The sequence below is a fragment of the Camelus dromedarius genome, chromosome 21, assembly GCF_036321535.1.
Source record: "Camelus dromedarius isolate mCamDro1 chromosome 21, mCamDro1.pat, whole genome shotgun sequence".
Lineage (NCBI taxonomy): Eukaryota > Metazoa > Chordata > Mammalia > Artiodactyla > Camelidae > Camelus > Camelus dromedarius.
This window is the reverse complement of record NC_087456.1, coordinates 4,634,999-4,776,739: the sequence shown is the minus strand read 5'-3', so window position 1 is coordinate 4,776,739 and position 141,741 is coordinate 4,634,999. Positions and strand designations below refer to the sequence as shown.

General features: G+C 50.0%; 2 protein-coding genes across 7 annotated transcripts; both read left to right on the top strand.

The window, feature by feature from the left end:
- The first annotated feature begins 42,194 nt into the window (after window positions 1-42,194).
- Window positions 42,195-136,660, top strand: LOC105104496 (plasma membrane calcium-transporting ATPase 4). Of its 6 annotated transcripts, none has more exons than XM_064477043.1 (22): window positions 42,195-42,601; window positions 86,538-87,205; window positions 100,945-101,142; window positions 101,772-102,029; window positions 102,502-102,627; window positions 103,065-103,187; window positions 104,350-104,385; window positions 105,927-106,088; window positions 108,793-109,007; window positions 109,347-109,589; window positions 110,120-110,361; window positions 111,297-111,525; window positions 113,892-114,071; window positions 114,781-114,868; window positions 115,507-115,613; window positions 120,407-120,598; window positions 121,709-121,922; window positions 122,526-122,737; window positions 123,695-123,802; window positions 125,760-125,936; window positions 129,535-129,639; window positions 134,855-136,660. In XM_064477043.1, exons 2-22 carry the CDS (start codon window positions 87,013-87,015, stop codon window positions 135,167-135,169), a joined length of 3,723 nt encoding a protein of 1,240 aa, XP_064333113.1. In that variant the 5' UTR covers window positions 42,195-42,601; window positions 86,538-87,012; the 3' UTR covers window positions 135,170-136,660. The 6 variants fall into 6 exon arrangements, with proteins under 6 accessions (XP_064333113.1, XP_064333110.1, XP_064333111.1 ...); XM_064477040.1 differs by having other exon boundaries at window positions 129,535-129,712; window positions 134,855-135,028; XM_064477041.1 differs by lacking the exon at window positions 104,350-104,385 and having other exon boundaries at window positions 129,535-129,712; window positions 134,855-135,070.
- On the top strand, window positions 93,394-94,364 carry LOC135318745 (large ribosomal subunit protein eL34-like). The gene has a single exon (XM_064477001.1). It carries the CDS (start codon window positions 93,413-93,415, stop codon window positions 93,887-93,889), a length of 477 nt encoding a protein of 158 aa, XP_064333071.1. The 5' UTR covers window positions 93,394-93,412; the 3' UTR covers window positions 93,890-94,364.
- Window positions 136,661-141,741: the final 5,081 nt, after the last annotated feature.

Genomic DNA, 141,741 nt, shown 5'->3' with positions numbered 1-141,741 from the left:
CCACCTCATATCTCCTTGCCAAATCCTACATTTCCAGTATCTGCCAGTTTCTGATTCTGGTGACTCAGCCAGGCTCCTCCCCTGCCGGAGGGGTACCCGGGACCAGTCACTGGGAGCCACCTCTCCTCTTCTGCTTCAGCAAACCTACGCGCTGTCCTGTCACAGTGGCTCCTGTATGTCTCCCTTCTTTTCACTTCACAGCTCCAGAGTTCCTCATCCTGGCCCTTCAACAAGGAGAAAAAGAGGCTGTACCACAAGGCGACTGTGAGTACTTACTTTGAGGTGAGACAAACCTGAATTCAAATTCAGACTCCAGCAACTTACTGTGTGACCTTGGGCAAATTACTTAACCTCTCTGAGCTTCATTTCCCCATCAGTAAAGTAAATACAACTATACTTAACCTCCAGTGGGGTGGTGAGGATTAAATTAGATAATGTATAAAGCACAAAACAATGGTAGTTCATCTGTTTGTAGGTGAAATTCATGGCTCTGGAAGGGACACACAGCAGCGGGGGCCTGGGGCCTCATTCCAGCTTAGACGCTGATCTATGGTGGGACACTTGGCCCCTCACGCTTTCTTTCCTTTTCCCCAGACCCTGCTCCAGTCTCTTCTGTTTTCACCCAGCTTTGGCCTCTGCCTGAGCAGGATCTGTGTGTATCACTAGACTCCCCATCTTTCTAACCTTGGCGGGCCTGTAGACTGACTGCCGGGAGAGCTGCTTGTCCTCAGGTAACAGTGTCCCCCTCTCCTTGACCACTTGCCGCCCTCGTGTGCTATAGAAGAAAGCCTAACGCTGCGATGCTGGCCCCTTTTCTCCTTAAAATGCTGGAAAGAGATGAATGTAGTGGGGCCCCGTGTCTAAATACAACTTCTCCCTTCTGCCACACTATTTGTGATGGGAACTCCGAAGCAATTTATCACAGTAATGATGGCTGATTCAGAGCATCAGGGTGACTGATGGCCATGCCACCTCGAGCTTGTCTTTCAGGCTTTCTCTTTCTCTGGAGTGCAATTGTACAGAGTGGTGGCAGGTGAGGGTGGCTAAGTGCTCTAGAGTGGCTAGATAGTCACAGCTCGGCTTGTCACCAACCCTGAGGCGGGAGGGACAGAGGGAAGGCTGCAAAAATAATAGTCAGCTGAGATGGCTCCAAGAGAAAATTCAGAATCTGCGCATTTAGGTCGGTTGTTTCATCTGAATGCCTCTGATGCATCCTCTCCAAGCAAAAACAAGCCCCACCAAGAAGCAGGGAAAGATGATGATAAATGTTACTTGAGCATTAGCAGAGCGGTAGACCAAGAAGAGGTTGTTGTACGCCAACCTCAAGGACAGACCAGGAGGAAATATGGTTGAGCTGCTGCAAGATGGATTAAGGAAGGCTTGAGAAAGGTACTAGGCCAGCTAAGAAGAAGAGTTCAAGGTATAGTTTTACTTTCCGAGGAAACACTCTGGACATTTGCCTTTCTTTCGGATGAAGGAGGAACATTCCTGCCCGAGACAAGGATGGGGTTCAATACCTTTCGCTTTGCAACTTTCTGAGAAGCGCAGGATAACAAGGAGGTGGGGAAGGAGGGTCTCAGCTTCAGGTTCCAATATCCTCCGACCACCTTGACCTTGTGACAGCCCAACAAGCAGGGTGGTGGACAAACGTGGGGGGGGGTCTTCTCAACTCCTCCCAAGCGCTGGTGTAAGGCTGGTACTCGGGGACGTGATGGGCTGAAGAGTGTCTCTCCAACATTCATGACCACTCGGAAACCTCAGACTGTGACTTTACTTGGGAATAAGGTCTTGGCGGGTGTAACTGGGTAAGGACCTCAAGATGAAGTCATCCAGGATTCAGGGCGGGCCCTACATCCCAAGGACAGGCACCCCTGTAAGATGAGGAGAAGACATACAAAGAGCAGCATGTGAGGGCGGAGGCAGAGACCGGAGTGATGGATCGACAAGCCAAGGAGAGTGAGAGAATGCCTGCCCCACCAGACACTGGGAAAGAGACATGGGACAGACATTCCCCCAGAGCCCCTGGAAGCAACCGACTTTGTTGACACCTTGATTTCTGGTCTTTGTCCTCCAGAGCTGTGAGAGAATAAATTTCTGTTGTTTTAAATTCCACGTGGGAAAAAATTGTTTTATCAGCCCCAGAAGACTAATACAAGGGCAGGTTCCAGAGGCCCCCAGGTGCCCCGAAGGGCCCTGGAGCAGCACCGGGTTTAATGGCCCCAACGTCAGTGTCTGCAGCATCTCTTAGTAGAGTGTCTTCAGAAGTTAGAGATTCTATGACATAGCCCACCCCGTTCCTGCTCCCTCATCCCCACCCCCGGAGCTTCCAAACCCCGCCCTGAACCGCTCCCTGCACCACTCACTGTGGGCTTCAGGCCAAGCCCAAGCATTGCCCACCTCCTGTCCGACCCCACATCTGCTCACAGCTTTCGGCCTCCCCCGTACAGATTCCTCAGAGACTCAGGATGAGAGATGAGGCCCGGCGGTGACCAGCCACCAAGGTCCCTTCACCTGCCGGACCTCCAGCAGCCGGCTCTCACTCTCAGCCAGGCCGCCAGTCACGGTGGCCTCTCTGGCCTGGAGGCAGCAGGGAACCCAGAGGCGTAAGGTTACGGGAGGTCAACACCAGTAGAAACCAAGATGCCAACGCTCAAAATAGGGGCCTCAGAGAACCCCCAAAAGAAGGCACTCTTTTATCCATTGTCCCCAGTTCCTCTGATAAAGATACCTGGAAAGTTTCTTGCCTTTAAATGGGGCGAATGTGCAAATGTGATGTTCGGGAAGAATATTCCAGAGTAGACGAAGGGCCCAACGCGGAGGCCTCTCTAATGGCAGCCCACACGATTACACATTCCACAGGGACAGGCCTGTCTCCTGAGCCATTCCCCTTCCTCCCTACGACGCACGCATTCCCGTTGGACGCTGCCCTCCTCATAAGCAGCTCTTAGCCGCCTACTGAAGTCTCAAAATGATCACAGTCTCAAAGCTGCCATGCCTTGCTCAGAGCAGTGGGGGGCTGGCAAGTCTCCAGAGGGCCTCCTGGGTGGGTTTCCAGCTCTGCGGCCCGCCTGGGAGCCAGGAGGAGGGAGCGGCCACTGTCTTCCCTTCTCCCGGGCCGCGCTGCGGTGGGGAGATGGGGGCCTGGGCGGTGAGGCCTTGCTGCGGGGCAGGCAGCTGAGGGTAAAGGGGCCGCAGATGAGGATGAGGCAGAGGGGACATGCCCCGGAAACTTTGACTCCCTGGAGGCAGAAAGCCAAGCAAGTCTTGACAACGCATCCTGGGAGTCATGAGCCTGATGGGCACGGAGAGAGAAAGGCCAGACTCAGGAAGGGGTCACGGTCATGGCAACCGCCTGTTTCACTGCCAGCCTTCTGCCTCATCGTCCCTGCCCACCCCACACATGTTGGTCAGACTGCCCCAACATTTGGTTCAGGACTGTGGCCCCTAGAAATGTGACTGTCTTCCTCCCACCCACAGCTGGTTGAAACATGTGCGGACTAGAACCCTGGCCTTGTCCCTGCCAGCCCGGCACTCCTTCCTCCACTCAAGCCCCAGACGGACCCATCAGGGGAGACTGTGGGTGCGAAGCCCAGGGGCCCGATGCCCCTCCACACGCCCCTCCTGCCTTCTCCCCGCTCGCTGAACACATTTGGCATCTCAACAAGAAAGGGCTTCTCCAAGGGCACAGAGGAGTCCCCATCCCTGGCATCTGGGCTGCCCCAAGGTTGGGCTGGGTGGCCACCTCTGAAGGTTCATCGCAGAGCTAGAGCGGCATTAGGGCGGTTTGGTTTTAGAAACTTCTGCACAAGTGTGTTTAGAACCTCCATAATTTCCAAGCAAAGGAATTATAGTGCCCAAGACAAGGGACCAGGGATCATGGATGGGGTTAATCAGATCCAGAGGCCAACACTTTGGGAAAGACCAGAGGGCTATCAAGCATAGCTGGGTGTGGGTCTTACCGGGGCCCTGGGAGGCTGGTTCTGGGGAGGCGCTGCGAGCACTTCGGAGGGGAGCTTGCCGCCGGGAAGACAGTTTTACTAATTACTAATAAACGTCTTTTGTTCTTAACGAACAGTCTCAGTTTTCCGCCTCCGGCTTGGTTCTGTCTCCTGCTTTCTAGGAACGGAGCAGTCCCAAGGTTCAGCCGGTGGGGGCCGGGGAGACCCCCGCTCCTCGCTGGCCTGCCAGTCCTGCTCCTTTTGGGCAGAGAAGCCGGCAGTCCTGGCTCCCCGCTCCCTTAGCCAGTGTGGGAGGGGAGGGGCCCTCAAAGCTGCCAGGACAAGAGAATGAGGAAAGTGGACGGTGGAGAGAGGTGCGTCACCTTTGGAAGAAAGAAGAGCCAGGGGCTGCCACATTCCTCCAGAGAGTGTTTTTGGAGCCTGGCTCCTGCTTCCCTGATCTGAGGGGCACCTCTGTTCCCTCACTTGTCTGTGCTCCCTCCCTGTTTCCCAGGAGAAAGCAGAGACCAGCTCAACATTTTTTCCTGAGCTATTTTGAGGGGGGAAGGGGGGACTGAAGCTGGTGGTGGTGCCAACTCACTCCCTTCTCTCGGGTTTCCACCTTCCCCTCCCCCATCTGTGTTTTGGGGTTGCCAAGGAAACCGCCCAGCCTATCTGCAGCTTCTGTTCTGTTCCTGTCAAACCCAGGAAACTTTCTAAGGCCAATTCAGTGGGAGCACCATCAGAGCCTGAATCTCGGCAAGGAGAGGCCGCTCCCTCTCTGGGCCTCCTGCTCTGATGTCCTCCCACACAGCTGTGCACCGGAGCACACGCGCGCGCGCGCGCACACACACACCCCCGCACAGGCTTGTACTGCCCACACACACCCGCAGTTCCAATCACCCAGCCGAGCCAAGTGGGAGAAGAGAAAATGAAAAACAAACAGGGAAAAAAAAAAAAGCCTGCCCTGCCTGCCTCCCAGAGGAGCCACACAACCCGACTGCCTCCATCCTCCTGAGGCCTGTGGAGCTGCCGGGGTTCGGGTGCCCCAGGCAGCCCGCCCACTCCAACGGCACCCTGTCACCTCAGGCTTGTTCAGTCCAGAGAGAGCTAACAGGTCAGGCTACCTGGGGGACAGAGGAGACACCAAGCAGAGAAAGGGATGGGCAGGCATGACCCAGAAGCTGCACAGTGGAGTCAGAGTGGTGCGTGACCTTGAGAAGGTCACCTAGATACATCGCCCTCTGTGACAGGGGACACTGATCTCTCCAGGTGTTCCAGAACTGAACTGAGATGCTGTGAGGCAGGGAGATCGGCTGAAAAAGCATGGTGGAAGGCAGCTGGTTATAAAGTGGACCACGTTTAGGATCTTCCTACAGCTCCCAAATCCCAGCACTGAGACCAAGGTCGCCATCAGAGAAGGACCTTTCCAGTGATTGAGCTGTCCAGCCAAGATGCGAGCTGTGACACTGAGCGCTGAGGTTTCCGTCACAGGAGGTACACAGACCCATGGCACACGTCCACGTCCCCGCCTCCTTGTCGGCCCCGTCAGTTCCCACTCAGGGGGCGGGTTGTAGCTTGGTAGCAGAGCACGTGCTTAGCGTGTGCAAGGGCCTGGGTTCAATCCCCAGTGCCTCCATTAAAGTAAATAAATGTAAAACCTAATTGCCAACACCCCCCCCTCAAAAAACTCCCATTGTCTTCAAATGTCACTTCTATAAAACCTCCCTCCAACAGGTCCTGCTCAGGGGCTCCCTCCAGGTTCCCAGAGCACCTGGCAACAACCTGCATCAAGGCCTTCTTCTTTGATTAAAATTGTGTGCAGATTTGTCTTCCCCTCCAGACCGTGGGTTCCTTTGCACTTTGAGCAGGACGCACTCATCCACGACCCCTTGTCTGTACCCAGTGGGTGGCATTGTGGGAGCGCAGTAAGTTTCCAGATGAATGGCTGAATGGATGTGCACCCCCGACTCCTTGCATGGTAGCAGATCAGCTTATAACGCGGCAAACGTGGCCCAGCCGGTTGAATGGGATCTTTGCTATGGAGATGGGTGCCAAGGAGAACCAAGGAGCGAAGTGAGGTTCTTGTGCTTACAACTATTGGAGAGAAGAGCATGTTAGTGAGTGACCCTCTTCCCTAAAGGTCTGTGAAAGTACCTTTTCCAAAAGATGCTCCAGAGAGGGGCCTGGGGGGGATGCATCCAACTGTAACCGGGAAGTGTTGGTTGCTGCCAGCGTGGACTTGTGTAGGTGGAGATGAACGTGCTTCACAGTCATTAGGCCCCATTGTGAAGGCAATTATATAAAGTCCTCCTGCAGACGCCGTGGCCAGGAGTGGGCTGGAACTGCCCTGAGTGGCCCCCACGGGACAGAAGAGTAGGAGAGAAGCATCTGGAAAGATATGAGAGTGTGACAAGAGCTGCTTAAAATAGAAGGGCAGGAGCAGAAGAGACGGTGAGGGAGGAGGGCGGCAGCAGAAGGAACATGGAGAGCCGAGCCTGTGAATCCGGACAGAGGGGAGGTGGGGCAGGGGCTGGAGCCAAGGGCTGGGCCGTGAACACTGGCAGAGAAAGAGGCAGCGTGTGATCAGGAGGAGGAGGCTGAGACAGGCGGATGCGGCCAGAGTGAGCAGCTCCCTCACCGCACACGTAGTGCCCACTAAGTCCCAGGCACTGTGCTAAGGCACTAAGGATATAAAGGTACAAAATTGGGTTTGTTTTTTTTTTACATTTTATTTGTTGAAGCCATTTTTAAAGGTTACACTCCATTTACAGTTGCTACAAAATATCAGTTATATTCCCCGTGTGTACAATACATCCTCGAGCCTACCTGACACCCAATAGTTTGTACCTCCCATTCGCCCCCATATTGCCCCCCCTTGCCCTCCCCACCAGTAACCACTAGTTTGTCCTCTTTATCTGTGAGTCTGCTTCCTTTTCAGTATATTCACCAGTTTGTTGTATTTTTTAGATTCCACATATAAGTGATATCATAGAATATTTGCCTTTCTCTATCTGACTTATTTCACTTAACATAATGCCCTCCAAGTTCATCCATGTTGCTGCAAATTGCAAAAATTTGTTCTTTTTCATGGCTAAGTAGTATTCCATTGTGTATATATACACGTCTTCTTTTTCCATCCAACTGTTGACGGACACTTAAGTGGCTTCCATATCACAGCAATTGTAAATAATGCTGCTATGAACATTGGGGTGCATGTATCTTTTTGAATGAGTGTTTTGGGGTTTTTTCCAGATATTTACCCAGGAGTGAAATTGCTGGCTCATATGGTAATTCTATTTTTAGTTTTTTAAGAAATCTCCGTACTGTTTTCCACAGTGGCTGCACCAATTTATATTCCCACCAACAGCGTACAAAGGTTCCTAAAGGTGTATAATTGTATATAAAAATATACAAACCCCTTACCTTCCAGGGTTTACAGAGCAGTGAGGGAGACAAACATAAAAACCGAGATTTTAAAATTTGTTTGATAGATGTATAGATACACATAAGAAAAGGATTGCAGTTAAAGCAATAAAGGGACACTTCTCCAAGCCTGTAGGAGATGCCCACTGAGTTCAGTGTTTAAGGATGTGTTAACCAAGGAAAGGTGAGAGGAGGTCCTTGCCAGGGGAACGACTTGAGCAGACACGTGGAGACATGGGCTGATGTGGCAGGCAGGGACACCAGATGAGCTGGAGAGGCTGGGAGGAGCCGGAGCAGGGAGCCACCTGTGCCAGGCCAAGGAGCTTGGACCTGCAGGTGATGGGAGGTCCGTCAGGGCAGGTTTTTCAGGGCAAGACACAAGAAGATGTGCATTTTAGGGCTGTCACTTTGACAGAGGGTGATTATCTGGAGGAAGACTGTAGTCTGGGAGACCAATTAGGAGTTGATTGCAATTGTCAAGGTGAAAGATGGAGGTGCCTTTCCCTGAGACGGAGGACACACAGAGGAGAGCGGCAGGAGGGAGGGGAGGCAGTGATACATTCAAGACGGTTGAGTGTGGGATGCTTGTGGACCATCTAAGGGCAGGTGTGTCTAACAGGCGTTTGAATATGGGCATCTGAAACTAAAGGGAGAGACAGTGGCTGGAGATACAACGTGGGCTTCACCAGCATAGCGATAGTAGTTTTAGTAAATAAAAGTGGACGAGCTCTCCCAGAAAGAAAAGACACACGGCCAAGCGGTGGGCCCAGGCTGGAACTCTGAGAGACTCCCGTGTTTACGAGGACCTAAGAAGGAGAACACAAAAGGAAAGTCGGAGAAGTAGGGGGAGAGGCAGAGGAGACTCAGGCCGAGGGACAGAACGTTTCAGGAAGGGAAGCGGACAGCAGGGTTAGAAGCAGGCGAGGCTCGGAAGGCAAAGACTGGAAAGCGGCCACTGGAGTTTGCACAGTGGAGTTAACGGATGGGCTTTTCACAAACGTGTGTCGTGTGGGATGAGATGGAAGCAGCAATCAGTCTGGGTAAAGAGTATAATTCGTGCATTTATTGTTATTATTTTTTCTTAATTGACATATAGTTGAATTCCTTTACTATTCTTACAACCTGTCTCTGGGTTTGAAATTTCATCAAAATAAAAGTTAGCCAAAAAAAAAAGAGGAGATTTTTGTTTGAAAATAATGCAGGTTCATTGTAAAGATCAAACAAGTCTAAAAGGCATAAAATAGAAAATGAAGGTGGGAAGGTATAGCTCAGTGGTAGAGTGCATGTCTAGCCTGCATGAGGTCCTGGGTTCAATCCCCAGTCCCTCCATTAAAAATAAATAAATCTAATTACTCCCACCTCCCCCCAAAAAATACAACCCCAAGAAAGAAAGAAAGAAAATGAAAATTTCTGCTTTCTCTTTATCTGGATTCAAATTCCACCCCTTAATGGTGGCTTTTCCTTCCAGATTTAGTTTGTTCATGTCTTTGTTGTTGTTGTTACAAACCAGAATTGTACTATACATCCTGTTTTGTAACTTAAAAACAGATCACAGGCATTTTGCTACAACAGAATACACATTTCCCATTCATCCTCCAGTACTGAGCAGTATTCTGCTATATAGATACACAAAAATTCATTACTAATTTTGAAATTTGAAAACTCACAGAAAAGCATAGAGAATAAAATAACATACACCCATGTCCCCACTGCCCTTTTTAAATAAATGCTAACAGTTCAACATTCATGTTTCCAATTCTTTTTTAGAATGTAGTAGAATTGGATGAGATATGATTGAAAAACCCCAAGGTGGCTGGGGGTTGACTTAAATTGCGAACCTGACCTCATGGCATCCCTGATTTAACCCTTTCAGTGTCTCCCCATTGCCTCTGGGGTCAGTCCAGGCTCCACAGTGCGGTGTTCCCAGGCCCTCGTGAACCCCGTCTCTGCTTGTCCCCCAACTCAGCCACTGTGGGCTGTTCAGATTCCAACACTTCTCTCTCTCTCTCTCTTTTTTTTTTTTTTTGAGGGGGGAGGTAATTACGTTTATTTATGTATTTATTCTTAGAGGAGATGCTGGGGACTGAACCCAGGACCTCGTGCATGCTGAGCATGATTTTAGCGCTTGAGCTACACCCTCCCTGCTCCAGCACTTTTCAAACAGGCTTTTTCATATGTCCTCTCCTCAGGCTAACCTCTCTGGCTAGATTAATTCCCTGCTCCATCCTGCTGCCCGTCCCCAGCCCCCATCTACCTGGAGAACGCCTCGTCATCTTCAGGACACTGCTCGAGTCTCCTGGGCGCCTTTCCTCACCCCCACCCCCACCAGATAGGCTTGGCATCCCCCGCTTTGGGCCCCATCGTGTCCTCTATTTGTCTCCATCACGGTGCTTTATCCTGTGCTCTCCTCTGTTGACCTGCCGACTCCTGGTCCCTGAACTATAAATCCCTTGCGGACAAGACGCGCGCCTTGTTAGTCTCTGACTCCTCAGTGCTGGCACACTCAGCAAATGAGCTTTAAATAGCCTTGTGGATTCCTGAAGCACTGGGGACACAAGAAAGGGTCAGGTGCCCCAAGTCTGACTGTTTCTGGAGATGTCCAATAGGGATGGTGCCCAGGGCCACTGTGGATCCCCCAGTGCACCTGCAGAAACACTGGCCTGCCCTCCCCCATGTCCTGACTGAGTTGTGAGCCTCGGGCCTCCCCTGCCCATTCCTGGCTCACCCGCCCACGCTGCCAGCCAGATCCCATCTCCACAGAGTCATCCGGGAGCTCAGAGGAGCTCATTACTTAAGGGTCAATGGCCCAGACTCGCATCTCCCCAATGAGCCCACAGGGGCTGTTTGGAGGCCAGCCCTGATTCCTGTAAGTGGAGAGCGATTTGCACTCATTCCCAAGATGAATCGTTTTGTTTTAATCGCCTGTCCTTTTGCTGGCACCGCCACTGCCACAGCTGCCTGCTCTGCCTTTTGCCCATCTGTTGGCAGGATGCCCTTCCAGGCCCTGCTAACTCCCAAGAAGAGAGTTACAAGGTGGGGGAAGGGGAGGGAGCCCCTAGAAGGAGCAGGGAAGTGGGCAGAAATGAGCCAAAGCTAAACGAATGACACAATTGTCCTCCTGGAATCCAAGCAAAGATTCCAAACAGGCAGAGAGCAGCTCCCGGCTTGTGGCCCCCTGGGGGGAAGGTGCTGCTCGGGGAGCAGATGGCTAGTGTGGTGGGAGCACCCCTAAGGAGACCTCTCAGCCCAGAGGTCCTCTGAGCTGGGTGAGCCGGGTGACTCGGGAGACCGGCAGAGGACGAGGCAAACAATGAGCAGTGAACCTGCAGGACCCAGAATTAGTTCCCTAAATTTTGGCATGTAGGGGGAGTCAAATCTACACCCCCTTTCCTTCTCAGGCCGCAATTCCAGGAGACCACATAGAATGGCAGCCCCGTTTCTTGCCCCCTACAGGAGGGCTCATTCTAGATCTCGGGGAGAGGATCCCACCTGCCATCTGCAAGAGGGAGACACCCTGCCCAGGTTCCAGCCTCTGCCCAGTGCAGGCACTGGGCCCCGCAGGCTGTTTGGGGCTGCAGTCGGGGGCACAGACTACAGGCGCTCCCCCTGAATAGAGAAGAGTGGCCACCTGGAGTCTGGGGATATGCTCACCTCTCAGCAGTCACAAGCACCTGTAACCTTGCTCAAGTCCTGAGTGGCTGGAAAGGCGAGCTGTGGGGCAGGGAGTGAAATTCTTTACAAGGAAGTAGGGAGATGGAATGACCCTGAGGACACTGATCTGTTCTGACCAGCCTGCCAGGCAGAAGCATCCAGGGTGGTGGCGGCAGAGGGCTGACCTGGATGACATGTGGAGGACTCCTCCCCAAGAGGCTCAGGGAGCTTCACAAACGTGACCTAGACAGGTAGGGTGAGGGAGCAGTGGTCACTCCCCAGTTGGTAGCTGAGCCTCTGGGAGAGGGACCCTACACACCAGCCCAGCCATCTCCAAATAGTTTGCAGGGTTGAGCGGAAACACCTGTTTGTGATAACATAAAACTCCCACTCAGTATGGCAGGCTTTCCTTGGTCCCTTCCCGCTTTCTCTCTCACTTCCCTACCTCTTCACCCATGCTGCTTGATGCCTGAGCACCAGCACCCGCTTCCTCCTGTGACCACGTCCTGGTACTCTGGTGCCAAGCCGGGGAAGTGGCCATGTTTGGAGTTTGCTGAAAAGAACTCCCTCCTTGCCTGTGCTCTGCTCCACCAGAGGCAGGGACAGGCTGGTCACTGAGCCTGCTGAGAAGCCAGACGCCAAGGATGCCATGGACCCACAGCTCTCTGTGTGCTGCCCACAGTGCTGCCAGGAGCAAGTCCAAGGGCAGAGAAGGCAGGCTTCCTAGGAAAAGATGTCTCTCGGAAGGAAGAAGGGATAGAAGACTCACTCAACAAATATTTTTCAAGTACCCACCATGCACCAGGCCCTCTTCTATGTACAAAGCAGGCAAAGCCCCTGCCTCTTGGGGCTTACATCCCACCACAAGGTCAACTTTGGAAGGTCAGAATTGTTCCAGGCCTGAGAAATAGCTCCTGAGCTCCCGCCAAGGAGGAAATGAAGCCTGGAGGGGAAAGGTGAGCGGGGGTAAGCCAGGACAGGGCCGGGCCCCAGCCGCTTGTCCAGCAGCTGGAGAGGAGAGAAGGGGCCCCGGCTGGGCCTCCAGCCCAGCATCCTTCCCCGAGGGCCTGTCAGAGGAAGGGTCGCTGTGCCGACAGGGGAAGATGAAGAGGCGTGTCCAGTCCCCTCCGCCCACCCCAAGCCTGTTCCATGGGTCCCCAGCTGACTGCTCCATTCCTGGCTTGGAGGCCTGATAACCTGTTCCTCTGAAGCAGCAACTCCAAGGCAGCCCCTGAGGACAGAAACTTATCAGGAATGCGGTCCTGAGTTCCAAAGGCCCAGATGGAGGAAAGGTAAACAGGAAGAAGCTGCGGGAGACAAGGAGTTAAACTTAGACTGCAACTGCCTAGGTTAAACTACACAGATAACGTTTCCGAAGGCTCCAGGCAGAAAGCCTGATATGTCAGCACGCAATAAATATTAATCTTCCTCCCTCCCCCCTCCCTTCCTCCCATCCTTCCTTCCTTCCTTCCTCGCCTCCACTTGACAACGCCTCCAGTTCAAACGCCTTATTAATCACTTACAACATCACTGATGGTAGTAAGATTCATAAAATGTCCAATTGTAGGAGCGTTGCCCCAACCTTCTGGCTTCAGATCAGAGAGCTGTACACCTCACCTTTTGCTGGGAAAGGGGGAACAGTGTCCCTCGGAATCCCCCCCTTCCCAACACACTTAGGCTTTTTCTTTCAGATGAGCTCGTTCCTTCAATGTCCTTAAGAAACACGAGCGTCAACACGAGTGTCTCATCTGCCCAGAACGTGGCTGAGTTAGGGACGACAAGGCGACCGAGCCCAGCCTCCCTAGTTCCTGCTCTCCTCCAGCTGCAGTTCCAAGGCCCCACTTGGCAGCTGTCAGAAAGATGCCGAGGACCTCTCCCTGTGCCTGTGCTGGGTCCTGGCACCTGATCTCCAGCCCTGGCCTCCTCTCGGCCCTTTACTGCCCTACATTTTCCGCTAATGGATCGCTCCCGCATGAATTCTTAGCACCTACAGATATACTGCATCGATTTGTATGAGGCCTTTATGCATTGCCATCGATTTTAAAGATTCCAACAAGAGTGAGCTTAAACTCGAGTGTGATACAGCAATAGCTCCAGCTCCCCAGACACTCCAGCCTCCCAGAAAAACTCTGAGCACTTCAGTGATTTTCTGCACAGGCAGCTGTTGCCCCCAACCCCAGGGAAAGACACAGTGAAACCGGTGTATGTTCTGGGAAACAGGGTGGCAAGGGGGTGGGGTGGGGTATGCTGATTTGGGAAGGTGAGAGGAGTTAACATTTGGAAGTGATCAGTAAATGCATCCTGTTCCATTCTTCCCCGTGGGACAGGCAGACACAAGGTGAGAAGAGGAAAGCAGACACCCCCCACTGCCCCCTCCTGGCCCCATGGCAGTCTTGGCTGCCCTCTGGGCTGCGCTCAGTGCCCCCAGAAGATGTGGGTTCAGAATCTCTCCCCGTACTTTCCAGGCTTCCAGTGCTCCCCTGCTTGCCTCTGTCTCTTCCCCACCACCCATCACCATCTTCTTCAGCCCCAATTTTCTTATCCCCTTTTGAGCTCTACTCTTAAAAGCTTGAAAGGCATCACTCTCAGAAGCTGGAAATGGTGATACAGGAAAATGAATGTGGGGCGAGAAGATGGCTGCATTTCAAGTCTCAGTTGAGTTCCTGGGATGCGCCCCGCCAAGCGTGGGTCCTTGGCTTCGTGCAGGAAAGAATACAAGAGCGAGCCACAGTTGAGTAAAGGTAGATTTATTCAGAGATGCGCACTCCATAGACAGAGTGCAGGCTGTTTCAGAAGGTAAGAGAAAGGCCACAAGGTGTGGGGGTTGGGTGCTCAGTTTAAAGTAAAAGTAGATCCACACTCCATAGTCAGAGAGGGGTCCTCTCACTCAGAAGGGGGAGCGGCCACGAGGTGTCGGGGGTTAGTTTTCATGGGCTTGGTAGCTTCACATGCTAACAAGTGGGAGGATTATTCCAACTACTTTGGGGAAGGGGCGAGTATTCCCAGGAACTGGGCCACCACCCACTTCTTGACCTTTTATGGTCAGCCTCGGAACTGTCACGGCGCCTGTGGGCGTGCCACGTAGCACAGTCTTGTATTACACTGAGCGTATGTTGAAGCTCAAGGTCAACTGGAAGTCAAATCTCCCGCCCTCTTTGTCCTCAAGGCCTACCGGCAGTTGAATTTTCCACCACCTTGGCGTTAATTGCTGTTATTTCTCGAATGGCTGTGCCCTGCTCCCTTCCTTCCTGTCTCAGTGGAGGTGACCAAGGACAACTTGGTCCCTTCCCTACCAGTCCTCCTTGCCCTCCTCAGCCAAGTCTCAGTTTCTGCCTCGGAGTGGCCCCATCCCCGTCTCCGCGCCGGGCCCTCCTCTGCCAGCCTCCTGCTCTGGCTGGCCCCCGGGCTTTATAATCTGGCTCTTGGTCTCGGCAGGAAGTGATCTGTCCATCCTTAGGCTCAGCTGCCTTCCCAGTGCGGCCCACCCATCACCCTTGCCCACCCATCACCCTGGCCGACGGGCCTTTCCACAGCATTTCCTGCCTGCCTCTCAGCCTCACTCCCCTCTTCTTGTTTTTTTCTGTCTCTTCATCTCCCTTTACGGTGATTGGAAACCTGCTTTCAGCCAGACCAGTGGCCCTCTTCTGTATGCATGGAGCCCCTTGTCTGACCTGTCCCACTATACAGCCAGACGGAATTACTCATTAGCAGGAGCAAGCGAGTGAACTGACTACATAAAACCACCGAGGCTTTGCTGAGCTCTTTCAATAGCTTATTGATGCCAGGAGCTACTTTTCCAACTTGTTAAAATCCGCCGAATACGAGTAGGAGGCCGAGCTGAGGGCACGAGACAGAAGGGCTCTCTCTCTGCATTTGAACTCTGACTCTGTTACTCCCAGATGCGTGTGTCTGGCTAAAAAAGCTTGATTTCTCCGGGGTTCCCTGCACGGACAGAGAAAAGTCATGAATTTGCCCTCTGGTTTCCCAGACATCGTAGAAGGACACATAGATCTTCGTCATAAAGCGCTTTGGCGGTTTCTTTGGAGGTTTTTGGAGGAAGACGCTGACAAATTTTCTCCACGCTCATTCCCCCTTCCTGCCAGGCTGGGACTCACAGCAGGAGGCGAGTTTCCTAATCAGTCAAAACCGCGGGCAAGCCCCGTGCAGAAGGCAGGATACAGGGAATGGGTAAGTGGCCCTCCGGGGACTCCGTGCTGGGGAAAGGCGGGCTCCGCCGTCAGGAAGTTTCCAGTCTGGGAGGGTGACAGGTACAGAGAAGGGCACATTCTCACAACAATAGTGACACAAGGACCCAGAAATAGCAAGCAAAATGTGGTGACGCATCTTCTCCCATGGAGAATGTACAGGACAGTGATGGGGACAAAGCAGGGGGTGGAAGGGAGCACCCAGCCAGCTCTCCTGGCGGGCCCTGTGCCCGGGCATCCACCCCAGCCCTGTCTGGCTTCACTGATCAGAACCCACAGAGAGCACTCCCCTGGGCCCTGGTTCTCCTCTCCCAAGGAAAACCTCGAGACAACAGCCTGAGCTCTCGGCTCCCCGCTTTCGGACACTGCTGCCTGCAGCCAAGCAAGGGCTGGCCGAGGGCAAAGGGCCAGAGGCTTGTCCAGGCTGCTCCTCTCATCCAGGGCAGCCAAGGCCTTCTCTGACAGTCAGATGGGAAGCCCCGGGGTGTGGGTGTCTGCTGGCCCAGCCTGCCGCGGGGACCCACCCACTCCCACGCCAAAGTGGGTCTGGGGGCCCGAGGGCCCGCTCTGTTCTGCCTCCCCCAGCCTGGGCTGCTGCAGTAGGAGGGAGGAGGCGGACCAGGAGAAGAAAGGCAAGGGACCTGGGTGCGTGCCAACCTGGTGATTCCCCTAGTCGCTCAGCATCTCCAGCAAGGGGGAAAATTCAGGAGAAAGCCAGGGAAACTCTGGGTGTCAGAAATTCCCCGCTCTGTCTCAACTCTCCCCGCAGCACCAGCACCAAGGCCGCTGATTGAAATGCGTGTCGGATGAGCTTTAGTGAATCTGTTCCTAAATGACCGTCCATCCCTCTGCCCCTCCTTCCCGCCGGGCTGTCGCCAGCCTAGTTAGAGAGGAAAGCAGGCCTTCTCCCCATTTGATGCCACCCGGCCTGGCCCTCTCCGCAGAGCAAGACGACGCAGCTGGGTTCAGCCAACCACAAGGTCCCAGGTCCCAACCCCTGCTCAGCAGGAGGACTGGATGGGGCCTCAGGCCACAAAAGAGAAAACTTGAGAATGACCCAAAAGGGTCGTAAATAAAAACAGTGGGGGCGTGGCCCTGGGACTTCTGTATATACGCGCACATACCCTCCCATTTACACAGATTTACAAACCCTTTTTCAGACACACACAACCACTCATAGAAGCAGAGCTGCACCCTTTAAGATCTTGATGAGCCCTCCACCCTCTCCGCCCCCAACACCCACTAGGGAGTCCTGGGAAAGCACACGCCCTCTGCCCAACCTCACCTTGCCCCTCCCTCCTGCCGAGCGGGCTTCTCCGCAGAAGCAGTGCAGCCAGGGCCCAGGGCTGGGGGAGTAACTGTGCCATTTGCGAGGTTCCCAGGAAGGGCGTGGCACCAGCAGCCCAGGCCCCTGCGGACTGACGTCCGACATCCCTGACTTTGACCCGCTTGCTCAAGGAGACCTGTCTTTTTCTCTATCTTTTCCCTAATAGGCTAATTTCATTTTGATGGTTCTTGGCTCCAACCCGTCAAACTAGCTTAGTCCCTGAAAACAAGGTGACCCTGGGCACCCTGGCCTGCCCTCTGAGAGGACCCAGGCCACTGATCTCTGCCTGGGTGTCCTCTCAGTACCTCTTTTCAGTCCTTGCCCCATACTCACCTCCTCCAAGAAGTCTTCTCTGGTCAAATCTGTTTTATTCCTAGTGGCACGGCTCCTCAGCACTCAGGAAGAAAACGGCTTTCTATTTACTGCTTGTTGAACGTGCTTGTGTCAGGTCTGACTCATGAGACTCCTGGCTCTCCCCTTAGATGAGAGCTTCCTGATCCTCCAAACGATGCCCCCTCGCTCCAGGGCCCTGTAGAATCCTGCTCTGGGAGTGGACTCAGGAGACAGAGTCCGTTGCCTGGACCACACGATTTTCAACGCCTTGCTGTTGGTTTGCAGAGGACCCTGATGGAGACCAGGGCCCTTGGGAAACAGGAGCAATGACACGGGGGTGGGGAGCCACTTGGGTTCCAAGAGTCAAGAGCTCTTCCCAGAAATGACTGTCTAATTATCAAGCGTGGCCTCCGTGGAGAGCAGCTCCCCGTCTGGTTTCCGAGGCGAGAGATGCTTCTCGCTCATTTCACCGAATTCCCTAAGGAGAGTCACCCTGTGCGCTGGAACAGAAGAACAGGGAACAGAGCCGGCCAGGTGGGAAGTGCAGTCAGAGGCCCTGGAGGGGAGGAATCAGAAAGGAGAAAGGGAGAGGGAAAGAAAGGAGGAAGGAGAGGGGCGGAGTGGAAGATAATAGAAACAGAGTGTGTTCAAGGAAAGGTATTAAGGAGAGAAAAGGGGGAGAAAGACAAAAACTGGCTGGAAAATAAAGGGAAGCTATGACAGAATCAGAAATCACACAGCACAGAAACACAGACCAAGACAAGGACAAAGTTTATGAGAACATCTCCATCAGGAGCTTCAAGAAGTGTTCTCAGGAACTGAAGTGTTCCAGGTAGATGGGATCTTAGGATTTTAGCACCTGTCATGGACCAGTGGCATTCTGTACACAAGAATGTCACTGTTTAACCTGTTAATGCCCCATGAAGTAGGAACTATCACTGAGGTCTTTCTCCAGATCACGGAAGTCCAGGGTAGAGGGGAGAAGTGACACCCCAGGTCACACAGCTGATACGTTCAGGGCTCAAGTTCAAATCCAGGTCTGACTCCGAAGCTTGCACTCTGCGTCACACTTCCCCAGTTATAAAAGCTCTCTCATCTGGGCTGATTTTTTCCCCCAGAATTTCAACAAGCATTCATTAAGTGCCTGCTGTTTGCCCAGCACCATGATAGGACGGGTCTCTGCTCCCACAGAGTTCACAGTCTGCCCGGGGTTACCAGAGTTCCTCTGATGTTTGATGGCTTGGTCTTGAATCTCCAGGCCAACAGGATCCCCCTAAAATGGAAATAACTGTCCCTTTGCTCCAAGATTGTGCCCAAGTTGCTGACAAGGACAGGAAGGAGTTTCAGCCTCTTTGTTGGTCACCAAATCTGGATCCATCAACTCTCAGATAGGGAAATTTTCTTATGGAAATTCTTAGCCTGCTCCAAGTCCCTGGTCCTTCATAAGGGCATTTGTCTTGGGAAGATGGGAATAAATAAAGAAAAGAAGGTGGTTGAAAGGTCATCTGGTGCCTGCGCTTCTCTCCCAGACCCAGTTCCAAAGGTGACAGACATCTCTCTTCCTGCTGACTACTCAGGGCTGAGGCGGGGGTGGGGGAGGGGGAGGAGGAGCCAGGATGACGCAGGCAGAGAAGACGAATGTTGGGGGGTGGGTACTCAGGGAATGAATGGTCCAGGGGCCGCTGCCCAGAGCCCGGAGCTGAACAGAGAAAGGGCTTTCAGAGAAGGAACACCTTCCCCTGACCAAGCTGGGGGAAGGGCAGGTAGCGGGACGGAGCCTGGGCTGTGCTGGGGTCCTGGGAATTCCTGTTGTAGAGCTTCAGACTTTGACTAGAACATCACCAGCTTCAGTGGACTGCGGAAGTCTTGCCTAGAGGCCGGGGGAGGGACTCACGGACTCTCAAGGTCACCAAACAAAAGCATATTATGAGCTATTCAGACAGAGAGAAAGCTGCAAAGAATAAGACCACAAACGCATGCCTGGCCCTTCTTAGCTTAAATAAACAAACCAGGGCAAGTACCACCGAGACCCGCTTGTTCTCCCAGGCCGCTGCTCCTCATTCTCCCCAGGGTGAGCACTCTTCCAGATTCGGTGTTTACCACCCTCCAGGGCTTTCTCCACCTTAGGATTCCTGCCTCTCTTAAGGGGAGCAGCCAAAGAGGTCCTTGGTCAGCCTTCGGGCAGCAAGACCCCATTCATCCAGGGCGGCCTGAGCGGCCCTGCCACTGCCCTGCGTCTCTCTCTCTCTCGCTTCCCGGATGGCTAAACAGACGGTCAATGTTTACGTGAAGCTACCAGGCCTGCTGGACAGAGACGCCCAGCAGACAGAAGCCGAGGCGCTGTCCCCAATGTGGGCGGGGTTTTAACTCAGGCACAGAACAGGTGACCCAGGTGCCTGGTGCCTCGGGCTAAACTGCGGGCAGCAGGAGCCAGGAGCCAGCCAGGCCCTGCCACTCCAGTGGCCAGATCTGATGTGTGCCCCTGCTCTCAGCACCGCGTCTCCTCCGCCCCTGCAAGACGGTCAGAGCTCCGTTCACCCTGTGCTTGGCAGGGTGAGGTCCCCGGCTGAGGCTGAGGAGAGAATAACAAGCAGTTTATCCCCTGCCAGTGCAAGGCAGCACACAGCTGCACAGCTGGAGGGAGTTCGTAGAGGGACCCACGTGGCCCCGGGACCCGTCCCCCCACCTGCGGCCCTCTCCCCACCCGCTCATCACACATCACTCTCCAGCATTCCACCCAGGTAACCCTTACCTCCGACCAGCATGGCCTCTTGGTTCTGCTCTGCTGGCTGGGCTCCAGCCTCCTCAGGGGGCCTTTCTTAGTTGAGCCTCCCTGGCCCTGAGCATTCTCCCCACCTCCCTGTTCCTTCAATTCTCACAATGATTTGGCACAATACTAATTTCCTTTTGTGAAAATACAGCCTGTGTGCCACAAATGATCTTCCCTGCCACACTGTAAGTTTCTAGGGGGCAGGGACCATGGTTGATCCATCCTGGGTATTTTTTCACAACCATTTTCACAAGTGGCTCCATAAATGTTTGTTGAATGACTAATTGACCTCTGCCCCCACATCTGCCTGAGGGTTTCTCAAGGATGGGGCCACCCAAGTCTTATCTTTTCTTAGACTCTCCCAGTAGGACCCATAAAGGGATTCCCGTTCCTGATTGTTGAGTGAGTGGAGAAAAAACCCAGAAAAGTCCCTGCAGCCAGCCCTTTCAGCCTCTCCTCCCTAGCCGCTGCTCGCTTGCCCACCCATACTTCCCTCCCAAGCGGCAGGAGCAGGACTACCATAGGCCCATCACGTTCCTTTGAAACTCCTGGCTGATCCTGTTTTGGACAGGCCTGACTTGAGGCCCATCTACCAGTCTCCACAAGTGTTTGTATCAAAACCATCTAAAAACCAAAAAAAAGACTGCCTCAGGCAACTTTCCAGCTTCCTCACTAACACAGGGCTTCTACCGTATAATTTGACCGTCACAGGTGCATCTCCATCCTACAGGGGAAGAAATTGAGGCTTCGGGAGTGGAAAGAGGGGCCTGGAGCTCACAGTTTGGACAGAGATCTTCTGAGTCCAGTCTGCCAGGTCCCCCCTCTGCCTCTCTCCCCATCTGATGGGGCCTCGCCAGAGCGCAACTGCCAGAAAGGCACCACTGCCTTTGGACTGGAAAGAAAAATCTTTGAGATGTGGGCAACTGAAAACTTCCTTGCAAAAAAAAAAATAGACAGATATAGTGAGATGGTCTTCAAGTTGGAGCAGGGCTGGGGTTGCCCTCCGGGTTCCTGGCCAGCGGCACACTGCGGGGCCCTGCAGTGCCTGGTGGAAGCAACTCAGCCCCAGCAAAAGGGCGCTGCTGAGCCAACGCTTCCCGCCTGATGGGCTCCATACTTCCTCCCCGGAGACTCCGCAGCAGCACAGGCTCACTCAGGGATGCCCTGACACCTTCAAGAGTCGGTGAGGTGTCCTTACTCCCGACCAGGCAGGAGCAGCACCCAGGTGCCTCCTCCTCCTGGTTCCTCCACAGACAGGCGTTCCAAGTGCACGCCTGCGCCCTCCCGTGTCATTCCCACAGCAGAAGCCATGAGGAAGGAGAATCCCTCTTCACACACGTGTCCCCTGGGATTCAGTGAGGCTCCGTGACTTGTCTAAAGACTCAGAGCTAATAAATGTCCGCATGCAGATCCAAATCCAGGCTTTTCCTAAGCCAGTACCAACCACCTCTCGTCACCAAACCGCTTCCATAAGCTGTCTTCTCCGCTTCCCAGCTCATTGAGACTGCAGCTCGCCTCAGTCAGAGCCATCTATTTTTCATTTTATTTCTTTATTTTTAATAGGTCATATATTCAAAAAGTCCAAAACTTATGCTACAAAAGAATATACTATGAAGGGGAGAGGATATGGCTCATGGGCTTAACATGCGTGAGGTCCTGGGTTCAGTCCCCAGCACCTCCTCTAAAACACAGTGATAAGTAAATCAACCTAATTACCTGCTCTCCCAAGGAAATTAATTAAAAAATTTTAATTAAAAAAATACCGTGAAAAGTCTTCCTTCCATTCTTGATCCCCAAACATGTAGTTACTCTTCCCAGAAGCAACCACCGTTATGTTTTCTGTATGTCCTTCCATGTAAACATCAGGCAAAAGAAGTAATTACATATAAATATTTCCCCCCACCCTTGTTAAACAAATGACAGCATATTATACACATCGCTCTGTGCTTGCGTTTTTTCCCTCAGCAACGTGCTCTGGGAATTATTCCGCACCCATACACAAGGTGTTCTCCGTTTCTCTCGATGACTCACGGGTATGCCATTGTCTACAAATCCACTCAACCAGTCGCCTATGATGGCCATTTGGGTCGTTTCCAATCCTTTGCTATGAAGAAGCTTGTTACAGTGAGCAACTCTGGATGCAGTGTCGTTGGGCTCCTGTGCACGGTCATCTGGAGGATAAATTCCTAGACGTGAAATTGCTAAGTAAGCAGGCTCTGGAATCAAACATTCCCAGCAGGAAGCAGAATAGAACGGTGCAGAGCAGACTGACAGCTTTCACCCTGGCTCTGGCACTTTCCAGCTGCATAACCTTCAGCAAACTACGTGATCTCACTAATCTTTGGTTTCCTAGTCTATTAAAATATTTGCCTCCTTGTAGGGTAGCTGTGGGGGTGGGGGGGTTCAAGCAAAAGGTAATGTACTTAAAGGGCCTGGCACAGAGCCTGGGTCATGGAGGTACGTTGGAGACAGATGGAGCCATGATCATTCCCCTGTTCCTCTGTCCTGGGAAAGAGCTCCCCCGCTGACCTGTGCCTCTGGCCTTCTCTACCCGCTCCTCTACGGATTTAGTGTGCTCCCAGTGCCTCCTTGCGCCATCCGCCTGCCATCCCAGGTCCTTGTGTAGTTCAGTGTGTCTCTTGTCCATCAGATAAAACAGACGCCCTCTTCTTCTTTCTGAAACACCCTCTCCACCTGCCAGAGGTCCTGGCACACAGTAGAAGCTGGGAAAAGGGCTACTGAACTGAAATCAGCTCTGGAAAGTACTCCTCACCGTGCAAACTCCCAGATTCTTGGTCCTTTAGCAAAGAGAGGCAGGCGTCACCTCTCGCCAACCAGCCAGCCCCCGTCTCAGGCTCACTGAGGTTCCGTCATTAAGAAAGCCTTTTGATTGTGTGAAATTTAAAATCCCCCGCTGTTCCTGCACCCCCAGCCCCCACCCCCACCGGAGCCTGGTATAAAGTATTCAGAGAGTCCCCCTCTGGGAAGAGGGTGGAGAATCCTTTTCCATCCCTGTCCGTCCCCTCCCTCGCGTGTCCCCGTTTGGACTGCACACCACGGGGCGATCATCGCTAGGGACCGTTGCCCGGAGAGCGTAGGGAAGTGGGAGGAAATCATTTCAATTTCTCTCTGGGAGCATGAATGCTTTTTTAATTGCTCTCAAAGGCGGCTCCTTGGGAATGTATTATTGATAGCGATAGAAACGAAAGAGGGGGGAAAAGCAGCAAGCTCGCCTGTGCTGGCTCCCTGCCCTCCCACCTACACTCTTCCCGGGCGGAGCCTTCCCTCTCTTCCCCGCTCTCAAGCCTCCCTCTCCCCGCATCCTCTCCCCTCCCCTTCTCTCCTGGCACCTGCCTTCTCCCTTTGTTTCCCCCATTGTTCCTGCCTCCCAGCTTCCCCCTCAGTCTGTCCCTCTGCCTGCCGTGCAGGAGCTCTGTGCCCTCCGTCGCCCTCACCCCGTCTATTCCCTGAGCCTGTCTCCCTGGGTCTGCACCCTCACCTCTTGCTTCTCCTTACCTAGTCCCCTCGGCCCACATCTTCATCCTAAGTTCCTGCTGTTTGGCCATTGCATTGTTCTCTCTCCTCCCTTCCCTTCCCATTCCAGCTCTTCTAACCATCACCCCCTCATTTCCCCTTAGCCCCTCATTCTCTCCCTTTTCTGCGTGGGCTCCTTTTCGGGGGAGTCTTGCACCCTTAGTTATTCTCTCCGACAAGGAGGAAGGCTGGACTGTCATGTGATGCTTCCTGACCGCCAAACCTAGGATATGAAAATTTTTATCTCCACCCTCCTTTTGTACCTACGCCTCTACCCCTTCCCCAGATTCCCAGCCGTTAAGCTTTGGTTTGTGCCAACAGGTCCAGTGAACTTCCGTCTATCCTGCTGGCTGTGTTTGGGGCCAATGCTAGCAGAGCCAGGGTAAGCTGCCCCTGAGGATGCCAGGTCTAGACAAGACCGGAGCTTCATCCTTCACTCAAAGAGTATCTCCCATCCTTTGCCATCATTGGGTTCTCCCTGCATTAGGTCTGGGTTTCACCTCTGCTTTAACTGGAAGTTGCCCAGGGTTCTGGTGTGAGCTGGGCCCAGGCCCTCCAGCAAGAGCCTCCTGCGCCTTTAAGAAGCACAAAGCCCGCAGGCACCACCAGCTGCTCCCCTCCCCCTGCCCCAGCTGGGGGGAGGGAGCCAAGATGGATACTCCCGCAGTGGCCCCTCCAGAGGAGCTCATAAATAATGGCTGATCTTCCCGAGGGGAACAGGGACCGTTCTGCTCCTGTGGAGCCTGGGAGAAGGGTGACAAGGCTAATTTATCTATCCCCTCCTGTGCTCACACACCAGCAAGAGAGCAGGCCACTTTTTTCCCTCTTCCCTTGCCCATTTCTTCCAGAATCTGTGGGGGAAAAAAGGGAATGGGTTGAGGAAGATGGGAGTTCCAGTCTTCTGCTTCCCAGCGCCCACCCTCCACCACCGCCCCAAACTGCAATTGGAGCAGCTCCATCCGCAGACTCAGAGCAGTCAACATAGCCATCTCCCTCCAGATCCCCCACACCCACCTTTCACCCCCCAGAGCCAGAGGCCTTGATCAGAGCCTGTCCCATGTCCCAAGGGGCCAGAGCTATAGACTTAAAAGCACTTTGTGAAAGCAAATCCAGCTGCATATCATGTTTGCATGGTTTTAGGGTTTAGACCAAAATGCAGTGGATTCCCCAAAGCTATCTGGCAGCCTCCCATCGTGCTTCTCCTCCAAGGTGCTGGGGCTTCAGCACCCTCTTCTCTCCCCCCAGAACCATCCCCCAGTGCTCTCCATGCCCTACCAGTCCAGCCAGCTCCCAGTGCCAGCTGGGCAGCTTCAGCTCAGCTGGTCTGCCCTCCCAAATTGTTCCCGCCTCCGTGCTCTGACCTTCCATTGCTTCGAGCTGCCTGTTACTCCCCAGCCTTGCCAGGCCCGGAGTTTGATGCAATGGGAGCCGATCTCTCCCAGGTGTCCCTGAGGCTGCACCCTCTCCCTGTGCTGTAGCACAGTCCCACCCCGCCAGGCCACCCTCGAGCCCGCAGCCAGCCACCTGAATGGCCCACCACCACCGCCGCGCCGCCACCATTACCCCCGCCCAAGGCCAAGGGCAGACTGGCTGGTACCCTAGGCCACCTTAAGCACTGCCTTGAGGTTAAGCTAATGCCGGGCCTGGCTCCTAATGAAGGTTTTTTTCCCTTTCTCTTTCTCTCAGACCACTGCTGCCTCCTTTCTTCCCCCCTCCTTTCTTCCCTCCTCCCATTCTCCTCTATGCTTCATCCCTCCCTCTCCTTAGTCCCTCCCCACCCTCCAAATCCACACCACATTCCCTCCTGTGACTATATTTAGCTCAGAGCTGGGGGCTTGGAAAGGCGCTGTGGGAGCTGGCATTGCGTCTTGAAGGGTCTGTCAGTGTTTCCATAAGAGGCTCAGCTGGGATGAGCTGATGCGTGAGCTGTCTCCTTTCCTTGCCCCACCGGGCCGGGCTGAGTGTAGTCAGTGCGTCGGAGCGCTCTCCCCAGAGGTGGGCAAGCTCTTTGGGAGAGAAAGGAACTGCGGGTTAATTTCGAGGGCAGCGACCTGGTACCCAGGTGACCAAGCAAATGAGGACTCTGCCATGTTAGGGTTAGGACTTTCAGGAGCCTGAGGACTGAGCCCGTCCCAACCACAGAGCAAGCAGCTCTGGAGCTGTGACCCAGGGGGAGATGGCTCAAATGTCAACTGCTGTCGAGTCCGTCCTGTGCGCCCAGACCTCACTGTGTGTAAACATCACCCATTCATTTACTCCTGAGGGCTGGGAGACTGCCTGGAGGGAGAGGTAGGCCCACATCTGATGGCCCTTTTACAGATGTGGAAATCAAGACCCGGAGGGGGACATGATCTGCCCAAGGTCAGCTAATTACTTCATCCCTTCCCTCACTCCTTCGTCAGTTACCTAGTAAGCGCCTATGACATACAGCCATTGTATAATATACTGGGCATTCTCAGTGGCAAAGCCAGAACCCAGGGCCAGGACACCCAGCCCTGTGAGTTCTCTACGATGAGACCACAGTGCGGCCTTCAGGCCAGAGTTGCTGGTTCAGCTGGCAAGTGGTGGTTGAGCGCGAGCAGTGACACAGCCCCATAGGGACCATCTCTAGTCCTTTGGCCTCTCCCCTCTCTGGCTTGAGAGGGGTCCCACCACAGTGTTTCTCTGGAAGGTGGGCAAAGAACGAGCGGAAAGAGAACCCGAGCCCGGGGGTAATTCACCTTTCTAAGCCCACCACAAAAGCCATACTGACCACCCCAGGGAAGCTGGTGGTTCCCCCAGGGCTTGGGATCAGGAGTCCTGACTCAGTCCAGGGCAGGGCTTCAGCAAATGAGATGGGGAGCGGGGGCAGTCCCATTCCATCCATTCCTCCACTTCTCTGGGACAAAGCAACTTACCTCCCAGCCTCAAGGCTGCACCTACTTCTTCCTCCTTGGCGGGAACATTGTGGTTTATAACGTGAGATCGTGAGATCACGTGGCTGGGTTAAAGGGTGGGGGAGCAGGGAAGGTTGTGCTGCAGATGTAAACAGGACCATGTGGTGTGTCGCCTGAGTAGCTGTAAAGTTTTTGTTAAGTCTCATCCATCCAGTCTCTCGGCCTGATTTACTGGACACCAAACAGACAAGTGATGATACGTCCATTTCTCCTCTTTCCCTTGCTTCTTTCTCTTCCCTAGATCTGCAAGGAACGGGGAGACTTTTTAGAGACCATTTCTCCCACGCATCCTCCTCTGGGAAGAGGCACGCTCACTCCCCACGCAGATGGACTGATGTCCCTGTAGATCACACGTGCTGCCCAGAAGCTTTTTCTACCCCCTGTATGCTTTATTTATTTATTCATTTTATTTATTGAGGTATACTCAGTTACGATGTGTCAGTTTCTGGTGATCAGCATAATGTTTCAGTCATACAAACATATACATATATTCGTTTTTCATGTTCTTTTTCATTATACATTACTACAAGATATTGAGTATAGTTCCTTGTGCTATACAGAAGAAATTTGTTTTTTAATCTATTTCTACAACTTTTTTTTTAATTGAAGTATAGTCAGTTTACAATGTTGTGTCAATTTCTTGTGTACAACACAATGCTTCAGTCACACATTAATATACATATATTCATTTTCATATTCTTTTTCACCAAAAGCTACTACAAGATACTGAATATAGTTCTCTGTGCTATACTTTATATATAGTAGTTAATGTTTGCAAATCTCGAACTCCTGGGTTATCCAGAAGCTTTTATGTGTTGCACCTGGAGGCCTCCAGCATCATCGAGCCTGCCTCCCCTGACTCTTCTGTTTCTCCTCTTTGCTGTCCTATTTTTCGTGTATTTTCTCATCCTCAAGGCTCTGGGACAGAGCTGCGGACTTGGAGTCAGAGGACCTCATTTTGAATTCCAGCTCTATTGCTCACAGTGGAATGACCATATCCTTAAATTCTTTGAGCCTCAGTTTCTTCCTCTATAAAATGAGAGTAATAACACCCAGCGGCTGTGAGGATCAAATGAGGTAATGACGGGAAGCAGCTTTGTTTAAGCTGTAAACTGCCATACTCATGGGAAGGCTTGCCATTAACTCCCCCTGCTCATTGGACACCACAGACAGAAGGGCTGAGAAGGCGGCAGGACTCCAGGTCAAGCCTGGGGACCCTGCGTTTGAATCATAACTCTTCCCTCTGGCTTTCCAGGCGACCGTGGGAAAGCCGTGGAACCTCTGAGCCTCAGTTTCCCCATTAGTAAAGGAGGAGTCATTAGACTCCTTTGTATCCTCCAGCTGAGGAGGTGAGTTGCTCGTAAACAGTGTTGCTCACTATTTCGGAGACCCTTCTGAGCTCCGCGCTGCCAATTACAGTTTATTGAGCACCCATCAGGCAGTCCCTGTGTTGGATAAATCGAACTTTCAAGGGCTAGGCTCTGCCCAGGAAGAGCAGCCAACCAGGCCCAGCCCTGCCAGAAAGAGCAGGGCACCTTCTCACCACACACGTGCCTCTGCTCCTGGACGAACTGGCCTGAGGAGAAATGACAACTGGGTCCCACCCTTGGCAGGCCGAGAGCCAGCAAGACCCTCAATGATCAGAAAGAAGGAAGGGTGCCCCGTCATGTCCGGTCTACTCGGCTGCTGAGAGCTCCTGATCTCCCTCTCCCAACGTCCCTTGCAGCCATCCCTCCTTTCCACTTCCTGGAGGGGTCTCCAGGTGGCCCTGTTGCAGTAACCGCCTAACTGGTCCTCACAACTCTGGCCTCGCTTCTCTCCCCTCCATCCCACTCCCTACTGTCGAATCAGTCTTCCTAAAATACCCCTCGGTTTCCTGCGAAGCACCTTCAGTGACTCCCCAGTGCCTGAAGGATCAAGTTCAAGCTGGATGAAGCCTGACACAGACAGAAAAGCAGCTTCAGAACCAAGAGAATCCTGGCTCTGGCCTGGATGGGCAGGTCGCTGCGACCTCTCTGAGTGTCAGTTTCCTCAACTGCAAGATGAGGCCAATAGCACCGATATTCTACTTCTGAGATTCAACTTTAAAATACATGACACACATATAAGGCAGAAAGAGAGGGTACAGCTCAAGTGGTAGAGTGCATGCTTAACATGCACGAGGCCCTGGGTTCAATGCCCAGCACCTCCTCTAAAAATAAAGATGTAAATAAACCTAATTACCTCCCTCCTCAAAAAAAAAAAATATATATATATATATATACGTATGTATAAAAGGCACAGTGCCTAGTCCGTGGAAGTCATTCGATGTACATTCACCTCCTCTGCTTTCTTCAGTATCACTTGCCTCCACATCTCCACGCAGGTAAGACATGCACCTAATTGCACACCCACCCTGGCACTTCTGGGAGATCGACGCTGACGACCAATACATCACATTTATCAGGGCCAGGAGGGGCACTGCGTAGAAGAGAAAGGGCTTTGGGATGAGGAGCAGGCTTCTGACCCATCAGCCTTAAGGCTGCTTCAGACAAAAAGGGAAGACAAAGTCTGCCCCGAGTACCGTGAGCCTGCGAAACTCCGGAGAGGCAGGAAACACCCGGAGCCAAGAACACCTGTTCCTGATGTGTGAGAGAGGCTTTCTTAGGTAACTGAGCCCATCCCTTAAATGACCTTGGCTCGGCCTCGGGAAACCTGGTCCACGTTCTTTCAAAGAAATAACTCTAAAAACCAAAAACCAAAACAAACAGAAAACTCCAAACAAACCAAAACACAGGCATCATTAGTGGCAGAACTGCTGCTCCAGCAGCTGAGGGCCCTCAGGAGCACGGGGCCGCGGGGCCAGTGGGCGCGGCTACAGCAAGATGACTTCATTTACCCGGTATCAAAAACCACAACATCTGCCAAGAAAGAGTATGAGTCACCTGGACCCACAGGAAAGAGGGCTGGGGTGGGGTGCGGTGGGCAACAGGACAGGGTGAGAGAAGCAAGTATTTTGAGGACACGCAGGTTCAAATCCTGACGCAGCTCTGGGGCCTCAAATTCTTTGAGCTTCCTTCTCTTTGAAAGCAGGAGATAATCTAAATGCCATTGCGTAGCGTTGTTTGGGGGATTAAATGAGTTTATCTGTGTCAAAGACTTTAGCAATAAATGTCACTTATTTTGACAGGCAAGCTCCTAATTTTTCCCCAAAGCTGGAGAAAGAAGAGTCACATTCTCTCCTCATCTTCCACTGGCCCTGACAACAACTCATGGCTTCAGTTAGAAGGACCACAACCCTGACATTCTTCAGAGGGGTGGTCCCCCGGAGCTCGGGACTCCCTGAGTTCCAGCCACTCCCTGGAAGTTCAGACCCACCTGATCCAGATCCTTAAAAACTTCAGGACCTACATCAACTCCTGATGGACTTGCCCCGACAATCCCAGCGCCCAGTCCATCTTGCCATCCTCGGAATACCCAGAGCACTTACCTTCTGATTCAACCAACAGCAAAACGCAGACCCTTCAGGGACATTCTTGGGTCATTCAGGTCTCATTTCATTATGCTGTTGGGTAATTTTCACAAGTGTAAATTTTTAAACCCAACTACACCAGTCGCCTTCTCACAGCTCTTCCTGCAGCCATAGCAAAACCAGGCACACACTTGACGCTAAAGCGGTTTTGAGTAAGTGAAATGAGCTAAGCTTAGTGAGGACACTAGGCTAATGGGACTAGGGCTTCGGGTCCAGGCCAAAGACGGCTCTCACAGTCCAGGCCGCTCAGGCTGCTCTGTCCTGCTGGTCAATCAGGGATGGGATGAGTGAATGAACCTCCCACCACCTCCCACCACTGCAGCCAGAACCAAGGCACGTGCCCTGCAGGGGGCGCCCAGAGCCTCCTCCTCCTCCACCTTACTGCCTTCCGTGATCTGATCTAGTTCAAGGTGACGGAGACCTTGCAGGACAGGAAATAGCTAGATGGAACCAGACAACGCAGACACTGCGGCACAGATTGGGGCTGGAGAAAAGCTCAGGCGGGCCAGAACTAGACAGCCCCAAAGAGCAAGCGTCTCTGTGCTAACGTGAAAGTAGACGGTGCTCGTAAAGTAACAGGGCAGAGCAGCGGGTAACGCAGGGGGCCAGCCAATTATCTGGAGTCCGTGATGGGGGTGGCCACTGGGAGAGCAGTTCAAATACAGAAGGACCCCAGCCAAGGTAGCATCCAGGACTGGGGAGGCACCTGCGGACTGGGCCACGGCCAAGCTGAAGACAGAAAGACATTGAGTCTTGTCCGATTGAAAAGGGCTCCCAGAGGGAACACAGGGCCCTGGTGAGCATGGCTGCCTCGTTAGTCCTAGGCTGCGGAGGTAATTCATACAAGTGCTGCTTCTCTCAATGGTAATTCAGAAACTGGATCTGGCCAGAAGCCGAGATGGGTGCAGGGACCTGGGAAGACAGAGGGAGGGGTCAAACAGAGGGGGTGACAGACAAAGCCGTCTGCAACCCACCGGAGTCCCGGTAGTTTTCGGCACTGTAACACTATCTTGTGTGTGGAGCAATCCCCTGCTCGGGTGACCTGTCTGAAACTTGACGTTTAGATTTCATACCAATACTTGCAAAACCCCATGTCCCTTTGTTCTTGTGGGTAAGATCACCCCCAGCTGATTCCCAGGATGGTGGGGCCATGGATGGGAAAGGATAGAACTCCAGATATTGTGGAGCTTTGAGGCAAAGAAGACAGTGACCTCAGTCTCAGGAATCAGAAGGTGCAGGGTGGACAGGGTGTCAGGGGGCTGTACAATTGCCCACTGACTGATGGCTGCCCCCTCACCCGCTCACAGTAACCTAACATCCTTAGGGCCGTTCCTGGGATTCAGTGCAGCCAGGGCCACCCCAAATGGAGGGCTTTTCTGAGCCCTTCCATGGCCTCACCCACCCAGTCAGGACAGTGCTGCCTGGAGGCTCGCCCCTTCCACACTCTAACAGGCTTACCCTGATGAAGTCAGGTTAAACCATACTCCAGGGACAACCCTGTAGGGGCTAAAGATCAAAGTACAGCAGGAGATGAAGGAGGAAGGAGAATTCACTCCTGTTCCCTGGGGCTAGTGGGGAGAGGCAACATTTTTTAAAATGAATATAGGCCTCAGGTCTAATATCAGTCAGGAGTTTTTCCATTACACTGGGGAAAAAAACCCAATTATACCTGGCTTGAGCAAAATCCCTGAGGGAATCAGGAGTGGCTGCAGACAGAGATCTCACCAGGCCGTAGTCATCTCGCAGCTGGACTTTCTATGTTGGCTCCACTCGCCAGTGGGCATTGGCAAGACGGCCCCAACAACTCCAGGTGTTAACCCTACTAGCTTCAATTCTTCTGGAAGGGATTTCGACCAAAGTCTCAGAATTGAATCTCATCACCTGGTTTGGGTTACAATACCCACTCCTGGCGTCAAGAGTGGGGTCAGCTGCTCCCAGGCTGCAAGATCTGAGCGTGGGGGAGCGGTGGTTTTTCAAAGAAAAATCAAAATGCTGTTACCAGAAGCAGGCAAAGGTACAAAGGACCACTACACACTCTTGTCTTGAATCAGTGGGTCAAGTTTCTTAACACGAAGACACCAACTTAACCAGGGAAGTATGTGTCAGGGTTAGGTGAGGCATTTAAATGCAGTGGATGACATTAGGAACTTCTGACACCTCCTGGGCCCCCCAAGAGCCAGAGTCATTCTCACCCACCTTTGTTTCTTCAGTCTTGAGACAGAAGTCAGCGCAGTTGACTCGAATGCCTCCAAGGCATTTTTAAAAACTGTGAGTTCAAGAAAAAAAAAATGAAAAATGTTTAGCAAAAATTTCATCTGTCCTGGGAGTCCAAAATGGCAGAAACCACTTGTAAAATTCCAATTTTCACGATTCAGGGGGATCTGATGACTTCGAACTGAGAGGGTGGTGAGGAAAGCCAAGGTGACTTCGGTGCCCAGGCACAGGAGGTTTTGCTTCCTGTGTGACAGGAGTAGGTAAGAGCCATACCCCTGGCCGTAGGCTGGGTTGGAAGAATGGGAACAGGGGGGAGGGAACTGGAAACGTGGCCGAGGTAGGTGGTGTGTAAGGGAGCCCACGCCAACCTGTCCTGAGTGTCAGCGACCACAGACTCGTCAGCTCGCTCACCGGGCTTGAGTTTGTCCACCAAGAGGCCAGACCCAGTAATGAACTATTTTGTGAACTCAAAACTTCTGAGTAAATGTTCAGAGAGGGCAGGCAGAGGCAGATGGATAGAGATGGAGGAAAGTCAGAAGTCCAGGAGCCATGGACCCCAGGCTTTGGAAGAGAAAATATGGCCTTTAGAATGAGGAAACTACGCTTGAAACCTTGTAGGGCCACATACCAGCTGTGTGAACTTGGATTCCTTACTGAACCTGTCTGACCTTCAGTTTCCTCCTTAATAAAAATGGAGATGAGGATACTAACCCTTCAAGTTGTCACAGATGCAAATGCAATAGCCTAACTAGAACCTTTCTCACGGAACCTGGAACTTCAGATGTGTATGATCAGCAGTGCGCATAGACACCACCCAAGACTTCCTATTTCAAACGCTTTTGAGCATTTCAACATTTGCTCAGCCGCAGGCAGCCTCAGAAACATGAGGGAAGAAGCGGGTGAGTTCCCAGAGGAAGGATCATTGACCCTACTCTTCAATTCCTTGCTTAGTATCTGTGTCTTCCAAAGAGGTCAGAGACCAATGGCCCTGTTCCCAAGCTCGGCAAAATCCCAATTAGCCTAGACCAGACCGATGGCATGTTGTTCCTCCTTAAAAATCTCCAGGTGGCAGACTTCTCGGCCGATCTTCCTCTGGAGTCTGCTAGTTAGTTAGGATGCTGTTTCTTGTGACTAACGCCAAACCCTCCAGCACCAATCATGTATTCATTCAACTGTTGATTCATTATTACTCTAATAAGTTCTTGGGCACACATTGACCATGCCGGCTGCTGGAAGTACAAAAGAAGTACAAAAATGAGCAAGACGGTTTGCCCTCGAGGAGCCTGGAGTCTAGTGGGAAGGAGACATATCCATAGACAGTCATCGTAGTGCACAGCAAGCACCTTAACAGAAGTCATCTCTGAACATTTTGGAACCCCTAAGGGGCACCTAACCTGAGTTTGGGAGAGGGAACTCAGGGAAGGCTTCCCAGCGGAAGTGACACTTGAACTGCATCTTGAGGAACTGCTGAGCGAGTAGATGTGAACAACAGTTATTTTCGGAACAATTTCTCAGCCTTTATCACACGAGAAGCCTGGCAGGTTGGGCTGATCATCGCATGGAGATGCCATCATGTTGACTGCACTGGGGTAATTGCCAAGCAGAAGTTACAGCCCACCTCCTGGGACGCCAGGTGATGCCAGCTTGGGCACCACGGCCTCTTGTTGTGAAAGATGTGCTGAGGTCCTAGAAGCAGGTGGTCCCGTCGAACTGCATCACTGGATGGGGTGGATGCAGGAACGGAGGCCTGGTCCTCACAGAGACTGGGAGTACTGGCCTGTTTAGGAAGAGTGTGGAACCATCTTTTTCTCTTGATGCAGAATCTGCTCGACTGGACAGTGGTGACAAGGACCCTCCAGCCTGGAATGTGGAAGGGAAGAAACAGATGACCTCTGGAGACCCCCTCTTACCAGAGGAGCTCATCATTTCAGAACTTGGCACTGTATTTCTGACTTATCCCCAGGATCTTGGATCAAGGTGCTGCCATTTGTCCTTCCCTCAGACTAATCAGCCAGGTTTCCCACCTCCCAGGGGAGGCATCTATGCTTTCCACTCGCATACTCCCATGTCACACAGATGCAGGGAGCCCACGGAGGCCTACTGAAGTTGAGCACTTGGCAGAAGGCCACCCAGGGCACCAAAAATAGAACGCTGTCTGTGGCCACTCGTATTGATCAGGTGAGCCACGCCCTCCACACAGCCAGCGGAGAAAGCCAGATTTCACTGCCTCCGTTTTCTCTGCGCCCCGCAACCACCAAATCCCAGAAGACACTAAGAAGAGAAACGAAGCCAGACTGGAGGCAGGGGCGGAGGCCATCCCTCTTTGCCTGCCCTTGGCTCCGAGGATGCTCTGTCTCTCACCCTCACTCTCGGCAGCAGGAGATGAAGGTGCCTCTAAGGTAGAACTTCAGACGCAAATGTCAGTGCGGGAGGGGCTGCTGGGGAAGACTCAGCAAAAGTCTTAAACCACCCCCCACGCCAGTTCTGGTCCTCTTTCTGTTTCTGGCGGGTGCCTGTCAGAATCTGAATGAGAAGGATTCAGCAGAGACCTTCTGAAGCATTTCCTTACTGCTAACAGATAAAAGAGGAAAATGTGAATGCCGGAGGCAGCGGGGTCTCCTTCTGGGGGGGGGGGTGTTGAGGAGGAGGGCTCTCTCCCTGCCTAGCGGCACACAAGCTTGCTTCCAGGCAGGGCCATGGACCAAGACACTACCCAAGAGCACAGAGCGCAGCTCCTTTAGGGTTTCGGCCAGGACCCCAAGGGCTCAGGAGCTGGGTGGGGCAGACAGTGGTCAGGTGGTGATGCCACTCCAGCTGCCATGACCCTCCCTTCGCTTTGGGGTCTGCCCTCCATCTGCCTACCCCCCTCCCCCATCCCTTCCCACGCCCACGTTGAATACAGAGAGGAGGCGTCTCCTTCCCTGTCCCTTCTTTCTTGACTAGGAGCCTTTGCAGTGGGCACAGAAATGCTCCCCATCCTCAGTTCCTGCTTAAATAATGGGAGAGACTGAAGGTCACCAGATCTCCCAAGTACACGAGCACACAGCCTGGGCCGCCCCTGCGGAACAAATTCGACTCTCGGTTTCCATGAGGGCCCACCACCTGAGAAACAGTGAAGGAGGGGGGATTTCTGGAATCCCGGATGCAGCGTCAGCTTGAGGACAGACCAGAAAGGCTAGAATTCAGTTCCTGGAATGGAGGCAGATTCCACGGCTGCCTCCTCCCCTGCAGCCCTTCCTAGCCAGGGCCGCTCTCCCCAGTAATCCCCAAGTCCGTTAAAGCCCGAGGAACTGGCCGAAGGTGCGCAAGCCGAGAAAGCCTGTCAACGCAAGGTGCGGGAGAAGAGCCTTGGGCCAGCAGTCTGAGGACCTCAGTCCCGTCCTGCCGCGCAAACTGCGTGATCCCAAGCAAGCCTGTCTGAGCGTCGGTCCCCCAACTGTAAAATGGGAATAATAACTCATAACCCCCTTCCCCTTACCCTATAGGACTCTTGCAAAGATCAAATTATTCTGTGCAGGAAAAGTATTTTGTAAACTACAAAGTACTGTGCAAACACAGAAGAATTATAAATGGCTCTGAGCAGAGGACCTGTGAGATGCCTTCCCGTCTGGCGTGGGGACCAGAAAACATCCTTCCAATTGCCTCTTCTTTGGTCTTCATTTGAAACTTAATGAGCACTTTAGGTATTGCTGACACTCCAATTAGGTTTAAAAATTAAATTTGAAAGTCACCACTTGTTCCCTTCTTTCCACACTCACTTCCTCAGCTCTGTTGAGCACAACCATTAGCCAAAAACTATTTAAAATAAGTGGCACTAATTTGATGTAGACTGAAACAAATGAAAGACAAATATTTCAGTAGAAAAACCAATCACGAACCAAACCTGAGTTAAAAAAACAAACAAACTAGTTATTGAGTTCAAAGTGAAGTTAAAACCAAACCACTACAGGTTCCAAAGCAATTGAACCAGAATGAAATTGGGAGAACGAAATACACTCCCAAGTGAGTCTAACTGATTCTGCAGATCATCGAAGGCCCTGGATCCCAAAAGGGCTTCTGGCCTTGGCTTCCCCATGTCAGATTCTGCACTCCTTCATTTAATAGGACGCCCCAGATGTCCCAGATGTGCTAAGTCACCAGGGATGCAAAGATGAGGAAGGACAACCCCTTCCTTCCAGGAGCCGATGGCTCAACACAGAGGCTTTTCCTACCCAAACGTGCTCCCAGTGCCTGGTTTAAATATCTCCCCACTTGAAATCCTCTTCTGCCTGAGATCACAGAGCAAGATGCAACTCTCAGCACCATCACTAAGACTTGTTATTGCTAGATTCAGAATATGAAACCGGTAATATAACAAAACAGCAAAAACTCAACACGAAAAACGTTGAGCCTCAAAGACCTCTGTGGTGGCAGAGACAGGAGATGCTCTCTGACCAGCTCCTCCCAGCCAGCAGAGATGGCATCCTTTGCTTTCATTCAGCATCGCACCCTTGCAGATTCAGACAGGCTTTCTCATGATCTCAGTAAAGGTTGTCCCCTTCGGTCTCCTCCACAGGAATCCCAGGAAGTGGGAAAAAAAAATGAAACAGTTGCTCCTTGAGCGCAGATGACCACCCACATGCAGCAAGAGGGTGAGCTGGAAGCCAGGTCTCCTGTGGAGGGCCCAGCAAGTTTCCTGCAGTGGGAAAACAGCCCCGGTGGTGCTGCTGCTTCTGCTGCCAAGACAGCTGTTGCAATTTGCTCATCTCTCACACCAACACAGCCAGAGCAAGCCATCCCTTCCTCCTCCTTGGACCCTCCAAACTGAAAACACTATTGCCCTCCAGGACAGAGTCCTCCCTACCTGGTTCCTGAAACAACCGTCATCACCGACTTGAGAGTGAGCTGTTTGAGTGGAGATGAGCTTGTCTGGAGGGGGAGCCTTGGCTGTGTTTTTATCTGGTTGCAGCATTGTTTCATCTTCTATCATCTTGGCCCAGGCCAATTCCACGAATCTGTCTTGATAGCTCTGACCACCCCACCCTCCAGCGCCAAATCCCTATAGGCACTCTTGGCCTCCACCTTTTGGGACCAGCCTGCAGCCAAATTAGCTCCCCAAGCTCTGTCTTCCTGGGTCTAATGGATTTCTCCCTATCAGTAGCCTTGTCTTGGATTATGTATAAGGACTGACAAAGGGCATGGGGACAGACGTTGCTTGGATACATGCCTCTGTCTACCTTGCCTTCAGCCATCGCCAGAATTGTTTTTTGGGGGTGGGGTGGGGGTGGGGGTGGGAAGAGCGACAGTGGGAAGAATTTCAAAGGCCAGCAGGAGTCCCACCAAATCCAAGAAGCCTTCCCCAAGGGCTCCAGCCCATCTTCAGCATCACTAGACTTTCACTGGATTTTCCATCTGGATCCAAGTCTTAGACTTAATCACGCATTTTTTGTTTTGTGATCTGTTTTATGTGTTTTTACAACCAGCGCAGAAGCTTCCGGGAGACGGGGACTCTGCTATGTATAACTGCGTTATATAAAATTGCCCAGGGGTGCGCTGGGCCCGGATTATCCCTGCCTGCCACCTAGGTTTCCAATCTGCCTGACCCACGGCTGCTGCAGCCACCTTGCCAAACAGAGACCTGACGAGGCCACTCAGGGCTCTCGGTAGCCCAGGCCCCACCTGCCTCCCAGCCTCCCCTCTCTAGTCCGTCTGCCTCCGTACCTTTGCGCACGCCCTCCCAGCTCCACCCCACCCAGCCCCCAGCCAAGACAAGCGAAAGCTTACTCTTCAAAATTTTCCAAGTACCTCTGAATATAATCTCTTTTCTAGAGCCTTCTAATATTTTTGTCAAAAACAATCAATCACCCCCTGGAATTCCCAGAGCAGTATTTTCATACTTCATCTTTCAACTTGCTATCAACACATAGCTACTTTCTTTAAACAATACTATCTAGCACAGAGTAAACCCTCAATAAACATGTTTAAAAGAATTACTGTAAGAGGGAGCGTATAGCTCAGCGATAGAGTGCGTGCTTAGCATGCATGAGGTCCTGGGTTCAGTTCCCAGTACCTCCATCAAGATAAATAAATAAACCTAATTACCACGCCCACACACAAAAAATATTCTTTTTTAAAAAAAATTAACAGCAACACTATTTATAATTGCCACAATATGGAAACATCCTAAGTGCACATCAATAGTTGAACAGATAATGGAGATGCAGTATGTGTGTGTGTGTATATATATATGAAACAACTCACCCATAAAAAAGAAGGATATTTTGCCATTTACGGCCCTTCATTCACTTTTTTTTTCACTTCAAAGACCAGAATTTTATAACTGGAAGAGACATTTCCATTACATCAAAAACAAAATACCTAGAAATAAACTTAACCAAGTTTATGTCAATAAACTAACCAAGGAGGTTATCTATACTCTGAAAACCGAAATGACACAAAGAAATGGAAAGATTTCTTGTGCTCTTGGATTGGAAGAATCAACACTATCAAAATGGCCACGCTACCCAAAGCAATCCAAAAAACAGACCACAGCACCTTCCATTGTGATTATTTATGCTATGGGTACCTCTTTTCCTCCCACTAAACTGGAAGCTTTATTAGCCCTGTACGCCCCAGCTGGGCCCAGCAGACGCTGAAACAGTAGACATTCAATAAATATGCGCCTAATTGAATAGGGAGTATTCAGTAACAAATAAAATGAATGAATGAAATTCACCAAAATGAGTGCACCTAAGTGGTAGGTACAGCTTCAAAGGTTTCTGTATTACTTAGTAAAAGTGACCAGAACCCTGAATTTAGTCTAGCTGGTGCTTTCATACTGAGTCACGTGACTAACTCATCCGTAGACACAGCAAGGGGACAGGAGTGGGTGAGGCACAGGTAACTCAGACGCTGCCCTGCCGGGACTCACGCTTTGGTTTTCCTCTCTGCCTCCCTCTGCATGTAAGCTTTGTTGTTTCCCGCTGGCAGGCTTCTTTCGTGTGGCCGGGCGTGGAGCCCCTGATACCTCCAGAGCCTCAGAGTGTCCACTGCTGGAAGGAATCAGATCTCATTTTCTCTCCAGGAAAGAATGTCATTGGCTCAGTTTGGGTCAGGTAGGGATGGGACCTCTAATAAAATGACATTTCCTCCCATATTAACAGTGAAGAGAAAGACCATCTTAAAAGCCTGGGTCTGAGCGTGGGGAGGATGGTTGCTGTTCTAGACAGACAAAGCAGGAGATACCCACAGTACAGAGGGGCACAACTTGCATTCAAGAAAGGTGGGGGAAGATGGCACAGGTGATTTGGGGAACTCAAGGTGGGGTTCTCAAGAGGCCAGAAGAATAGACTCTCTCAAACATCGAAGGGAGGGGCAAGGCTGACTGTATTTCCTTCAAGTAAGAGTTGGTGTGGGGGCGTGGGGACAGGGTCCACAATGATGGAATCCCTCCCAGGCTGACCTGCTCTGGGGCAGCCGTGACTCCTGGCTGAGGGGAGCCAGGCTAGAGCCAAAGGAGAGGATACGAGGATAGCAGGGATGAGAAGGAAAAAGGGTCTAGTTAGAGGCCAGTCAGCCAGCCATACACAACAGACCAACCAGGAACTCCCGATGCTGGAGGCAGTACCGTCCCTCTTAGCCGTGGTGGGGGAAGGGGCATGCCTCCACCCTCCACACTTGGAGGTTATTTCCTGGGTAGATTTAGTTTTATCCATTCTAGATGTCAAGCCAGCTGCTGGAAGAAACAAGGCACAAGATATCTGGAAACACAGGCACTGGGGGCTGGCTCAGCTAGGGAGACCAGGCTGTGGCCACTCCACCCCTCACATCCTCTTGCTTGTCTACAAGAGGGCTGGGGGGTTGCAAAGGGGGGAGGGTTCCTCTCCTCTCATCTCACAGCCCCCCACCAGTAATGGGGGGCACTGGACTCTAAGAGAAGGGCAGATCTACCCGTGGATCCGAGCCCTTCAGAGGCAGGACAGGTGGCACAGCCTCCATGGGCAGCGCCTCCCCTGCACAGCCTGCCTCCCTGAACCCAAGGAGTTTAAGGAGAGAATCTTGCCTTTCAGACACCAACAAGGCATCATTTCCCGGCCCCCCCAACTCCAGTGGCCAAAGTAGACTCCTCCTTTAACAGGATCGCACATCTGGCCTCAACTGTTACTCCCCCAGGACAAGTTTACGAAACAGTTAGGCAAGGCCACGAAACACAGACACTGCAGACAAGCTTAAAATACACTTTAATACATTTAAAGCACCATTTCGGAGACTGGCCTTCTCCTGATAAAGATGCAACTGACACTCACTGGGCGCTAAGATGTCAAGTTGTTGTAATCCGGCAGGAGCCTGATAAGCCATTAAATCTGAAGCTCTGTTCAGCTGATCCCTGTCCTTTTATTCCCCTGTCTTTCCCAACAATTGATCTGGGCTCCTGAAACTGACATTTTAATGGGAACTTCCAAACTCTAACAAGGTACCATCTCTATCCCAGCCATCAGTTCGTCCACTGAAATGCTCTGGGCAGTGGGGGGGGATGGACCAGGGGAGTTAAGGGAGAGGCAGGGAGTGAATGAGAACAAATCTCACGTTTGGTGCCCTCTAAATGCCAAGGAGAGTGAGACTTTCAATCCCAAGGAAGAAAGGAAGAAAGGACTGCATGGAAAACAATCCATGATGGCTTCCACAGAGGGTGACCCTAAACCCTCCTCTGCACCCCTGTAACCTTCAGCTGCGTGGGGCTGGGCTGGGCTGGGAGGAGAAGCACAAGGGCAGGCAGGGGTTTATTTGGGATTCGGTTCCCAAAACAGATGGCAGCAGGCGATCTCGAGCACCACATTAGGAAACTCTGAGCTCTGAGCCCAGCCCAACCACCCTAAAAAACTTTCTTTACTTTTGTCTGCTTAACTTTCCCTGGCTCAGAAATAGGACGTGGATGAGTTGTTGAGAAATAGCAGGACAGGAAAAAAAAGAGAGGAAAGAAAATACCCAAATGTTAGGAAATTGGGAAGGGTGCTCCTAAGCAGAGGGAAGCCAGACCCCAAGGGTCTAACTCACAGCTCTGTTTTACCACGTGCATGTGGTTCTTCATGGGGGGTAGGAAGGATGCATGGTAAAGGAGTGGTGTGAGGTGCTGGGTCAGGATGGGAGGGTCAAAGAGGTGTCTTCCCAAACTCCTGAAGCTGTGGTTGGTCCCTTCTAGCAGCACAGTTTACAACTCTAATCTGCGAGGTGTATGTTAACCGACTTTCCATTAGCCTATGAACACGAGTTTGTGTGTGAGTGTGTTGTGTGTGTGCGCGTGCGCGTGCACGGTGAGGTAGGTGTGGGAATGCATCAGTCAATGAAGACACGCAGGGTGAACCAGTTGATGGTGCATGTTTGCACTTGAAAGCCGTAAGGTTCTGCGCAAAATCTATGGGTGGCACTGTTGCACAATGCTGGTGGGTGTGTGGCTGCTGGGGTGTGGTTAACAGTTTATAGTCGGTGTATAAGTGTGCGTGGATGTCTGAGTGTGCGCGAATTAAAATGGAAAAGTGTTGGAGTTATGATATAAGTGCAGGAAAGTATACCAGATTTGGAGTCAATCTGACTTGGCCTGGAATCCTTGCGCTGTTGTTAAGGAGATGCGTAACCTTGGGCAAGTTACTGATCCTCAATTTCCTCATCTCTGAAATGAAGATAATAAATACCTTTCAAGATTGCCACGAGCATTGTATAAAGCTTTTTGTGTCACAGCCCACACATAGTAGGACTCAAAAGTAGGCAGCCCTCATCATGTGCTGTGGATGTGTCCCTGGTGGGTACAGAGGCAAGGGGGCGCTTGACCCCCGGGGACTGTGGGTGAAATCTGGGTGAGGACTGTGAACTAAGCTGTGTGTATAAGCAAGCTGCCCAGGGCGGATGCACCCAAAGCAACTCCTTCTCTTCCTCCAGTGAGCCCCCTATTCAGACAGGGGCGGGAGGGTGGCAGGAGATGGTACAAGTTTCCGCAGACACCTTGGGTTTCTGGGTCCTGGGTTTAAGCGAGTAAGAGGTTGAGAGGAGCTGCGGGAAACCAGCTGCCTGCAGAAGCTTCCTTTTCCCCTCCACCCAGCAACCGCTGAATACCGCCACCCGCATCCCCTCCCACCCCCACCCCCCACCCGACTTTCCTTTCAACGGTCAAGAGCAAGGGCGGGGAGGGAACCCCCGCAGAAAAGAGGATTCCTCTCCTTCTTTTCCCATTCCTCCTTAACAAACCAGGAAGCGGCCGCGGCTCGCCCTCGGGCCACCTTAACGGTGGAGTAATGGTCCGGCCCCCCGCCAAGCCCCACCCCCACCCCAGCCCTCGCTCCTCCCCCTTCTCCTCCCGCCCGGCGGAGCCCGTGTGCTGGAGCCCGGCCCGAGTTGGCGGGAGCCCTTGCCGTGAGGAGCATTTTCTTAAGAAAGCTCTGCTGTGGAGACCGTCTAAAGCCGGGAGTTGAAGGGGCGGGCTGGGGGGCACGAACCTCCTGGGGAATAAGCCCTCTGAGGAGAGCAAGGTCGGAGACAGCCGCCGGCTCCCCCGCGCCCGTTTCTTCAGGAGCCTGAGAGGTCCTTCCCTTTGGGAGGGCCGGGGGAGGAGACCCAGCCCACTCCCGGGCCGTAGCTGGGAAGGCAGGAGAGACCAGCCAGCATCTCCGGCGTGGTGGCCACACTGGGGAGACCGGTGGGTGGCCATCCCTACCCTACGCCTATCCACGCAAACCCGGAGGGAGAGTCCCGCGCGGAGAAGCCTGGATCTTTGCTGGAAGGAGAGGTAGGATTGCAGAGAATGAATTGAATCTTGATTTGCAAACTTAGTTTCTTTCTTTTCTCTCCATGGCTTCTGAAACTCCCTGAATTTGCTCTTCCCTAGCGTATTTCTTGGGACTGGGTTTCGGCGGGTGGTGTGTGCACGCGTGTATGTGTGCGTGTGCACAGATTTGTTAAAGACTGTTTTCTCAGTTCTGAGAAACCGTATAGTCAAACAAGTGATTTATTTTTTTCCCCCCTAGTTTTTGTCATTCCTGGGCTGTGGTGGTAGGGAAGTGGAGGGACTGTATTTTTCATACCCAAACTGAGCTTTTGGAAAAAGGATTTATTTTCCCCATCCGTTCCTGCCCTCCCCCTCCCCCTTGGCTTGGTAATGAGACGCAGAATGGAAAACTGTTGCAAAAATATTTTCCGCGTCTGTTCCCTTTCTTGAAAGCCCCAAAGAGAGATGGAAAAAAAAAAAACTGAGTAGGAAATCTTCAACAGGAAGGAGGAGCCGCAGTGGGGACCGAGAGAGGGGCTCAGTGGGGGGTGGGTGGAGGTAGGAGCTCGGAGAAGTTGGTGGGGGTTGAGGAAGGGGAGTGCACAAGTTAAATTTCTTTTGATAGAGAAACCTCAGCAGATTCTCTCTGCCGCTTGCAGAACGTCCTCAGACTTTCACGTCTATAATTAGCTGTGGAAAAAGCTGGGAGTTCCCTCCAAAGGCTGTTGTTTGAGTGTGTGTGGAGCGTCAAGAACCAACTGTACGAGTGTCTCTGAGGGCACCGCCCCATACATCGCTGGTCCCAAAGAGGAGAAAGGGAAGGGGTGAAGTTGGAAAGTTTGCAGTGTTAAGGCTGGTGACTGTGGGGCTGGTGAGTGTTTGGCGGTTGGAGGTTGGCCATAGGCATCCTCGGGAGGGTCCCTGAGTGTCTTGGGCCACCGAGCTGTCTTGCTGAAGAGCTAGAAATTAAGGCTGGGATTGTCCCTTTTGCTCTTCCTTCACACACACACTCACTCAAATACTTGGCTCGCTCTTGGGGTGGAGGAGGCCGGCTGGCATCCTCCCCAGGCGAGTCCAGCCTCACACACTCCTCCATCTCACTGAAGGACCCATCGCTTCTCTCTTGCTGGGTGTGGAGGATGCGGGAGGGGCCAGCCACATCCTGGGAGAGAGTGGGTACTCTGCTGGCCAGAGGCACCACCCTCCTGAGCATTCCTGCTGGACTTACAATAACTTGCAGACAGATATTGGCGCCAGCCAGCCTGGTGGGGGGCTCTCTGCCGAAGAAATAGGCGGGCACTTGACTGACACCTCTGGGGGAGGGGAAGTAAAAATCCCTCTCAACCTCGCCACCTCCTCCACTGGGTGCGGTGTCTGTCGGGAAGTCTTAAGATCCTCTCCTCCCACCTTGAGCCTCTCCCCAGAGCTGCCCCTTCTTGCCCTTCCTATTTGGAGCCCTCCCCCCCAAGTCGCCCTCAGCTCCAGGCCCTCTGTCTCACAAGGAAGGAAGGGAAGAGCCCTGGGTCATCCTAGGGTGGGGCAGGCCACAGAGAGGGGCCAGGGGTCAGGAGGGACTGAGTGGGGGAAGGTTAAGGAGGAGGAGGGCAGGAAGAGATGGTGGCCCTAATGGCTAGTGAGCTGGGTTCCCTCCATGGTTGGCTAGGGGTAGTGCCCTGGAGAGCTGGCTTTGGGAGAACGGTGCAGGGTACTTAGGGAGGTGGGTCCCATACCTGAAGCTGGGGAGGTTGGGGCTGGTGTGGAGGAAGCACCTGCCCTCTGCCCGAGCTCGTTTGGTTGGAGGAGTGGTAAAGGCAAGTGGTTAGAAACTGGAAAGAAGGAAGCAGAAGATTTGGAGGAGAGCAGAAATGGGGGCCGGGGAAGCAACAGGAACCCATTTTCATTCTGAGGTGTTGGATGATTGATCTGCCTGAACTCCAAGGCCAGACAGCTCCTTTCTCCCTGTATTGTGCCCGGGAAGGAAGTGAAGCTTTACCCAGTGGGCAGGGGACCCAAGACAGGATCCATGCCCTTGTCAGGAGAAAGGCAGGGAGGCGAATCCATTTCTTGGCTCCTGCTCCGGGAGCCCCATCCTCCCTGCCACCATCTTGCAGAGGTGCAGCCCCGAAATCACACCTCTCCCCCACCTCCCGCGCCCTCCCATTTGGGGGGCCCATAATCCCGCCATCCCTGCCGCTGGCCCTCCCATTTTCAGTGCTCTTCCTAGGGCAGATTCTGGTAGGTTCGGGAGAGCTTCTCCCCGAGGACCAGGTCCCAATTTAGCGCGCTCCGAGGCGCCTGCTTCCGTGGCCTTGAGTCGCGTTGGGGGCGGCCGGGGGGAATCTCCTCGCAGCTGCCGCCCGGCCGGCGCTGCAGCAAACCCGTGGCCGCGTGCGCTCGGCGGGGCCCCCTCCCCTCGGCGGGGCCGCGTGCGCTCGGCGGGGCCCCCTCCCCTCGGCGGCCCCGCGGCCCCGCCCGGGCGCAGCCCTCGCGCAGCTTTGCTCCACCCTCCGGCTCTGCCCGAACCCGAGTACTCGGGGCACCGGGCGCTCGGAGCTGCAGCGGAGCTTTCCTGCCTCCGGGGGACCGTGCTGAGTGAGCCTCAGTCCCTTCCACTTCCAGTTACCATCCCCGTGTCCCTGGCTGGATTCAAGGTCAAGTCCAAGGAGCCCAATGCCGGGGACGATATAAAGCGCTTAGTCCATGTTTGTTGGAAGAAGGCGGTGGCATCAGGGAGGAGCCTGAGAGTCAACATCTGGGCATCCGCCTCATCCCGGGCTGATTCCGACCTTGCCCTGTGGTCTTCGGTTTCCCCCTAGCACAGTGAAAGCCCTCCCACAGTGATGGTGGGAGGGAGTGGCTGAGTCAGATTTGTTAGACTTCTGTTGTCTTTGGTGACAGAAGAAAGTCAAAATGGGAGGGCCCAGTTAGAGGGCAGAAGTGCAGCAATTAGAGTTTGCCCGAGGCGTGAGACCTGGAAGGGGCGGGGTCGTGTGGGGGAGGGGCGGAGGTCCCTGGGCGAGGATTTCGGGGAACCGTATTCTTCCCCGGTCTCACGGACTGCAGCGTTTTGAGAAAAAAGAGAGGTCCTGGGCTGCTCAGCCAGCGCTGACCTAGCTACCACCTGTCAGGAATTCGAGTATTTTGCAAGAAATTGCCTTTTACTTAAGAATTTAGCTTCTTTCAGTAACCCCCATGGGCCTCTTTCTCTTTTTTTCTGTTCCCCTGGCCTTGGACCCAGAACACAGAGACACTTACCCGCGAGGGCATTCCGGATCCACCAGGTCTTGGAGGGAGGAAGGGAGGATGTTCGTTCTCGGTCCCAGGACCTTAAGAAGTATGCTTTGCTGTAACTGACCCGGGTGTTTGATCTGACCTTGAAGAGAAAAGTCCTACCCTGGGCCTCACTGCCTTCCATGGAAGGATGAAATTCTTCCTGCCTTCTGACCTCTTTCCCACAGCCTACCCCCAGACAGGGCTCCCCTCCCAGCCAGTTCCCTGCTCCTCAGACGTGCACTGACTCCTGTCAGGGTGGGCAGGGGTGAGAGAGAGGGGGGGATGAGAAAGGTAAGGCCTCTGGGTCACAGGGAAGCAGAGCCCCTGGGCCAAGTCAACTGGGATGACATCCTTTCCCCACTCATGTCTCCACGTTATAGAATGCGTCATAGGAATAAAGCAGGCCCTGGGGTCGGAGTCCAAAAGGCTGATGTGGGATGTTTTGTACTTGGCTTCCTCTCCCAGCTTGTCTCTTTGTCTCCTCTTTCCCTTGTATGAGCCATTCTTGTTCCGCTGACTTATTTCCTCTTCACATGTTAAAACAGAAATGACAGGGGACTTCTGCTTCCACCTTAAGCCAGTCCTCTGTTCAGCCAACGAAAAGAAAAAAAAAAGTGGATTGAGGAGGGAAACCAGGCAGGATCTACTTGGAACCAGAGCCAAGGGCTCCCAGTCTGGGGAGGAGCTGGTGGAGGCAATTTGCACTGGGGGGAGGGAGGTCGTAGAGAGGCCAAAGCAGAGAAAAGGGAGGTAAGAATATGGGTGTCAAGGGGCGAGGGTCCCCTCCTCTCTTCTGCCTCTCCCCCACTCTTGTTCTTTCCTGGCTGCAACTTTCAGCCTCATCGCTTCTCTCTGCCCTGGTTTCCCGAGTTAAGTATAGAAATCTCTGGGATAATTCAGGGAAATGGACTGGAATGGAATCAGTGAGACCCCTCTGCTTGCCTTCCTGCCAGATCACTAGGGCAGAGGGAGCTTGGGGTAGTGTGTTTATTGGTGGGGAGGTTAAGGACTGTCAGGTAGGCTTGGGGACACTCTCAGCTCAGAACACCTCCTAGCAAGATCCACGGGGGTTGCAAAATCAATTCCAGAAGCGCAAACCAGTGCAACCCCCATGGAGGGGAAGTTAACGATATCTAACAAAACAACATATGCATTTACCTAACAGTTTTATTTCTAGGAGGTATCCAGAAAATGTGCACAAGGTGATTCTTTAAGGTGTATTTGTAATAAGAAAGGAAATCATTGGAAACTATCACTGCCCGTCCTTAGCAGACCAGTTGAATGAGCGGCAGCACATCCACACAGTGGGATACTATGCAGCCTAAACAAATGAGTAGGAGCCTTATGAACTGATATGACATGATTTCTAGGATATGTTATTAAGTAAAAAAAAAAAAAAGCAAGAAGCAAAAGAGTGCATATAGTATGCCACCTTTGGGTTAAGAAAACAGGAGAAATAAGTTTTTTGTGTGTGCAAATTTACTTATACGTACGTATATACACAGGAAGGATAAAGTAGAAATTAATTAAAATGATTACCTATAGAAGGTGGGCAGAAGCAGGGTAAGGACATAGAGGTGGGCGTGCAGGTTTACTGATTATACCTTTTCAGACTGTTTTGATTTTTAAACCGAAATATTTTACATATTTACAACTTAAATTAGATCCAAAAGAAAGAAAAAAGCGAACTCTAAAAGCCAACCATTACAGAAACAATGAACCTAACTGAATATCGATTATATTACAAAGAAAAGAATTAATTCAAGTATTTCTTGAGTTTAACGCCCTGACTCTATATCCTTAGTGGAATCTATGTTCTAAGGATTAAAAGAATTGCAAAAAAAATCTTGAACTTTATTTTTTAGATGTGTTACTGATTATGGTATTGGTGTCATAAAATGGAAACTTCTGCTGATTGTAGAATAGATCAAAGGAATGACTATGCTGGTATTTTTGGAAATCAGGGTTTCACTATGGAAGACCAGAGACAAAAATGTGGAATGGGGGAAGGTGAGGCAGAACCCTGTGGTTCTTTATCCATCGAGGTCTAGAAGCGTCTAGAAGCAGCACTATACAGTAGCACTGATTGCACTTAGTGCCTGGATTTTTATTTCGAAGGACCACGTCTCACTAAAAGGAAAGTGCTCCTTGGAGAAATGGCTGATTCCAAGTGTGGGGCTAGGAAACTGCAAGTGAGTCATATCATTGCAGAAAGCTGGAACATGCTCTTTGACAAAAGGACATAGGAGTTGGCTTAAAGGAGCCACTGGACAAATTTGGGACACACTGAACATCACAAAGAATTAATAATAACAGATTGTAAGACACTGAATCAAAGGTTCCGTGAATCCATGCTGACAGATAAAAGGGAACAGGGAGGAGCAGGGAGACAATACCCTTAACAGATAGATGCCAGCTAACGAAGTGTAGAAGTGATGACAAGTGATGACAGAACTTTTAATTTACCAGCTTGCAGCCCTAATGTAAGAGCTGATTCAGGCTGGACTTACTGCTAATGGAAACTAAGACCAGTGGGTGGAAGTTTGGTCTCCATGTGCCATCTCGTGATTACGTACACCTTACAAAAGGAAAGACCTGTTTTTACGATGAGACGAGTCAGCTCAGACCAAGTAACCAAGTAGCCAAACATAGTAGTAATGGGACCACCTGGCACTAGTTCTTCCTGATGTGCGGTGAGGGTTCAACCATCTCACCTGTATTCATGTCAAAAATGTTGATCATGAATCCAGTCACGAGGAGACAGAAGACAAATCCAGAATGAGAGCCATTCTACATGGCAACTGACTGAGACTTTAAAACAGTGAATGTCATTTAAAAAACATTAAAACTGTGTGTTTGAAGAGAAGGACAGGGAGGCAGAAACCAGTCTAGATTTAAAGAAACTAAAGAGACATTATAGCCAAATGCCATGCATAAACCTTAATTGGATCGTGGGTCCAAAAAAAGAAGAGAAAAAAGACTATAAAAGACATCTTGGGACAACTGGGGAAGGTTTAATATTGATATTAGATGACGTATAGTTATTGTTAACTTTGAAAGGTGTGCTAATGGTCATGATAAAGGTTTTGTAAGAGAATGTCTTTATTTAGCAAAAGTATTTAGGGGCATAGTGTCTGCAAGTGATTTTCAAATGGTTCAGGAAAAAAAATGTGAGCGTATATATACATTAAGGGGGCATACAAAATGCTGACAGGTGGTGAATTGAAGTGAAGGGTCTGGAGTTGCTTTTTCTACTCTTTTTTTCAAACTTTCAAATTTGAAATTATCCCGAATACTGTGTTGGGGAAAGGAACCCGTGCCGGGAAGGGTTCCTAGACTCCTCTCACTCATCCCCCTGACCCCTGACCCACAGGGACGCCTTTTCTCAGTTCCCCTACAGCTCACTCCCTGGGAGACTTCGTTCTCACTTCACTGCCATCAACCCCCAGCTTTTCCTTGTGGGTGGGAGCAGCTGGGGCACGATGGGTGGGCCAGCCAGGCCAGGAGCAACAGGTGGAAGCAGGCCTTTCCCCACCATGCTGTGGGCCTAGGGACAGAGGGTGGCCAGGATCACCCTCCTACCTTTGGAGGAGGGTCCCAGACGGTAAGAGGAGGAATCCATCAATAGTCCAGAAGTTGTTTCTGACCACCTTTCACATCCCTTCTTTTTTTAAAAAATATTTTATTTATTTAGTATTGTATTATTTTATATATTTTTTGGCAGGGGGGTAGATAATTAGGTTTATTTATTTATTTGTTTTATTGAAGTATAGTCAGTTTACAATGTTGTGTCAATTTCTGGGGTACAGCACAATGCTTCAGTCATATAGGAACATACATATATTCATTTTCATATTCTTTTTCACCGTAAGTTACTACAAGATGTTGAATACAGTTCCCTGTGCTGTACAGTAGAAACTTCTTGTTTATTATATGTATATTAGTATTTGCAAATCTCAAACTCCCAGTTTATCCCTTCCCACTCATTTCCTTCCCTGGTAACTGTAAGTTTGTTTTCTATGTCTGTGAGTCTGTTTCTGTTTTGCAAATAGTTCATTTGTCTTTTTTTTTTTTTTAGGTTCCACATATGAGTGATCTCATATGGTAGTTGTCTTTCTCTTTCTGGCTTTCTTCACTTACAATGACATTCTCCAGGTCCATCCATGTTGCTGCAAATGGCATTATTTCATTCTTTTTTATGGCTGAGTAGAATTCTATTGTATAAATAGACCAGTCATCTGTTGATAGACATTTAGATTGTTTCCATGTCTTGGCTATTGTTATTTATTTATTTTTTAATGGAGGTACTGGGGATTGAACCAGGATCTTGTGCATGCTAAATGCTCTGCCCGCTTCACATCCCTTCTGGATGCTGTAATTAGGAGATTCCAAGAGAACCTGGCTGTGCCAGGCTTGAGCCTTCATGTGTGGGCTAAGCAAGGAGCAAGGCCTTCTAAGCCCTCCCTTGCTGGAGACTGCATAGTGGCTGTACTGTCAGGGACCCCAATCACCATGCTGTCCACCGCTGCCTTCAGCCTGGTCCTAGCTCTGGAGAGAGATCAGATTTCCAGGGCTGCTCGCCTGTCTCTCTCTCTCTCTTTTCTCCCTGGAAACCCGGGGCTAGGCCCTGTGTAACTCAGGGCTCTTGTCATGTAGGAGAGGGCTATTGATCCATTAGTCAATTCCCCTTCTATCTTGCTTAGGGAGCCTGAAAGAGTGGGAGCCTGGAAGTTGGAAGGGGGCAGACAGGGCGGAGTTTGTGCTTGAGCACTGCCAGGCCTGCCAGAGGAACACGGGACTGAGAGTCAGAAAACTGGTGATCTGGGCTCCTGACTGCTGTGTGACCTTGACCGAGGCAGGTGATGTCTCTGGGCCTTCGTCTCCCCCACTGTAAAATGAAACCAAGCTTGGGCAAACAGGTATCTCTGGTTCAAGACTCCTTTACTACAAAAGAGAAAAACTCTCAATGCCCAAACCAAACTCTTGTTTACCATGGAATGTCATGGAGCACAATGTAACAGCCTGTAGCTAAGTTCCATCCCCCTTCCCAGGATGACCAGAAGTAAGGAGACCCAAAAGGATCTGCCTGGTGGACAGCCATACCCTCAAGGTTTGGGAGTAGAACAGATTCTTAGATTCCCCATCTCCACCTGTCTGAAAGTTCAGTTAAGTACCCGCTCAACACAGTCCAAGGCCACAATTCTGCTGTGTCCTAAGCCAGAAACTAAGAAAGATTGGCTCGAGATACAGAAATCTAAGGCTTCAGGGAATTTACTGTCTCCTAGGGAACTTGGTCCTCCAAAGAGTCATCAGGTCCGACAGTACGAAATTGCCAATGTGCAACCGCTTTTGACCTATAAAAGGCAATTTCATGTGGTTCACTTTAACGTTAACATCATTAGACATTGGAAATCAGAAACTACACTCAGTGCTGTGGGATGGAGATGAGGTTTCCGTGTGAACAATGGATTGGGTGTAGAGAAATTTGGGTAAAGCCACCAGCTGCTAGGCTGGCCTGCCCTCCCTCTCAATCCAGACTTTTGGCCCCTTTGGCCGAGCCCTTGTCCAGACTCTGGTTGAGATTTCAGCGTTAGCCTTTCTGGTTACTGGCCGGGGCAGCAGCCCATGGGTAGAGAGGAGTGTTCTGTCCATTTATGGCCCACCATTTCTGTGCCCTGAATGCCCTGCTTCACATCTTGGGAGCTGAGGATGGAGGAAACGAAGAAGGAGAGAAACAGAAAATACCCACCCTATTCTTTCCCCCATCTAGTGGCAGAAAGAGCTGGGACACACACTTGAAGCCTCATCTGGCACAGGGACATACGACCTAGTGATGCTGGGAGCTGAAGGGGTGTTGGTAGGAATGTGGGGACCAGAATTTGACAGGCTCACCTGCAGATTATTCTTGGAGGTGGTGATTGCCAAACAGGATTTGAATGAGGAGAGAAACAGATTTGATGGCAGAGGGGCATTGGGAGGAAAGGCTGTGCTGCTGTTTCTGGCCTTGCAGAGGGTCAAAGGCTCAGGCAGGTGAGGAAGGCTGCCTGCCCCGCGCCCCCCCCGCCCCCTGCTGGAATGCCTCCAGCTTTTGAGCCAGCACCCGGGGCTCAAGCAGGATGGCATCTGGCCTCAGCAGCCGCAGGCTGCCTGCCTGCCTGCCTGCCTGCCTGCCTGCCTGCTCTCCTGGTGCTCATGGGCCGTTAGGGTGATTTTTTGATGTTTCCTCCCCACTGTCTGTACCACAGCCTTCTTTGTGGGGAGCACTCATAGGACACCTGTTAGAATGCTAGGATGGGCACAGCTAGCGTCCAAACTTCAGGGGCTTTCTGACCTTGGTACAGGGGATGTCGGTCACCAGGCTTTGGGCTGGTGGGAGGTAGCCAGAGCATTTGAGATGAATAGAGTTGGAGAAATGGTCCAGTTTCCCTTTATCACAAGTGAGAAAACTAAAACCTAGAGACTTGCCCAAGGACACCAGACTGGTTGGAGGCCGGGCAAGAGCTAGAGCCCAGTTCTCCCCACTCCGAGTCCGTGACGGGGCCCCTGACCCCCTCACTGCATCACTGTGTGACCCAGATCAATGCCAAACCTCCTCAGTACCCAAATTTCTCTACCCACGTGACAGGGAGACTTATTCCAGCCCCTCCAGGGATAATGTGCAGCAGGATGACCTCGTGTGCTAGAATCATTTTGGAAGAGAGAGGCTAGAAACCATAAAAGTGCTGTGCTGTGTTGCTATTGTTGCTGCTATGATTAACAATTAAGGTCATTAGTGCTAGAGAAAATGCAAAGGAGAAGCAGTCTTGGCACCACCCTCATCACTGTGTAGCTCCTAATGGACCTGGGTTTCTTCTCTTGGTCCTTCTCCCAGCCGCTCCCAGCCAGTTGGGCCTTGAGCTGGAAGAAGCAGGGTAATTGAGAGGGGAAGCAGGAGTCCTGGAAAGGGGAGGGCAGGGCCTTCCTCCTGCCTGGGTGCCCCTAACCCCGCCCTATCCCTGGTGTGTGGCCCGTCTGAAAGTCAGAGGGAGGAAGGAGGCAGGGCGCCTCTGCCCTTCATTCCTTCACCGGTGGCTGACTGACCCAGGTTGGTGGTGGAGATCTGGTTTGGGGACTGAGCATCAGCAGGGCTGGGCCACTGTAATGGGACAGTGCCCGTCGATTTTATTCCCAGAGCCAAGCTGTCATTCATCTGCTTGTTCATGTATTCATTTGTTCATTCAGCAGACCCAAAGTAAGCACAGACTGTGTGCCAGGCGCTGCGTAGGACTGGGGGAGAAGCGGTTACCTAGAAGGCAGGGAAGGTCTAAGAATCGCCTCCTTTCAGCTCAAGGACACGTGTCCTGAGCCTGGGTGCTCCCAGCAAGCCCTGATTGCAGCAGCTGTTACAGGGAACTTGCATTTGTGTCCTTGGAGAATACCATTAAGCCCTGCCCTCAGGAAGATAAGGCATAGATTCCAGACAGGATTAAGCTGGGAGGGGCCTTGGAGACCATTGCAGGGCAGCCCATGTGCAGCCAGTGAGACTGTGGCCTGATGGTGAAGGACTTGCCCTCGTCCTTTGCCAGAGGAAGCCTCCTCCCAGGCCAGGGCTTGGTGCTGAAGCTGGGTGGGTGTTCCTCCAGCCCAGTGTATCCCGTCCTTGGGCTGGCATCCCAGTGTTGTCCGACTTTGCAACCCCTTGCTTATGTTCTGGAGCCCCTGAATCTGATGGGGCAGAGACATTCTGTTGCCGGGAATTCTGTTGCAGAGGGCTCTGAATGGAACCTTGGAATGAAAAAATAAACTTCTGGAGAAATCCTCCAGTTTCCCCTCCAATCCTCATTTTAGCCCTTGCACCCTACTTTCCACAGACAGTGTGATATTGAAGGATAGAAGAGCGGATTTAGACTTGGTTGGTACACGTTGTATGCATCTTTATTGAGCCTCTGAGTTCCCATCTGTAAAGTGCCTTTCCTTATCTACCCTATGGAGTGTTGTGATGGACAAATGAGATATGGTAGATGAAAGCATTGCATAAACGCTGCCTTTCTTCTCGGTCTCCAGTTCGAGTTTCAGTCCCTTCTCTTTACTGCCCAGCCCTTTGACCCCACTTTCCAGCACATCCTTCTCTGTTCTCTCACTGTCCACTCCAGATCCTGCTCTGTGTCCTCTCCTTGCCTAGATCAAGACCTAACACAACACTTACTGCATCATAAATAATAAAAACAATAATGGAAATAGTCCAAGGTTACATTCATTAATTGCTCGGTATTCATCTTGGATTATCTCATTTAATATTCTCAGCAGACAATGAAGTCAATGCTAACATTATCTTCATTGTACAGATGAATAAAGATGTTCATAAAACATAAGGCTGAGGTCTAACCCTACTCTAGCCCGTTTTTGAATTTCCCCTTTCCGTTGCTGAATGACTGACTGGTTGACAAGAACATGGAAAGATCAACAGCATTTATTGAATGTCAACTAAATATCAGCCGCTTTCAAATTATGTCATAACCACCACCTTCTGAGACAGGTACTGGATTTGTCTTAGAGTTCGTCTGGTGGCAGAACAGAAATCAACTCAAAGAAGCAAAAGTAAAAAGGGGATTTATTAGAAGATTACAGAGAAATAACACATAATTTAGCATCGGGAGTGTCGCCCCGTGCAGACTGTGTCTTTCTCTGGGACTGTGAGCCCCCTCTTCTCTGCTCCCTTGTCCACGTGTGCAGCGCCCATTGTGGTTAACCAGGCAGCAGGCTCGGTCTGCACATCTGTGTGACCTTCCTGCCTAGCTCTCCAAAGTAAATTCACTCAGTTCCTCAGTCCAAATAGCAAGAGCGGCTGCTTTCCAGCTTGGGTCCGATGTCCACCCCTGCTTGAGGGGAGTGTGGATTAATTAAACATACCCACCCAGGCCTGTCCCTTCAACAGGGGCTACAGGTGTGCACAGGTGTTTCTGGAGGGGACACCCGTGACTTTGGGTGGATGCAAACCCGAGTATGCTTTTTACTGCACCAGCCTTGCCCTCAGGACATTGTGAAGATGATGCCCTGTTTGCAGCCCCTAAATAAGACAGCATGAAAAGAATATGAGAACGAATATATACGTGTATACGCATGACTGGGACATTATGCTGTACACCAGAAATTGACACATTGTAACTGACTATACTTCAATTTCAATGGAAAAAAAAAAGAGCTGGGAGTTATCCCAGAATCTGTACATTCAGCTGGGCCTGGAAAAATAAGAATACCATTTTGAGCCCTGCTATATGCCAGGCCTTTTTTTGTACATTACCTTTCATCCTTAACAATGTCTCTCCAACAGTCATTGACTCCAATTTACAGATAAGAAAGCTAATCAGTGGGCTAAGTAGCTTGCCTAGAGGTCCTCCTGCTGGTTAGGGTTGGGCCCATACTTGACCCCGGCCTGTCTGACAGCAAGGCCTTTCTGTTAACCAACACTCACCAAATGAAGACTATTTTACATTGATTCTGCTGGAATGTATATTCCATGAGGGCAAGGTTCCAAGTCTTTTTGTTCACTGGTACATCAGAAGCACCTGGAATGGTACATGGCACATAGTGAGTGCTCAGTAAAAAATCATTGAGTAGATATTGTTTTTTGTTTGTTTGTTTGTTTTGTTTTTTCTTTTTTTAATGGAGGCACTGAGGATTGCACCCAGGACCCCTTGCATGCTAAGCATGTGCTCTACCACTGAGCTACACCCCCCCGCCTTAGATTTTGTTTTATCATCTTCTGTACTCTTGGCTTTCCACAGTCAGAGAAAAAATGGTAATATTCTAACTGTTGGAGAATAGGCCACTGGAATAACTGGGGGAACCCTCTAGGTGTACCTCTGATCCCCACTCACCTCCCACAGCCTACTTTGATGGGAGACATTCAGAACAACCCCTCAACACGGAAGAGTCTAAAGGAAAGTATGGCTCTAGCTGTATTTCTTGTCTTGTACACCTGACCTCAGACAGGTGAAGGGAGCAGGTGAAAGGAGATTTCTGAAATACTGGAAAATCTACCTGCTAGAACAGGAAATAGGATGCCAAGGTCCTCTATCCCTAGAGAAAAGAACGCTAATTTCCATTGGATTTTCAGCCCCAGGGCTCAGAGTTTACCAAATCCTGAATCTTTTCCCATGCCTTTCTCTATAGCAGTGCCCTGTGTATTCAATCACCCAGACAGCCTTCTCAATCCCAGATTTGGGAGAGTCAAATGGAACTGGGTTCCAGTCTGCCTTGCCAGCCATGGGACCATGGACAAATTCTCCATGTGACCAGACTCAATTTTCTCTGAAAATGGGTATAATACATTAATAAAGAGTGATATGTGTTCTGAGGGCCTGGCTTATAATAGGTGTTAATTGAATTTATTTTTATTTTTATTTTTTTTATTTTTTTAACATTTTTTATTGATTTATAATCATTTTACAATGTATCAAATTCCAGTGTTCACAATTTTTCAGTCATTCATGGACATATACACACTCATTGTCACATTTTTTTCTCTGAGTTGTCATAACATTTTGTGTATATTTCCCTGTGCTATACAGTATAATCTTGTTTATCTATTCTACAATTTTGAAATCCCAGTCTATCCCTTCCCACCCTCCACCCCCCTTGGCAACCACAAGTCTGTATTCTCTGTCTATGAGTCTATTTCTGTCCTGTATTTACGCTTTGTTTTTGTTTGTTTGTTTTTGTTTTTTAGATTCCACATATGAGCAATCTCATATGGTATTTTTCTTTCTCTTTCTGGCTTACTTCACTTAGAATGACATTCTCCAGAAGCATCCATGTTGCTGCAAATGGCATTATGTTGTCGGTTTTTATGGCTGAGTAGTATTCCATTGTATAAATATACCACATCTTCTTTATCCAGTCACCTGTTGATGGACATTTAGGCTGTTCCCATGTTTTGGCTATTGTAAATAGTGCTGCTATGAACATTGGAGGTGTTAATTGAATTTTAATGTTTCCTCTCCCTTCCCTCCAGTTCTCCCTTCCTCCTCCATGGATCCCAGCATGAACCTACCTGTCTGCTCCACTCTCTGCTACCCTTTGGGCTCAGTACATTTATAAAAGGGTCATAGTCCATTGTCTCCCAGTAACTGAAAGGCCCAGAGGCCCTAGCTTCCTGCAACTCTCCACCAAAGGGCTGCGGGGGTTGACCAGGGATCCCCACTGTTTGCACATGGCAGGTTATACCCTCTTGGTGCCAGTTCCAAGACTGTGTTTGATATTTGCACAAGAGTCCTGGCAAAATAAGGCAATGGCAGGTGGAGAGCTGCAGTCACCTCACCTTGTTTCATCCTGCCCTGCAATCCTCCCCCGGGAGATAGATGCTGTAAGAGCCAAATGCTGGGAAATCTCTTGCTGATGCAGGGAGCCAGACCAGGTGACGATGCTCTACTTGCTTGCAGAAGCTGACGCCCAAGGATGTTGTTGCTATTTGGTCACCAGATCATCTACCAGCTGCCACTGGAAGTGAGCAGGCTACTTGATAAACAGGCAGGAGAGTCTTAGTCTGGGGTCTTCTCCTCTCTGCCCTCTACACACCCGCACAGAACCATTAGCTGCTATGAAGTGGCAGCTTGGCCAAGCTAATGCATGAACCAGAACTTGCACTCCCAGAGCTGGAAGGGGCCTGGCAGTGAGAGCCTGGGTTCTTGTTCCTGCTTCCTGTGGATGACTTAAGTGATCCCGGCTCTCTGAGATTCTCCAGCCCCCTCCCAGTTTCTCAGGGATGGCATCCAATGATGGGAGATGCTCTCAGAAGTGAGCACATGAGCATTAACTGAGTTCGTGGGGGCAGGCCTATAGCAATGTGGGTTAGTTGCCGGGATGCATCAGCTTGTCAGTGGGTCATGGCTATAGCATCAGCCCACCCCACACAGCCTGTGAGCTACTTGAAGGGAGGAGTGGTGCCTTAGTCATCTGTGTTTAGCACAGTCCGTGGTTCAGGGAATGATCATCAGTAGACATTGGATGGATGGATGAACAGCTGAATAAAGAAACAAGAATTTTAATTTATTTTCATATGGGGGAGTTAATTTGGTTTACTTATTTATTTTTAGAGGAGGTGCTGGCGATTGAACCCAGGACCTTGTGTATGTTAAGCATGTGCTCTACCGCTAAGCTATACCCTCCTCACCTAAAGAAACAGAACTTTTTAAAATTAGAGTCAAGATCCCAGCAAAGTTTACCTTCTTCCTCCTAGGGTCACCATCCCTGTTCAGCACTTCGTCACCTCATGCTGACTAGTGGCAAAGGCCTCCTAAGTGACAGGCAGGTGGTCTAGAGGAACGAGTTCTAGATTAGAAGTTGGGAGACTTGGGATTTTAAACCATTTAAGTTGCTGTATCACTTTGGAGAAATCACTAAATCTAGGCTTCCATTTGTTCATGTATAAAATGAATAGTTTGGCCTAAATATACTTCAGGGACATTTCAACTCCCAAATTCTCTGCCCCCTCCTACCTAAACAACCCTGCAGATTAATTATAGCTGGTTACCAAATTTTTAAAATAAGATTTCCCATAGAAGTCCAAGTTTTCTTGCTTCTCAAAAATCTGAAGCTCTGACAATACTGGCCTACCTTTTTGCCATGGTAACGGTTAGCAGGAGCTAAGTCACTGCTGCCCATTCAGACAAGTGTATGCTTTCCTCCTCCCCCTGCTGCCCAGTGCCCAGCCTGCTTCCACCATGCCTGTGCCTGCCTGGTCCAGGTAGGCATTTGAATTTGCACACCTAGAACAGGGAAGACAAAACCACTCTAAGGGTGGAGGGAAGGGGACCTACGATGGGGTAACAGCCCTCTCTTGTTCAGCTGGGCTTAAGTGGCAGAGACTTGGGGAGGGGGGATCTTCCTGGGAGGTTGGTGACGGGTGTGAAAAGAAATCGTGTGCCAGGAGACTTAGCTTAGGGACTTGGCCTCCAAGAATTGCTAGGCCCCGGAGTGAAGAGGTGGCTCCCCCTTCGTCTGTTTCCTTTTCCTTGGACCCGTGTCTGTTTCCTTTTCCTTGGACCCGTGCTGGGAGTTTGTGAGGTTCCCTGGGGCCACCTCTGTGTAGCTTTATGTGGCCACTGTGGAGGGGCGAGGGAGCCAGGGCAATGGTGACAATTCCCTTTTCACTCCTTTCTGTTGTCCAGCCTCTACTAGTGTTTTTGGCACCAAATAGGTCAGACCATTGGGATAAATACGACATGAGGCAATCCAGGATCCTAGCTATATTCAGATCGGCGAAGTGCACACTCCCCTGTTAACTTGCGCAGCGTATCTCGTGCACCTGTTGCTGTAAACAGCTGCACTGCAGGGCTCCCCGGGGCTGGCCGATCCCAAAGTCCCTTGTCTAACTGGGAGCTACCTCGTGCCCCAGTGTAAGTCAGAGCTGTTTCTCATTCAGCTCCTTAGTCTTCCTGCCTGGGCCCTAGGCAACTCCGCTGCTGTTACCCTAAACAGTGGAACATCCCCTACATACCCGCTCACAGAATCTTCTTTCCATAGTTTCTGGTTTGCATACTTTTCTTAAGGGATAAGTAAGATTTCCATCAGTCCAGCGATAACTGTTAACATTCTGGTGTATTCTCTTTTACTCTTTTATATATAGGTGAGTCCATACATTTTTATTTTATTTATGTATTTTTATACTTTTATTCACTTATTTTTATACTTTATTCTTGGGCTTTCTTTGAATTGTTGCAGAGTTCTTGGGAAGCCTCTAATTAGGAAGTTTTATTTTATTTTATTTTATTTATTACATTATTTACTTATTTGTTTATTTGTTTGTTTGTTTATTTATTTATTTATTTATTTATTTATTTATTTATTTATTTATTTATTTATTTAAATGGAGGTGCTGGGGATTGAACCCAGGACCTCATGCATGCTAAGCATGCACTCTACCACTGAACTATGCCTCCCCTAATCAGTCCGTACATTTTTTTTTAAACAAAATTGGGAATACGTTGAATATCAAATTTCTGATTCAAAAATTTTCCCTACCCAATACTATGTCATGAGCATTCTCCTACATCGTAAGGAATTGATCATATGTCAGTCACAAGGATGGTCGGTGGAATCCAGTAATAGCAGGCAGCCAGGGTGGGGAAAGGTTGGTGTGGTTTTTGAAAGGAAAAGAAAGATACCGATGCCTGCACCCTTTGCCTTGAAAGTTGAAAGTCTGGCGCCCACCTGGACGGGGCACAGGGTTCTGACCCCGGGATGAAGAGGTCAGAGGGGAGGAAGCTTGGAACCCTTGAGCTGCCTTCCAGGGTTCCTTCCCTCCCTCTGTGTGTCTGGACCCCACAAGAAGGTACAGGCCAACTTGTGTTTGAAGTGAGAGTTAGAAACGGTGGCAAGGTGGCTTTTACGGAGGCTCAGCTGAGGGCCAGGCTTTCTGGAAGAAGATGTGGAACCCCCTAAATCAAGCCTCCTACAAACCTGTGAGTGGCAGAGAGGCTGGCTCCTCTGCTGGGTCTCCCAGCCTCTGGTTGGGAAGAACCATGTGGCTTTCCTGCCTTCATTCTCTTAAATGTGAAAGAGGCTGAGCATATTTGTCTTGGGCTATATTTTTAAAGAAAAAACAAACAAACAAAAAAATCATCCAGGAATAGAACAGGGAGGGGCAGAGAGAAAGGAGTTAGGAGGAGCAAGAGGCTGGTACCACCCGGAAGAAAATTAGCAAATGTGGGGTGGGGACAAAGACAGGGTCTGGTGTATATGATGGAGACAGGGTGCCTGTGCTTTCAGTAGGCGACTCTACACTCCTTAGCAGTTAGGATGCTTTGGAATGACAGCCTGAGATGCCAGCCTCTTAGAGGTTGCACCAACCAGCTCTTATAAATCCGAGAGTGACAAAGAGTCTTGGTGACCTCCGTGACAGATATAAACTTGTCCAAAGAATGCTGGCTCATGTTCAGTGCAGACTTAAGGGCTGGGACGTGAAGTCTTGGTTCACCCGTGAGCTGCTACTACTTCCCTGTGTGACTCTGGGGAAGCTTTCCACCACTCTGCCTGTACTCTGCCCCTGGGCCACAGGGCGGTTTCAGCCCTGTACCTTCCTCATTCCTAGGCCATCTTAGGGAGATGCTTTGGGTTTCCATTATGAAGCTAGAGGAATCTTCATTATTCCAGTGGTTACTCCAGAACCTCCTGCCATAACACAGGAAGATAATAAACTGGGTGTTATCCTTGCATGTGTCACCTAACTGCTAAGCTTCAGCCTTTTTAGCCTCCTTAAAATATCAAGTAATATAATTCTGAGTGCCTTACAGGGTTATCACAAGAATCACATGAGATAATGGATGCGAAAGTGCATTGTACAACACAGAGTGCCTACAAACATATAGATTACAATTTATGAAGATTCTTGAATGGGGAAGCCTCTCCTCACTCATTTGAACCCTCTTTCTTGGGTAGGGTAGGTTCTCCATGCTGTAGGAGGAGGATGAATCCCAGCACCCGTGAATGACTTGCTTAAAGTGGATGAAAACGCTGGGACTCTTGAGGCGTTAGAAGAGCCCCCTTATAATTGAGTTCCACTCTTGATCATGCCACTAGCTAGCAGCGTGACCTTGAGCAAGTCCCTTTTCCTCTGAACCTCAGTTTCCTCATTTCTCCTTTGTTTGAGGATTGTTATTAGCTAATCTGGGGTGAGAGTGTGGAATCTAAATCGTTTTGAAAAGTTAAAGCACTGGACATGTGTGAAGATTAGAGCTCAGAGGTGCTCCAGTGGACCTTGAGATGAGCCAGTGTTTAAGACTAGAAGTCCTAGAATCCCATTATACCAGAACTAGAAGGGGCCGTAAGTCAACTCCCGCAATTTTACAGACCAGAAAAATTGAGTCCCAGGAATCCACATGGTCCCGCCTTGTACTCCGACCAGGTCACACTCCACTCTCTCCTCTAGGGCTCAGGTTCCCCACGTATGTAGGAGGGGGGGGGCCCAATTTACCTCTCCGGCATCCCAGCGCTGCTGAGTGAGGACTAATGAGATCATTCATTCTGTCTGCACTGTAATGTCCTGTGTTAAAGCCTCAGATTTGCCACAGCCTTCTCTTCCGCGGGGATGTAAAGTGTCTTTCATGCTTGACATCTCAGAAATCACCCCAGTTTTTGTCCGTGTCCTCTGACATGCACTCGCTGATAATCAACATTCAAGACGCGTGCGTGCCAGGCAAAGTGGGGAGCTGGGGCTGTGCCAGGGGCCACGGCGGCGCAGGGACGGGGCTCTCCGGAGGAAACTGCGGAGAAGCCGGCTGAGCCATGGAAACCACGGGGTGTAGCGCTCGGGGTGTTCGGGAGGCCAGGTGAAGGGCGGGGGTGAGAACTGGAAGGGTTCCCGCAGCCTCCCGGGGCTGAAGGGTGGAGATGCCTCCCCGGGGTGTGGCGCGGAGAGGACGAGGGTCCTAGGGGAGGAACGGGGGGGGGCTGCCTGGCCTGCCGGGCACTGATGAGTCACTGCCCGCCCCGTGAACAATCGCGGGCTGCAGGGTGGAGCCGCCCCCATCTTCTCCGGGCTTTGCTGCGGAGGAGCCAGACTTGGAAAAAAGGGCTGCGGCATTTATGGCCCCAGTGCTCTCAGGGCCCCGGGGGCCGGGGCCGGGCCGCGCTGGGAGCCGAGCTGCCCGGACGCGTCGGAACCTGGCCGGCCCCGGGCGAGGGCGAGGGCCAGGGCGAGGCGGGCGCGGAGCCGGGCAGCCCGCCTAGCGGAAGGGGAGGCCCGGGAGCCACGGAGAGCCGCCACCCCGGGGCCCCGCCCGCCCTCCCACGGGGCAGAGGCGGCGGGCAGCGGGGCGGGGGGCCATCGCCGGGGCCCTCGTGCCGGCTGGAGGCTCGGGCAGCTCAGCTCTGGCCTTCGGAGCCCAAAGCCTAGAGCTCCCTGTCTGAGTGGGGTTGGTGGCAGCAAGAGGAACCAGGAAGTCTCAGCGGAACGGGGTTAGGATTCTGTTCTCCCCGATTTGTTTTACTTTGGATCCAAGAGGAAACTGGCGCTTAGCCGTATGCCCCCAGGTGCTAACTGCGAGTCTCCCTTCCTTGAATGCATCTCCCTACCTTTCCCCACCCAAAGCGGGGGACAGGGTTGCTGCTGACTTCTCCCCCCGCCTTCCTTCTGTGCTGCTCTCCACTTCTGGCTCTCTGGTCCCTGGAGGAATAACGCAGATTGGCCCCTCTGCCCTGCTTCCCTTTACTCCCACCTCTACCTGCCCCGCCGCTCCAACCAGAAAATCAGAATGTCTAAGTTGGTTGTTGCGTTCTTATTAATATGGTCACATGCAGTGTATTGAGGACGTTGCTAAATGGCGATTTTCAACCATGAAATTGACAATAAGAGTTCTCATTTAAGAGTCTTGCTAACTTTTGGTGGATCCATGACTATCTTTGATCATGCAGATTGAAAAATGTTGCTGGCAGAAATAGTGGAAACCTGTTTTTCTTTCTTCTCTTCTTTTCTTTCTTCTCCTCTCTCTTATCTTTAGCTCTGTCTTTTTCTTTTATTTCTCAAGTGTACAAATTGGATGAATCAAAATCCATGGTTCATGATACATTTTCTTCACTGGTTTATGTGCCTCTCTCTTTTGCTACTTATTTATATAAGTTATTTATGTATTTTAATAGCCTGATGAAGACACCTGAACTCACCACTCAATCCAAAAAAGGAGATCACTACCATATTTTGCATCCACCTATAAGCCCTTTCTAGCCTGTCACCTCACCTTATCACCCATCCCAACCAGTATATGGAATTTTGTGTTTACCATTCTTTTGATAAACATATGGATGTCTAAACAAATATATTCTTTAATCTTGCTTTACACTCTTTGTTAAACATACATACTGTGTACAGCCTTCTGGGGCTTGCTTATTTTCATTCAATATTATAATACTAAGATTTATCCCTATTGAGTGTAGCTGTGGTTCGTTCATTTTTCACTGCTGTATAATGTTCCATTAGTGAAGATATCACTCTTTTTCACCATAATGAAGAGTATTGTCATAAACTTTCCTGTTCATGTTTCCTGTGCAAGTCTCTCCTAGATAAAAATCTCAGAAGGGAATTACTAGGTTTTGGCCTATGAATGTTCAATTTTACAATATAATGAAAGATTGTTTCCCAGTATGGTTGTAGTGGTTTTACCCCTACCAGTAAAGTGTAAGAGATGCTGTTGGTCCATGTCCTGTCAAATACCTGGTATCATCAGACTTTTAAATTTTTGCCAGCTGAATGATGTGAATAGTATCTCTTAATAGTCTTGATTTGCATTTCCTTGATTTGAACAGCAGAAATAACACTTCACAGATCAGATCCATAAAAATTGCAGACATTGGAGTTATTGAATGTAGACAAAATTTAAATATATTTTAATATATTAAAAGAAATAGTAGGATATTGAAAGAATGATGCAGGGATAGAAAACTCAGTTAACCAGGTAGATATCCAAAGAGAGCTTCTGAAAATGAAAAAAATACAATGAAGGAGGTGGGGATGGGTAGTGCTCAGTGGTAGAGCACATGCTTAGCATGCAAAAGGTCCTGACTTCAATTCCTGGTACATCCATTAAAAAAAAATACAATAAAGGAAATTAAAATTTCAATGAATAGGTTAAAACAGTATCTTGCGGCTGAAGATAAAAGTAATAAGTTGTAAAATATTTCTGAGAAAATTATATAGAAGATGGAAGAGATGAAAATGGAAAGTGTGGAAGAGGTACAGAGGCATAGAAAATAAAGCAGACATTGGCAGTTTTTTTTCTGTAAAGGGCCAGATAGTAAATATTTTAGGCTTTGTGGCCGATATGGTCTCTGTCATCATTTCTCAGCTCTTATTGTAACATGAAAGCAGCCATAGACAGTATATAAATGAATGGGCATGGCTGTGTGCCAATAAAACTTTATTTATAAAAACAGGCAGCATGCCAGATTTGGCCCAGGTTGTATAATTTGCCCACCCCTGGAAAAGAATAAAAAGATCCCAATATATTCTTAATTAATGCTCCAGAAGGAGATAATAGAGAGGAGTATGACAGTGTTTGAAGAAGCAATGGTCAAGAATTGATGAAGTATGATTATAATATTTGTGAGGCCTAATGAATCCCAAGGGGGATAAATAAGATTCAGCATTAGACACACAATGATGGAACTATAAAACACCAGAGATAAGTAGTTTTAAAGTAACCCGAAAGATAAGTTACCTTTAAGGGAATGACAGTTAGACTGACAACAGATTTTTCAGCCTCAACAATAAAAGCCAGAAGATAGTGGAATAATATCTTCCAAGCACTGAAGCAAACAACTGCTGACACAGAATTCTGTCATCAGTGAATGTCCAAGAATGAGGACAAAATAAGGCCCTTTGCAAACAAAAACAGATTTCTACAAAGAGGTCTTCTTCCACCAAAGCAACATCTAAGGGAAATAGTTCAAGAAGAAAAATTACCCAAAAGGAAGATTCAAGAAGGAATGATGAGCAAAGGAAATTGTAAACATGGTGCTAAATCCAAATATGGATCACAAAGAAAATAAAGACAGAAATGTTTAGTCTATGACAGTGAAAAGAAGCTATAGTTTAAATCCCCAGGAATGATAGCATAAAAATTGGGAGATGGGTGGAGGTTAAGTCTTCTAAGATCCTAGTATTGTTTGGGAAGAGGTTAGAGATATTGATTATCAGAAGTCTTCAAGTTCAATATACAAGCTAGAATTCTTAAGATTTCTAGGCTAACCCTAAAAAACTAGGAATAATGTAACTTCCAAACAAGTGGAGGAGAAGACAATGGAAAGAAAGAAAAGAATGAAGACAACAGGAAATATGACAGTTAAAAAAGGTAAAGGCCCTGATATGGAAGAAAATAATAACCATGACCATTTCTTGAGTAGCTGCCATGTTAGTCACTCCGAATCATTCATCTTCACAATGTCGTGTAATATACGTAAGAGTGCCAGGCACAAAGTAGGCATTAAAATTTATAGTTTCTGTTACTGTGTCTCTGTGCTTAAAACAAGATCTGGAACTTAGTAAACACTCATTTACTGAAGAATGAATTAAATGAGAATGAGTACTGATTCCTGTCTAAAGATAAGCAAACTAAGGTTCTGAGAAACAGCATGATAAAAGGAAAAGACTCAGACAGCATGAGAATGAAACTTGCCTCTTCTAGTTAGAAACTGTGGTTTTGAGCAGAGATGCCCCTCAGTTTTCATATCTGTAAAAAGAAGTCAAACAGTGCTTGACACATAATAATGCTCATTAAATGCCAGAAGCTTACTAAATGATGGATGCTATTGGTGAGAAATTGGTGCAAAGTCACAGAGCTTGGATTCCAATCCAGCTATTTGGAATTCAACTGCAGCTACTTTCCCCTCTACCATGGGTCCCCTTTCCCTCTCATATAATTATATACAGCTGAGAGCATGAGCTTTGGAGTCAGGCAGACCTGGGTTCATGGCCTGGCTTGACCACTAGTTCACTGTAAGACTTTGGTCCTCAATTTCTTCAGCTGTTGAAAGGGGATAACAACAGCTATTAAAAAAAGTTGATTGTAAGATTGTGAGAAGGCATGCCAATCACTTTGGTGGTAGAGACCACAAGTTAGGTCCCAGTTTACTATAAGAGAGAGTAAGAACTAACGAGTAGTGCCAAAGCAACAATGAAGAGAAAGAATGAAGCTGGAGGACTAACCCTCCCAGACTTCAGACAGTACTACAGAGCTACAGTAATCAAAACAGCAAGGCACTGGCACAAAAACAGCCATATGGATCAACTGAACAGAATAGAGAGCCCAGAAATAAACCTACAGGCCTACGGTCAATTAATCTTTGACAAAGGAGGCAAGAATACACAATGGAGAGAAGACAATGTCTTCAGCAAGTAGCGCTGGGAAAACTGGACAGCCCCATGTAAATCAATGAAGTTGGAACACTTCCTCACAACATACACAAAAATAAACTCAAAATGATTTAAAGACTTAAATATAAGGCAAGACATTATAAACCTCCTAGAAGAAAACATAGGCAAAACATTCTCTGACATAAATCTTAGCAATGTTCTCCTAGGGCAGTCTACTCAGGTAATAGAAATAAAAGCAAAAATAAACAAATAGGACCTAATTAAACTTATAAGCATTTGCACAGCAAAGGAAACCATAAGCAAAACAAAACAACAACCTATGAAATGGGAGAAAATATTTGCAAATGATGCAGCTGACAAAGGGTTAATTTCCAGAATAGATAAGAGTTCATACAACTCAATAACAAAAAAAAAAACCCAAACAACCCAATCCAAAAATGGGCAGAAGACCTAAACAAGCAGTTCTCCAGTGAAGACATACAGATGGCCAACAGGCACATGAAAAAATACTCAATATTGCTGATTATCAGAGAAATGCAAGTCAAAACTACAATGAGGTATCACCTCACACCAGTCAGAATGGCCATCACCAAAGAGTCCACAACCGTAAGTGTTGGAGAAGATGTGGAGAAAAGGGAACCCTCCTACACTGTTGGTGGGAATGTAGTGTGGTGAAGCCAATATGGAAAATATATGGAGATTCCTCAAAAAAGACTCAAAATAGATTTACCATATGATCCAGCAATCCCACTCCTGGGCATATATTCAGAGGGAACTTTAATTCGAAAAGATACCTTCACCCCAGTGTTCATAGCAGCACTATATACAATAGCTAAGACATGGAAGCAACCTAAATGTCCATCGACACAGGACTGGATAAAGTTGTGGTATATTTATACAGTGGAAGACTACTTAGCTATAAAAAATAAAATAAAATAATGCCATTTACAGCAACATTGGATGGACCTGGAGATCGTCATTCTAAGTGAAGTAAGCCAGAAAAAGAAAAATACCATATGACATCACTCGTATGTGGAATCTGAAAAAAAAAAAAAAGAAAAAAGAGGACACTAATGAACTCATCTACAAAACAGAAACAAACTCACAGGCATAGTAAACAAACTTATGGTTACCAGAGGAAAGGGGGTGGGAAGGGATAAATTTGGCAGTTTGAGATTTGCAAATAAATGGTAACCACTATATATAAAAACAGATAAAAACCAAACTTCTGTAGAGCACAAGGAACTGTATTCAATGTCTTGTAATAACCTTTAATGAAAAAGAATTTGAAAATGAATATATGTGTGTGTGCATATATATATATATATATGCATGACTGGGACATTATGCTGTACACCAGAAATCGATACTTTGTAACTGACTATATTTCAATTGAATAAAAAAAAAAAAACAACAGAGCTAATGAGCAGGCTCTTAGGAAGCAGTGAGAAGAGAACGGTTTCTAATATTGGAAAAGAAATTAGTCTGGATGACCTTAAATCCTTTCCCACCGTAAGGTGTTCATTTCTTCCTTACGCAGAAACAAGGGAAATACTATAATACTTCTCCACTCACCTTCTGACTGGTGAGCAGTTTCCTAGTGATTCCAGAACCCAGTAGTTGAAATGGGCTGATTGATAGCATTAAATCATAATCACAATAATTATGTTTGAGTGCTCACTGCATGGCAGCACTGTGTGCTTTTCATGGATTATTTAATTATCTCAAAATCTCATGAAAAATTTTAAATAGAGTTACCAAAACAGAAGAGCAGAGACATTAACTTTCCCAAGGTCAAACAGGTAGTTACGGTGGATCTGGGATTTGGGTCCGTCTGGCCACAGAGCCAGCACTCTTGATCAGTGCCCTATATTTTCAAGGCGACTCGTCCCTGAGGAAAAAAGCCCCCGTTCCCCCTTCAGGACAATATTGTTTAAAAAGTGTGGCCTTTGTCAAACTTGGGTTTGGATTCTGACTCTGCTTTACTCTATGGTCCTAGACAAGGTATTTCCTAGTTTCCTTCTCTATAAAATGGGGGTGATGGTATCTATTTCCCAAGTTTGTTGGGAGGATCAACTGAGATCATACATAATAAAGTGCTCAGAAAGACTGGAGACCACGTTTCCATCGTCCATCAGGCTGTCCTCAGCAGACGCCCGTGGGCTCTAAGCTGATGATGGGGTGACTTTGGGAGAGTGAGTAAATGAAAGCTGACTTTTTCCTCTGTTCCTTGAAAAGATGACTTGTCCATTGCCCTCAGTGCCCTTCTATCCCCCTCAACCCCACGCACACACACAGACATACAGAACATGGTATTCAGAAAGCCCAGTCTGTTTCCCCTCCCCTTGGCCTTGCCTCTCAGCCTTGCCAGGTCACCTGTTGAGTTGTTTGATGTTGTGCCAGGCCCTCCGTGGGCTCTCAGCCCTGGGCATGTCTGAGATCACTGACCTCTGCGCCACTGGGCCTCCACCTCCGCCAGCAAGATGGGGCTGAGCTCCTGGTGACAGCCGCAGATGGCAGCTGGGTTCCACAGTCCTGAGCTGGGCTCTGTTCTCCCCTTCTCGCTTGTCTGTGCTAGCTCTATTCCATTGGCTTTCCCATCTTCTTCATAAAAAAAAATATATATATATATATAGTTAAAATACACAAAACGTTAACATTTATCCTTTAAACCATTTTTAAGTGTACAGTTCAGTGGCATTACTTATGTTCACATTGTTGTGCTCTCCATTTCCAGAACTTTTTCATCATCCCCAATGGAAACTTAGCCCATCAGACATAACCCCCATACACTTCCCGCCACCCCAACAAGCCCAGGCAACCTTTACGCTACTTCCAGTCTCTTGATTTTGTGCCTGGAGTTCTTCATATAAGTGGAATCACACAATACTTGTGTTTTTGCTTCTGGCTTCTTTCATTTAGCATAATGTTTTCAAGGTTCATCCACGTTGTGGCATGTGTCAGAATTTCATCCCTTTTCAAGGTGGGATAGTATTTCATTGCGTGGATATGTGACATTTTGCTGATCCATTCATTTGTTGATGAATGCTCTCTTTTCTTTAATCAGACTTCTTTGGGCCTATGGTAATTTGCAATAATATAGAGAGAACAGTCTACTGTTTCCTTTGCAGCAGGACACGAGGGAGGGTTGCTGTCCAGAACGTGGGGGAAGGCGCAGCCGAGTGTGCTGTTTGTAAACTCTGCTCTTCTGCCTCTTCTGGGATTTCACCCTTCCAGGGGTCTCTCTTCCCAATAGATACTTACTGTGCGTGACGTCACCCGAACCCAGAAACGCTAGTGGGAGAGGACAGAAGGGATTACCTGGGGCTACAAGCTTGCCTTTGCCTGCCCTGTGGGTTCAGAGTTTACTGTTGCCCCAGGGGTGCTCTGTTCTCCCTGCTGTAGGCGCAGGGTCCAGAGACTCCATCCAGAGCAGCTTTTGTTTTCCTGTTTGTGTCTTTGAGATTTTGTTTGTATGTTTCTGTTTTGTATATTTCTTCTCATCAGTTGCTGTCATTTCTGGTCTCGTGCTTGGCACTTCAGGATGAACTATACTGTAATCATAGGGTTTCCTAACAGAGACGTGTCCTGTCTTCTTTATTTAGACTTCTGTGTCTGGGAGTTCCCTTAGGGAAGGACTCTCTTTCTCTGAATCTTCCTCCACCCCTTTTTTTCCCCTCCCTTCTCAGCTTCTCTCCCTTTTACACCCCCTCAATGCACCAGAGCTTCTGAGCCTCTATCTGGACCACAGTCTCTACTCTCAAGGTATCCACGGCTAAGACGATGACACACACCGTCAGCACACACACTCCCAGCGTGTCTCACGGTTACCTCTCAGAGGATGTAGGCGAACCTGCACTAACCCCCTGAGCTCATCAGACAGGAATCCCCCCTGAAATTACCTGCTTTACACAGCCTGCTCTTTCATTCTCTCGCTCCTATTTGTCTCCGCTTTCTTTATGGGAACTTGTAGCATGTAGGATGCCTGTTCTTCTAGGCCCTTCCCTGGGGTTGCATGGCCTTCACTGAGTCATGTCGCCTTTCAGACCACGTGTCACACAGTCTGTGGAAGGAATAGTATCATCGGCCCTGTTTATCTTCAAAGGCTGTCTCAAAGATCACACGTCGAAGTGCTCTGAAACTGAGGCAGTGCCCGGATGGGAGTTCTTACCACAGTCTTCTTGGACTCTCGTGAACTTGTCTGCCTTTCTCCTCAGTTTTCCTGATGTCCTGATGCCCCTTCAAAGAGCACCTCAGGCAGGCAGATTTCCCCAGATGTAGCTGCAAAAATTGGAGACGCTGGGATGTCCGTGAATGGGAAGAACCAGCGTCTTCCTGGTGCAGGGAGCCAGGTCCAGATCCAGTACTGGGAAGTGTAGAAACAAGGTGGCCAGAGGCCCTGGGAACCTCAGGCAGAGGGCAGCCTTGATTGCCTCTCTTTGCAACAGCTTCTTTTTGTTTTGGGGAGAAGTAATTAGGTTTATTTATTTACTTATTTCTTTTAATGGAGGTACTAGGGATTGAACCCAGGGCCTCATGCATGCTAAGCACGCACTGTACCACTGAGCTATTGCAACAGCTTCTTAATGCAGTTGATCTCCATCCAAAGGCAAAAGAACTTCCTTCCATATGAGGCGGGTTACTCTCATTATCTCCTTTTTTCAGGTGAGGAAATTGAGGCCTAGGAAGAACGGACCTGGAGGAGGGTGTGCTGAGGGGAAGGCAAGCCTAGTGCTACTTACTTGGGAAGAACTGTCAAGGGCGAGCCTATGAGCCGTGAGGGGCAGGAGCCCGGCCAGCAGTGGGCAGACCCGCCCCCAGGCAGAGCTCCAGCCGGGCCTGGACCCCCCGGGCTGGCTGCTTCTGGTGCATCCTCTGCTCAGAATAGGTTCACTTCTGGCTTTCTTCCTTTGCTGTTTCTTAGGGTCTCATGACCCAAGGCAGTGTGCCAGGCTGACAGTTAAGTGCAACGGCTGGCCCGTCAGGCCCCCTTGTTAAAGACGTTAGCAGGATGCCCCCTTCAGATGAACACAGCCCACGGGTGCGTAGCCTACCGGCAAAACTTAACGTGTTTCATCTCCCAGTCTCCTCCTTACCATGTGCTCACGTTCAGGGCACACCCTGCACACCTGTATGTAGAGCTCTGGAAAGACCTGAGAAAGCTCCCCGTTGCTCAGGATGTGGGCTGAGCCCAGAGTTAGGGATGTGGGGGTGCAATGAGCTCTCCCTGGCAGTTGCTTGATGCTCCTGGCTGGCTGCAGGGCAGACCCTGGGGGTATCGGGTACACACAGGTGCATGGGTAAGGGAGGTATTTCCGCCCTTCATTTGACGCATAGTACAGATTTCTTTGTATCACCTGCCTCCTCCTGTGTCCTGCTTTCCCATCTGGATTACTGTGTAGCGTTTTTGTCCCAGTGCCCAGCAGCGTTTGACTCATGGATGCTTCTCTATAAAATGAAGGCGTTTGTATTGGGCTTTCCCCAAAGTTCCCTGCGGGGCTGTGACTCTGAGATTCTATGAGATGTTTGATATCGTTGGTAGGAAAAGGAGAGGTTCTGCTCCATGGAAAGGCCAGGAACTTACTGGCGAGTGCATAACGAGTGATGAAATTGTGATTCGGTCTGGCCTGCCTCCTAGCTTGTGGCCAGTCAACCCCTGGCCTCTCTCTGCTTTGAGAAGGTAGCAGGGCGGCCGTGGTGCTTCACCTACAAAGGTGCTGCTTCTGGGCAGAGTGGAGTCCTGAGGAGCTCTGTGTCCTTTCCATGTCTCCAGTGTGAGTCAAGCTGGCAGCAGCTCTAGAAGGGGCACCCAGGGGGCTCTTGTACAGTGCAGAGGGCTGCCCGTGAGCGGGAGAGGGAATTCCTTGGCCAGGTGGCCCCATTCAGCCGGCTGCTCCTGCTGGAAAGACATGCAGCGTTTTGGCACTTGGCACTGTTCTGCCCCATCTGGCTCCTTTGGAACGAGAGTGAAAGAGCCCTGAGCAGGGCACCTGGGAAGGCAGAAGGATGATGCCAACGCAGGGCGTGGGCAGTGGGGGGGGCCTCAGTTCTGGGGAGCAGCAGCTCTGCGCGCCACTGCTGGTGAGTGGGCTCACCTGTCCTCTTGCAGACAAAACTCAGAGACTGGAGGTCCTTGCCTTTCCCAAAGCAGCTCAAGTTCAGCCTCTGTTCTCCCTGCCTCCTGGGTTAGGTTGGCTGCACGTTTGACATAGAAGCGAGGTTGCTCGTGTTCTTGTTTAAGTCCTAGGTTTATCTCCTCCCCTGTGCAGTCCCTTGTCACCCCAGCCTAGCCCCGGGATGGATGGGACTCTCCAAGACTGTCCATTTTCTTTCCCCTGTAACCTTCTATAAACTTCTCTTCACTTTACCCCCTCTTGTCTTGACTCTCGAAACTCTTCCCATCGGAAGAAAAAGGCAGTTCACCCCCTACCCCTCTTTAGGGCCACACCTCTGTTTGTTCTCTTGGAAACCATGGCAACGTGGCCTAAGAGGCCACTTCTGCCACCTTGGAAGTTAATGTTCCAAAACCTTGTACTCACAGCTGCAAGCTCTCAAGCACTTTTTTTTTTCCAAAAGGGGCCAAGAGCCTCTGAATTTTCAGATCTGCTGAAAGTAGAAAGTCTCCAACCAACCAACCCCTATGTAATCCTTCTGCAAGCAGGTTAGGAGCGGGAGCCACGTGCTCTGTGGGACCTGGAGCAGGACCACGGGCACTGTTAGCTGGGCGTCCTGGGGAGCGTTCTGGAGTGTGGTCTACACTGAGATTTCTTCTTTTCCTTCTCACAATTATTCCGTGACTAAGCAGACCAGTGCTGGAGGTGGTTATCTTTCTGCTTTCTGGTTTTCCTTCTCCTTGACGTCTTTGCACTCCTTGCTCCGATGCTACCTTTTAAAGCCCCAAGTCGGGAGTCGGGGAGCCGTGATGATTAAGTGCAGGAGCCCGGCAGAAGAATTCCACAGCCTTAGACGGCAAAGTTTCCAGAGCCTCAAGGCCATGGGACTTCCCCACAAAGGAGTCCTCTTTCTTGAGTTGGCTGTTGCAGGAGGGAGGGGAGAGAGCAGGCTGGCGTGTCCTCAGCTTCTCTTTGGACTTGGCTGCTTGCAGAGGGAGGGTTCAGTGACTGAAGCCCTGAAGGGAAGGCACTGATGCCTGCCCCACCCCCCCAAACTGCAAAGGATTGTTCTCTGGTGAGGGCGATCTGACTGCTTGGGAACAGCTGGCCAGGGCTTGTGAGCCTGGGGAAACTGGGACAAGAGCACGCTTGCAAACCTTTGCCGAAGCAGATGCTAGGCAAACAGTATGAGGTGCCTGCGAACGTCTGTCTCTGCTGGGTTCTGATGCCTTCTGTGACACCTCCTCTGGTCCCCTCTGCGAATCCTTGAGTACTTGCGTAGTGGTGGGGAGAGCTTAGAAGAAGGCAGCCATGTCACCAGGGAGTTAGTTGGAGGTGAGCCTCCATCTGTCTATCCCCAGCCCTAGTTTTGCAGGCTCAGAGTGGAATTCAGGGGGGACAGTGGAGCCACCTTGCAGCTTGTAGTTGGGGACGACTCCCTTATCACGTTCCGGTCTGAATTTTCAGCTTCGGGGGGCAGCGCTGAAAGGAGCCGGAGTCAGACTGTAGCCCAGGGGTCTTTTTACCACTCTGTCTAATCTCCCAGCCTTTTCCTCCCTCAGGCCACTTCCCTGTTTATGCCAGACTGGGGACTTTGCTGAGCATACTAAATCCCGGTGTTTGTAATCCATAGCAGTAGTCTTACATCCTTCCTCTCCCCCCATCTCTGTTAGGGCCCCTCACTTCTCAGTCCTCAGTGTCTGCCTCTGCTTCAGGCATAGTTAGATACTCCATATGTGGCTTGGCCAGGCAAGCTCCAGATGGATTTGGGAGAATTCAGATTGGTTCTCAGAGTTCATCCTGTGTGACCCATCATCCGTGACCCCAGTGACACGGATTGGCCCTGTGTTGGTGCAGGCTGTGGCTGCCCCACAAGTGCCCGGTTTGCTTCTCAGCACTTCATACCCTTCACTGTCTGAGCCAGTGTGAGCTAGACAGGGCCGACTGTGTCAGAAGTTACCGAGGTGGGGGGAACGGAATTCTGTCCAATTAGGTTGTCCCTGGAGATGTGACAAAGAGAATGAGACAGGTTTTGAGATTGAGATAGATAAATAGATAGATAGACAGACAGACAGACAGACAGGTAGATAGATTGTGGGGGTGAGAGGAAGAGAGAGAAAGAAGGAGGCAAGAAGAGAGGGAGAGATGGGGAAAGGGATATACATAGATAAGAACAAGCAGAAGCTTGGAGATGAGGCACACAGGGAAAAATGAGGAGGTGGAAAGAGATTGGTACTAGGTATTTTTCCCATGATTGCTGGCAGCTCAGTACTTCAGAAATAAACCAGAAAACATCCTTTTTTTTGTCACTTCCTACAGACCTCCCTCCCTCCCAGCTCCACCAGCATCACCGTGGTCCTCCTCCCAGGTTTTTCGTTGGAGGTACAGCAGTGATGTTTAAGATGCTATGAGTGGGAGTTTAGAATCGAATGAGCATTAGGAGAGCTTAGATTCTTTATGTTTACCTTTGCTTCTCCCTAGAGAGGGGATGATTCCTGCCATGATGGCTGGTCTCCCTTCTGTCTGCACGAAAAGCCCTGGGACTGTGTCCTGGAGCACAGGGGTGATGTGCCTGGAATCCACTCAGCCCACCAACGTCATAGCCCCAAGAGGAATGAGTGCTGGGGGTGGTTCTGGGGACTACAAGCTGCAAGGTGGCGCCACTGTCCCTCCTGAACTCAGATGACTGATTCTCTGGAGACAGGGGCCCCTTCTGGGCCTCCTCTCTTTCTCCTTCTCCTTCTCTTGGAAACGAAAGCACCCAGCCCAGAGAAACGTGGTTCATTCATCAGTTGCACACGTGAGGTCCAGCACGGGGGCAGACGAGCCGGGGAGAGGTGATACGTGCTTTCTGCTCACTCAGGAGAATACATGGTACCTTCCGCTCCCTCTCCCCTGAGACGTCCATAAACAACGACCAGCTGGGGCTGAGTCACCTCTTCACCTGCCCTTTGTCTCTTTCAACAATGGGTCCTGTGTCCGTCACCACGGATCTGAGCCCTTTTGAATAGATGCTCCTTCTAGCCCATGATTTTTGGAAGCTTACTTCCAAAATCTTACTTACTTACAACCTTCCTTGGCGGTTCTGAGATGTGTCTGCTTCTCTTTGTCTTTCTACATATTCCCAAGTAATGGCCACTCAGCCTGAGTAAACACCGTGAGATTTAGGAACGGAAGCACTGGGGTCGCCCGCACTAGCTTGCACGGTGCCTTTCTCTCTGCCTACTCGTGGCAGCCCAGGGCAGCAGTCCAGGGCGGCAGTCCAGGGCGGTGTTGAACCCTTTCCCGCCTCCCCTCTTCTCCCTTCCCACCCTGCAGGAACGATGGGATGCTGATGACAGTCGGTCTGACAAGCCTAGAAACCATGCCTGCTCTGCTCTTTTGACCTCAAGGTGCTGCCAAGGCTGATTTCTGTCCCAAGTTCTGATTTTCCCAGCAAGACTCTATCAGCTAACCGGGGCTGTCAGTCAGGACTCTGACCTCTCCTGGGGCAGCAGAGGGTGCGTCCCTCAGGGAATCCGCAGCAGCTTCCCCTTTCTGCCTCTCTCCTCCCCGTGGGGCTGGTTCTCACGGCTACCCTTCCTGAGCCATGGTGGCATCTGGGGGACATTCAGTTATAATCTGAGTTGGGAGGAATTGAACAATCTGTGGGATTTGCTCTTCTTAACTTTGCCCTAACTCTATTGCTAATCTGGTTAGTATGCCCATCGGCAGTGAGGCTTGCCTCCTACTAAGGGGATCTCATCCCGAAGGAACTGGAACGAGGAGGAGAAAGAGAAGCGATAAAGCCCTGCAGCATCCTTTGTGCTCCAACCAGCTGTTTCTGGAAGGTGACTCTCTGTTTGGTGCCTGGCTTATTTATCGGTCAGCGCACACTTCTGCTTAGTTGTGTGTGTGTATGTGATGACTACAGGGGCTGGTTCCTCCGCTCTCCTGCCCTCCTTGAGTGGCCTATGCTCAGGGGCCCATTTCTTTCCTCTCACCTGTTGCTTCGTGTTTGGCTGGGCGAGTCGGGAGGGCAGAAGGAAGGCTGCAGTGCCCTGGCCAGAGCCTGACCTGACTGCTCCCCACTTCTACCAAAAACTCTTCTCTTGTGCCTGACGCCCTGGAGACACAGGCATCCAAGGATGAATGAGCCTTCCTTTTGGTCATCCTTCAGCATCTGAACCTTGCATGGTGACTCCTTGGTGCTGGCCAGGGGTCCTCACCCCCCTGACTCAAACCTTGAATCTTGTTGAGAAGGCGTATCCCTTCTTCCCGGAGCTCCTCGAGGAGTAAGGATTGGATGGAAGGTCTCTGGACAAGTGGAGGAAACGTGTGTCCCTTCAGAGGCACCTCAGAGGCCACCTCCTGCAGACGTCCCGCCGGGGGTGGCCGGCTCCATGCTGGTGGCCCTGCACCCGCGGCGGACGGAGGTGGGGTTGCTTGGAGGCTCTCTTCCCATGAGCCTTGGTGGGAAGCCTCAGCGTCTTCATCCTGATGACACTGGCAGCCAGTAGGGACCGGTGGGGAGTTGGGGGGTGAGGAGTGCTGCTGGCTGGAGCCTGGCTTGGACAGGAAGGAAGAGGACAAAGCGGCTTTGTCTCATCTCAGTGATGTGATGATGCAGAGGTGAGAAAGCCGTGTGTCTGGGCCTCTCCCCTTGGTGAGCTGAGGCGGAGGCATGCACGGGCAAGAAGCCAGACCTTCCCTGCTCTGAAGGACCCGACCCTCCTCCTCACTTCGGGTTTGCCTTTGCTGGCGCAAGTCCTAAGCTCTACTTTCTGGCTGTATATACCCTTTTCGTTCCCGACAAAGTTGTGGTGGGTCTTTTTTTTTTTTTTTTTTTTTTAAAGCTGTTTGAGGGGGTTGGGAAAGGAAAACTTTGAAAGTAAAATAATAAAAAACAGACCACTCTGCCTTGACAGGCACATAAATAGCTTCGCCATGGCCCGGCTGCGCACTGGCTTCGCCATAGCAACCCAAAGCCAGTGTTTACAGCAGCCCGTCGCCCCGACTGGGAAACAGCAGCTGCTCCTGCTCCGCCAGCCGCGCCACACTGCTGCCTTGGCCTCAGAGCAGTGGGCAGGCGCCCCCGGGAGGTGATGCCGAGAGGTGATGCCAGGCCGGGACCAGCCCTCCTGCGGGGGCTGTGGGAAAGGGCAGAGCGAAGGCAGCATGGGATTCAGATGTGCCAGCGGGGTGGTAATACTTGCAGAGCCTGGAGTGAGTGGGGGGGTGTCTTCTGTGTCCGCTGCCCCCCTCCCCTGTGAACTGCCCCATCCTCTGTCATCTCCTGCGGAGGTCGGAAACAGGAGGCAGAGGGTGCTTAGTTCCTGAACTCGAAAGGGGTCTGGGTGTTCCCCTGAATCTCACAGGGACACCCTCTCAGGCCTGTTACCTCAAGGACTCACAGGAGGGGGGCTTTCCTTGGGAAGATCACGGGTCTTTCTGGGAAAGCGGGCTGCCCTGAGATGAACAGAAGCAGACATCAGCATCCCGGAAGGACTACAGGAGGGAGAGAGGTGACAAGACCCTCCTGCGCCTCCCCTGACAGCCTGGATCCAGGGGCAGTGTCAGGAACAGGCCCCCACTCGAGGCTCTCAGTGCTTTAGCCTGGTGGGGTTGCAGCTTCTCATGATGTTGTTACAAAGATGCGTTGTCACCTCTGCGTCGTTCTCAAAGGGAGAGTGAAACTGGGGCAGGGAAGTGACGGGTTACTGGGGCGTGCGCCCGCTCTCTTTCCTGATAAACGTCATCTTCTCAGAATGGAGCCCTTGTCCATTTGCCTGGGACTTTCAGAAAGTAGTTGGGCTGAGAGATGGCTGGGCGGGCGGAGCTGGAAGGATGACTCTGTACTCTGTACAGGTGAGATGCTCGTGGAGCGGAGGGAGGCAACAGGAGGGCCCGCCAGGCCTGGTGTCCGGTGCATGGTCCTCTGGCTCATGCCCGGGTCACACAGGAAGGTAGTTTTGCTTCCTCTCTTACTGAGCCCCTGGGACAGCTGCCCACGGCACTCCCTCTTGGTGGATGGCCTGTGACCTCCTCATTCTGAGGCCGGGCTGCTTTCCTCTTTCCTCTCACCACTGAGGACTCCGCCGGAACCTGGGCCTGGGAGCCATGAGATCCTGACTCCAGCAGCCAAGGGAGGTTGACGCCCCGTCCCTCCCCATGAGCGAGGCATGAGTCTGCTGAAATTTGTTTCTAAAAACAGCACAGGATCCAATCCAGCTGTTGAAAAGCCCCTTTGTTCCCTTGGAACCAAAATGTGGGAAAACCGCGGCAGCCCCAAGAAAAGGCAATCTCTGTTGCCCCAGAGAGTGTGCGTGCTGCCGCCCCAGGGGCTGCCTCCTGTCTGCTGACCCAGTGGCTAACCATCCCGATTCCGAGGAGCTGCGCCTTACTCAGCGTGAGGCAGAGACCCTTGCTAACCCGTATCCTGAGCACTTCCCGTGAGCTGGTGGGAGGGATCAGGCGAGACTGCCAGCATCTCTTTCAGTAGGCAACAGACCTTCTAGCTGGCACTGTCACTCCCACCTGAAGTCGACTCTTGTCCTTAATCAGCTGAAGGAAATGATCAGTGTTGCTGTTTCATCCGCCACCTTTTTTTTTTTAATCTCTAGCTTGCTGTGAGCACTCCCTCTGCACCCCTTGACTCATAGGAGGCCACAGAGGTGACCCGGGCCAGTATGACTCAGATTACTTGGAATGAGGGTACATTCCCTATGGCTCTGGGCCCAACGGAGTGCCCTTTTTTGTCTGGATATGTTAATACTATTTTAGGATGGAGCTGGGGTGGTGGTGACAATGCCCTCCTAGACACATTCCTGCTTCAGTTTCCTGACCCATGCCATGCAGATCCTGTCTTCATCTCGATGGTGCCTGGGGTCTCTGACATGGGCTGGATCAACAGGCCAGACGGTCAGGAACAGACTATCATCAGCCTTGGGTCAATCCTTGGTAACACTGTTTAGAGAAAGTATGTGCTATCTGTGTACCTGACCGTCCTCTGTCCCCTGAAGGCATCTGGCCAGGACTGATACATTTTGTCATCATTGCCATTATGTGTCTTAGAAGGACAGCCTCTCCAGGTCTGAAAGGCTTTAGCACCATAGTATATTTTATTTTATTTTATTTTATTTTATTTTATTTTATTTTATTTATTTTATTTATTTTATTTTATTTTATTTTATTTTATTTTATTTTATTTTATTTTATTTTATTTTATTTTTATTTTTATTTTATTTTATTTTTTATTTTATTTTTTATTTTATTTATTTTTTGGCCCTCAGGTGCAGACTACTCAGTCAGCCATGCTAATGGATTCATGGCCCAGGATTATCACTGGTCCGTGCAAGGCCCTTCCTGTGCTCAGTTTCCCCAGATCCCAGGTCTTTTCCTTTCCTTGCCTGTGAGCAACATTCTAATGTGATAATATGTATCTTTTTGATTAAATACGTCCCTTAAAATGTATAGTATTGCTTTAGATGGGTGTGTTTTTAACTTTTGTTAAAGCACCCTTTTCACCCCCACGAAGCACTGTTTTGGAGATCAGCAGTATTGCTGTGTGCACATCTGATCTGTGCTTTTTATGGCTGCATAATATCCCCCGTTACCAAGCACACGCCCTTTACCTGTACATCCCTGGGAGGGGGGGGTCCCAGGTTGCCTTCTATTCCTGTCACCACAAATACTGCCCCAGTGAGCATCCTTGTACACTCCCCCTTCTGAACCTGTGGGAGCACCTTTGGGAGATGCACCCAGTAGATAACTGGGTCCAAGGTATGCATAGACTTGGTTCGGACAAGTGCAAGGTGGCTCTGGGAAGTAGAGAAAAATTCTGGATCCCTAAGGCCCAGGGGGTTGAGGACGACACATTTTCTCCAGGTAGATGCTATGATTCTGGCACTGCATTTCTGCTGCTGAAGTGAAGGAGACACCTCAGGACAGCAGACTAGGGGAGGGGGAGGGCAAGCGAGGGCGCCTCGTGGGTACCACCTAACCAGCAAGTGACGTTCTCTGTGCAGGAAGGGAGTACTCACCAGAACCCAAGTCCTAGGGGCTGGCTGAGAATTAGCATCGGGTTCCAGGACCAGGGCCAGAACCACAGGCCACAGTGTGCCATCCTGGGGCCAGTGCAGAGGACTGATTTTGGTGCCTCACTTGGCTTCCTGGCATGGGCCTGGCTGTTGCTGATGACAGGTGGTGCCGCCCACCAGCTGAACTTTAGCCAACGTGCTCTGCCTCTGACCTTCTTCCCATATGCCTCCCAAGGGCCTGAGTAGATTGGAGGAGAGAGGATATGCTCAGGTCTGCTCTGCGAGCCAGCAGGCATCAGAGGAGCAATTAGGGCAGGGCAGGCATGGGAAGGGAAAGAAGCTGGTTCCACGAGGATGGCTGCTAGACCTGAGTGGGAGGGACTGGCGCGGGATTGGGGGCGGGGGGCTAGAATCTGGGTCGTGGAAATAAGGGGCTTGTAGTGAGGAGGGAGCGGAGCAGCCTCTGTGCGGAGTTTAGGCCTTCAGGGAGAAGGGCCAGCCAGGGATGCGTCATGCTAGGCAGCCGGCCGTGTTTGATGCTTGCCGGCTTTCTTGAAAGGCCCTCTCAGAGGCATGGGAGTGCCCGCGAGAAGGAGTGAAGCTTAGGACACTGTAAGTAATGGTGCAGGAACTGCCCATGCTGGAGAAAGGAGACAGAGTAATCCAGGGCAGGATCTCTGTGCCTCTCCCAAGTCACTGCGGGTTCCACGGCCAGGGGTGTGAGATAGCAGAGTGGAGGCAGCCCTCATCCCCGCTCCTGGGATCTCCAGGTGGAAATTGGGTATGTTTGGAATCACACCCGTCCAGAGCCAAGGGCATTCTGGCTGGGGGGGATGCGCACGTGGGGGCGGGGATGGGATGGAGCCGGAGTGTCAGCTGATAAGCTGTGGACCTACCCCTACACCTGCCGGGGAAGTTCAAAGAGGTAAGGAGGTCCTCTTTTAGAGCTTTTAGGGATCATGGGCCAGGAACAGATAGATAGGTACACGTGGGCTTTCTCGTCAATCCATAGCTTTGTTTCTCATAAGATTGTCCCTGTACTCGAGGCATGGTGGCTTTGGATTCAGACTAGGGCATAGACCCCGGCTCTCCGAATCTGTATTTCCCTACTGTAAAGCAGGGCGCCCTCCTTTACAGGGCTGTCAGTGAAGATTCAGTGAAACAGTATATGTAATAGTGACAGTAGCTTCTATGTAGGGACCCACCACTGCACATCCCCCGCCAGACGAGGCTGCTGCCTGGATAATGCGCACGTGTGTGTGTGCGTGTATACATATATGATCTCTCTCTGCATTTTCACCAAAAGTGCCTGCTGTGGTGCTCCACAGATATTATTTCCCTCCCTCCTCACCCCCACTCCACTCCCACCCCGACTCCTTCAAATAGGGAGCCACGGAGCCTTATTTGGGATGTGGAAGCCTCCGGATCAGAGAAAAGGGAACAGGTTTTGTGCAGGGAGGCGTAAGGATGGGGAAGGGTGAGCTTGAAGCAGGTTTCATATTTCAGTTTAGTGTTTCCTAAGGCGGGGCCAGCCTGCTCCCATGTGCACACACCCCACCTCCCCACCTCCCGCCCCCACCAGCTTTGCCCTTCTTTGCTTTCACATCCTCAGTGGCACTGACACTCCAACCAGAGCATCAGCAAGTGCTCCCAATTCACTTCTGAGCAGAAGTCCCAGCCCAGGGGGGGAGGGCAGGCACAAGAGTCTGCTCCACTGAGCAGCTGTGTCCGCAGCTCGGAGGCCACGGTTTAGAGTGGTTGCTTATTATTCCAGGCAGGTCCGGCTGCACCAGCCCGAAGCCCTCGGCCCCTGCCCCCTCTTTCCTTTCTCCTGTTTCCTTTCATACTTTATTGCCCATGCAGCCGCCAGATTCAACACGAGAAGGCAGAGGAGATTCACGGGGTGGGTTCCTTTCAGATTCTCAAAATCCCCCCACTTTAGCCCCTGCGGAGGGAGCACCCCTTTTTCTCCATCGTCTAGGGGTGTATCTCGCCTTCAGCACCCAGGCAAGTTTCTAAGAGTAAAGGATTTTTTTTTTTTTTTTTTTTTTACAAAATCGGGGGAAACTGTCTGACTATCGTTTACGGTCTGGTGGCTTAAGGAATGAGGTCTCTGTTCCTGACAGCTCCCCACTTGGGAGCTTGCTAGCGGGACCAGCTGCAGGCCGAGGTGTCGGGAAGTGCAGGGCGGCCCGCTTCTCAGGGGTGTCTGGGGCTCCCCTTCACCCCCATCGTCCGGGGTGTGATGGGGTTGATTCTGAAAGAGAAGGAGCACGTGTGAGAGCCAGCATTTCCCCTAAGCGGAGATGCTTATTCTCTGCACCCCAGAGACACCTGCTGTTAAAAGGCTTAACTAGACATTTGTCAGAAAATGAAGAGGTGCAGACTGGGGGAAGGAGTGCAGTGTGACGAACAGGCCAGCAGGCAGTCAGGGCCGCTGACTTGCCAAAGACCAAATTACTTTAAAAAATTTTTTTTATTTACTTTTTTGGGGGGGGGTTATTATGTCTATTATATTTATTTTTAGAGGAGGTGCTGGGGATTGGGCCCAGGACCTCGTGCACGCTAAGCATGCGCTCTGCCACTTGAGCTCTACCCTCCCCCTCAAACCGCTTTTTGTCTCCTTGGCCCTCAGTGTTTTCATCTGCGAGGTGGGAATCACAGCCGTCCCGTGTGACAGTGCTTTCACACGTCAAGTTGTAGAACAGATGTTACAGGACTTTAGGAGGGAAAAAAATTAAAATGATTTAATGATCACGTGAAGTATTCTGATGTCTTGCCCCTGCAGGAAGGGATGAGAGTTTGAACTTCCATCCCGTGGTCACTAGGCTGGCAAGATGCTAGAAACGGGCAGTGAGAACATACCTTACCCAGAATGCCCTGAGCCGAGTGACTAACCCTGACCCGCCTAGAGGTGGGACCTCCCAGGCCGCTGAGCATCGCGGCTGAGGCTGAGGCCATGTGAGCACTTACAGATTCTCCTTTGCCAGTTGCCTAATAAGGTTAGGGGCTAGGCAAGCCTAGCAGTCACGGAGAGCTCTTATTCGAAGAGATCAGAGCTCAGAGAGAAGTACTGGCACCTGCTACGCCTTTGAACTCCGGAAGAATTTTCACGGAGAGCCCACCTTAAACTGGGGTTCCAACTGGGCTCCGCCCCTTTGACTCTGTGCCAGAAGCTTAGTGCCTGACCTATGTACATGTCTGTAGAGCAGCCTGAAGCAGACAAACTTCATTCTTTTCCACGTGTCCCATGGGTTCTAATCTTAAGTGACCTTTTCTGATTCCCTGTGTGAGTGGAAGAATCTTTCCTATTTGATATCTTGAGCAGGGGTTCGAAGTAAGGAATTCTGACTCAGACTGCCCCTACTGTCTAGAGATCCAAGGCCGTGTAGTCTAGTGGTTACTGCTAATGGTTATACCCTAGCTAATGGTTATTGCTAATGGAGCTGCCCTGGAATTTTCATTCCCTTCGGGGTGCTAGGAGCTCCCCCCCGGCAAGGAAAGCTGGAGGGGCGCATGGGGCTTCTTGGTCTTCTGCTTCAAGGGCTAGAAGTTCGTTAAGATCAAATCAGGCTGTTTCGCCCATCACTTGAGACACTGGTCATCTTTCATTTAAGATTTCCAAGCACTGTTTCTGCTTATAACCCAATTCCTTTATCGCTTTCTTAGGATGGTGTGAAAAGGCAGGGTAGATTCTTTCCCCAGGTACAGTGGGAGAATCTGAGTCCTAAGAAAACTGAGTACTAACAAAGCGAAGTGACTTGTTCATAGGGTGCCTGGAAAGATGGGAAATCTGGTTCTATATCTACTACTGTTTATTCAACCAAAAAAATTAGCTGATACACCGGTTCTCTTCAAGGCACAGGGCATAAAGCAGTGAACTAGACATGCAAAAAATCCCTGCCTTCATGGAACAAACATTGCAGTGGGGAGAGATTAAAAAAAAAAGTAAAGTCTGATTTCCACTTCAGCGCTCTGTCGGCACTGTTCTGAGCATCCTCTTCAAAGGTTAAGGAGTTCTACTTAAGAGTCAAATGGGCTTCTTGCTGCTCTAGTCCTTCCCACTGCTTCTATGCCTGAAGGTGCGGAATCAGAGAGGAGACTCTGTGGTGCTGCCTGCCCCTCTGGCAGGAGGATTGAAGGGAGTTTGACTCACTGCCTCAGGTTCTTTATTGACCTCTTTGTTCCTCAGGATTCTCTGATGACGTCTAAAAAGAAAGGGAATGTGATGTTTAAAACAAATTGCAACAACAACAAAACTAAGTCCTGCTTGCATAACCCTTTGCAAGTCCGAGTAGCTCCAAAAGTGCAAGGTGAGAAGGAGGCGGCAGAGGGCATCCTGGGAGAGGAGGAGGTGTAACTGCCTGCATCCCAGGGCAACCTGCCGCGAGCAGGATGGATGGGAATCAGCAGGCACTCAGGCCATGTGTGAGTTTTGGAAAAGTGATGGATGAGAGCGTCAAGCCCTCATCCGATGGTCCGTGTACTTCCGTGTTTACCCTTTAGAAGCAAGGATGTCATCTATTTATTGGAGAGGGGCTGCTGACCAGAGAGACTTGGCTCCCCCAGTAACTGAACTCAAGTTGGTGGGGACTGTTTCACCAGAGCTGGACCCGCCGTGTTCGGGTGCCTCTTCCCACTTAGGTGGCTGGTGTGGGGCAGTCGCCCGTGCATGACACACAGCAGCCCCTCTCTGAAGCGGAGAGCAGGGCTCAGGATCAGCTTTGCCACCTTCAGTCCTCCGTATTCTCACCTGCACAGACTCCGCCCTCTCCCCCTCATCCACCTGCCTTCCTGAGGGGAGAAATGCTGATGTGAGACCCTCTGGTGTCACTCACGCACAGGCTAACTTTGCCCCCTGGCGACCTTGTGGTGGCCCTAGGCTCTAATCTGAATGACAGCCGTCTTATTCTGGCCACCCCAGAGAGCCTTTAACACTCATAGGCTTCAAACTCACTATCCTTCTCAGAGATCCCTCTGTGTCCTTTATGTAATGAGGTTCCACCCTGTATTGCCAACCACCGGAGGCTTTTACTCACTCCTTCCCGCTGACAGCTTTTTGGAGGCGGGTGGGGCTTGGCTCCAGGATCCGAGCTGAGCACCTGACCTGTTGATAACCACAGCAGGCAGGCTGCAGACTTTCTGTACAGCATCAGGCCGAGTACTCAGAGGGGCCACAGGGGATTTGGGCATCTCCTATCAGGTTGGCCTTCTGGTCTGTAAGTGTGTGTTGGGGGTAGGGGAGGCTGATGGGGTGGGGGAAGGTGGCGGACCGCCCTGCAGCTCATTCTGGTCTGGGCTCCTTCTCCGCGCTCTCCTCACCTCTTAGAGGTGGGGTCAGACCAGAAGGCTCCGTCGCGGGCCCCTCAGACAGACAGGGAGAGTAGGAGAGCCCTTACTTCCAAGTTTCTGAAGCGGTGGGATTTGTGTTGCTAGGTTTGGAAGAGGTGAGCTATGAAGACTGCGGTGTATCTGAAGTTGTGTCTCTGCATTGGAGTCTACAGGCGGCTGGGGCCTCACAGGGAGAAAGGGGCCTCTCCTAGGTCAGTTCCCTCAGCTCGGGCCTCAGCTATCAGCTCGGCTCAGACATCAAATCAACTGTCACCTAAACCCTTATGCCAGAATGAGTACCTCTTGCCCGAGCAGATGCTGGCTCCCCATGCTGCTCTAATTGTTTCTTTTTGTCTGTCTTTGCCTCTTTATTGCAGAGATCCAGTTGTCTTCGGTATCCAAGGAGCCCTCCTCTTCCTCCTCCTTCTCCTGCCGCCTCTCTACCACGGCAGTTGCTGGTTGTTGCTTAGGTTGCCTCCATGGTAACGTGCACATCCTGTTTACCCCTCCATCTGGGCAAGTTGATCTCATAAGGAACCTACCTACCGTGGACAACCGCTGCCATCACCACCTGGGGACACCACTCATTGTGACACGTGGTCCGGCTTCCATTTAGTTCCCCCATCCTCTTCCTCCTCTCGCTGCCAAGCTTTTCACACACACCAAAAGGATCTGGGCTGGAGGCTGCTACTCTGAAGCTTATTGCACGAGATATAGTCGATCTATTTCCCAGCCGAGCTCCCAGAGAAGCAAGAAGTAGGAAGAAGTGAGGCGGAGAGTCAAGAGACCCCGACCAGTGGAAGGCAGACCTCACATTTTCTCTGGTCGAGGGGCTTGGTAACAGCAGGCAAAATGACGAACCCATCAGGACACGCCTTGCCAGCCAACTCGATAGCTGAGAGCCGTGACGGGGATTTTGGCTGCACAGTAATGGACCTGAGGAGGCTCATGGAGCTGCGGTCAACTGATGCAATAAACCACATCAGTGCCCACTACGGAGGTGTGATGGATCTCTGCGCCGAACTGAAAACCAACCCCGTGGAAGGTAAAGGCCATAGCAGGGGGTGGGGAATCGGAGGAAGATGGCTAGTGTTAAGGCAGACTGTTCTCCCAGCTTCTAGAAAAGGCGTATTTCCAGAAACCTGGCTGGTATGTCTGTGTCTGGTGGACAAAGTACGGATCTGAAGCACTGAAAGGGGGTGAGGCTCTGGAGGGAACTTCATTTCTTTCCCAGAGATGATGTTTAGGGACTGTGGGATTCTCTGAAGATCATTCTTTCCTCCTTTTTTCTATATCAAGGTACAGAAGAGAAATTATATATCTCTATTTTATAAATGTTTATGTTAGAGGTGCTTTTATCAGTAAATAATCATCAAGTCCTTTATTCTGTATCAGTCTTTGATTGCAAAGTGTTAAAGATAAAATTCCTCCCTGCACTGATCTTACAGTGTAAGAGGAGAGGATGGGCACAAAAAATGTGGATACGTCCATCCACCCAATGGAGCACTTCTCTACCAGACACAGAAATGGGATTGCAAATCAGTTGTACCCACCGTATCTTTGAGTTACCCACTCTGTTTTCTGTCAGGGAATTACTGATGACTTTTTCAGCTCTGTCTGATGTACTTTTAATACAGTTCTTCTTAATCTGTTCTTAATAGAGAATGAACAAATCCAGCTTCGTGCTGACCTGGCTCTGCCCAAGTGCCCAGTGAGCCGCATCACCATCAAAATGAAGAGCGAACAAAAGGACTCTTACTTTCTTACTTTTTGCCTGGTTCCAGCTTCTCTATTACAGGTCCTTGCTTGGTCCTGTGAGTCAGGCAGGCCATGGCTGAGTAGCTTGAGATTGAGCAAAGATCTTAGCCTTTTGAGGTAGACCATTTCTGACCGTTTCTTGGAGGCCACGTCACATTTCTTGCCAATTCTAGTAAGTTTTAGCCCCAAGCCAGTGCTTTAAGTTAGTGACTTGAAGTCCAGACTCTGGGATTAGAAAAAGGGAGAGAGAGATTCTTTTTTTTTTTTTTTTTTTTTTGGTGGGGGAGGGAGTCTATTTTTGGAAGGGGGGTAAATTAGGTTTTTTTTTTTTTAATGGAGGTACTGGGGATTGACCCCAGGACCTTGTGCATGCTAAGCATGTGCTCTGCCACTGAGCTACACCCTCCCCTTGAGAGATTCTTATCTAGATATCTGTACATTGCTCGTGTCTTCTTTTCTTTGCAGAGAGAGCTGCCCTACATGGTCTCTTTACTTCTAGAATTCAGTTGCTTACCTCATAGGCTTTGACTTCAAATACCAGCTCTGGCATTTACTAGCTGAAAAGCATTGAACAGTTTACTCAGTCTCTGAGTAAACATCAGTTTCTTTGAGAACAGTGTTAATGTTCTAGCCTGTAGAGTTATTGGGATTAAATAATATAATGTATGTATAATCTCACACTTATAATGGGTATTCAGTAAATGAGTTGCCTCACATTAAAATGAAATCCATGTGTCTGAAGATATTTGTCAGAATATGAGACCCTCTGGAGTGCGATGCATTATTACATCTGAAGAGGTGGCTGCACGTCTAACCACAACCACTGTCCGTTTTCTCCATTCACCTCTTTGTGTCTAAAAGAGACCTGGTTAAGATGGCGGTGCTCAGTGGCTTTCACATGGCTCACTCTTTGCCTTCTGTTTAGTACCTAATGACTGCCCTGCAGACAATGCCTACTTGCTGTCAGCGAGATTTCTGTATCCTGCCACCTTCACAGTAGTACTGACCTTAAAGAGAGGCTATTCCTGTTATGTTTTCACTGAGATCATGCAGTACTTGAGACACAACCATCAGAATTTAAGCATCTCTCTCCTTTTCCCTTCCTATACTGTTCTTTTTTTATTTAATTGAAGGACAGTCAGTTTACAATGTTGTGTCAATTTCTGGTGTACAGTGCAATGCTTCAGTCACACACGAGTATACATATATTCATTTTCATATTCCCTTTCACCGTAAGCTACTACAAGATATCGAATCTGGTTCCCTGTGCCGTACAGTAGAAACTTGTTAATCTATTTTTTATATGCCAGTCAGTATCTCAAACTCCCAATTTATCCCTTCCCACCCCCTTCACCCCGGTAACCATAAGTTTGTTTTCTATGTCTGTGAGTCTGTTTTTGTTTTGTAAATAAGTTTATTTGCCTTTTTTTTTTTCAGATTCCACATATAACTGATATTATATTTTTCTTTCTCTTTCTGGCTTACTTCACTTAGAATGACATTCTCCAGGGCCATCCATGTTGCTGCAAATGGCATTATTTTGTTATTTTTTATGGCTGAGTAGTGTTCCATTGTATAAATACACCACGGCTTCTTTATCCAGTCATCTGTCGATGGACATTTAGGTTGTTTCCATGTCTTGGCTGTTGTATATAGTGCTGCTATGAACATTGGGGTGCAGGCATCTTTTTGGATTAAGGTTCCCTCTGGATGTATGCCTGCTATACTGTTCTTGATCCCTTTGGTCAGTTGTTTCTCTCACAAAAGGGAACTGAGAAGCCCAAATAAGCTGGAATCTGGGAAACTCCTGATAGCAGGGTCCAGACTTTCCTCCCAATGTTCCACATCCTTTCTCACAGCTGCTGTTGTTTCCTTCCTGATTCCCAGAGAGCTTCCGTTCCCAAAGGCCAACATATACATCCTACTTTAATCTCAACATCAGCTATCAAATGTTACGTAGAGGCTGATTCTTGCCCAGTCCCGCTTTCAGACCTGTAGTTGAAAGCCGCCCCTGTCACGTCAGGTGCCTCTGTTGCTACAGACTCTGGCCACGCCCACACCCCAGGTCCCCTACCACTGGCACAGGTGTCCATTGCCATGCCCCTGCTTCCTGGGTCACAAATACGTATCCCGTTTGTGTCACTATTGCAGTTGCCTCGGGGCTGCTCCTGCAGCTGGGGAGACGAGGCAAAAAACAGCGTTTCCATGAGTAGTTTTTAGCCCCCAGTGCCAATGGGGGCCTCCTGGTGTGTGAGAAGAATAAAGGGATAGAAAAAGGAGACTCAGAAGAGTGTCTCCCCAGACAAGGGCAGTGCCGAGCTGTTTAGTTGGGCAGGCGGAGAAAAGAGCGTGGATATCCAGGTGCCCCAAGGAGCAGATGCTATAAAAAGCCAGCCTGTTCACAGAAGACCGCACTGAGGTGCCTGACAGCCTAGCATAGCTTTGTCACCTGTGGGAGGCCCCTGCAGACTCATAATTAAGAATAAAGACATTTACCTGGTCCTTGAATTCTGCTGGTTGGAAACCAAGGAGAAGAACGATTGGGGAACCTGGTTCCTAGGATACTTTCTGTTGGACCGGTAGCATCTTTAGTATAGGTTGGCAGATCGCTTTCAACCACAGCCGTAGCTACTAAGGGCCTTATGGAACTTGGAGTTTATGACATTTCTGACGCTAACATGGTCTTATTATTCCAGATTTATACAATTCTAAAGGCAGATGAGACTTAATTTTAATTCATTCTCCTTCTCTCTCTCTGTCTCTCAACAGGCTAAGAGGTTTAAACGACTTGCCTGAAGTCTTACCACAGGATAGGACTCAATGGAATAGTCCATATTTTCTGATTCATGGTCCATTAATGCTCTTCTGCCTCTTCTGTTAGAGCAGAAAAGAACCTCAGAAGCACGGATAATTTTTACATTTGTTTTCTATTCCGATGCCTGACAACCTGTCTAACTGTGACCCAACGCTACTGTTAATTTACTTTGGGCTTGCGTTCCTTGAGTAGGCGAGGCTAGTCAGAGTAAGAGTAGGCACTCTAGTGGCCAAGACTTGGTTAGACCTGAAGACCTGGAGATGCTCGGCCTCCAGCATCCAGCAAGGAGCCAAAATGGGAAGGAAAGTCAGGGAAACAAAGAAGGGTGAGGGAGATATGATAGAGATCTGCTTTCATCTAATGGACTAAAGGTTTCAGCCTTCATGGCCACGTTAAACAGAAGCAAAGAGGCAGGGGTGAGTTCCTGAAGGAGTGGGCCGTGTTGCGTAGGGTTTCTTGGTAGGGAAAAGCATTTTGCACCAATGGAATCTTTTGACTTTGCTTGCTTCTTTCCTCATTCCAATTTCTTCATCCCCCCTTCTTATTGTCTCTTCTTTCCCCGTTCCATCCCCACCCCAGCCAATCTCTCCAGTCCCCAAAGAGCAGAGCAGTTTGTATAATACCCACGAGAAGATAGTCTTTTATCTTCTTCTTCTTCTTCTTCTTCTTCTCCTTCTCCTTCTCCTTCTTCTCCTCTTTTTTTTTTTTGGAAGTACTGGGGATTGAACCTGGAACCTTGTGCATGCTAAGCGCACGCTCTACCACTGAGCTGTACCCCAGCCCCCAACCTTTTATCTTCTGATCAGTTTTCCATGCCATCTCCTTGCTTCGGTGAGCAAGAGAAATCCTTGTGAGTAAGAATTACCTGTGGCTTAAGGGTAAGAAAGCAGAGGTATTTCCCTTAGTCTCGGTTTCCCTCTGTGTGCAGGAAGAAGAAGGGTTCCTGGAGGAGAGATTCTTTGGTCTAAATAGAAGGTTGTATGAACTCTCCTTTCCCCAGAGAACTTGTCCCCCCTGCTCCTCAGCTGTGTAACCCTTCGTAGGAGGAAGAATGATGTTTTCTGAGGAGCTAGGCCAACAGTTAGGGGGAAGGTCTGGGCCCAGACCAGAAAGGGCAGGAGAACAGGAGCCTTGACCAAATAATAAGTCATTCCCCATGGACTTCTTTCAGAAAGCTGAAGGCTATTTATGTTGAATGTGGACCTAAAAATACGTTGGTGGGAATTTCTGTTTCATGTTCCCTCTGTTACTCTGCTAACTTCTTTTCTCTGCAGAGTTGAGGGTGTGACCGTGGGATACAGAGGGTTTCTAATTTCTTTTCAACCATTAAACAAATATTTAATGTCCAGCAGGTGCTGGGGACACAGTGGTGAACATGACAGGGACAGTTCTTTCCACAGAGCATATAAAAGGATACACGAAAATCAAGGCACTCTCAGAAATACTGGCACACTGCTATGGTGGGGGAAGGGGTGTTACGGGGGCACATAGCACGGGGACCTAAGCTGAAGGGATTGCCGGGGAGAAGGGGGGGGCTTAGGAGTTGGAGATGGGACTCCTCGGTCACGTGACTGCCTAGGGACGCTCTGGCCTGGCCATGCTCTGTGGTAACTGCTACCACTTACTGAATGTTCGTGGCACAAGACGGAAGCATCTTTGCCTTGCATAATTACTGCTCAGCTACTAGGTTTGGGGAGCTGAGATTCCTTGGGGAGTAAATGGCCAGAGGGGAAAGAGTCTGTTTTAAGACAGGCCAAATTTTCACTTTGGTTCCTTAACTGCAGGGTTTAGGTTAATTTCCCTTGCCACCTTAAGCTCTCAGGTCTCGCCGTGTTCCTGTTGCCACGCCTTGGAGGTTAGGTGGCAGGTCCTTTCTCCCTCCAGCTGGAGCATGCTGAGACTGGGCTTTTCTTCAGTGTGGCAGATAGAAATTTCTAGTAGCATTGTCAGTCTAGCAGAAAATTGCACACATAGCCCCAGCAAATGTTCACCTACAGCACTGCTGTATTACTATTAGTACTTCCAACGCGAATATTATTTACAGAGTAGGATCGATAGGAAACAGAAATGGATGAAGTAATATAAAAAGTTCCGGTACCTTTCCCGTGCTCCAACAGACGGATGCACGCCCCCTGTTTAGAGACCGCTGCTTTAGGGAGTGTTGTTGTTGGGAGTGGATGCCAAGCGAGTATGGGATGGAACAGGTGTACGAAGAAGAGGGGCACCTGGCTTCTGGGAGATTTTTCTCCCTAGCTTCAGGGCTTATAGAATGTCCGCTTTTAGGAGTCCATCAGTATCAGCCTAGAAGCATTGCCGAGCTGCTTCGTTCCCCCTGCCCTCTGCCCCAGAGCCATCACCTGGAACTCTGCTGAAGAGGCCAAATCAATCATCCTAAAAACAATTCATGGGGGCCCGACTGCAGAGATCAGCAGTCTGTGGTCCACTCTGCCCATCACACTTGGGCAGACGTATCGGCACTGGTTTAAGCTACGAGAGAGACTCATGCTAAAAGACTATCTTGGAGGTGGGGGAAGGGGCGGAGGTGGGCAGACCAGCTCAAACAGCCAGAGAGCAGCTGCACTGTGATGTGAGCAGCTGGGGCAAGTTCAGTAGCTTCTTAAAAGAGATACTTAATCTTTCTTTTTCTTCTTCTGGAGACGGTATCCAGAGGCATTCAGAATGGTCCAGTGTTTGACAAACCATCGTAGGCTGTCCTACAATGCAGCCTCTAACAAAACTAGGCTGTCCCGAACCCCTGGTAACAGAATTGTTTACCTTTATACCAAGAAAGTTGGGAAGGCATCAAAATCTGCATGTGGCGTGTGCCCAGGCCGACGTCGAGGAGCCCACATCGTGAGACCTAACGTTCTTACGCGACGGTCTAAAACAAGGAAGCACCTCAGCCGGGCTTGTGGTGGCTCCACGTGTGCTCCACGCGTCTGTGACAGGATCAAGGATGCTTTCCTTATTGACGAGCAGAAAGTCATTGTGAAAGTGTTGAAATCACGAGCACAGAGTCAGAAAGCTAAATTTAAAAATGAAGCTTTTTTGAGTAATAAAAAAGTGAAAAAGAGGGGGAAAAAAGAAACATTTAGTCCTTGGCAGAGGGGTGGGAAAGGTTTCCACAAAACCTGGGGGAAGCAGAATCAGCCGTGATGGAGGAAGGCAGGAGAGCTGAAAGCACCCTCCCTCAGCCCCTCCTCCCCCTGCAGGGGATTCCACGTTGCACCCTGGGAGTTCCCCGTCTGGTTCTGGGTTAAACACCTGGGGCTGAATTAGGCCAACAGTGCATGACAGATGTGAGCCTTCTCATCCGCGGGCCAGCCCCGGGCTCTGCGAACTCTTCTCTGCCCAGCTCCTCCTGGCCCAGAGCTGGAGGCTTAGCTGGCATAACGTTACCAAGCCGGGGGGGAGGGAAACCTGGAGGCTGGGAGAGTGATTATAGCTCCTGAACCTGAGAAGCCTCCCTGCTTTGTCCCCTTCCACCAGGCCTAGAACCTTCCGGGCTCATTCCCTTGACAGCTCAGCAGAAACTCTTGCGAGTTTCGTTTTGTTTTGAACCGTCTTGTTGTTGCCTTACGTTGACCCATCAGCTAAGAGGTGGGAAGAAGGACAGCGTTCCCTCCTTGTCTGCGGCAGCGTTGCGTCTCCCCTCGGAAGTGGGGTTTTCACTCCTTTTATTTAGCGCTGAGGTGTGAGCACTGGGGAGTGTGACACTGGAGGGCGGCGTGTGTGTGCGTGCAGCCTGGGAGAAGGCCCAGCGGAGGGCCGAGGAGGGCACTCTGGGCAGCGTTCTCTTCCCTGTGCCAGAGTGAGAGTGTTCAAAAAAGGCATAGACAGAGGGCCAGATAAAGAGCGACATCCCCTGAGGAGGCTGCCCGCCTCGGGCAGGGCTCTGGGACGGAGAAAGTGAAGGAAGGGGCATGCTTCTCTGAGTCCGTCATCCTCTTGCTGTGACCTTAAGGAGACTGCTTTCTCGGGGCTGGAAGTCCAGTAGGTAAAGAACACATGTCCAAGCTGCGGCTGTGTTAAGCTTGAGAAGCTGAAGTTGGGAAACTGCTCTGCGCCTTCGGAGCAGTGGCGCTGGGTGAGGAGCAGGAGGTGGCTACAGCCTGTCAGTCCCCGTGCTGATTTGAAGCCACTCTTTGCCAGCCCCCTACTCCAGGGTCTTTAAGGTAGGACTTGAAAGGCATTTGGATGTCTGTTCTTCTCATACGCCAAATGGGATCGCCTCCAAATCAACCCAGAGAAACCTCTCGCGCGTACTCTCTGTGTGGGAGAAGGTTCTGCTGTCTCTTTGGCAAGGTGTCAAAACCCAGACAGCTGGGAAGTCCCTCGTGATGTCTGACCTAGCCCCACCCTTTCTGGGCCTGAGCTGGCTCTGATAAGAGGTACCTCTTCGGGAAGCTGGCCCCAGCCCTTCCCTGCTGGAGCCAGGCCACTGAGGGCTGGGCTGCGGCTCTCCTCCCAAGCCCCGGGCCCCTGCACAGGCTCACAGCACATGCAGATTTTCCACAGCTGCTTATTCCGTGTCCCGCCAGCCGGGGCAGAGGCCGCACGACTCCCCAGCGTGGGGTGGGGGCGATGACCTCACAGCCTGACATTCTTGTCGCCTCTCCCAGCTCATGTGTTCAGTCTGGCTCTGGGGGCCAGAAGTACTCCCAACTTAGGTGGGGTGTCTCTCTTGTGTCCTTGGGGACAAGGTTTCCTCTCATTTTCTTGATGTATTTCTGGGGAAACCCTTTTCCCGTGTTTCCAGCATTCTCTCCCTGCCAAGTCATCCTTCCCTTCTTCAGGAAGCTGTGTATTTGAGAAGCCACTGCAGAGATGAGAGACTAAAACCCTCTCCTGGGCTGGACAAGTATTTATGTGAAATCACAGCCTCTGAGATCGGGGCCTGGGAGCATCTTGGGGACAGGAAGAATTGGATTGGAAAAGCCCCAGATAGGGGACTGGCCAAGCTCCCAGTCCCACATGGCTTTCCCGAGCCATGCCACATGTCAGAGAGGATTCCCAAGTTCCCAAGGCTACTGTGCTCACAGCCCCAAACTGCCCCTCCCTGCCCTCGGGCGTGCTGGGAGCTTGGTGCCGCCACTTTCCTCCTTCAGGGAGCTTATTGCAAGAGCTTAGGGTGACTTAAGGTGGAGCAGAGGAGAGAAAATGGCAAAAAGGAAGTAAAGGTATGACTTCTAAGGCATCTAGGCAAGAGCAGCGCATGACTTTTCTGTCTTCCATAATGTGTCTTATTTCATTTGCTTGGATCCAAAAAAAGGCTAATCATGGAACTTTAATCGAGTACAAAAATCATAGGTTGGACTCAGACATGGGGTCACCATCCCTGAGGACAGGAAAGAGACAGGACTCATTCACCTTAATGGTAAATAGAGAGTGTGGACAGGACGGACGGGCCTAGAGGTGCAGGGGAAGGCAGCACGTGAGCCTGCCCTGAGCTGAATAAAGGAGGGCGCCCGACCATCCCTGCTTGCCTGGGACTGAGGGCTGGTTGATTACAAGGAGCGTCAGTGCTGAGACCTGGAGGGTCCTAAGCAAACCAGGACAAGTTAGTGACAATAGAGAGAAGCCCGAGCTGCGTGCGGCTGCCTCCACACGGCTGCCCCCTCTGTGTGAAGGCTGGCATCCAGCTGCTTCTTGGGGAGCGGTAGAAACTCTGCCACATACTCGAGCAGTTACATAACCTCTCCTGGCCTTAGTTTGCTTGTATGTAAAATGGGTTAATAGCGGCCACCACATTGGGCTTTGCAGTGTTCAAGTGAGAAGACGCGAATGTGCCCGGGGAGGCATCTGGCCCAGAGTAATCACTTAAATGTGAACAGCCTTATTTATTACTCATTCATGCAGCTCATTCAACAAATTTGTGTGCGTACTATGTGTCAGGTGCTGCTCTAGACCTAAGGAACAAAGATAAACATCCTGCCCTTTCGGAGGGGGATGGACAAACGGAGGATAAATATATCACATAATCTACTGGGGAGAAGACCCGTAGAGGGAAACGATGGAGCAGAAGGGGGCGCGAAAGTACCGGGGCAGAGACGTCAGCATTCAGCACGATGGTCAGGGTCTTCACTGAGATGGTGGCATTGGTGCAAAGGCGTGAGGGAGGTGAGGGAATGAGCCCTACCTGGTGAAGAGGAACCCGAGAAAGGAAACAACTGGGCAGGGGTCAGGAAAGAGAAGTGTGTCTAATGCATTCGGAGGATGGCAGGAAGGCGAGCTTGGCGGGATCTCAGTGAACAAGGGAATGCAGCAGGAGGTAAGGGGTGGGGGCTGGAGACTTCAGGGCCATCATAAGGTCTTTAGTGCCCTGTTTCACTCCAAGTGGAAGCCACCAGAGACTCTAAGTGAATGAGTGTCATGAGTTGGGCTTGGAAGAGATCATTCTGGCTACTATGTTGAGAAGAGACTGAGGACAGGAAGGCAAGGGTGGAAGAAACTCACCCGTCAGACAGTGGCAGTAACCGGGAGAGAGATGACCTGGCTTGGACCAGGATGGGAGCCGTGGGAAAGGGGAAGTGAGTGGACTTTGGGTATGTTTTGCAGGTAAAGCTGATCTGACTAAATGTATCCAGTAAGTGGATGAGAGAGAGAGGAGTCCAGGCTGATTACAGGGTACTAATACGAGAGCAGAGGGGCAGGGCTACCCCAGCTTCTAGCTTTGGCCTTCGTTAGGCTGTTGGGATGTCCTTACAACGATCTCTAATATCTGATGTCTTGGTTTGCCCTTACAGTCAGCCATTCGCCCTTGTCAAGGAGGGAACAGCATCTCTTCCCTTTACACTGTGAGTCCCACTTCTCTGAGAAGCATCCCAGGGAGATTCACAGATGATGAGAACTCCTGCTTCCCTCGAGCGACTCTGGCCTCCAGCCCCGCAGCTCCAAGTTGGCACAGACTTGCTCTCGGGTACCTGGAGGAGAGAGCCAGCAAGGCCCTGCCCTCTGGCAACTCTGCCTCTGCCTGCCTGGGGACCAAGTGCGCTGCCCAGAAGCACTCCTTTCCCAGGCCCTGGTTTTTCTTTCCTGCTGAGAATGGACTTTGCAAAGTGTTGGAGGCAGGAAGCCTCTGGGAAGCAGCCCAGCTGCTTCTGGTGCCTTGGCCAAACCCGCTCCCCTGCGGGGCTCTGCTGTGCCACTCCGCTGGAGGCCGGGGGTGGGGGGTGCTTAGGGGAACCAGGAGGCCGGAGGCCCGGGACAAGACCATCAGGCACCACTTTTCAGAACAGCTCCCTGCTTCCCTCTCCTGGGCGCTAGCGAGAGAACGTGGTCTCCAGTCCCCGTGTCCACAGTCGTGGATGCCAGTTCACACCCCCGCTTTACCCCAGGCAGGATCCCCGGGTGGACCTTGGGTACCTCTCCTGATGGTTTCCGCTTTGGGTGGAGAAGTGGGGGCTGTCTCAGACCCTGCAAACAAGACTCCCTTGGTACCTATCTTCCCGTTTTCAAAATCTTTTTCCATCTGAATGACTTCCTTAGTTCTAGCCCAAATCTCTCTCCTTGCCATTTAAGGTAACACTCTTGGGTCCTATTCAGCGGAGATGGAGAACAGATGTTTGCCCTCATCCCCGCCATCGGAGCAGCCCTTCACGTAGACTAAAGCGTGAGGACGTCCTCTGGCAGCAACATCTGCATTTTCCCCTTGCAGCTTCCAGTCACCCGCTTTTCTTGCACCTCCCTCTGTGTGAAGCCACATGGAGTGTCCCCGTCCTGAGTCTAATGCTCCTCGGCTGCTGCTCTTTTTTCCAAGACAAAGTTTGCCTCCCCCTGCCGGTGGGAGCCCATCAGACCGTGCGGCCAACAGCTCCCAGGGCCAAAGCCAAGGTTAATTTGCTGCTGTGTGTGAACAACTTGATAAGTGCCACCCGGCATTAATTGAACTTACAAGATTTCTCCCCTTCCCTTAAAGTGCAACCCCCTTGGGGCCCGTTAGAGGGGCCTGAATATAAGGAAGGCACTGGGCCTAATTCTGCCTAGCTCTGTTTCTCTCTGGGCCATGCCTAGGAGATGTGGGTGTCGCCATGCATGCGACAATCAAGGACAATCAAGGACTGCGTACTCTAACTTAGTGGCTTCGTCTTTCTTCTCTTATTCAAGCTGAATACTAGTACTTAATACTAGTGCTTCCTTAGTACTCAAGCTAAGTAGTACTTCTTAGTGCCTAGTACATCTGTAAGTCCTGTCGACTGAAATAAACGCACAGCCTGAAAGTTGTGGGTTATGTTTTATTTGGCGGACATTTCTGAGGACTCAAACCCCTTCCAGCCCAGGATGACAGCCTCTCAGGTCGCTCTGAGGCACTGCTCAGATGAGGTATGGGAGGAGCTAGGATATACAGGAGCTTTACAACAAAGACCAGGTAGTTGGAACAATAAAAGATCATTTGTTATCTAAAGAAAACCAGGCATCTCAAGTTAAAGAATTTAGAGCTTTTCTATGTATGGGAGGAAGCAAACATTTGGGCTCATTGAATTCATTCCTTTGGCTGTCTAGGGCCAGTGTCCTGTCCTTTCTTACTCTGAGCCCCCTCAGGGTGCACCACTGTGAGTGGCTGCAGAGGCCGGGCTGCAGGCCTGACCTCACTAGGGGGTGGCGGCAGCCGCTGATGACTCACTGGCTTCAGCGTTCTTTGTTTACTGGTGTGGTTTGCAGTATTTTTCGTTCACAGTACGTAGTACTTAGTAGACCAGTAGTACCTTTTAGAGATCTATGCGTTTCTGTGGGTGTGTGTGTCTATGTGAGTGTGCCTGCGTGTGTGACAGCCTAGGATGGATATGTGTGCTTAAAGGAGGTGCCCAAAGTTGGAGTCTCTGCTCTGTTGATCTCCCAAAGCCATTGGAACTTGGAACCAGCACAGCTGGTTGGGCTCTGTCCCCTGGCCTCCTCGTGTGACCTTGAGCAGATAGCTTATTCTTTCTGGCTCTTGCGTATGAGCCAGTGGGTGGAAGCCAGCTCAGTTGTTAAATCATGACCAGCATTTACATGTTAATGTGAGAGCAGAGTTCTGTGTGAGTCCCAGGAAAGCAGGTCAGTGTTTGTGTTCTCCCGCTGGAGCCTGGAGCGGACTCAGTGAGGAGGGGATGAAGGTTTAGGTCGGGGTTAGCTGACCCTGGAGACCAAGAGGAGTGAGTGGCTCTTGTGACCACCTTGTCTTGGTTTGCCTGGCTTTAGGCTGAAAGCTGCACATCCCCCGAGTCTGGGGCATCCTGGTGTGGATGGTCACCCCAACTGGATCTCATACTTGGGCAGATCAGGAAGCAAGGGATCTTTTCGTTTTTATTTTATTTTATTTTTCAATTTTATTAGGTAGAATTATTACAGGTCGGCTGCACATGCACATTATATTGCATGTAAATACACATACACAGCATACTGCACAGTTTTTTTAGTTTACATATATGTACTGATTATTATTTCTAAGAACAGATTAGAGCTTTAGCTTTTTAAACTTACATAGTTATCGAAGGAATAAAGTCAACTACAAGACAAGAATCAGCAGAATGCAGTGATCCAGTCATAAAGGACAGGCAGACGTGCTTCCCTAACTGGATCTCGTACTTGGGCAGATCAGGAAGCAAAGGATCTTTTTAAAGGGATCTTTTAACTGGCTGCTGCTGCTGCTTTTTTTTTTTTAAGCACCTTTATTGTGGTCTGGTTCCTGTACAGTGAACCACACAGATTTCAGATGTGCACTTTGATGAATTTTGATGGATGTCCACACAGTGAAATCACCGCCACGATCAAGATAGCTGACATCTCCATCACTCCCCAAGAGGGGCGTATTTCAAATCCCCAATTTACCCCTTCCCACCCTCTTTACCGCCGGTGACCATAAGTTTGTTCTCTATGTCTGTGAGTCTGTCTCTGCCTTGCAGACAAGTTCATTTGTGTCATCCTTTCAGATTCCACAATGTAAGCGGTATCATATAGTATTTTTCTTTCTCTTTCTGGCTTACTTCACCTAGAATGACAATATCCAGGTCCATCCATGTTGCAGCAAATGACACTGTTTTATGCCCTTTTACGGCTGAGTAGTATTCCATTGAATACATACACCACATCCTCCCTACCCAGTCAGCAGTCAGTGGACATTTGGGTTGTCTCCATGTCTTGGACACTGTAAAGAGTTAACTGCCTTCTTCTCTCATTCATCTCTTCCCCTCTTGTCTCGCTCATTCATCCGACTCCCATCTCTTTTTCAGGTCTATCTGGGAACCCTACAGACCTAGAAAAACGTAAACAAGTGTTCGGGCAGAACTTTATCCCCCCCAAAAAGCCCAAGACCTTCTTACAACTAGTGTGGGAAGCCCTTCAAGATGTCACACTCATCATCCTGGAGATCGCGGCCATCATCTCCCTGGTCCTGTCCTTCTACCGCCCCCCTGGGGAAGAGAACGAGCGTGAGTGTCTTCAGCAGCCCTGCGTGACTGTGCCCTGGGTGCCTCCCACCACCACCAAAGAGCACTTGGTATTGGTGCTGACAGATTGTAGCTTAAAAGTTTCTCACCATTACCCAGAGTGGGTTCCCCAAAGGAAACCAACAAGTAGCTAGTAAGCTATTCTTCCAACCCGTCCTGATTCCAGGTCTTTCCCCTCTTCTCCATGAAATCCTTGTTCAGAATGTCATGACTCCTGTACCCTCCTTCAACCCACAAAGCCCTGCATCTCAGAGTTCCCCATATCCCCCCATTTATCTGGCTTTATGGGAAGTAGCCGTGGGAGCCTGACCGTGTTGGCGAGTCATAAGTTCTTTATATGTGACTTGCTTGTAATTTGCTTTGACACATTTCATGCTGTTTACTCGTCTGATTCTTTTGAGTGTACATAGTTCCACTGGCGATGAGACGCTGCCCAGCCCTGCTGTCCTCTGGTGCCCTCGGAGGACAGCTGTTCTACCCAGAAGTTTTCTTCTCTGTTGCTCTCTTTCCCTGACTTCCTGTTCTGGGGGATTGCAGAAGCACTACCCCCATTTTAAATGTCATCAAAAACCCCTCAGTGACCCTTCCTTTCTCTCCTTTCCCTGGGCTAGAGTGTGGTCTAGCCGTAAGTAGCTCAGAAGACGAAGGGGAGGCGGAAGCCGGCTGGATTGAGGGGGCAGCCATCCTGTTCTCTGTGATCATCGTGGTGCTAGTGACTGCCTTCAATGATTGGAGCAAAGAGAAGCAGTTCCGCGGGCTGCAGAACCGCATTGAAAAGGAGCAGAAATTCTCCATTATCCGAAATGGTCACATCATCCAGCTCCCGGTGGCTGAGATCGTGATGGGTGACATTGCCCAAATCAAATACGGTGAGAGCTCTGTGTTTCTTGTACCCGTGCCACCTTCCCTATTTGAGGACTAGGTCCTTTGGCATAAGGGGACTGGGAATTACTGAGGACCCAAAAAGATAAGACCCCCAAATTATGTTAGCTTCTAGGTTAGAGTTTAAGGAGGTTGTGGGAAAGAAATTCAAAGAAGGTGTAACTGAAACTCTTCCCAAAGATTGTGAGGTTATAGGTTAAAAGTATATAACATTCAGGCCATGGGAAAGTGTTTGGGGATCAGAAAGTGTTGGAATTTATAATACCTGGAAAGGAGTCTTATCCTGGATTGTCAGAGCTGAAGTTAGTCTTTCAGAGGCTCCCCAGATACTCCCTGCACCATTGCCCTGTAGGGAGGGCCTGTGGGAGCAGCCCTGAGATGGGGGTTGGATGGTCCTGGCCCTCCACCAGGCTCCTACCTACCCTCTGTCCCTGTTGCCCCTTCTGCTCTGTGTACTAGGCGACCTGCTGCCTGCAGACGGGATCCTGATCCAGGGGAATGATCTCAAGATTGACGAGAGCTCTCTGACCGGGGAATCGGAGCATGTCAAGAAGTCCCTGGAAGGAGACCCCATGTTGCTCTCAGGTGTGGTCTCTGGTGACCCCAGTTCCCTTTCTACCTCCCGCTAGACAGACCACAAAGACCTTATCCAGACTTGGCTCTCCCTTCTCACCCTGCCCCATCTCCTGCCCCAAGGTTCAGCTGGGACAGTGGCGTATCAGTGGAAATGCTGCCAATACCAGAATACTGGGGGGCCTAAAGAGGCTGTCTGTGAGCCAAGTGCTGGAGGGGCCGTGGAAGGGCTCTGCTGGCGGGGGTGGAGGGTGGGGCAGGCGGCCTGCCCCTAGAGCGGTCAGGCACAGTGCTCTCCTTACCCGCCAGCTGACCTCTCCCTACTGTCTGCTGAGTGTATCGCTGCCTGTGGGAGAGGAAGGGGGGCTGTTTTTCCCCTAAGTTCGTGTTTCACACTGAAGCATGACTAGGTACAAAACAACGCCTCTCCCATCTTCTTCCTCGCGTAGGGACCCATGTCATGGAGGGTTCTGGCCGGATGGTAGTGACTGCTGTGGGTGTCAACTCCCAGACTGGAATCATCTTTACCCTCTTGGGGGCCAGTGAGGGAGAAGAGGAGAAGAAGAAAAAAGGTAAAGGGCTTTCAGGATGAGCATCTCTTCCCTTCCGGCCCCAAGGACAAACTAGGAAAGGGAACGGGTCTGAATGAAGTACCTAGCCGGAAGAACCTGCTGGAAGATGAGTACAGACATCCAAACCCTGTGCCAAGATAAAGGTGTCGTCCCTGGCTCCCCCAGTGCCCTAATGAAAACCAGATCCTGGCTCTAGGCTCCCAAATCAGGTTGCATTTGAGCCTCAATTCCTGTGTCTGTTGCTGGATAGTAAAGGGATGAGGTAGAAAGCCTGCCCCAAATGAGCTGGTGAGGTGCTCTGGCCCCAAACACCCGCTGTGTAGTCTTCCAAACCCCTCCCTTTCTTCCTAAGACATGAGGGATTATATGAACCATCAAAGCTAAGGGAAAACTGTCCAGGAGAAGAAACTGGGTTCCTGCTGAAACTATGGGCTGTCAGCGGAAGAGAGACATGGCCAGGAGAGTGAAAACAGAGAGGGGATATCTGCCCCAAAGGCAGTCCTGTCTTTGCCATTCACTTGTTCCTGAAAGAAGGAAAACAGAAGGAAAAAAACCCCCTGAACCAAATCTACACCTTCCCCTGAGCTTTCCTTCTTCCCTTGGAGGAGAGAAGGCACCCTCCTGCTTGGCTGGAGGGCCCTCCTGGGCTGCTTAGTGGAGGGCAGTTGATGAAAAGGAGACAAAACTCATTCACTCAGGAGCTAGACTCCTCGTTTCTGTAGCTGCCGGCCAGTGAGTAAGGACGAGGCTGGCCCAGTGCTGGCGAACCCCTGTGGAGGCACCTTTCAGGGCCTTTGCCATCAGGCAGAAACTGTTCAAACCTCTCGCTTCCTAACCCCCCACCCCGTTTCTCCAAGTGATGTGATGATGTCAGGCCAGGAGCACCCTCCCAGCAGCCACCGTGCTCCAGGAGAAAGCAGCTCAGAAGCGGGTGTGCGCTCACCCGCGTACCCACACGGGTCTGGCCCGCATTCCGGAGATCCGTGAGATCCTGTAATGAGATGGGTGTGAACAGAGATGTGAGCTTCCTTCACATTCCCCTCCTTGCGACTCACCCCCTTTCCTGTTCCCCTTTTGGGCTCTGAGCGGGACCAGCAAATTGGATATCTGATCTCTTAAGAGTCACTTTGGGTCCCCACTTTTTTCTTTCTTGTTCAAACAGGTAAAAAACAAGGAGTCCCTGAAAATCGCAACAAAGGTAACCTCTCCGCTCCCTCATTTACCATCTCTACCTGCTCACACGCAAACCAGACCTTTCCAGGCCATCTGCCGTCTCCCCTTTCCTCTCCATAAATCTGTTGTCCGCTGCTGTGGCCCAGATGCCCTGTCCTGAGGAAGGTGCAGAGATTTGGGGGAGGTGGCAAGCTCCCAAACCCAATCTAAGACGGGGCAACAGCACCCTCTGCTGTTGGCGCAAGGAACCTCATGTCAAGGTTTCTCTCGGGGAGCACATGGGATTGATCCCTCTTTGCAGGGTGCCGAGCTCCTTGCCTCACCGCCCTAGGCTGGATTCAAACACCAACGGTCATCAGCTTCTGGGCCGGTCATCAGCTTCTGGGCCGGAAGACTTCGGGGCCCTTGTGGTGGAGGGAGTTGGGATGGGCAGTCCCTGCACCCTCCTCTTGCCAGCTTCCTCCTTGGTGTCCTCTTGTCCGGATTCCTTCTCTGCCCGTCTTCCCAGGGATGGAGAGAGCTCCTTTCTCTGTGACTTTCTCTCCACAGTCTGTTTTCTTCCTCCTAATCGGATGTGTGTTTCTTTTTTGGAGGCTGTGTTTTACATCCTGTCTCTGTCTTGTTTGTGAGTCTGACAGCAGAGACATTATCTCAGGAAGGGCATCGAGCTCTGCAGGGGTGATGCTGGAGGGGGGTTTGGAACTAGCAAGAACTGCTCTCTTGAGACAGCTCGTGGAGATTTTTTCCCTTTTGTAACCCACATCATAGTAGTCCTTAGAAATAAAGTCATCCGTCGGAGGACCAGGACTCCACAGAAATAGTTCTTTAATTTTAGATCCCTTTAACTCTTCTTTTTAAAGCAAAATGGATTTATATGTCTGTCTTTATCCCTGCTTTCTCTTATTCCAGGGGGTCCCTCACACCAGCTTCTTCCCTTTCCCCCAAAAGATTTACCCCTAGGTCCCACTCTGCACCTCCCTGCCTTCGTCAGCCAGGGGAGAAAGGGGGTTTCCTTCCCCTATCGTTCAACTAATATAAGAAGGAACTGGAAAATGCCCTGTGTCTGAGATCTGTTTCTTCCATGGCAGTCTGCAGAGAGAGAAGGATGAGCCATTCAAAGAGCGGAGTAGGACCCTTATGCTCTAAGAACATCTACCAGCCTTTCCCTTCAGCCCCTTTCTGCAGTAAAGATTCACTGTTTTGAACACTGAATTCCAGGAAGGATGGTTGTTGGTAATAGCATTTAGTGGTATGACTAATCCTCTTGCTGGAATAAACCTGGCTTGGGGCTCTGAGGTTGTGCCAGGAAGCTGCCACTGAAGAAGAAATTCATACCCTAAAAGCACCCATTTCCCCTCTAGTTGTTAGAGTATCATTCAAAAGGCCCTAGTAGAGGGTCGGAGGCAAGCTCCCGGTTAGGCAGGGGGTGGTGGTGGTCAGATCTGACGTCAGGGGTCCAAGACGTATTCCAGGAATAAGACAGAAAGGTTTGTTAGTTTCCACCCGTCTGCTACTCGCTGCTACTACTTTGCCCACTCACCTGTCCTGTTTGTGTGTGCACTCTAGCAAAGACTCAGGATGGGGTGGCCTTGGAAATCCAACCACTCAACAGCCAGGAGGGGATCGACAATGAGGAAAAGGAGAAAAAGGCAGCCAAGCTGCCCAAAAAGGAGAAGTCGGTGCTGCAGGGCAAGCTGACGCACTTGGCTGTTCAGATTGGGAAAGCTGGTGAGTCGGAGAAGGGTGGAGCCTTCTCGGTGTCGTTTATCCGTGCTCTTCCGGATCCCCGCTGCTTTCATGGCCTTCTTTCTACGCCAGCCAGGTCTGGCAGAAAGAAACTGAAAATTCCCGAGTGGCTAGTGCAGTCCAGGTAGCCGTGTCCCTCTCTGCAACCATCTGGCCACTCCCTAGGCTTCTGCAGAGAGAAATGTTTTCCTACGTGTCAGGGTAAAAGGCCCAAACAGATGGGAAGTGGTGAGCTTGTATCACTCAGGGAAGGTTCACATTAGCAAGAAGGAAGACTTTGATGACTAGTCACCTGTCTCGTGCATGACTGGGCTTGTAAATTCCCTAAGGGCAGAGAAGGCTGCTGTATGCCGAGGGCAGTTCCCTGGCCAAGCACGGAGCAATCAGCTCCAAACGAGGACTGGAGGGAAAAGGAAGGCAGTGACTAAAGAAGCTCTTTCCAGAGCGGAGGTCACTAAGGCACTCCTGTGTATCCTGAGAGGGAGTGGCTTCTCCGTCACTTGCTTCTACACTCTCTCCGGCCTTCTTTCAGTGTTGGGGTGGGCTGGCGAGGGGACTGCAGGAGGGAACAAAAGGAAGTTGGCTCCTTCGCTGGACGCGTCCCTTCAAGTACAGTCTTTTTCCACTATTTAATCATTTCCTGACCCCACCTCTCTGTTTATTACAATCAGTCTAGTCCAGTACATTTCTGTGTGTACAGTTCACCTGGGATCTTGTTAAAGTGCAGCCTCTGATTCAGGAGGTCTGGGCTTGGGATCCAGAGACTCTGCATTTGTAATAAGCTCCCCGGGCGAGGCAGGTGCCGCTGCTCTGCTAAGCACGCACTGAGTTAGCAGGAATCTCCACTGTCCACTACTGCAGCTGCTAACCGTGTGTGGCTGCTTCCATTTAAACGCAGGAAAGTTAAGTCCAATTAAACATTTAGCGCCTCAGTCACATGAGCCTACTTGAATTGGTTGATAAATACATGTGGCTTGTGGCTGCCATATTGGACAGCGCGAACAGAGAACATTTTAAGCGTCATAGGGAGTTACTGGACAGTGTGATTCTCACCCATTCATTCAGTTCCAGCCCCCAGCTCATTCTGACCTCCACCACATCTTTTGCATGTAGACAATGCACGGGTGAGAGGAATTACAAGTGTGGAGGCCAGTCACTGAGCCTGGCACACGGGTCTAAAACATTAAACAGCCCCTGCCTAACCCCTCCTGTTGTGCTCCTGATGCCTGCTTTGTTCTTTAGGGAGTCAAGGCCACCCAAGGGCTGGCCTCTGGTCCCCTCTGTTTGTTCATTTCACACACCAAGCGAGACCAGGACTCTGGGGCGGCAAGTGGGATGGCCTGCACCACCCTGAGAGTGAATGCCTCCTTAAATGTTGCATCCTAGATGCCTTGCTTGCCTCATCTTTTAGCCCTGACCCTGAGGATGCAAAGTACAAAAGAATATACTTTCGGAGGCAGGGAAGGCATAGCTCAGTAGTAGAGCATGTGCCCAGCACGCACGAGGTCCTGGGTGCAATCCCCAGGCCTCCATTAAAAAGGAAATAAATAAACCTAATTGTGTAACCCCCAACAACAAATAAGAAAAAGATAAAATTTTTTTAAAAAGAATGTGCTTTCATTGCTATAATCACCTCTAGCCTTGCCCTCATTCCTCTGAATCATTGGACCCTTGGGAAAAGCAGGCAGAACTCAACGTATGGTTTGAATCAGAGCCCTTCCCAGGTATTGTGCCACAGGCAGGGACAGGTGCCCAAACACCCATCCCCTCAGCACTCCGAGCAGCCAGGCAGCAACCAAGGCCGTCGGCGCCCCTGGGCCAGTTGTTTCTGACCGTGAGCGGATTCTTCCATTTTAGGATGTGTAGGGTGACCAGCTCTCCCAGTTCGCTTGGGTACTTTCTTGGTGTTAGCACTGAAAGTCTTGTGTCCCAGGAAATTGCTCAGTCTCAGGCAAACCAGGATGGCTGGTCCCCCTCCAGTGTACCATATCTAACCCTCTCTGTGCCCTAGTTTCCTTGTAAAAGAGGTTGATAATAGTAACTTCTCTCACAGGGTTGTTATGAGGATTTGAAGTCCTTGCCTGACTCATAGGAACCACTATACTGATATTTGCTATTGTTGTCTTCTGTCTGTACCATATCAGGAGGGAGGTTGGGAAGCACCGGTCTAAGAGTTAGCGGTGTAGGTGATGTGCTGATACCAAAGGCGCATCACTGGAAGCAGCTCATGAATTGCCTGGCGCTCTCCAGGCTACTAGGGGAGAAGTCCAAATTGACAGACTACTAGGAACAGGCAAAGACAGTCACTACATCATGATTTGTGGGAAGAAGGTAGGCCTGAGATAGAATCATAGAATGATGTTTTAGAAAACTAGACCAACCCCTTTATTTATGAATGAGGGAATAGACTGGGTTGGGGGCGGGGTTCAAAGCCCAGTCCAAAGCCACGAGTCGAGTTGGTGCAGTACTGAGACTAGAACCTAGTCTTCAGAGTGCAGAGTCATGTCTTTTCCCCTGCTCTGTAATGTGCAAGCACCAGAGGATGGATCGGCGCTTTTGGTGTGACTTCCTGGAGATGGTCGTTTTAAAACTTCATAGCAAAAGCTTCAATGTATGCCAGGCCATCTCTGGCTAGGGCCCTAGGCATACGCTTGAGCCTGGACTCATGTGCCTTGTCCCCGGGCAGGTCTGATCATGTCTGCAATCACAGTGATCATCCTGATTCTGTACTTTGTGATCGACAACTTTGTGATACATCGCAGACCGTGGCTAGCTGAGTGTACCGCCATCTACGTCCAGTATTTCGTCAAGTTCTTCATCATTGGCATCACTGTGCTGGTGGTGGCTGTGCCGGAGGGGCTGCCGCTGGCCGTCACCATTTCACTGGCTTACTCTGTGAAGGTGAGACTGGAACTCTCTTCCTGTAGGACAGAGACCGGAGGGGGAGGGTGCCATGTAACCTCTGGTAAAAGGATGGGCCACTCTGTCTTCACAAAGTCTTGGTGGTGTCTCCCAAGAGCAGAAGCCACTGACACTATGGAAGGACCATCTTGATCAGTTGCATCAATGTTTAAGTAACCCAGGAGAATCTTAAGAGGATTCACAAAAATGGCATCGTGCATTTTTGTGCAGGACAAGAGGATGAAATGTGGAGAGCTGTTAACTAGGAAACGGCCTTTGACCTGTATTTGGGAGCGCTCATTTGGTCCCCTCTCAAGACTTTTCCCTTCTCCCCTGTAGAAAATGATGAAAGACAATAACCTGGTGCGGCACTTGGATGCTTGTGAGACCATGGGCAATGCCACGGCCATTTGCTCTGACAAGACAGGCACGCTGACCATGAACCGCATGACTGTGGTGCAGGCTTATATCGGAGATACCCGTTACCATCAGGTCCCAAGCCCCGATGTCCTCGTGCCCAAGGTGCTGGACCTCATTGTCAATGGCATTTCTATCAACAGTGCCTATACCTCCAAGATTCTGGTGAGCTCTTCCTTTGCCAGGACACTTAAAATGGGTGGTTGGAGGGAACCACTGCTTTTCTGTTGTTTATTCGACCTGAATTGCCATCCCACATCCCATTTCCCGCTCCTCAGTGAACACGTTTGGGGTGAGACTAGGGAATAATCCACGGGAGTAGATGAGGTGGCGTGAGGCGGGTGGGACTCCACGGCTGTGAAATGCCCTGCAGTCACCAAGTAAAGGCAGTATCTCGGAAGAGACCTCATGCTGGTAGCAGAATTGGGCTTATCGGGAGTAAACTACTCAGTTTCCGGAAACTAAGAGAGAGTGTTAGAATAAAACCCCCATACAAGGTGAGACACCAGCACCGCCCCCGGGGCGACGAAAAACCCGAAGCCCCAGGTGGCTCAGGGACCACAGTCACCACTGACCACTGTCCACCTACCCCACGGACTCTGGACAGAGGTGAAAGCTTTGTGGGGAAGTCCTCTCCTTCCTAAGTTCCCTTCTGTCTGGGGCATCTTCAGTAGTCCCACGTTTTTCCCTTCCAGCCTCCGGAGAAGGAGGGGGGTCTGCCGCGGCAGGTGGGCAACAAGACGGAGTGTGCGCTGCTGGGCTTTGTCACGGACCTGAAGCAGGACTACCACGCGGTGCGCAGTGAGGTGCCCGAGGAGAAGCTGTACAAGGTGTACACCTTCAACTCGGTGCGCAAGTCCATGAGCACCGTCATCCAGAAGCCCGGCGGCGGCTTCCGCATGTACAGCAAGGGCGCATCTGAGATCATCTTGCGCAAGTGAGTGCCCCTCCCTGCACTTCTCCTGCCCGCAGGAAGGTCTGGGTTCCGTGCTCTCCGCTGCACCCACGTGCACGACGAGCGAGCCCTTCTTCGAGGTGGCGGCACCGTGACTGACGACAGGCATTGTCCTTAAGTACCTCGGGTGGTTCCTGGTACTTTCCACAGCTCAGCGAGGTAGATGCGGTCATTACCCCTGTTTTAGAGATGAGAAAACAGACGTGCAGGGAAGCCGAGTAACTTGCTCGAGGTGATACAGCTAATAGAGGCACAGCCAGGATTCAGACCGAGGCCACCCAAGCTTCCCTTTCCTCCTCTGGAAAGAGAGGACCCGCCCATCTCACAGGGTCGGGCTGATTAAATGATCCAGTGCACGTAAGATGCCTTGCACACAGCAGGTACTAGAAATGTTAGTTCTGTGTTCCCTTTTCATTCTCAGTTCTCATCACAGGCAGTTGCATAACTTAAAGTGGTTAGACTCTCCACAGGTCATTAAAAGTTGACCTACGTGGATACAGGGCCAGCAGCTGAAAACCAATGCCCCAGCTCGGTGTTAGCCACCTTCTTTCAGTCAACGCATTCTTGTTGAGCACACCCTACGCACTGAGCCCTCTGGACACTGGGGATTGGGAAAGTCTCTCTACCTTTGGGAAGTTGAAAAGAGGAGGTGATCCACAAAGCACCTTGTTGGTGTTGCGTGCACGTGCGAGGAGGGACAGATGACATGGGAGAATCACATGCTCTGCCTGCCTTATCCACCTACCGGCTGCCCCACCTTGGGAAAAGGGGCTCAGCTTTGGGTGATGGATGGAGATCTATGACCACGAAACAGTTTCTTTGGAAGTGATGCAGAATTCCCAGAACGTCTGTAAATGACTGTGGGGGCGCAGTGGGTGGGGAGGGGGACGCTGCTTTCTGACTGTGTGCCTCCCCAGGTGTAACCGCATCCTGGACAAGAAAGGGGAAGCAGTGCCGTTCAAGAGTAAGGACCGAGATGAGATGATACGCGCTGTCATTGAGCCCATGGCCTCCGAGGGACTCCGGACGATCTGCATAGCTTACCGGGATTTCAGCGTAGAGCCCCTGTGGGACAACGAGGCCGAAATCCTCACTGAGCTGACCTGTATCGCAGTGGTGGGCATTGAGGACCCCGTGCGCCCGGAGGTGAGGCTTTGGCTGGGAAAAGGGCTAGGAGACGGGAATGGAAGTCTCCCAGTGGCCCTTGGCCCACGTGCAGGCCCACTGGGACCTAATGAGAAGCCACCTCAAAGTCACGGGAACTGGGGTACTAGTTTCTGTTTGTGACTTGACTTCCCTAAGTTTCCTAACTGCTTCTCATTTACAGGGATGGATGTCCCCGTGCTTCCGGCTTCACAGAGCTGCTGTGGAGCACTGGCCTCATAGAGAGTGGCATTCCTATGGTGAATGCTGTCTAGGGGTGAGAAGCGTAGGCTTCGCTGGGCTCATTGTTTGGCGATCAGGAACAGGCAGGTCGGCCAGGCTATTGCGCTCACACCGGAACTTGACACAGCATTGCAAACTGACTGTTTCAAATTAAAAAAAAAAAAAAAAGAACGGGCAGGAGGCAGAACTAACTGGGACACCACCTTTGTCTCTAGCCACCTTTTTTCTTTTTTTTAGTTGAAATATAGTTGCTATACAATATTATAAAGTTACAGGTATACAGTACAGTGATTCACAATTTTTAAAGGTTATATTCCATTTATAGTTACTATAAAATACTGGCTTTATTCCCCACACTGTACAATACATCCTTGTAGCTTATTTTATACCTGAGAGTTTGTACCTCTCACTCCCCTGCCCTCATATTGCCCCTCCCCCCTCCCTTCCCCCCACTGGTAAACACTAGTTTGTTCTCTGTATCTGTGAGTCTGCTTCTTTATTGGTTGTATTTTTTAGATTCCACATAGAAGTGATATTGGACAGTATGCATCTTTCTCTGTCTGTTTATTTCACTTAGCACAATGCCCTCCAAGCCCATCCATGTTGCTGCATATGGCAAACCTTTGTTCATTTTTATGACTGCATAGTATTCCGTTGCATAAATATACCACATCTTCTTTATCCAGTCGTCTGTTGGTGGACACTTAGGCTGCTTCCACATCTTGGCAATTGTAAATAATGCTGCTGTGAGCATTGGGGTGCATGTATCTTTTTTAATCAGTGGGTTTTTTTGGTTTGTTTCTTTGTTTTTGGATATATACCCAGGCATGGAATTGCTGCCTCATATGGTAGTTCTATTTTAAGTTTTTTGAGAAACCTCCGTATTGTTTCCCACAGTGGCTGCACCAATTTACATTCCCAGCATTGACCATCCGAGGGTTCCCTTTTCTCCACATTCTTGCCAACATTTGTTATTTGTGTTCTTTTTGGTGATGGCCATTCTGACAGGTGTGAGGTGATCTCTCATCGTGGTTCTGATTTGCATTTCTCTGCTGATGCATGATGTTGAGCATCTTTTCATGTGCCTGTTGGCCATCGGCCTTTCCTCTTTAGAAAAATGTCTGACCGGTTCTTCTGCCCATTTTTCAGTCAGAATTTTGTTGTTGTTGTTGGGGTTTTTGTTTTTTTGTTTGTTTATTTTTGGCTTTTTATTTTGGGGGGTAGGTAACATTGTTAGGTTTTTTGGTTTTGAGTTGTATGCGCGGTTTATATGTTGGATATTAGTCCCTTATCAGTCACATCATTTGCAAATATTTTCTCCCATTCAGTAGGTTGTCTTTTCTTTTGTCAGTAGTTTCCTTTCCCGTGCAAAAGCTTTTAAGTTTAATTACACCCCATTTGTTTACTTTTGCTTTTGTTTCCTTTCCTTTAGGAGACAGATCCAAAAAATGATTGCTGGGATTTATGTCAGAGAGTGTTCTGCCTATGTTTTGTTCTAGGAGTCTTACAGTATCCGGTCTTACCTTTAGGTCTTTAATCCATTTTAAGTTAATTTTTAAATATTCTAGACACCTTCTTTCAATCAGCGTATTTGCACGAAGCACCCGCCCTCAGAATAGCTGAACGTTATTTTCAACTCTAGGGCATTGAAAAGTTTCTGCTTCTAAGAAGTTCTGACCAATGGGCTGTCAGTCGTCACGGCCCAGAGGCATGAGAGGTGTCACGCATTTGGGAAACTTAAAAAGAATTGATACGGTTGGAGGATGGGCCAGGGAGGTGGAAGGTGGTACAAACTTCTGCTAAAAAGGAAAGCGGTGGCAAAATCTCAAAGACCAGACATGCCCTGCTAAGAAATGTGGACTGTAATTGGGAGAGTAAGCTTTTTTCACACCTGACTCTTGAAGCAAATTTCCCCTTCAAGTCATGGTACAAGAAGCCAAATTCAAATGTGAGTATTGTAGGTAGGACAGAAGCGAGGACACCAAGCAATATAAAAAGGACTGGACTTGGGCTGTGCCCCGTGGTTCTGCTCCCCAGGGTACCTCTCTCCCGTCCACAGTGAGGGGACATTCGAGCCTGAGCATCTTACCAGGCCTCACCACCCCCACCTCCTCCTCTCCTCTCAGGTACCAGAAGCAATTGCCAAATGCAAACGGGCAGGCATCACTGTCAGAATGGTGACGGGTGACAATATCAACACGGCCCGGGCCATCGCCACCAAATGTGGCATTCTGACACCTGGGGACGACTTACTGTGCTTAGAAGGCAAAGAATTCAATCGACTCATCCGCAACGAGAAGGGCGAGGTGGGTGTGGGTTGGGGGGGGTCGGGTCCTCGGGATGAGAGAGGGGCGGGTTCTCGTGTGAGGCCTCTGAGACCCGTGGGAGAAAGTGGGTGGCTTTTAAACTAAAATCTCTTCGTAGTGAAACGTCCCTTTTCCCAAAGCTGCTCAGACGGTAAAACTGGAGTTTTCTTTCTTCCCATGATCTGCACTCACAAGCTACCTTTTGAGACACTAACTTTTCATGTCTTTCCATTTTGTTCCATCACGGGATGATTTTGCACTGATTTCCCTCCATCTCAGCCCTCCAGTGTCACTGCCCTGTGACGGACAGTGGCACAGGTTAGGAAGAGGACGTGGTCTGGGTGTGGAGCAGACCAGCACTGCCTGATTTACATAGAAATCAAACCTCAGTCCTCAGGAGGTTTAGCTGCCTGAGCCAACAGCTGACCCTGGCCCACCTCCTGTCAAGGGTCTAAGACATAGGGATTGGCTGCCAGGTCGGGAACTGGGAGGAGAAAGCAGACAAGCAGGGCCTGAATGGTCACACATCAATGAATCTGCCTTTGGAGACTGAGTTGGCTGCCTCCTCTCCACTGGAGTCCGGAATAACAGTCCTACACGGGCCGTGGGACGCCAGGCCTCCCAGGAGCTCAGCATGTGTGGAGAAGTAACGCTTTCCTGGATGGCCGTTCTGGGCTTGACTGACCCAGGTGTGGTCTCGTGCTGGCAGGTAGAGCAAGAAGAGCTGGACAAAATCTGGCCGAGACTCCGAGTCCTGGCGCGATCTTCCCCCACTGACAAGCATACCCTGGTGAAAGGTGAGGTTGGCTCCTGAGCAGGCGCTGGGGGTAGAGGGAGGCAGGCCAGGGCGAGCGCAGGTAAGAACCCTCAGCCAAAGCAGCTGTCCTGTCCTGCACGGGGAGGTCCTAGGAGAGCTTCCCAGCTCGTGGCGGGAGCATTCAGTTCAGCAAACATCTGGGCCCCTGGTCGTAAGGCACGTAACACAGTTGCTTTTAAACGCGGTCGTGTCTTGTGGCCGGTAGCACCGTGAATTGGGCAGCGCGGGTTCAGCTCTTCCAATTTTTGCAAGTAAGGAAATTTGAGGCTGAAAAGACCAGTAACTTGCCCACATTGTCCAGCTGGGAAGTGGACGTGGTACCGTGCAACCCCTGGTCTCTGCCTTCGAATCAGCCAGTGCTTTTTGCTCCACATAGCAGCTGCCTGAGGGCACCAGACAGGATACCTGACGAGGCTAGATTTTCTTAGCTTAGAGTGCTACCCATGAAATAATTCACTGCTGTTGTGTGACAGTGTAGGACCTCCAGCAAAGGGAAAAAAAGAGTAGAAAGGGAGGTGGTGGCAGGGACCAAAGAAGAAGACTGGAAAAGCGCCTTCCGTGGGGGGCAGGCCTCGGACGGCGTGTGTGGACTCACTGTGGTGTGTCTGTTTTCCCCAGGCATCATTGACAGCACTGTTGGGGAGCAGCGACAGGTGGTGGCTGTCACCGGTGATGGCACGAATGATGGGCCGGCTCTGAAGAAAGCAGATGTTGGCTTTGCCATGGTAAGCAGCTCAGCGTAGCATCTGTCCGACTGCAGCCTGCCTCCGCCATCAGGAAGCCAGGACAGGCCCCTGGGGACTCGCTGCCTCCTGAACTGAAACATCGCACTGTGTGCTCTTGCCTCTAACTCCGTCTCTCCTACCGACCTGGCCAGTGATGCGTAGAATGAGGGACCCTTCAGGTACGAAGGCAGGGAAATCATGGCATATCATTGCCCGAGAAAGCAAGACCAGCTGAAACTACCCACGAACATGGTGATGTTGTCTGCCCAGGCGCACGTTGGAAAATCCATGTTCCGTGTGGAAAACGTGTGCTTCGTGGTCAGCACTGTTTATGACTCGAGAGGCCAGAAGCATCAGAGTCAACTTGGAAAGTTCACTTAAAATCACATATTCCAAGTTGGAGATCTTGATGCAGCAGCCTCTGGGCTGGATCCCAGAAATGTTTGGGTTTTCTTAGCAGGCACCCTTGTTGATTCTGACGTTTAGAAGCTCCCGGGTTACAAAGTACATCCTCACACTCAAGTAGCTTATGATTGTAAGCTTTCCATATACACTGACCTCTTGGTGATTTTTAAGCAGTGGCAGGACATTCAGGACGTAATCTGTCTTTAGGGCTCTCTCTTTAACAGCAATAGAAAATTTTTTTATTCCAGGAAATTGCAAGAATATACAGAAGTAGAGAGAATAGTTTGTTGAATCCCTGTGCACCTGTCACCCAGCGTCAGACATCAACGCTTGGCCAGTCTTGTTTCACTGACACCCCAACACATACCCGCTTCCCCATCTCTAGTTGAATTATTGTGAAGCAAATCCAAGGCATTATGTCGTTTCCTCCTGTATGTGTGTCCGGAAGGTAAGTATGTATCAATAACATATGTCTAAAAGAATCACAGCACTACTATCTCGTAACACAATTGATTCTTCACTGTCTGTTAGTATCCTGTTATTATTTATCCCATTATTAGTCCTATAATAATACGTTATTATTAATCCACAATAGTTAGTAATAGGATACTGTCATCAGGTATCTAGTCAGTGTTCACATTCCCCCAGTCGCTTCATAAATGCTGTTTTTATAGTTTATTTGTCCAAGGCAGAATCCAAATAAGACCCATACAGTGCAGTTGGTTGATGTATCCCTTAAATCTATTATTCTGTAACAGTAGTTCTTGAAGTGTGTGCCTCCTAGCCATACCTGGAAACCTACAGAAATGCAGGTTCTCAGGCCTTAGCCCAGATCTGCTGAATCAGAAAGCTTGGAGATGGGGCCCAACCATCTGTGTTTTAACAAGGCTTCTGGGTGATTCTGACACGTCCTAATGTTCAAGAACCACTGATCCTATAGGATCGCCGTGTTGGGGCCCCCAAGACCACCCTTTCCATTTGTGGGCTCACTAGAAGGACTTAGGAGACTCAGCATATGGTTGTGCTCGTGGCCAAGATGCCTCACATTGGTAAAGGAAGAATACAGTCAGGAGACAGTCACAGGCAGAGCCTGGAATCCTCACGCGGGCTCCCCGATGCTCCGTCTGCGAGGGTCACGAAGAGCACGCTCTTCCCCAGCAATGAAAATGCAGCAGCACGTGTGTGATGTTTCTGTCCAGAGGACCCCATCAGAGACTTGGTGCCCAGGGTTTTTATTGGGGTTGGTCATACAGGCACCGTCTGCCTAGCACGTCCTAAGATTCCAGACTCCCAGAAGGAAAGCAAGTTTTCAATGGAAACCAAGGGCATAGTCTAGGCACAGTGAATCACTAACTAATTTTCAATTAATTGTTGACTGGGAGCATTCTGAGAGCCACGTTCCTAGATGCCAGCCGAGGGCCAGCCTTGCACACAGGCCTTTCTCAGGATAGCAGTCTCAGGCCTGGTATGTTAACTCTTTTCTGCACAATCCTCTTCCGTCGTTTTTTCCCTAGCTGTTTCATTTTGAAGGAGCCGGGTTGTTTGTCTGCAGACAATGTCCCACGGCCTGGGTTTTGTTGATTGCATCCCTGTAGTGTCCTTGACCGTGTTCTTTTACCCTTTGTATTTCCTGTAAACTTACACGTCTGTAAGCAGTCAGATTCTAGATCCCATCTTTCACTAGGGGCTGCAAAATGACAGTGTTCTGGGTTTCTCTATTTCTGTAAAAAGAAATTTGCCCTCATCGGCTGTTTGGTTACTCCGAGGTTCAGTTCCGACATGAAACACAGGTTAAGTGCTTGATTCTTTTCCTTTATTTACCAGTTTTCAAAATAATGAGTTGATTTTTTAGGATCCTCCAAAGGTAACGAATGAATTGTTGATTTTTTAAAATTCACTAAACTACTAAAAGTTAATAGTCTAATTTTTTTTCATGTATTATTATGAGCTCATGGATTTATGTATGCTCGCTGTTTCAATCCACTGCCCTTACTATTGTTTTGATGTGCGTGTTGACCCATCACTAGCCCCTTTGGCACTGCTGAGTCCTCTTAGTACCACCTCAGTTGTCTATAACAGCCTTCCTGGTTTCTTGCACGATAAGACGTTCCAGATTCATCACGCATATTTCTTGTCCTGGATCTAGAATCATCCATGTCTCAAAGGAGTTCTGCTTCATTTTAGTGAGAAATGATATTTAGAGAACACAGTCTGAATGTCAAGATGTTCCTTACTTCTGACTAAATTACTGTTTCTAAAACTTTTCTGTCAACAAAGCTAGAAAGTCATATCTTTTATGTCTCTTTTTGCTTTGTGTTTCTTTGTTTTAAGATAGAGATAAAATACTGTGAATTCATATTGGCATTTCCAGTTGAAGTTTGGAATTACAGAATTCTAACTTTCTAATTTTATTTATCTGCCCTGATTTGGGGGGTGGGCAGGAGACGGTAACTAGGTTTATTTATTTATTGAGGAGGTGCTGGGGATTGAACCCAGGACCTTGTGCATGCTAAGCATGTGCTCTACCACTTGAGCTATATCCCCCCCCCTTATCTTCCCTGATTTTATATTTATCTCTTAAGCTGAAAATTTTGATTCCTAATGGCATTAACATAATTATTTGCATCATCCTAAAATACATGTAATAGTCTCAAAATAGCAATAATAATACAACTACTCTATTTGAAACAGTTGATTTCTCTTGCAGCCCTTTTTCTCTGTAGGTGTATCCCACTGGGGAGGCACCATCAAGTTACTGTGTTTTTTAAAAAGTCACTTGGAACGTTTCCCTTTGTGTGGTTGTGCCACCAACTGGTTATACCAGTTCATTTATATCATGTTTTGTGGTTTTTTTCCCATTTTGGAGATTGCTTACTTAATCTTACATTTGTTTTATACTTGTGTGAAGTAGTTACATAATTCTAAAGTCAAATGTACAAAACAAGGTCTATTCATAGAAGTCCAGCTTCTAGTCCTATAACTTCCACCCTGTTGCCTCCTTCTTAACCCCACAGGTAACTTCTCTGATTTTTGGTTTAGCCTTCTGTTTGTTTCTTTAAAATATAATCAAATGTATAATGTATTCATACCCTTACTCTCCTGGGTAAGTGCTACTTTCCTATATTTATCTATATACACATTATACACTCTTTTTTCCATCTTGCTTATTTTTACTTAACAGCCTAACTTGGATATTATTCCATAGTAGTATCTCTATAAAGATACTCTTTTTTCTTCCCTTCCTTTCCTTCTTCCTTTCTTTCTTTTTCCCCTCCTTTCTTTTTACAGTGCATGGTACAGCATTGTGTGGATGTATTAGAGAACTCTTTTTTTTTAATACTTTTATTTGTTTATTGAATATTTTATTTTTTTATTTTGGGGGGAGATAATTAGGTTTTTTTTTAATTCAAAAAATTTTGGTGGTGGGGAGGTAATTAGGTTTTATTTATTTATCTTTGATGGAGGTACTGGGGATCGAACCCAGGACCTTATGCGTGTTCAGCATGCACTCTACTGCTGAGCTATACCTTCCCCACTACAGTCGAGCGCTGCGTATTGTATAGACTATCAACAGATACTCATTTGTTGAATGGGGCCTTAAAGATAGGTGGGGCTTTAAATAGATGGGGAAAGAGGATGCTCTGGGTTCGGGCAGTAGTGAGCAGAAGTCCGGGCTCTAGATGTGAATGAGAGAGCCAGGGCATTGCGAGTAAGCCGGCAGGCTGTGCGCAGAAAGATCATGTGAGTGCAGGCTGGAAACGAACCAGAGGTCGCTTGTTGAGGGCTTTGACTACCAGACAAGAAAGTTGATTGTTTTTAAAGCACTGCTTTCAACCACTGATATGTCTATTCAGAAACTTTTCGTGGTTCCCCAGTGACAGGATTGTGAAGAAGGATGGGACATCAGAACTGTGCTTCCAGACTACTCTGCTTAGAGAAAAAAATGTAGGGTGACTTCAAGGTGTGGGGGAGATAGGGATTTAAATTAGATACTGGCAGTGGCCAAAGAAGGTTTTAAATTTGGTGGTTGAACAGTTAGGACTTGTTCCCTGCCTTTTATTTTCTAAGGTGGGGGAGTAGGAGGAGGGAAGGGAGAAAGGAGCAGCAAAGATATGTGTAATTCCAGTCTGAGTTCAGGAGCAGGTGGTGGCATCAGGACCCATCCCTCCCTTCCATACAGTGACAGTGACACATTTTCCCTGCATTTTCTTTGGGAGAGAAGACAAGGCAATGGATGGTGGTTTAGGCTGTAGAATTTGTGCGGTCATTGTGCCCCCTAGTGTTTATGCCGAGTTCTTGGAGGTCACACGATGGAGTCCGGGTTCAGAACGTAGCTAAACTCTGCTTTGTCCAGTTCCTCACTGTTTTCTTTCCCCTTCTTACCTCAGGGCATCGCAGGCACGGATGTGGCAAAGGAGGCATCAGACATCATCCTAACAGACGACAACTTCACCAGCATCGTGAAGGCCGTGATGTGGGGGCGGAACGTCTATGACAGCATCTCCAAGTTCCTGCAGTTCCAGCTGACTGTCAACGTGGTGGCCGTGATCGTGGCCTTCACTGGGGCCTGTATCACTCAGGTGAAGGGAGTGCGGGCTGAGCTAAGACAGGAGGGTTGAGGTGGGGGCTAAGGACCGTGGGATGTGGGGTACAGTATTGATACAGGGGAAGAAACGTAGGGCGAGAAGATGGCCGTGTCCCAGGCCTCAGTTGAATCCCTGGGACGTGCCCTGCCAAGTGTGGTCCTTGGCTTCGTGCAGGAAGGAACACAAGAGCGAGCCACAGTTAAGTAAAGATTTATTCAGAGAGATGCGCACGCCATAGACAGAGTGCAGGCTGTTTCAGGAGGCAAGAGAAAGGCCACGAGGTGTGGGGGTTGGGTGCTCAGTCTAAAGTAAAAATAGATCCACACTCCATAGTCAGAGAGGGGTCCTCTCACTCAGAAGGGGGAGCGGCCCCGAGGTGTGGGGGGGGGTTAGTTTTCATGGGCTTGGTAGCTTCACATGCTAACAAGTGGGAGGATTATTCCAACTACTTTGGGGCAGGGGCTGGGAATTTCCAAGAACTGGGCCATCACCCACTTTTTGACCTTTTATGGTCAGCCTCAGAACTGTCATGGTGCCTGTGGGCGTGCCATTTACCATGTTAATATTTACAATGAGTGTATAACGAAGCTCAAGGCCTACTGGGAGTCAAATCTCCCGCCCTCTTGGGCCTCAGGGCTGCTGGGAGTTGAGCCTTCCTCCGTCTTGGTGCTCATTGCCGGGTCGTTCTGTAAATGGCCGCGCCCTGCCCCCTTCCCTCCTGCCTCAGCAAGTTGACTGAGGAGCAAGGACCAGCGCTGCCGCAGTGGTGCGGGGGCAGGAGTCAGCCCTGCTCGGGCTCCCTCTGCTCGTGTGGGATGGTGACGATAAATCTACCGTTTAGCACCTACAGGTTAGCCAGCACAAGGGGCACAGAGCTGTACTGTCTCTGTTCTTCAGAAACAACCTTGCAAAGTAGGAACTATCCCCACTTTACAGGGGGAGAACCCAAGGCGCAAAGAGGGTAAATAAGTTTCTCAGTGTCACTCAGCTAATCAGAGGTGGCTGGCAGGAGGTGGGCCGTTTCAAGGGCAACGGTGTGTCTGGTGAGTGAGGAGGGGGCTGACCTCCAAGGGAAGCTAAGAGGGCTGGTGCTCTTCCCACCAGGACTCCCCCTTGAAAGCCGTGCAGATGCTGTGGGTTAATCTCATCATGGACACTTTCGCCTCGTTGGCCCTGGCCACCGAGCCCCCTACGGATTCTCTGCTGAAGCGTCGCCCCTACGGCCGGAACAAGCCTCTGATCTCGCGCACTATGATGAAGAACATTTTGGGCCACGCAGTCTATCAGCTCACTGTCATCTTCTTCCTCGTCTTTGCTGGTGAGCCGAGGGCGGGGAGGGGTCGGGGGCGGCAGCCGGAGTGTTAGATGGCGATGGGGACAGAGTGACCCGAGGAGAGAAAGTAGCACGAGACGGGGGAGTAACCGCAGCTTCGCTTGCTGCGCGCATCCTCGGTTCCCCCCGCGTGGTGCACTCTGCAGTTTTACGTTCTCCTCTTAAGGATCTCACAAGGGTGGCTTTGTGATACTGTTTGGTTTTTTTGTTTTTTTAGATCATAAAACTGAAGCTCAGGTCACATCACGAGTAAATAGTGGTACTAAGATTCAAATCTTTGTCTGCCTGACTCTAGGGCCCCTACTTCTGCCGCCATGGGCAGCAGTTAGCCCTGCTCGGGCTCCGTCTGCTCGTGTGGGATGGCAGTCATTTACCTACCATTTAGCGTTTCAGTGGAGCAGAGAGAGAGCACCAGATACGTGAGACCAGGACTAACACTGAAACTACTGGGCAACTGTTGTAGCTCAGATACTGACCTGCTAGCATGGACCCCAGCCCTAAGCCGCCAGTGAGGTCGGCGTGCTCTGACTCAGCCTGAGCCCTCATTGAGAGCTGCTTATCCTCCAATGCGTCCCTTCTCCCAACTAGGTGAGAAGTTTTTTGACATCGATAGTGGGAGGTTGGCACCCCTCCATTCACCTCCCAGCCAGCACTATACCATCGTCTTCAACACCTTCGTGCTGATGCAACTCTTCAATGAAATCAACTCCCGCAAGATCCACGGAGAGAGGAATGTCTTTTCAGGCATCTTCCACAACCTCATCTTCTGCTCTGTTGTCTTGGGCACATTTGTCAGCCAGGTGAGAGTCTGGCTGCATTTGAGCTAGTGGGTCTGGGATGATCCAGGCTGGATGCTGGGAGCCAGGATTCCCTAAGTGCCCAGGAAAAGGAGTAGGGGGGGAATGGGGACTTGGGCTGTGGTTTGAACATGTTCCCGATTGGCTTCCATCTGTACATTGTTCTAGAATTGGACCCTGCTGTGCCAGGTGCTCCAGTGCAAGGCAGCATGTTGGTAGAAAATAAAATAAAACTCACAGAATCCTTTGATTATCTTTCTAAAAGAGGAATGTCATTCAGTGACCAGGAGGAAGGTCATGGTCTTCTAAACCCTTTCCATGTTTCCTGCCAGCATACTTGAAACATATGTGCACGTGCTGCGAGGATCCTCTCCCTGCCCCCGCCCCTTTGTTTTGAAAGGGCTTCATGATAGAAAATGCTACACAAGAAGAGATGGGATGGTGCGCGGGTGGTTGACAGATAAGCCTGGCCTGCGCTCCTCCTGTGGGAACTGGGATCAAGGACGTGGCTGCCCCGGTGGTGAAAGGCTTGAGCCCCTTCCTTGTCCCTGTTACCAGGGCATCTGCTGATTCAAGAGAGTTTGACAGAAGAGCTCCTGCTTCACCCCTCGGCGGGGTGACCCCTGATTGGCCCCCCTCCTAAATTCCTCTTCTCCATCACTGTCCCTTCTCTTTGTCACCCACTGGCTGCAGTCACAAGAAGCCCCCAGCCCTTGCATTAATAATGTTCATATTAACTGGTCTGTTGCCCCATCAGAGTGCTCTGTTGGGACTGTGTGTGTCTGTCTTGCCTCCTCCCCACCTGGATCTCCTCTTTCTCCTTCCCCAACAAGCAGACCAGGGTTTGCACCACGGGGATCCTGGGCCAGGGAGCTGGCGTGGCGTTGGTGGCCCTGACTGGAGGGCTGGCTCGCTGTCACTCACCTCCCTGATGCTGGGCTGCCTCCTCCTCTGTTCTAGATTCTCATTGTGGAATTCGGGGGGAAGCCCTTCAGCTGTACGAAGCTCACCCTGTCCCAGTGGTTCTGGTGTCTCTTCATCGGCATCGGAGAGCTGCTGTGGGCCCAGGTGAGTGCGCGCACGCGCTCCCTGCGCGCTCACACGGCCAGCGGACCTCCTCTCCTCTCCGTGAGACGGAACAAGCAGCCGTGGAGACTTGCGGCCCCTCGCTTCGTGTTCTCCTTCCTTCTCCTCTCCACCACCCAGCAATCGAGTTCTCTCCATCTCGTAGGACCCCAAAGTGGGAATGATCAGTACCCACCAATTCAGAGGCTCTGATCTCTTCCCTAATCCTGCCTGGGGACAGGCAGATCCCTTAGCTTCTCTGAGATGGCAATGGAAATTTTCAGTGGGATTTTGCTTAAAAAAAGAGAAATCAAGGGTCTTAGAAGTAGAAAGCATATGTCTTTAATGAAGCCACAGTCTGGCCGTGGGCCGCCGGGCTGTCATAGTTTAGGGCTCTGTTGCTGCGTCTGTTTCTCACCGTAGCCTTATCTGGGATGGATGCCTGACTGTCACCTAAGATAAATCCAGACTCACAAGAGCTCTGGAGAAGCAGGATGGCATATGGTTCAAAGCACGGACTTTGGAACTGACTACTTCGGTTTGAATCCCAGTTCTCCTTTTCCCACGTTGAGTCACGCTGAGCAAGTTTCTTAACAGCTCCGCCTCCGTGTCCTCAGCTTAGGAGAGCAGGGTCGTTGTCAGCCATTGTTAATCAGCAAAGTCGTTTCGATACAGAAATGACTTCAAACAATGTCTGGTTCTCTGTAAGTATTCGGTAAGTGTTAGCTATTAGTATTATAATCATATGATCAGCTTTGGTGAGAGTTTCATTCCTTCCCTAGTAACACTTTGCAAGTCTCCCTCATCCTCAGCGCTGGCCTGGGCTGTGTCTCTGCTTTGCAGACCCCACGTCTCTACTCACTGGGGCCCAGCTGGGCAATGGAGGCTTTGCTCTAACTGGCCCCAAAGGTCCCCCCCAGGACTGCAGGCTTTCCCCACAGACCCATTAGTTGTGTCTTTCATACCTCCTGGATGCCTCCATCATTAACCCCATCCCGGTTCCTAACGGAAGTCCCTCCACCCTGTTCTGTTTGCTGAAGTTTGCTTACCACTGGGTCCCCAAAGCACGTCTACACTTGGGTGAACTTTGGTTGTTTCTCTACTGTTGGGAACTCTGATCTCTAGGTCTAGTCTCACATGTGGCCATGTGGCCTTGATGCCAGCTAACAACTTCCTTCTGCATCACAACTGCTCCTTCCAACATCCAAAAGCAGAATTCTGGCATTCTTTCTCTTTCCAAGCACTTGGCTCCATACTAGACCGCTCATACAGTCCGTCCCTCCCACCCGCCCCGCCTACTCCTCATCCTGTCCGTGAGGGAGAACTGAGTGACTGACTTTGAATTGCAAGCCCGACCTACCGCACCACGTCTTCTGATAATACTTGTACGTCCCTTCGTCCAGGGGCTGTCCCACCCACTTCCTCACCCCAGGCCCAAGAAGACGTTTAGTATCCCCTCGCTATAGCTTCATAAAACAGGAATGACTTCGCACATGGTAACTAAGAAGAGGGTCGCTCCCCTTCAACACCCTGCTTTTCCTCCTGGCTGTACACGTGCACTGTGACCATCCTGTCCCCAGACTTGTTTCCTCCCAGGTCCTTGTCTCTGTCCCTTCCTGCTCTGTACCAGGCTCTATGGTCCTACTTCTCTTAAGAGACAGATGGCAAGATGAAAAGAAGATCTGAGCCAGAAGGAGGAGAATGAAGTCTATAACAAGGCGGATGGCTGGTCTAATGCTAGACTGTGAGTTCTCTTTTCTACGTCCACAGAAAACCTTCCTCAGGGCCTGACAGCTGGTAGGCACTTGGCAAATGCTTGCCTGAACCGGCTGGCACCCTCCTCACTGCTCCCGCAGTGGCGAGGGTGATAGGACAGAGAGCGACCTACGCAAGGGCCTGATGCACGTCAGTGAGCGCCAGCTCTTCTCACCCTGAGTCTGGTGTCTCCCCTTCTCCTCAGATCATTTCCACGATACCTACCCAATCCCTGAAGTTCCTGAAGGAAGCTGGGCATGGCACCACCAAAGAGGAGATCACCAAGGATGCTGAGGGGCTGGATGAGATTGACCACGCGGAGATGGAGCTACGCCGAGGCCAGATCCTCTGGTTCCGGGGCCTGAACCGCATCCAGACTCAGGTACTCCTCACCTGTCCTCTCCCTGTCTCTTTCGGGAGGTGTTAGGAGGGCAGCAGTTCTTGGTGGCCAACATCTCTCCCCTTCCCTTGCTTTGGGACAGACAGAGGGGCGTAGAGGTATGGGCTCCTTCGAGAGGAGAGTAATCATAGCGCCTAGAGCACAGGACACTTAACTGCTAGCGTAGTCCTTTAGCTTTGGGTTCGTCTAAAGCCCACTTCCCACCGTCCATCAGGTGGGCAAGCTTCCTGCATAAGGTCTCTTGCGAGCACTAAGCCTAACCTCAGGCGGAAAATGTTCAGGGTCTTTCCCGACCCTTCAGGGGGAAGGATTTAGACAGTGTCTCTCTGCCAGCATCCCCAGCTGACATTTGATGTACATCCTCAAGCTGCGGTTAGGGTAACGTAGTTGTCATCTGGAGGGATCTTTGTAAAAGACACTCACTCTCTTGTATCTTCCCCACTCAAAACTGAAGGCCATGGTGGGGAATCTGATGGATAAGTGTGTATAAATGACAGTGGTCTTTCAGTGCCTGAGTATCTTCTACAGGATTCAGCCTTGCTTCCCAGAAAGGAAGAAGCTATAATTTCCTCAAGCCTCTCCCCTTTTTGCAGTTTCTGAAATGACACAGAAACTGCTCCTGCTGCCCTTGAGCCCCCTGCATGTGGCGCTACAGGGACCCCCCACCCCACTTTCCACGCAGCGACCGCAACACCCTCTCCCGGGTGAATGGGCTGGGCGGGCGTTGATAATGCCGACACTTACCTACACACCTCGACTGTGTTAGTCCTGAGATTTCCCGTCTCAAGAAAGTGGAAACCCCCCAAGTTCTCAAGGGTGTTCTCCAGAGAACAGGTCTGTTCCTCTCTAGAGATCCCAGAAGTAAACTCCACTCTCTCAAGTCAGCCTTGCCGAGGGTTTTGAACATTCCCTCGTCAAGCCCACCACTTCCCAGGGAAGAGAGCTGAAACGAATAGTCTAAACACAGCGGTCCCCCACGTACCCGCGGCCCTGCCTTCCTTGGTTTCCGTTACCCACGGTCAACCGCAAGCTGAAGATATTAAATGAAAAATTCCAGAAATCAGTAACTCACCAGTTTTCAGTTGCATGCCGTTCTGAGTAACTGATGGACTCTCACGCCTCCCCACTCTGTCCTGCCCCGAACATGCGTCATTCCCATTGCCTACCGCACCCTCACTGTGTAAGCTGCCTGCCCCTTAGTCTAGGGGAAAAACATAGGATACACAGGGTTCAGTGCTGTCCACGGCATCAAGCATCCACCAGGGGTCTTGGACCGGCTCCCCCCCCCCCCCCCCCCAGAGAAAGGGAGATGGCTGTACCAGCGAGGAATCTGTAGACAAGACAACAGACGGAAATGGGAAAGCAGGTGCTGGAGCCCCTTTCCCCCTCTCTTGAGTTTCTCCTGCCAGAGAGGGACATCCCTATGGGACCTCAGAGCCTGGCCAGAGTCTCCACACCTCCCCCCACGCCCCTGCCCACCCTCCAGGCTGCTGAGTCCATCACAAGCAAAGGCCTCACTGCCCAGAATACTTGGCACCTTAGGGCCTTCCTTTAGGTCTGCTCTTTTCAAAATAACCTGTCTGCTTTTCTCCCCCTCAGGATCATCTGCCTCCTCTTCTACTGTGTAATTTTTTTCCTAGCCAGGATTTCCTCGTTCCAGTGTCTCCTGGCTCCTTGCCAGTCTCCTCTCCTGGGGCCTGAGATTCATGGATCTTCCTTCTCCTCCAACTGTCAATTCCCATTCCCTGACTCTATAACTCTCTGGTTTCACTGCCTACGTAGCTTTAGGTGTACCACCTCTCTCTGTTGGAGTGAGAGGCAGTTGGACCAGAATGGCATTAAAGCCTTAACTTAGGCAGCAAAGGCAACCTGTTAAAGATGCCATGACGAGCCGTCGCAGTGTGCACCTGACTGCACCAGCAGATGAGGCTGGCTGCTAGCGTGCATCCTGGACACCTAAAGCTCTCTCCTGGCGTCAACTCTTCAGCCTCAGCAGGGCTCTAGCAAAACTCCCTGCCAGCTGTTGATCCTTGTCATTCTTATTGGAACACTTAGGGGTGGGAGGTGTCGCCAAGCTATTGTCCCATCTTGGGTCCCCTGAGTATGGGGAGAACTCAGCACTAGAAAGCAGAAGTTTGGGAAACCTGAGGGCTAGAATCCTGGGAAGGTAAATCTGGGGTCTAGTTTCGTTGTGGAAGCTGGGAACTTGTAACCCTAAGAAGCACTGAGGAAGGCGACTCCGCCACGCCTTCTGACATGTGGCTGAACCCGCCCCACATGCAAACCTCCTCCTCCAACAGGATCAGTCTCCTCCATCCCCTGGAACTGAAAACTGTCTTACGTGCCCAAGGGTGGTATTTTAGCTCAAACTTGGTCTGAATCCCGAATCTAGCCCTAAACATTTCATGGCTTCTCAGGAAGCTTTATAAATGAGAACTTGTCACAAGGTACCTGCTTTCCTACCTCCTCACGTGGGGAAATGAAGTTAGGTGGGCGGGGTCAGCACCTGTCCTGCATGGCCTTCGGTACCAAGCATGGGGACACTTTCAGGATGATTCCACCAGATCCTGAAGGATAAAGGAATTCCTTTTGATGTGTTTCCTGCTGCTTAGAAGTCAGAAATGAGGATGGTAGGTTTGACTGAGGCCCCAGATCAAGACCATTGTAGGAAAACGAATGGCGTTAATTGCTTCTGTCTCTGAGGAGTAGGACCCTGAAAACCAGAGACAACTTGTGTGGGGCTAGACTCGCAGCTGCTGACCACCACCACCACCACCACCATCAGCCAACAGTTCTCCCCCCCACCCCCCAACTGCTGAGTTCCTGTCTACACCGCTGCCAGACATTTCAGGGTCTCCAGCACACAATGCTTGTAGTAGCGTTCTCCCTGAAGAGCCTGGCCACGGGGTTCCTGAGCTCCGCTCTCAGGGGCCCTGTCCACTTCCACCCAAGGAAAGGGTGTCTCAGAGAAGAACCTGGAAGACGATGAGCCTGGCAGCTCATGGGCCAGAAGCCTTCCCACCATGGGCTGCTACAGTGCCTCTGTTTAAACACATGAGTTTTTTCCCTGGAAAATCTGCAAAAATACGTAGTCAATCTAGTCGGTTTAGAGGTTCCTGAGCCTCAAAATTCAGTAATATATCCTTTACCTTCTATCTTAAATTGCATACCTTATTTTTTTTTTTTTCAAGAGTGTAGGTCAAAGCAGGTAATGAGCTGTCACTCTGTCAGGAGTCATGAGGTGGGGAAGTCTCTTTAAATTTTAGATACTTCTGGACACCAGTACACCTAAAACATCCATCGTAGGCTGAAAGGCACGAGAAGACTGGATTCTGGCTGGGTATTTAGACCCCATGGCAAAATTGTTCCTTAAATGAAGTGTGATGTGCAATTAATGTTTTTTCTCCCCTTTCCTCACCATTGCTTTATGTGTGAGGGGATTTCTCTCTTTTGCTTTCCATCTCCTTTTCCCAGCTCTTTCCATCCCCCTCCTTCACCCTCCTGGACCATCCCTTCCTCCTTTTTCTTCACCTCTTTCTGACTGTGGAGCAAAGCTGTCTCACTCTCTGATTCTTTGCAGATCGACGTAATTAACACATTCCAGATGGGAGCCTCTTTTCAGGGAGTCCCAAAGCGCCAGACCATGAGTCAACACCTTGATGTAAAACATGTTCATAGATCCTATGTCACAGTTGCACCAGTCAGATCTTCCCCCAGCACTTCTGGCGCTGCCGCTGTTTCATCTTCTACTCTAGGCAGTGAGTGATAGTCTCTTACGATGCATGATTTGCTGAAATGACCACAAGAGAGCACGTGGCATCCACTTTAACCGAATGTGGTTAGCTTTTTCTTTTGTTTTTTTCCCTTTAACCTTTGACTTAAGGAAAGAAAAGTGGGGCAAATCCCACTCCAAAACCTTTTGATGTTGAAAAGCTATTAAACTGTTACCATTTTAAAGACAATAGTCCTGTTTTCTGACTTTTCCTTTGCATTGCATTCCTTCCTTGAGTTTTTTGTTTGTTTTACTTTACTTTGTTTTTAGCTTTGTTTGAGTATGTTGTCATTTCTCTCCTCTCTCCCGTCCTGTCCTCCTGCTCCTTTGAGTCTAAACTCAGTCTTCTAAGGTTAGGTGCAGGGTTAAGCCAAATGACCCGTCAAGAACTCTCTTCACTGGGGGACACATTTGAGATCTCCTGAAAAAAGAGAAAAAAAAAGCATGAAGGGAGCTACTGTTTCCATGGGGCTGTTTGATTTTGTTATTGTTGTGGGGTTTTTTTGGGGGGCGGGGGTTTGTTTTTGTTTGTTTCTTTTTTTACCAGTAGAGCTGTCATAATTGAGTCACTGTTGAACTTGGCCAATAATAATAGTCCTTTTGGCTGCCCTCCTACTGTTGGCTGACAATATTGGCCTCAAAGTTGTAGCTGACTGTGAAGAAAAGCTGTTCAGTTCAGATGCCCAGTGCTGAGCATCCCCGTTATTTTACTTTTCAGGGACTTTAAACCAAGCTCTGGCTTAAGAATCAATTCATTCACATCTGGATAGGAGAAATACATGGAAAGATCAAAATAACTTCTTTTCCTTCACTTGTTGAACTTTTTTTTTTTTTTTAGGAATTTCTGAAGAGCAACCTTTTTTCTTCTTCCTTCCTTCCTTCCTTTCTCCTTTTGCTTCTTTCTTTCATTCTTCCCCTTTCCTTCCTTCCTTCTTTCCTTCCTTCCTTCCTTCCTTCCATCCTCCCTCCCTCCCTCCCTCCCTCCCTCCCTCACTCTCTCTCTCTCTCTTTCTTTCTTTCTTTCTTTTTTTCTTTTCTTTTCTTTTCTTTTCTTTTCTTTTCTTTTCTTTTCTTTTCTTTTCTTTTCTTTTCTTTTCTCTCTCTTTTTTTTCTTTTCTCTCTCTCTCTTTTCTTTCTTCTTTTCTCCTTTCTTCCAGTTGATTGTTTCACCTATAGCCAGCACTTCATTTCTTATTTCACACAGAAAGCTTTAGGAACCCCCTTCTCAGCCAGTCAGCTGGAATGCTGCCAGAGCGCTACCTAAGATCTGGTGGATGGTTGGTAGATTATTAGGTTCTTGCTAATGCTTACGCCTTCCTATTTCTGGTCATTTTACCTTCCTTAAGTGGGACGCAGGTTCTTTGCTGACAGTGCTATTAAGATACTTGGTGAAGGAGCCTCTCTGTATGAAGTGTATTGTGGGCTTCAAATATCTGAGTGTTTAGTCTATTTCTCCCTCCCCTAGTTCCAGCGACCCCCGCCCCAGGGTTGGCAGGTGGGGCAGAGAAAGAACAGCTGCGTTGTCTGCGGGTCACTTGATTGTGCGTGTGGAGGTTGACAGACTTAGACTATCTGCTGTCTTTTTGGCCGATTCTAAGTGTTCTCATGTGAGGGGCAGAGGGAGAGGACATTTATATAGATACATATGTAGGCCCAAAGGCAGTCAAAGAACTAAGTAAGTCTTACTCTGCAAATAGGCAAGGTTTTCTCTCCCTAATCCTTCCATATTCCTCTCCTGTTGCCCTTTTTCCTCCAGCTTTGCCCTATCCTTCCAACTGGTTTCTGTTCTTTTTTTTGTCATGCCTCTCTGTTAGGAAGGGTTAGTGTCAGCTGCCTTCTTGATTTGAAGGTGGAAGGAGACTAAGCAGCAGACAGCCCACTGGGCGCACGTGGATTTGCTGGTGGAGGGTGTGGCTCCAACCCTCAGAGACTGGGAAATCAGGGGAGGCCGGCCACACCCGCCCTTCCTCCAGCTCGGCCTCCTTGCTTGGAGGGCCTAGGAGTTACAGGCGTGCACCTGAAAACCCCCTTTCCCACTCCAGACTTCCAAACGAGTTCAATTATTTATCTAACCTTCAGAAGATAAATCTCTTAAGATTTTGCTCTTATAAGAAGGTCCCTAAACCCTTCTCTTCCCCTGGTTTCTGAAAAAGGAGCAGAAAACTTAAGAATTTCAGCTGCAGAAATGGAGTCCTCATCTGCCCATTCATTGAGCTCCAGAGAGTGGCCCTGAGCGCTCATACCTAACGTGAGGTCCAGCCTGCTTGGGGAGAGTCATGAGAAAGAACTGCCCTTCCGTCATCCACTCTCATCTGTAGGACAGGGACCCCAAAAAGGCATCTCCCAGAGACTTGGGAAGATGACGACCGGGGAAGGAAGGGTTGATTGGCTGAGTGGAGAGTGCCTGAAACTTTCACAGCACCCGCCTCACTGTCTGTGTCTTGTTTCCCATACGCTGCTCATGCATCAGGCGCCATGCATCGGGGAGGGTAGATGTCACCACCTGGGGTGGGTTGGTGGCGATGTAGCTGTATGACAGCTCATCAGCATGTGTTATGTAGTCTCTGGACCAGTGTTGGAGTTGAGCACAACCCACGGCCTATACGCACCTCACCCTTCTCTCCACCCGCCCAGCCACCAGATGGTTCTCCTTAGCTCACTGACTCCTCTTCCCGTGAGCTTCCTGAAGTCCTGCAGTCTAGCTGGATGGCTGTTCCTTGCTCCCCCAAAGAAGAAATTGTCCCTATTTTTTCCATCTCCATCCCCAGCTCACTTTCATGTCCCTTATGTTTGCCTGTGCCGGTGTTACTGATCGCCCCAGCAGATGAGAGGAAGAGCCAGCAAACGGGGCCCCAGACCCTCACTCCAACCCGTTTTTAAAAATCTGTTTTCTAGAGTGGGCTGCACATGTAATTGTGTTAACAAAGTATTCAATTACTTCAAAAAAATAGAAGCAGGAAGTTTGAAAAATCACTGACATTGAAGATGATCAACTGATGGTATTAAGGCGCCTGTTGTCCTGTAGCATTTGTTAGCAATGCTGAGATCTCAGGAGTGAGTGAGAAGCATGAGCTGTGTTACCAGCCCTACAGGCGCCAGCATGGCTTTGGGTCCATCTCTTGACCCAGGCAAGGGAAGAGGGCCCTGGGTTTGGGCTCCCTGAATCCAAGGTGCCTTGCTCCAAGATTTGACATCGATCAATGAAAACTTGGGACCTCCTAAAAACCAGATGGAACCTATATTCCATCTGATCTCACCTAACGAGGACAAGTAGGCCCTTACTTTCTGTGCAGCATGGTCACTGTGTGCCTGGGTTCCTTGAGTCTTCTTAGTGGAAGGTGCTGAGCTGATTCAGTTGAATCGCAAAGAGTCCTTTGCCTTCTGAGCTCTGAGCACCCTCCGTCCTGGGTGGGGCAGCCAGTGTGTTGTGGAGTGAGGCAAGGTCAGGCAAGCCTTAGCGACAGGGACACAACTTCAGTGCACCTGCCTTGTGCATTGTTCTGGAGGTTTCCTACAGTGATAGGAAACACTGGGACAAGCGATCCGGCCGGCGTATCTGCCTGCCGCTTTGTGTGCTCTGCCGTCTCCACATTCCTGCCTCTTCTCCAGGAACATGCTCTTTGCTTAAAGAGCAGAGTCATGAAAGATGTGCCCTGCCCCAGCCCTCATCATGGCTCCGTAGCTCCGTCCTCACCTCCACAGCTTCTCCTGTGTCACTTCCATTTCTTTTCTGAGGGAAGAACTTTGGGACCAGACTAGGATCGGCCACCTCCCAACAACCAACACAGCCCCACAACCGCTTTCTTCTCCCCTGGCCTCTCTCCCCGACCTCTCAAGATCCAGCCTTCTCCCCCACCTCAATTCTGCCAACTCAAGTTCTAAACCATACCTCAGAGAGACCTGCAGGTCCGAAATGCAGCTCCCAAAGGAGCTGGAACCTGTGGATAAGGCAGAGGCTGGGCACAGGGATCAATTATGGTCCATTCTCCCCTCTTCTCTAAAGTGACTCAACCCCTTCCTCTGTTGTGCAGTAGAACAAAGGTTTTGACACTTATAGGGCAGTGCATTTCCCTTTTCCCAGCCGACAAATTGTTTCCTCCGTCCTCTTGGACCACCCCATCAGGAAAGCCCCTTGTGTGGAGCACTGCCTCCCGGATCGGGTGGTTTCTCTCCTGGTCCCATCCTTTCCCTTCTCCACATAAAATCACGTTCGTCTTCACCATTTACAAACAGCTGGAGAAATCTGCACGACTGGGCACAGCTAATACGCGTCAGGGACGGGGACACACGCGTCCAGCCTCGTCTGGGCTGAGAGCACGAGCCTTCCGTCAGTGCCGGGAGGAAGGCATCTTCTGATGCCTGTGTCTTACCCGCCTCTTCCGGGGGAGGGGCGGAAGGAGCGGAGTCCTGCTTTCTCCGGGGGAGGAGAACGTGGCGGAGAGTGTGGGACTGTGAGCACGTGCATGCTTCCTGACTGAAACAGCAATTGTTGGGAGCGCGCACGAGAGCTCTGCTTCCTTGCATCTGCTGACACGAGGGTCGGCTTGTCTGCCTTGCTGCTCGGTGTTCATGGCCACTTACCACCCAAAGTGTATTGTGTGCAAACTGATACGTGTTTGGCTCTTCGAGGGTTTCAAACAGATAACTAAACTGCAATGTGTGATTTTTCCATTCCACATTCACAAAATGTTTGGCCTCAACACGGAAGCCCACGTGTCAGAATCATCTTTTAAGTTTGGCTATTAACTTGCACCTGGTTCTAATGTCCTTGCCCTCCATCCAAAAGAACTAACGAATCTTTTGTTTTCTGTTCCGTTTTAAGAGTGGATTGTTTGGGAATGCTAACTTTGCTTTGGATTTTCTACTTTTTGTTTTAATGCAGCTTTTGAAATATTCTAGTTGTTTGCCATGCCTCACCTTCCCCACCCCACCTCAGTGCTTGAAATTTGAGCCACGTGACATTTCTAGTGTTTCATGATCTCTTCTCATACGTTTGGTTTTGGTTTTTTGAGCAGTAGTGTTTTGTAGTTTGGGTTTTGTTTCTCTCTTCAAACCACCCAGTTCCTTGTTCTACGAGCCAATTCTCACCTCCGTGTTTTCTCACCCTCCTTTTCCTTCCCTGGCGTAGATCAAAGTGGTCAAAGCGTTCCATAGTTCCCTCCACGAAAGCATTCAGAAACCCATGAACCAGAACTCCATCCACAACTTCATGACCCACCCCGAATTCACCATAGATGAGGAGGGGCCACGGACACCACTCATGGATGAGCAAGAAGAGGAAGGTCTTGAGAAGTTTTCTAAGCCTGGGACTAGCATGGCCCCGTTGGATGGTGAGGTCACTCCATATGCCAACAGAAACAACAACGCGGTGGACTGCAGCCAAGTGCAGGTTGCTGCCTCCCACTCGGACAGCCCTCTGCACAGCCTGGAGACGTCAGTTTGAACTGGGTTCTCTGACTCCCGTTCCTGCTCACCCTGTTGCCCTTTGTATCTCTCCCTTCAGTACGGTGAGAATGGGACTTCTCACTGTCATGTCAGCTGCTCCCAAGCGTGTCTGAACCCCCACCTGACCGTGAGGAGGGAAGAGCACAGACCTACAAGGATTTTGACTTAAACTTGAGTTGGGGTTTGTACCAGGACCCTGTTCGACCCCAAGTAGGTAACGAATGGTAGAACCGACTCTTTAGGTCTATCAGTTGTCACTTTTAAAGAAGTGGTGACAATCGTCTTGGCATCTACCCCAGCCCAGATGCTCCCCAGTATTCACATCTATGTCACCAGTCTCCTGACGTCTGGGTTTTTGACCCTATGCGTCTGCGCCGTTTACAAGCTCATTTAAGGGTTCAGAGCCACAAACATCCTCACATGAAATGTGTTCAGGTAGGAATGGAAGGTGTAGATGCAGCTGAGGGAGTGATTGTTTTAAAACAATTTTTCCATTTTGAAAACTTACACCTAGAGTGCTTCACCTTTCCTGCCCTTCCAGCCCGACCTCCCCGCAGCCTCTCGGTCTCTTGTGACCATTGTTTTCCTTGGCTTCCTTCTTTTTTTTTTTTTTTTTTTTTAAAGTTGTAATGATTCAGAAAATGGAAAGGGCATGGAAGAATGGAGTAGACTTTAACCATCCTCCCTTATGGCCCCAGTGGAACTCTTGATTTAGTGCTAGAGGCAAATAGGTTTCTTTGCTAACAGGGTCCTTTGGAAGCAATTGAGAGCTGGTAAGAATGTGTTCCTGCTGTTGCCAGGTTATCTACTTTTAAAACATTTTGATTTTGAAAATATGCATCCAAAGTGGGAAGCTCCAGTGACACTTTGCTGACTTAAAGGAGCAAAGGACCCACCCTGAGAAGCCCCTCTCCTCCCTCCCTCCCTCAGTGGGGTGAGGTGGAGCCACGTCTACAGGACCTCTAATGTTCCTCCTTGCTGATGGTGACGTGTGCTCTCCTGTGCAGGGGTCAGCTCATGTCTGCCAATTCGTGTCTCCTACGAGATAAGTGAAGCCTGCCCTGCTCTTCCTTGAGTGGTGGGAGTAGGGAGAAGGGGCTCGAGGCTCTTACGAACTGCCATGTTTCCATCTGGGAGAGTCAGGTGCCCGAAACCTATCCTCTCCAGCCTTTTCTTCCTCCTCCCTCACCCTTTTCATCTGAGCTGTCCTAGGATGGAAGAATTAAAGGAGCAGTCCCCCCGACACATCCCATTACTACACAATCCACCAGATTTGATTTGGGTTTGTAAAGGTTCCATGCTTCAGCGATCTTTTCTCTGTCTTAAATGCTCATGGGGGAAAAAACAGCTCAACCCAAGCTGTTAGGTGTTCACATATATATTTATTAATTACATTGGAAGATTTAGTTCTGTCGAGTCTTGTATTACCTCAGATCAGTTTTTAGAATAAACTCTGGAGGCTGTTTTTTCATTCCTGCTCCCAAAAGACTCTCATGGTGCCTGTTTAAAGTCAATGGTTGTGTGTGTGTATTCTAGTTTCCATAGTAAGAGAGGAAACAGAAATATGCAAAAAAATATAGTTTTCTTTAGATCATAAACTGATATTTTTTGAGTTAGCCATATGTATTTTGTTTAAAGGAATTAAAATAAAGTGCTGTCGTGTAAGCCTGGGGAGGGGAGCACATAACCAGCTGTTAGACATGACAGGTCTTGTCATTTTGTCATTGGTTTTAAAACCAATGCACCATATTCCTTTTCTCCAAACAGCCATCTTTATACTGAAGGGGAAAAAAAAATTCGTTGGGTTCTAGAATTTTTTAATATAAATTTTGTTGACATGGAATTAAGTTGAAGTGTTTATGTGCATGTTTTTTTATGTAAGTTTTTTTTTTCTATTTAGTTTCAGTGATCCGGCTGACAGTAAATAAATATGGAAGAAGTTAATAAAGTTTCCCCCCCAAAATGGTGCTTTGGATCTGAAAAGTCTGATGGGGAAAAGGGAAAAATATTATCCTAGATTCTTCTCTTGAAAAACCTAGAAAAATGGGCAGTAGATCACTGCTGGGAAGGAATGCATCCAGGAAGAAGGGACAGCCGGCAGGAAGCGAGTGTGCACCCCCATGGAGATGGGTACCAGGCACTAGTGATCAGGACCAGGGACCTCGGTTAGACTTGCAGTTTGTGAACAGCTGTCAGAGTGGTACCCACGACACCGGCTGCCAGGATGCTCTGATTGGGGGTTTGCATTTTTTATGGTTCTTTTACCTCCTGTTGCCCCTGGATTTTTCCATTAGTGATTTTTTTTTTTTTTTTTTTGGCAAGGATCTGATTTGAGATTTCTTCCCCTCCCCTAGAAAAGTTTCATACAATCTATTAGACGAGAGATAGAACTCTAAGTGGAAAAATAAAGGCTGGTTCTAGCCCTAGATGACAGTATGGGGGCTAGGTCCTTCCCAGAGGTGTCCTCTGCCCTCTGAAATGACTCCCTCATGTCTAAGGCGGTAGAGACACCACTGAGAAGTCCCTCTGGCACTTGTAAGTTCTTTGAGGCTTGGCTTTCTTCTCCCAGCTGAGCTTCAGAAGGGAGAGCTTGCCCAGTGAAATCTGAGTGATTACCTCACTGCCGAAAACCCAGAGGGCCGTGGCAAGCTCACGTGTGCCAGACACCTCTAAATACATCACCTCCTTTCTCGCTTGCTCTCCTTGCCTAGTGATCGAAGCAGCCTATGATGCCAACACAGGGTGCACCCTTCCTCACTCCTCACTCCTCGGAACTGGGGACCACCTCACTGTGGGGGGGGGGCGGGGAGGCGAGGGGCACTTCTAAATGCCTGCTCTTCTTAAGCCATTCCAGCCTCTTCCTCAGAATAGACCAGACACCCTTGCGCTGAGCTCAGTGCCGGCCTTTACCTTCCCGGCCCTGCCGTCAGGTCTGCGGTCCGCTTTCCTCCGAGACGGAGGGAGGGGGGCCCCCCCGATGGAACTGGCCTTTGGTTCATGTCTTCTCCCCATATGTGAATGTGCCGTGTGTATGTGCCAACAAACCTCGCTCTGTTCTTTTCAAATCAGCACGCAGATAGGAATTTTGAGTTTCTTTCTTTCTTTCTTTCTTTTTTTAAGTAACTAGTATAACAAGCACTGGTATTTTTGTATAAAAGGGAAAAACAAGACAAAAGATTGGCCTTTGTGGTCTGCATGACTTAACAAACAAATGATGATATCAAAGCAATGCGTACCCCAGTGTGTGTTGCCATAATTTGCAGTTCAGGCAAACAGGGCGCCCCACCTGCATTTGCATTTTGATATTATTTAAGCTCTCTGTATAATGTTTTGCATGTAGTTATATGATTCTTAGGAAAAAAATATGCTATAAATTGGCAAATCTGAAATTCAAATATGTTGTTCCACTGAGACGGGAAAAATAGAAGGGGAGTTTTGAAAAAAAAGGGGGAAAAAAGGATACTTTTTTTGGAACCAATAAAGCTGTTGCTGATGAGCAAAAACAACACTTGTGCACTGAGAATAAAACCCATGCCCACTTGTAACTGTGCTGTCCTCAGTGTGTGCCCCACTCGGCTGATGGCACTGGCTGTCGAAGTGGAGAAGGGGTCTGCCACAGGCAGGCCGAGAGCCCATCTTTGCGAGCCCGGAACTCAGCTTGTCAAGGGCCCCTGGCATGCTTCTCGGCCGCTGTTTCCCTCTGGTGACTTGCAGCCCTGGTGCCGGCTTCCTTCCCTTGGGGGACGGCTTTGCTTTGCCCTCCTTGGTTAGAATCTACAGTCAGGGCCTTGTGAAGCTGGAGCTTTTGAGAAAGGATGAATGTGGAAGGGTAAGAAAGCGCTTGGTGGTCCTATCTTTTTTTCTTTTTTCCTTTGCTTTATTTTTATTATTGTTGTTGTTATTAACAAAATGCCTGTTGGGAAAATTGGTTTCCCTTATATTAGCCGCTGTTTCCTGCCTTTCTTGTGGGGCTCTCCAGTCCCCATCTTCCCAAAGGTGCTTTTGGGGGGGGTTCTTTGTTTTGTTTTGTTTGAGGGGTTTTTGCTTTATTTGCCTGTTTGGGTTTTATCTGTGTGTGTGTCTGTTTCAGTCGCTCCATGTTCCCTGGGTCTCTAGCATGACTGATATGAGGCCTTAGTTTCAGGTCAAAACAGCTTCCTGGCAGGTCATTTGGGTTCTGAGCTTTCATATCGCCTTCCCAGTACCCAGAACGCCTTCCAGCAATTCTCACCTAGATGCACAGTCAAGTTCCCTACTCTGTTTTAAAACATTGAGGAAAGAAAGAACTTCGTCAGCTTGCCAGGATCTTTTAGGAAAGTACGATGTTGAAGAAGAACACAGACTCTCCCAGCTGTTTGAACAGGCTGGTTCCAAAGGAGCCATCAGCCTTGATTGAAAAGTCTTCTGTAGTGAGAAGTCTTAGCCCCGCGTTTCTTCACTGTCCTAGGCTGCCCTCCACAGGCACAGCCACCCTGCCCGCTTAGTTTCTTTGAAATATATGAGGGAGAAAATAATTAATAACCAAACAAACAAACGGGGCTGGGACTTACTGACAACAGAAATCATTCACAATACAGAACTGACGTCTTGTTAATTCCATTGTAGCTTCCCTCCCAAATACCGTCCCTAAAAAAGGGGTGCAGAACACGCACACACATACGCACACACAATACACACACGTGCGCACGTGCACACACACCCCCCCTTACATTCTTTTCTAAAGTCGGGCCGTGTATTTCTCCTCTTAGTCTCACCTTGCCTTTCTTGGGCCTGTGTCTCTCTGCTGTGCCAAACAGGATCTTAAGAATCCATGCCTCCTAACTCCAGCATGTGCAGTAAAGCGTGGAGAAAAGTGAGCTTTAAAGTAGCCTTCTGGCAGAGACCAGCGCATCCTAAGGCGTTGGTTTAATGGGGTGTGAAGCCAGCTCAGCTCCTCAGGCCTGAGTAACCATGTGGAAAAAAGCAGGCTCCTTTCTTCCATCTTTCCCTCCCCACAGTTCTAAAAAATATTATTTCTTTGCCCTCCATCTTTTTTTTTCCTTTTTTTTAAAATTATTTTTTAATTTGCCTTCTTTTTTTTAATTGAAGTATAGTCATTTTACAATGTTGTGTCAATTTCTGGCTTACAGCATAATGTTTTAGTCATACATACACATACGTATATTCATTTTCATATTCTTTTTCATCAGAAGTTACCACAAGATACTGACTACAGCTCTCTGTGCCATACAGCATAAACTTGCTGTTCATCTGTTTTATATACAGTAGTTGGTATCTGCAAATCTCGAACTCCCAGTGCCCTCAGTCTTTAATAATCGCTTCAGAGTCTCCCTTTCTCAGCTACCGTATCTTCCCACTGCTGTCTCTGGGTTCCTCTGAAGCTCTCCACCAAGACTGACTGATTCTCCCTCAAGTGTACACACAACCAGGCAACTCCCTGTCTTACTCTGGCAAATACGAGGATGACTCATTGAGTACCAGTAAGCTGGGTACCAACTCCCGACCCGGGTCTCTTAGGGCCTGGCCTCCAAGTCACTGAAAGCAGGATGGAGGATACAAATGGTATGTCCTTTACAAGCAAACTTGGAAACCGTTTTGTAAATAAAACACGTGCATCTGGTGCCAGGACGCCTAGTGGGTAGGAGCCGTATCGGCCCCACATTGCAGCTGTCAGGGTCCCCATTAGGGGAGGGATGTCACACGCACCTCCCACCACTGTTCCAGATGTATATACATCAACATGCAAACCATCTGTGCCCCTCCCCACGATCAGAAGCCCCTGTGCCTCAGTTTCTCCAGTGGACAACAAGGGCATTGGCTGGACACTGCGCCCTCAGCCTCCAGGAATTTCCAGCCTCACCTCAGTCTGTCAGACCCTGCCCTGGCCTGGCCCAGTGCACACACCCGACCCAGGCCCTGCTCCATCCCCTGCCCACACATCCCAGGCCACCAAAGGCATCCATCCCCAGACACCAGCCACAAAAGGCACTCTGCTGTCCTGCCTGCCGTGTGTCCAGGAAAGACTGCACTGGGGAGGGAGAGGCAGGTGGGCACCCACAGCACTGAGAGGGGCCCAGGACGCTGGCAGGCATGCAGGGTTGGGAGAGCCAGTGTAATAGAGGAGAACAGATCTGGCTCTATATTGGATCTGTTCTTTCAGCTTTAACCCTGTGCCCTGTTTTCCAGTCTTAGCCTTGCTGTCTTTGCATCTTTTGTGGAACAATGTTGCCCTTAGCCTGAAATAGACAGGAGAGCCTATTCTGGGGGCTCTGACCTTTAAGGATGTTAGCACTTCTGCACTTAGGCAGAGATGGCAAGTTGCAAAATAGAGAATAACTTGGTTTGTTGCAAGTTTGCAGAGACACCATGGACTGGCCCACATGGACAGCTGTAAGAACAAACAATTCCTGCAGGAAGAAGTTTGCAACAAACAACCACACCCTCTCCCCTGTTTTTTTTTGTGTAAAAGGAGCCTGTAATCTGACTGGAGGAGGATGGTTCACCAAGACATTAGTCTGCCATCCTCTCAGTCTGCTTGCTTTCCAAAGAAAGTTCTTATTCCTTGCTGCA

Bases quoted from the DNA above. Each gene is read 5' to 3' on its own strand.
- LOC135318745 (XM_064477001.1), top strand. From the start codon at position 93,413: ATGGTCCAGTGTTTGACAAACCATCGTAGGCTGTCCTACAATGCAGCC.
- LOC105104496 (XM_064477043.1), top strand. From the start codon at position 87,013: ATGACGAACCCATCAGGACACGCCTTGCCAGCCAACTCGATAGCTGAG. The intron at 110,362-111,296 runs GTGAGTGCCCCT...GTGCCTCCCCAG, and splicing joins TCTGAGATCATCTTGCGCAA to GTGTAACCGCATCCTGGACA. The intron at 123,803-125,759 runs GTGAGTGCGCGC...CCTTCTCCTCAG, and splicing joins GAGAGCTGCTGTGGGCCCAG to ATCATTTCCACGATACCTAC.